This window comes from Crassostrea angulata, chromosome 4 (genome assembly GCF_025612915.1).
Source record: "Crassostrea angulata isolate pt1a10 chromosome 4, ASM2561291v2, whole genome shotgun sequence".
Classification (NCBI taxonomy): domain Eukaryota; kingdom Metazoa; phylum Mollusca; class Bivalvia; order Ostreida; family Ostreidae; genus Magallana; species Magallana angulata.
In genome coordinates, this window is record NC_069114.1 from 42,447,148 (window position 1) to 42,591,326 (window position 144,179).

The 144,179-nt window shown below is 34.2% G+C and overlaps 7 protein-coding genes and 1 long non-coding RNA gene across 17 annotated transcripts; 4 read left to right on the top strand and 4 right to left on the bottom strand.

The window, feature by feature from the left end:
- The first annotated feature begins 1,007 nt into the window (after nucleotides 1–1,007).
- LOC128180495 (E3 ubiquitin-protein ligase TRIP12-like) lies at nucleotides 1,008–20,721 on the top strand. The gene is made up of 37 exons (XM_052848617.1): nucleotides 1,008–1,132; nucleotides 3,719–3,844; nucleotides 4,017–4,634; nucleotides 4,872–5,089; nucleotides 5,197–5,370; nucleotides 6,462–6,745; nucleotides 7,117–7,209; nucleotides 7,312–7,473; nucleotides 7,730–7,964; nucleotides 8,440–8,504; nucleotides 8,648–8,697; nucleotides 8,841–8,997; nucleotides 9,815–9,974; nucleotides 10,276–10,421; nucleotides 10,778–10,884; nucleotides 10,979–11,097; nucleotides 11,331–11,526; nucleotides 11,959–12,205; nucleotides 12,579–12,651; nucleotides 12,757–12,866; nucleotides 13,088–13,273; nucleotides 13,556–13,657; nucleotides 13,760–13,852; nucleotides 14,094–14,288; nucleotides 14,468–14,664; nucleotides 14,874–14,986; nucleotides 15,186–15,337; nucleotides 15,526–15,671; nucleotides 15,961–16,114; nucleotides 16,419–16,517; nucleotides 16,673–16,787; nucleotides 16,943–17,097; nucleotides 17,327–17,491; nucleotides 18,160–18,324; nucleotides 19,153–19,266; nucleotides 19,724–19,922; nucleotides 20,087–20,721. The coding sequence occupies exons 2-37, from the start codon at nucleotides 3,759–3,761 to the stop codon at nucleotides 20,281–20,283; spliced, it is 5,847 nt and encodes a 1,948-aa protein (XP_052704577.1). The 5' UTR covers nucleotides 1,008–1,132; nucleotides 3,719–3,758; the 3' UTR covers nucleotides 20,284–20,721.
- Nucleotides 20,722–21,185: 464 nt separating this feature from the next.
- LOC128180351 (tyrosine-protein kinase SRK2-like) lies at nucleotides 21,186–33,636 on the bottom strand. 2 transcript variants are annotated; one of them, XM_052848384.1, is made up of 9 exons: nucleotides 31,988–33,636; nucleotides 30,393–30,807; nucleotides 28,490–28,519; nucleotides 27,353–27,621; nucleotides 26,853–27,017; nucleotides 26,274–26,533; nucleotides 25,981–26,134; nucleotides 25,611–25,742; nucleotides 21,186–24,312 (listed from the first exon to the last, which is right to left on the bottom strand). In XM_052848384.1, the coding sequence occupies exons 1-9, from the start codon at nucleotides 32,484–32,486 to the stop codon at nucleotides 24,137–24,139; spliced, it is 2,100 nt and encodes a 699-aa protein (XP_052704344.1). In that variant the 5' UTR covers nucleotides 32,487–33,636; the 3' UTR covers nucleotides 21,186–24,136. The 2 variants fall into 2 exon arrangements, with proteins under 2 accessions (XP_052704344.1, XP_052704345.1); XM_052848385.1 differs by lacking the exon at nucleotides 28,490–28,519 and having other exon boundaries at nucleotides 31,988–33,624.
- Nucleotides 33,637–42,056: 8,420 nt separating this feature from the next.
- On the bottom strand, nucleotides 42,057–55,978 carry LOC128180438 (UV radiation resistance-associated protein-like). The gene is made up of 15 exons (XM_052848556.1): nucleotides 55,598–55,978; nucleotides 51,773–51,893; nucleotides 50,514–50,548; nucleotides 48,957–49,020; nucleotides 48,405–48,502; nucleotides 47,868–47,960; nucleotides 47,412–47,548; nucleotides 46,705–46,937; nucleotides 46,332–46,416; nucleotides 45,711–45,801; nucleotides 45,203–45,260; nucleotides 44,190–44,355; nucleotides 43,703–43,781; nucleotides 43,516–43,607; nucleotides 42,057–42,829 (listed from the first exon to the last, which is right to left on the bottom strand). Exons 1-15 carry the CDS (start codon nucleotides 55,643–55,645, stop codon nucleotides 42,340–42,342), a joined length of 1,890 nt encoding a protein of 629 aa, XP_052704516.1. The 5' UTR covers nucleotides 55,646–55,978; the 3' UTR covers nucleotides 42,057–42,339.
- Nucleotides 55,978–64,010, top strand: LOC128180464 (ragulator complex protein LAMTOR4 homolog). Its single transcript, XM_052848588.1, has 4 exons — nucleotides 55,978–56,053; nucleotides 57,531–57,617; nucleotides 62,253–62,370; nucleotides 63,206–64,010. Exons 1-4 carry the CDS (start codon nucleotides 56,051–56,053, stop codon nucleotides 63,301–63,303), a joined length of 306 nt encoding a protein of 101 aa, XP_052704548.1. The 5' UTR covers nucleotides 55,978–56,050; the 3' UTR covers nucleotides 63,304–64,010.
- Nucleotides 64,007–73,432, bottom strand: LOC128180449 (purine nucleoside phosphorylase-like). Of its 3 annotated transcripts, none has more exons than XM_052848576.1 (6): nucleotides 73,333–73,432; nucleotides 71,057–71,226; nucleotides 68,716–68,819; nucleotides 68,051–68,226; nucleotides 67,636–67,826; nucleotides 64,007–66,970 (listed from the first exon to the last, which is right to left on the bottom strand). In XM_052848576.1, the coding sequence occupies exons 1-6, from the start codon at nucleotides 73,341–73,343 to the stop codon at nucleotides 66,765–66,767; spliced, it is 858 nt and encodes a 285-aa protein (XP_052704536.1). In that variant the 5' UTR covers nucleotides 73,344–73,432; the 3' UTR covers nucleotides 64,007–66,764. The 3 variants fall into 3 exon arrangements, with proteins under 3 accessions (XP_052704536.1, XP_052704534.1, XP_052704535.1); XM_052848574.1 differs by lacking the exon at nucleotides 73,333–73,432 and adding an exon at nucleotides 73,066–73,286; XM_052848575.1 differs by lacking the exon at nucleotides 73,333–73,432 and adding an exon at nucleotides 72,533–72,582.
- A 6,356-nt stretch (nucleotides 73,433–79,788) lies between these two features.
- On the top strand, nucleotides 79,789–85,971 carry LOC128180445 (aspartate aminotransferase, cytoplasmic-like). Its single transcript, XM_052848569.1, has 9 exons — nucleotides 79,789–79,955; nucleotides 80,969–81,150; nucleotides 81,491–81,599; nucleotides 81,748–81,860; nucleotides 82,335–82,439; nucleotides 82,743–82,893; nucleotides 83,169–83,334; nucleotides 83,703–83,845; nucleotides 84,254–85,971. The coding sequence occupies exons 1-9, from the start codon at nucleotides 79,844–79,846 to the stop codon at nucleotides 84,394–84,396; spliced, it is 1,224 nt and encodes a 407-aa protein (XP_052704529.1). The 5' UTR covers nucleotides 79,789–79,843; the 3' UTR covers nucleotides 84,397–85,971.
- Nucleotides 85,972–91,953: 5,982 nt separating this feature from the next.
- LOC128180469 (uncharacterized) lies at nucleotides 91,954–126,241 on the top strand. 7 transcript variants are annotated; one of them, XR_008243225.1, is made up of 8 exons: nucleotides 91,966–92,078; nucleotides 96,616–96,704; nucleotides 102,591–102,935; nucleotides 103,326–103,519; nucleotides 104,628–104,762; nucleotides 109,375–109,508; nucleotides 123,438–123,558; nucleotides 125,724–126,241. It is a non-coding gene; the product is annotated as an uncharacterized LOC128180469 (long non-coding RNA). The 7 variants fall into 7 exon arrangements; XR_008243224.1 differs by lacking the exon at nucleotides 96,616–96,704; XR_008243227.1 differs by lacking the exons at nucleotides 102,591–102,935; nucleotides 103,326–103,519.
- A 3,882-nt stretch (nucleotides 126,242–130,123) lies between these two features.
- LOC128180459 (max dimerization protein 1-like) lies at nucleotides 130,124–136,342 on the bottom strand. The gene is made up of 6 exons (XM_052848585.1): nucleotides 136,180–136,342; nucleotides 135,982–136,072; nucleotides 134,922–134,951; nucleotides 134,138–134,252; nucleotides 133,438–133,615; nucleotides 130,124–133,143 (listed from the first exon to the last, which is right to left on the bottom strand). The coding sequence occupies exons 1-6, from the start codon at nucleotides 136,250–136,252 to the stop codon at nucleotides 133,016–133,018; spliced, it is 615 nt and encodes a 204-aa protein (XP_052704545.1). The 5' UTR covers nucleotides 136,253–136,342; the 3' UTR covers nucleotides 130,124–133,015.
- Nucleotides 136,343–144,179: the final 7,837 nt, after the last annotated feature.

The window sequence follows — 144,179 nt, forward strand, 5'->3', positions numbered from 1 at the left end:
TATTTCACATTGTTTCATGGTGCTATTACCGTAGGTTGTATGCGTCATTTCAAAAAAGTATATTGAATACTTGCATTATATTGTTATCTCATGAATACTGTTGAGCACTATCGCAATCAAATTAATCAAATGTAGTTGAAGGATGCCATGGCTTACTCACTACACAAACCTTTTGCGGATCTAGAGGGGTCTCCCATCACCTAGAAAATTCAAAATAATTAAATTCACAAAATATAGTAAATAGGCTCTCTCCTCCCCCCCAATTTTTTAAGGAGCCCCCCCCCCGCTTTTTTATTTAGATGAGAAAACTCGTATATATTGAAATTACAAAAACAAATACATGCAGTTTCAGGTATTGCGTAACCCCCATCCTTTTTCTTTTTTAAATATCAAGATTTCGGTTAAGTCTGGCACCCCATCACCTACTTAAAAAAATCAGTTCATTTACACAACGATTGCTAGGATCATGTGTCTGTTTACAGTGCAAAACTAAATTAATTCTTATTGAGTGGATCGAGAAGTGGGAACTTGTTAATTCACTTACTGAATACCACCACCACCACCCCCCCCCCCCCCCCCCCCCCCCCGAAAAATATTATCTCTCGGGTCTCCCCTGGAAAATTTTTCTGGATTCGCGAATTTCAGATTGTGTTTGTGCCATTTTTCATACAAATAATATGAATGTACTTGTGAAAACAGTATTATTTTGGCGAAATATATGTTCTCAAAATGTTTGTTGGGTTGTATATAACTGTATAAGTAAAATGATATACGGTAACGTTAGGCTACATTCTTTCTTGACCATGTTGGGTCTATGCAAAACACTGTAATAATTATGCATTTAAAGGGGTGTTTCCCGTATCTTGATTGCAAAAACGAAGAGGGTTGAATGTTCATAACGTTTATTCAGATATTTTCATATAAAACTGATTTTGACAAATTGAAAATGGGGCGCGAAAGCACTGTGCAGCGAGTCTCGAGCGATAGGGAGAACCACAAAGCGGAAACGTACAGATATCCTGCGTGCGCATTTTCAATGAAAATACAGCCCGAGAAGACAAAAATATCGCAGGCCATACCCCATTTATCCGCCTAAAATATATATTTTCTTTAGAGGATTCGACGTATTTAGGTAATTTTGTAAACATTTAATGATATTTCTTTGTTTTTTTGTAAACCCTGATGAATTTTGTTCACCACGAGTAAAAAAAAATGCTAAATGTCGAAACATTGTCCTAAGTTGCAGGATGTAAACTATCTTCAAAAACGTATCATATTACAACGTTCTCATCACGAACACTTAGAAATACGGAACAATGTTAAATTTTTAGCAAATATACGAGTCTGGTTTCAAAATGACAGATGTAGGATTAAATTTAATGACGACGCGTTTTTCAATCAGCTGTACACACACCAGACGTGTTGGCAACCTCCATTGCTTGTGTTAAAAAAATATCGTATACAGGACTGGTGAATTAATGAATGTAACCGAAAAACTGTTATAATTCTACTTTTATTGGTATATGTGATATTGGATATTTGCAATTCATTGTTTTTTTTTTTATTTTATGCAGTGTTATGCATAATATGTGATGAAAATGTGCTCTATCATAAGTATCATTGCACATGTGTTCCTGTTATGTCAGACTCATATAGCCTAAATCACATTCTGTCAAAGTAACAGTGGTTGAATGATCCTGCCATACTTTGCACTAAAGTGCAAAAAGACTGATTGCTGAGTGCAGCATTATGTCGTGTGATATTTTTTTGGAAAAAGATTTGCAATTGATTGCGGAATTGCGGATTTTTAAGAATCTAATCCAACCCAGTGAATTTGGCAGAGTAATTTTATTGTGCAATTTTGCAGTCTACTGTCATGTACTATTTTAACTTTCAGTTGCTTCAATTATAATTATGATTTTGATAAAGACACTTTGTTGGGTTTCATTTAATCTCATTTTAGAAATTGATTTCTTATTTTTAAATAGCAAATGAGAGTTCACACCCAGCATTTATAAATAATCAATGTCTTGAAAAAAAAGGAAACAGAAAAAAGGAAGGAAACATAATATAAGATTGATGAAATGGGTAAATATAACTACTTTAGGGAAATATTAGAAACAAAAACTTGCAAAAGTGAGTCAATTGTTGTCTATTTTTGTACATATATTTTTTTATACATTGGTAATTGAAGGCTAGTTGTCTTACAAGACATGGCATGTAATCATATATGTTATTATTCTTGACAAAAACTGTTTAGTTTTTCTCATTATTAGATTTGTTATGAATTACTTCATTTAGAAATACAGTTATGAGTAATATTGGATGCAATGTGATAGATAAATGTATGCATTTATTGAAATAACCATAGCATTAGACAATCGGTGGATTAGCATACAGAGATTATCTCTGTATCAGATTTTAGGATAAATACTTGTATAATCAGATTAGTTGTGATTCTTACTCTATACAAATATCCTGTCAAAGATCATGCCAGTGCATGTAGAGAGATGTCCATTGTCTATAAGATCTTTGAAAAATTCCACAAGCCCTTATTACTTCCTTTGAAATAGAGAAATATAACATTTGTCATTTAACAGGATATGAATAATAGAGTTCATAAGTAAATTGTAAACAAATGATGTGGCTGAGTTATCAATAGATATCTTTCTTCTGTTTGATCTGAAATAGGAAGAGGATAGTCTCTAAGATTGACTGTAAATAAAACAGAATTACATGTAGTACATGTCATGTACCGGTAGTATGTTGTACGTGTGAGTACTACGTACCTGGTACCAATTGTATCAATTTATTGCCAACTCCTGGAGGATTTGATCTCAGTTCCAAAACATAGTATTGCATAAATTTTAAAAGTCATTTTGGGGAGGTTTGGAATACCATCAAGGTGTGTATCCATCTTCTTGTTTTTCCATTGAAGGTGGAACAGGATAATTTAGAATGTTGATACAAATATTGTATCATATTTTGAATATAACCATCATTATAAAATTTTCAGGCAAAAAATATTTTCAAAATTCTTTTTAGAGCAAAAATTGTATAAACTCCAACCTGAATCTAATTTATGACATACTGATCACTAAATACATAAGCCCACTGAGCTATGTTGTAAATCAAAGTGTTTGTAATAGATAAAAGATATAGCCAAAGAGATGAGGTTAATTTTCTTGCTTGTTTTCTTGTTTCACTGGGTCTAAAATGGTTTAAATAACTTTCTTCATGCCTCCACCACGAAAAATCCTCCAAAAAAGCAATAAAATCAAGACATATATATTGTTATTGCTTACTGCAAGGAAATATTTACATATACAATACAGATTTACATTTATTTCGATATCTTGGCCAATTTCTCATCTTTATAGAAAGGAATTATAGAAATATGGAGGAATAAAATTAAAACTGTCAACATTTTTGGACTTTCTGTATAATGTAATTCAGCATTAAAACAGTTTGAAAATGCTGCTGGTCTTATTCTAAATATACACTGATTACTGAATTACAGCTTAGATTTGGAAAAATGTTGATTTTTATCAGCAAATAATTACCCTATCACCGACCTTGAAAAACGGGCCAGCATCAATTTGTTGTTTGACACAAATTATCCTGAGTCCTTGGTCTTGTTAAAAAGCTCAAGTAATCTAGTTGTCAAAATCAAAAAATAATGTATAAACATGTAGTAAATGATATTTCCTCTTTGCAGGTCAAACTTTCTGGCATGAGCCAGACTGAGGATTGTGCCTATGGCAGACCAACCTGAGGAAGTTTGTGGGGGGTCAGATCATCGCCACATCCCAGGGGCGTCGGTGCATCACTCTAAGTACACACAGTAAGAACTAGTTTACAGATCTCAACCATTAAGAAACTGTCTTGTCTAACATTTTGAACATTTTGACTATAACAGAATCATGATTGAAAAATAGTTCTGTGTTGAATGTATTTTATCTTAGTACGTAAATTAAGTTTGTCAATCAAATTTTGATTTTCATTTTGAATTGTAGACAATTTCCAGAAGACAGTAAGAAAGCTCGCTCAAAGCGAGGGAATAAACGTGCATCCACATCTTCTATTGAAGGCCAAACGACAAATAAAAGTAGTAAACTAACAGAATCTAGTGAGTCTACTCGACCTCGCAGGAATTCGCTAGACTCGGTTGGTAGTAGCTCGGCAAGCTCATCGACTCGCCTTTCCTCCAGGCGACAGTCTGTGGAACTGCCTTTAGAACCATACGCAATATCTCAGAACTTACGTTCCAATTCTAACGCATCTGTGATAGAGGGAATACCTTACTACAAAACGAAGGAAAAACCAAAAGAGACCAAGAGAGTGTCTCCAAAAATAGCTGACCAAACAGGATCGGCAAAAAAACAGAAAACCAAGAGTAAAGAGGACAAAAACAAAAGTAATCCAGAGACAAAATCTGTGATTGTTGATTTAAACAAAGTAACAAAGACAGCATCAAAGAGTCTCACCCCTGGGAAGAAGGCCCACACGTCTGTGTTAGGTGAATCAAGCACAGGAGGTAGACGCAGAAAATCTTTCCCATCCAAGTCGCCCGAGCTTGACAGCTTACGGCGAACACGACAAAGCAGAAAAACGGGATCCTGTGCAAGTAGCAGGTTTGTTGAAATTTTTATAATAAGTTGGTATGTAAATTACTTTTTATAAATAAAATTTAGATTTTCATTTTGTTTTGTAGAAAATATCTACTGATACCATTGTAATCATAATAAGCAGATACATGTATATTGTATATTACAGCATGTTTTATGAGCTTTAATACAGAAGTGACATTTTTTGGTTGATTTTACCTTCCTGACCTCTGTGATGAACACAAAATGTTTTATATTATGTAGTGGTAGTAGGCAATCGTCTTCCCTCTCAAAGCGCCAGGGAGCCAGCAGGGGCCGGGCCGATAACAGTGAAGGCACCAGTAGTGGAAAGTCGACCACTCAGTCCAGTCGTGGCAGAACCACAGAGACAGAAGCCTTGAGTAGTAGCAGTGCAATGGCATCAGAAGAGGGTGAGGGAGCAAGAACCGGGGGTAGTGAAGAAACCCCAAACCCCACAGCAGGTAAAACTCATTTTATACCAGTCGCAGTGTCCAACCCCTGCAAAACTTAATTGCTGTGTTTTGTTGAACTATTTCACAAGCCTACTTGGAAGTTTTTTCTGTTTTAGCCACAAGTTCTGGTGGAGCAACAGCAAGCCTGACCTCTGAGAGTGAGACTGAGGAGGCTGATATGGGTCGACTTCAGGCCCTCCTAGAGGCCCGGGGTCTACCCTCACAGCTGTTTGGGGCCCTGGGGCCACGCATGCATCAACTTCTGCATCGTACCATGGGAGGGGGATCAAGTAAGTAAAGAGATCAGTTATATACAGGTAACTCTCGAAAACTTGGAAGTCCATGGGACCGAGGTAAAAGTTCGAGGTTTCAAGAGTTCGAGTTTTCAAGAGTTCCGAATTATCCGGGTTGACTGACGGGTTTTAAAATTAGTCTTACCGGATGTAATGATTAAGCTTATTATTTAGTGCTAACCTTTCGAACGTGCTTAAACAATGTTTTCTTTTCTCTAAAATATACAGAACTGGATGTTTTTAAAACTAAATACAAACCACTTGTTTATTATATTCATAATAATCATTTATTTTATGCATCATATTAAGACCAGATTGCTCAGTACAATTGCACTGCGAGACGATCGACATGTCATAAATGTAATAAATGAGTATCACCCATTGTAACCACTGTACGGGTCTTTCACCAGCTGTAAGAACTTGTTCAGCAATAATCATTTTAATGACAATGATGCTGATAAGCATAATTTTTACAGTTTTATCATTCTAAAATTTGACCATGGCTCAATAGTATCGTTTCATCTCAATTAATTTCTCATTTTCATTGCGTTTCCAAATTATCGTAAAACGGTTGGTGTTGATTATAGATTAGATTAGATTATGGGCAATCATCAAACAATTATCACCTCACAGGACAAGAGTCGCCTGAATAAACAACCCATGACAAGGGTCCCGCGTCTAACGCCTGGAGCCATTTAAATGACCAAGTAGGTGTTAATTAAGTATAGCGCTTGGAGATACACGGCAACTTCAGGGTATCGAGAGTAAGAAACTATAGATTTTGAACAACGGACTGCAGTTTGACTTTGAGGAATCAAGGGTTTCGAGAGATTAAGAGTTCGAGATATCAAGAGTAAATTTGCTTAGTTATATAGGGAAAAAAATCAGGACCCTAGACTCACTTCGAGCAATCAAGAACTTCGAGTGATCAAAGTTCGAGCCATCGAGAGTTACCTGTATATTTGTAACCCATTGAGTTGATTGAAAATTGCAAAGAGCTAAAGGTAACAGAATTGGAGTTTGTTAAAGTTCATCAGTAGCTTTTGAAAACATGTATAATACGTAAAGTGCCTTGTCTATCCTTTAAGTGAACAAAGCCCAGCAGCTTCTTCAGGGCCTGCAGTCAACAGGGAATGAAGACCAACAGCTGACGGCAGCCATTGAGATGTGTCAGTTGCTAGTAATGGGAAACGAGGACACTCTGGCGGGCTTCCCCGTCAAACAGGTGGTTCCTGCCCTCATCACCCTCCTACAGATGGAGCACAACTTTGACATGATGAACCACGCGTGCCGGGCACTGACCTACATGATGGAGGCCCTGCCCAGGTCCTCGGCCATTGTGGTAGATGCCGTACCAGTCTTCTTAGAAAAGGTAAGGGGCCTTTCTAACTAACAATATTACAGTCAAACATCATTATCTCAAACTAGATAGGACTTTTAAAAAACTTCAAGATATCCAAGTATTTGATATATTGAGGGTAAAATACTTTAAGAAACTAGTGGTTGGGACTTACAAATTACTTCAACGTATCCATTGTATTCGAGATATCAGTGTTTGAGATATCGAAGTTCAACTGTACATATAAGAATATTTGGTAGAATATTTGGTAGATATGGTAAAAGTGTAAATTGGACAGATGTGTACTAATGCAGGGAAATGTGTCAGGAGTGGGGTGATTGGGTAGTGTTTTTTCTTCCATATTTTATGATAATGTTATGGTTTTCCTACTCTCGTTTTACTAGCTGAGGGCCATACAGTGTATGGATGTGGCTGAACAGTCACTGACTGCTTTAGAGATGTTATCCAGGAGACATGGCAAGTCCATCCTGCAGGCTGTAAGTCTATAGCTATATCTCAACCGCAATATTTAGAATTATCCACATACTGTTGTTATAAAAACATTTGATATGATAATCACCTTGTGTTATGACTTTCAGGGAGGAATTGCAGCATCCTTGATGTTCCTGGACTTCTTCAGCATCACGGCACAGAGGAGTGCTCTGGCCATCACCGCGAACTGTGTCCAGAACATGACGTACGACGAATTCCACTTGATTAGAGACTCGCTGCAGTTACTGAGCAATAAACTCACCCATCAGGTAAGGAAGGAAACTATAACCTACTCATTTTCTTATAAAACTGGCAAAGGCTAGTTCTGTAACAAAAGTGTCATTTGTCATGTTTGATAAAAAATTAATGCAATGGTTCACAAATTGTAGCCCCCTTTTCTCTAGGAATTAGTACTTTTGAATTTATCTTGTGTATATTTAATGAAAAATATTTGTTTGCAATCAGAAAAAATATACAGTACTGGCTGGGTTTCATGCACCAATTATTTTTGTGCTCTCGTTTCAGGACAAGAAATCAGTAGAGAACTGCTGTATTTGCTTCTGTCGCTTGGTGGATAATTTCCAGACCGACCAGAGGACCCTAAAGGAGATTGCTGTCCATGGTCTGCTGACCAACATCCAACAATTACTGGTGGTCAGCCCCTCTGTCATCAGTACCAGCACATTTGTCATGGTGATTAGGATGTTGTCCATCATGTGTGCCAGCTGTCCTGACCTGGCAGTGGTCTTACTCAAACAAAGTAGGTCTGCTACTGTTCACTTAAGGAAAAAGGCTCAAAATCAGCATCGGACTAACTAAACCTTCATTGTAAACTGTTCTGTAGGCATCAGTTTTTATAAGTTTAATGAAAACCACAGTTTTAGGGATACATAACATCATGGACAATGATCATATCAACACAATTTCATAGATGAACTCGGCAATGGAATCCATGAAAATTGGTATTCAATGATCATTAATGAAATTATATTACTCAACTTATCACAATTGACAGTTTTTGCAATGTAAAAATTACTTGTGTTATATTTTGTATTGATCTAGCACTAAATGCTGTCAAAGTTCTTTAGCTCTTCGCAGAGGTAGAAATTTTGTTTGTAACAAAATATTCTAGACCATCTAACTTCTCTTAATCTTATTTAATTTGTAATGACATTGACATCTACATGTAGTTATAAAGTATAATGCTCAATGTATGAATGATTTCTTCCCCCCAGAAATTGCAGACACTCTTTGTTACCTTCTTGTTGGAACCTCAGAAGAAGAAATGCACGGAGTAGAGGTTTGTCTTTCATTCATATCTGATTAATTATCATGCAATAACAAATTTTCTTTGGAAATAGAGTAATACAGATGATGAGAGAATTATGAAAATATTTTTAAAACTTTACAACATTCAAATAGTATATTAAATTTTGATTTCAGTTAATTTCTAGAACTCCTCAAGAGCTGTATGAAATTGTTTGCTTGATTGGGTATGTATTATTTGCAGTTTTTAGGGAATTTTCCTAATCAGTCCTCAATTCTAGATTGTGTTGATTGCAAGAAATGTTTTTCTGACACATATGTCTCTCTTTGGTTGCAAAAAGTGTTTGACTGATTGGCCTCTGTTTGATAGTGAATTGATGCCAGCCCTGCCCACCGATGGGATGTTTGCTATAGACAACATGCTGTGTAAGACACACAGCAGTGTAATTGATCTAGTCAGCTGGCAGTGGCGGGACGACCGGGGGGTGTGGCATCCCTACACGTCTATTGATGGCAAAATCATTGAGGTAAGACCGAGTCATACAAGTGTGATGCAGTAGAACAATATTTGTGAATGTTAATTTTGATGAGGTTAGAGTTATATTTGATTTTATAAAGTATTACCATTCTATTTACATATTTACAATTAACATACCTAATGGTAAACTAGACATAGGCAAATTCCTGTAACTGCAGCATGTGAAATCTTTATTATACCCTCATTTTTGGGTGGGGGTATAAGAATGACCTTGTCTGTCTGTCTGTCTGTCTTTGCAATCGTATCAGGTCCTTATATTTCTTATGGAGAATAATTGGATGTACCTACTTCACTCAAAGGTCGCTTATGACCTGATGGTGTGTTATGATTTTGACTTATGACCTATTGTCATTTGTGCAAGTTCAAGGTCATTCATCATTGCCCCCCAAAAATGCATAATTCCTGTCTAGGCCATATGTTGTAATGGAAAATGATTAGAATTGATAACTGGACACAAAGATTGCCTGTGACGTAAAAATATGTCCTGACCTTGAGCTTTAATCATTTGTGCAAGTTCAAGGTCAATGGATAATAATTGGTGCATCCATTAATATTCAATAGAGAAATACTGTACTTCAGTTATTATATTTTGTTGTGGGGGTATCATTTGTGAGCTTGCTCACAGTATCAGTGTCATTGATGTTTTAAAATTGTTATTGTACCAATTTTAAAAATCACAAATCCTCTCCAGAAACAAAATTTCATTATAACCTACTTGAAAGTATAAGATTTAAACCCCATTAGTGCATGAATGGGAGTTGTTGAATTTTGTTGTTAAAAATTGTGTTTTGTGTGTTTATTATTAGGCTGCATACCAGTCTGGTGAGGATGAAGTGAGTTTGAACACAATGGGCCGATCTTACACAATAGATTTTAACACACTACAACAAATCAATGAAGACACAGGGACGGCCAGAGCTGTCCAAAGGAAGGTCAATGCTACTGCTGGGGGATCTCAAACTACAGGTGGGGTGTCAGAAGTTGCAATTGCACAAGGGTTTCCCAAATGTTTCATTAAAGCACTCTTGAAATACATAGGAATTTAAATGCATATATTGAGAATTATAATGATTATCTTATATTTAATTGGTTTGTTCTAAGACAAATGTGAATTACTTTCAATATATCCAAGTTATACAGTACCTAGGTTACTATGAATCTTCATAACTGCATGGCAAGCAAACCTTCAAAGAACTTGATCAACATATGGCTACTGAATTACAATGGCTGTTCCAGACAGTATTTTGAGTTTTGTTTTGTTCCTCAGCATCCTCCAGCTCCTCGAGCACGGCCTCGGAGATCAACCTGGAGCAATGTGACTCGAGGGCAGAGGTCCTCAAAGAGGACATGAAGTTGGCCTCGGTCTTCATCAAAACTCTGTTCGCTGTGCTATATGAGGTGTACAGCTCCTCGGTAAGTGGTGGTGGTGGTGGGGGTGTAAAATCTTATGCGCTTGCATGGATTAAAGTATCATTACACAATATGTTTAGGTTTTATTGTATGTTGAAAATTTTTTGAAGATAAAGTATATCTGTTGCTATATGTTATTGAAATTTTATTTTTTTGCAATTTCAAAAGTTCTCATAACAAAATCTTGAAAATTGTGCAAGTATATTAAATAGCAAGACTTAATTACATATGTATATAATAAGCAATTTTTTACACTTATGTAGTGGATGACAGGTTGTAAGAAATTTTAATTTCTAAAACTGAACCTCATAAAGAAAAGTAAAAAGGCTACATAAATCTTTTTGTTTTGTCTTTGATAGGCTGGACCTACTGTGCGACACAAGTGTCTTCAGACTTTGCTCAGAATGATCTATTATGCTGAGCCCAGCTTACTGAAGGAAATTCTCCAGTCTCAACCAGTCTCAAGGTGAATAAACCCACTCTTAACTTTAGTTGTTCCTAGATCTGTAATCATGAACTGCCTTCATGAAGAATTACCTCTATCCTTCTGTTTGTTTCAGTCACATTGCTGCTATGATGGCATCAAATGATGTCAAAGTTGTTGTTGGAGCGATTCAGATGGCAGAGATTCTGATGCAGAAGCTACCAGACATCTTCAGTGTGTACTTCAGGAGGGAAGGTATATTCTATGTTTAAAATTCTGCATTCAAAGAACAAATGCTTGTAACCATCTGGATTAGATTCTTTATTTGCTTGAGATGTACAAATACTTATATGTCAAACCAAAACTAGATATGAATTTAATGTTGAGTCTTAATGTTTTTAAATGATAATATATCAACTTGCATTCCATTTTGTCTTGCCATATAATTATGAGTGTCAAAATTCACATCTGGCATGGTCATTTTACAGGTGTAATGCACCAGATTAAACGATTGGCTGACTCCGAGTTGAAGGTGGAGTCCCCGGTAAAGCCTGCTCCGACTACCGCCTCCTCCTCCAGCCTCAGTAGTACCTCGTCTGGGTCATTGACCTCTGAACCAGTCCCCACAGAGAAGGAGGGGGCATCTCCCCCTGCCCCAGAAGATAGCCCCAGCTCCAGTCAGATGTAAGCTCCAGTGTTGTACTGTTGGTCTATTGATGTATCACATTTTTTGTTGCTTTTTTGCATATTATTACGAAAATAATGTAAATTTGTAAACATTATTAGCATGAATTATTTTTGTGATTTAAGCTGTTCTAGAAGTGGACAGGAAATCCAGGGAAAAATCAGATGTTTGGTCATAAAATATATATAGCTCATTAAAAAGCAATCAGATACTGTATATGGTATCAGAACTTGAACTTCGTATGCTCTGTTCAATTTACTGTACTTTGATGTCAAAGACTTGAAAGTAAAATTTTATTTACGATGAGTTACAAAATTTATTGGATAAAGCAATTGGCAATAAGCTAAAGGTAGATCAAAGTGATCTCAAAGCTCTTGTCCAAAACAAAAAATTGTTGGACCCTTTGGTTAGTTATATTATTTTGTCTTTAGGAAACTTAGTGATGTTTTGAAAAGAAAGAAAGCTCCAAAACGCTCCTTAGGCAGAAAGAGCAAAGAGGAAGCCACAACCTCCGAAACAAAACCAGCGTCCAGAAGCTCGGGGCGGGCCAAGTCTGCGAGCAGCAAGGAGAGCAAGTCCTCCTCCTCCTCAAAGATCTCCTTCCTTCCAAGTCTCAACCCCCGCAGCTGGGCCAAGTTCTCCTCCAGTGACCGAGTGCCAAAAGCTTCTGCATCAAAGGTAGGCTAACAAAAGGAATAGATCCAAAAGGTTATGATTGCTGAAGATTACTGATAAGACATGTCTTGAGTGCGGAAGGCCTCTGCATCATAGGTAGTTGGGAAGTAGCTTATAAAGTAAGGATCCAAAAAGTTTTATGAATGTAGAAATATTTTGATAAGGCATGTCTCCTTTTTCAGGAGTCAGAGAATATTATACACAAGAGAGTTTTATTAAGGAAATATATAACAGACCAAGGCTAATGCTGTAGGATTACTCATGGCTGCTCTAAAAGAAAACTTTTTTTGGATGAAATTTGACTTGTTAATTTTTCAGTGAAAGGACAATTGAGTGTACATATGCATATAGTAATATGAACAATTCACATTTACAGGAAGCAGTTTTATCCAAAAATTCACAAATATCAGCTCATAGGGAAAAAATTAAAACATGGATCAAGGATCAAGGTAAGTTCATACAGATGTTGAAGTTGGGAATGATAAAGATCATCTGAAGATAGAGAAATGTCCATGCCTTGCCTTTATACATACATGTACCTGAATGTATTTCAGCTGAGCGATTCCTCCAGCAGTACTTTGGTCCGGACTTTGAGGGAACCAGTCACCCAGCCTTGACCGTACTCAACCAGTTGTGTTCAGCTGCCGAGCAAATTCAGACTGAGGTACATGTATGTGTATGTGTTACACATGCACAGTTCTTCAATTTGTGTATTGGAATGTTGATCCTCAATGATAAAATAACTGATATTGAACATCAACAAAATTGTGGTTTGAATATCTTTTCAAACATTTTTAAAGATTTGTTGTAATCATTTCAGGATATTTGACATGCACTTTCAGCGTAAATGTTATCTATATGTTTGACATGTACATGTATTTTCAGTGTGACAGTGGTATAGAAGGATTAAAAAGCATAGCTGTGATCATGAGAGACAGTGACGTCTCGCCCTTTGAAATCATCCACAGTGGCCTCATACAAAAGCTGCTGCAGTATCTCACGTCATCCTCTTGTGCTGTGCCACGTGATGTCAGGATACGGCGCTTTCTGCACATCTTCCTTAATTGTCCAGTCAGTAGTTAAAGATTTTCAATGGCTTTGAAATATTTAGAATACATGTTTGCTTAGATAACATTTTATATTGTGTCCCTCTGACTTAAAAGAGATAGAACTTTTCTTGAAGGGGAAAATTATTATTCTCTTACGAATTGTTGAATATTAATGTCTGTTGAATTTTGTCCCACAATGTATACTGAAATTGTGGGCATTTCAATATCGATTAAGCATTAAAATTTTGAAATTGTGAAGTGCTGTACATGTAGCTATGCTGTAATCATTTAATTTCTTTACTAGGCCCCTGATGTATTACATGTGAAAAGGTTAGAAATGGAGGGAAATCCTGCAATGTCCTATCTAGTCAACAAACTTATTGGATGTCTTCATCAGTTAGAACAGGTACAGAGTTAATGCCTTAGACCTGATAGATTTATTGGTATGTTATGATAATGCTTACTTTTGATCTATCTTGCTGAAAATAATCCCCACTCATGTATCCAGTTTCAGGTCAAAGTTCACGACCTCCCAGGAGGCAATACCTCCAGTGGCAGAGGATCAAATGCTCTCAGATTCTTCAATACCCATCAACTCAAGGTAACTACTGCAATTTACTTACTGTTCACGTTAAATCACGAGAAGCAACAACGAAATTGGTTCTTGCTATTTTGTATCCTCAGAACAGCAGAATTAAGTACTCACCTAAGATATGGAATTTACAGTATAATTAATTTGCATATTTTTTGTAAAGAAACTTCACATAAATATTTTAATAAAACAATCTGTTTTGTTGTGATTATATTATATTTAATCAATGATGACATTGTGTGTCTTTCAGTGTAATCTCCAGCGACACCCTGAGTGCACCACCTTGAGGCAGTGGAAGGGAGGGCCAGTCAAAATTGACCCCCTGGCCCTAGTTCAGGCCATCGAGAGATACCTGGTGATAAGAGGCTATGGAAGGTCAAAGCCTGATGGGGATGATGATATCAGCGACGATGAGAATTCTGATGATGATGTTGACGACACCATGGTTAGAGCTAGTTACAGTATCTCTATCTCAAAAATTTATATTCTAAAAAAGCTGAATGGCTTAGAATGTAAGGATGGTTTGGGATCAGATTTTTATAACTGTTCATGTATCTGAATATGAAAAGAAGAACTGATAAGAGACTGCGTGAGTAGACTACATAGTGTGCATTCTTGCTACAGGCTGCTGTGTTCATCAGTCAAGGAACAGCCAGACACAAACTGGAGTTCTTCATGGGTGAGCGATTCCTGCCGTACAACATGACAGTGTACCAGGCGGTCAAGAACTACAGTAACCCCGGGGAGACCAGTGAGACAGACACCGAGGCTGAGAGTCCACTTGGCCACGCCAACATCTGGGTTCAAACCCACACCATTTGGTAAGTTCTTATCATTAAAGAATGGATGTTTGAAGGTTCATAACTTAAATATGTATATGGATTTAGGTGCAAGTGTTTGATTCAAACTTGTTGAAGTTTGAGTATGAAGCTTTTGAATAAATTGGGTATGGCAATAAACATGGCAGTGTTTTATGAAAATTTTGTTGAACTTTACCACAAGTTGTTTCACATGTATGTGGATGTTGTAGGTACCGTCCTGCATCAGAAGGTGATGATGCTTCAGCCACAAGTCCAAAGAAAACCAAGGGAGATAACAAATCTCAAAAAACCGTCAGAAGAAAGATGGATGAACTGTGGAATGGTGAGTTGTTTTTAAAAATGTACTAGTGCATGTACACTCTGCTCATTGAGAAGTTATACAGCATTTTAGTCAAGATATGAAATACAGTGAATGCTCCACTATGTGTCGATTGATTAATGTATATTTATTTATATATAATTTTTGGATAAGGAATGTTACACACATGCCTGTTCTGTACTGAGTTTCTATGTAACAATAGATGGACACTGCCCCGTGATGGTCCCCGCCCTCAACGCTTACCTGACAGACAAACTTCCAGCATTTGTCACGGTCCAGGATGCCTCGCTGGACGTAATTGCATTACTTCGAATCCTCCACGCGTTTAACAGATACTGGTCCACTATGTACGAGGTGAGACCCACTTTCATAAACTTGTATAAACTCTTATAATTACTCACAAGTGTAACCTTGTTATTTTCTTGATGAATTTACATGTACAAATTTTTTGAAAGGAAACATAAATCTACATGTAAATTATTTTGCTGTTGAGAACAATTACGCATCTTTCACCCTTTCATTGTCGTATTTTGTTGTTTTAGGTGCCATGTCCAGTAAATCCAGTACTACCGTACATTGAATTTCTTAGTTCCAAATTAACAGCCAAAGCTAATCGCCAGCTACAAGACCCTCTTGTTATAATGACTGGGAACCTCCCTAACTGGTTGGCGGAAATCTCAAACGCAGCGTGAGTGGAATTAACATGTAGTAATATGCCACTAGAATTAATTTTATATATTGAATTAAGTATGTACTTTTTATATATCCTTGAATCTAGCACATATTCAAGTACATGTATTCATTTTTTGTTTTAAGTTACACTATGTTACAAGCACATAAACCTTATAATAAAATGTTTGACTATGTTTTCGAAATTGCAAATCAAATCTTATTCTGTTACATACATTAGAAAAAGGTTAAAAAAACACTGATTCTAGATTTTTTATAATGACACATTCTAAAATGGCTTTTTGCAGTCCTTTCCTGTTTCCATTTGACACGCGACAGCTGTTATTCTATGCCACCACCTTTGACAGAGACCGTGCGTTGATGAGGCTACAGGACAACACCGGGGATAACGGGACGACGGACAGTACGGACAGAGTGGCCCCCCGGCTGGACCGTAGAAGGGTAGGACATCTAAATGTGGCAGTGATTTATTTCTGACATGAATTCAGAGAATTAATCACTGGGGTGAATAGATAATCAAAACTATGAAGAAATAATACTCAGAATTACAGAGAAATGTTATCAGAAATAAAAATTTTTATAAAAGCATTTCAATTAATAATTAACAATTTAGTTCATAGGTTTTGCCATGTATGAATAATCTAAATTGTAAAGTAAGCACAAAATACAATGATTTGTTTGTTAGCAGTAGATTTTATGATTCACCAAGTGATGAATTTCTGTCACATTGACATATTTATTTCAGAAACAAGTGAGCAGAACGGAATTGTTGAAACAGGCAGAGAAGGTGATGGAGGACATTGGTAACTCCAGGGCCCTGCTGGAGATCCAGTATGAAAACGAGGTCTGTACCTTTACTGCAGTACAGTAAAGCAACCTACACCAGCTATAAGTTGGTGAAGAAAAGGAATTTCTTATGTACATGTATCTTTTTTTATGTGGTCCAGTGTAGATTAAATTGATGATCCATTTTGAAATAAGATTTTGGTTATCTTGCAGGTTGGTACTGGTTTGGGCCCAACATTAGAGTTCTATGCCTTGGTGTCTAAAGAGGTACAGAAGTCTGACCTTGACCTTTGGAGAGGGGATGGCATTAAGGAAAAAAGTGCAATAGGTCAGCATGAAATTCAGTCTTTTTCATTGCATGAATCATGTTGAGGAAATTTAATCAATAACTGGTGTTGTATTATTATGATTATAGGCACCAATGCATGGACTTCTTTAAGAAACAGTATTGTGTACAAGACTAGTATTTTTTCGTTGGTATAGGGGAGGATGAGGAGATCTTGTACTGTTATTCCCCCTGTGGCTTGTTCCCGGCCCCACTTCCAAGAAACGCTAAAGCAGCGGTCATTAATAAAGTCAAAGCCAAGTTCAAGTTTCTGGGGAAGTTCATGGCCAAAGCTTTAATGGACTCCAGAATGGTGAATATCTACATCACTCCTTATTTTGTATCTGTTGCACGAGATTATTGAAATGTTAAATTCATAGTTGCAAAATTACCTTATACTATAATTTCATGCAAGGAGCATCTCAAGAAATGGTTTGAATTTTCATTTCCCACAAATGATTTAAATCTACATTAATTTTCAAGTGTTTTTAAGTAGTCATATTTTTGAGTCACAAAGTTGACTTGTAATGGATTTGTTACAGCTGGACATCCCCCTGAGTTTGGTGTTCTTCAAATGGCTGCTGGGACAGGAACATAGCCTGACCTCCAGTGACCTTCAGCATCTGGACCCAGTGGTGGCAAAATCATTCCAACAACTAGAGGACGTCTTACACCAAAAACAGAGGATCCTCACCGACAAGTCACATGTAAGTCAAAAACGGAGGATCCTCACCGACAAGTCACATGTAAGTCAAAAACAGAGGATCCTCACCGACAAATCACATGTAAGTCAAAAACAGAGGATCATCACTGACAAATCACATGTAAGTCAAAAACAGAGGATCCTCATCGACAAATCACATGTAAGTCAAAAACAGAGGATCCTCACCGACAAATCACATGTAAGTCAAAAACAGAGGATCCTCAAAAACAGGATCCTCACCGACAAGTCACATGTAAGTCAAAAACAGAGGATCCTCACCGACAAGTCACATGTAAGTCAAAAACAGAGGATCCTCACCGATAAATCACATGTAAGTCCACAGAATGCTAGGTTTGACTTACTGATTATCAATCAGATGAAAGTCATGTATTGTGTGTAAACTTTATAATGCAAATTATCTGTGTTAATTATACAATAATGTCAGCATTTCCCAACATTTAAGTGGGTCTTGAATTACCGAGTTTCATGTACATCTTTTATAATACACACATTTATTGCCTTAATTTTATGTAACAATGTCAGATATGTTTTATTGTTAATTTTGATTGTTTATTGATCTTAGAAATTCAGAAAGATACTTTTGAACAATAAATTTTCAAATTATTTTTGAAGTGCAATTTGTATATTCACACACTTTGTCTACCTTTCTAGACGGACGAGAGTCGACAGTTGGCTCTGGAGAGTTTGACCATGGATGGTTGTAGTATAGAAGATCTGGACATTAACTTCACTCTGCCTGGCTACTCCAACATAGAGCTGAAGAAGGGGGGTCAGGATATCACGGTCACACTGGATAACCTGGAGGAGTACTTACAGGCAAGTCTTGCAGGCAAAGAATTCTATTTTGATACAGTAAAACAGGGTTATAGCGAACATGCTTATAATGAATTGGCGCTTACAGTGATTTTTTTAACCCCGTGACTTTATTACAGTCATGTTGTAAACTTGACAGATTTAATGAATTACGCTTATAACGAAGCAAAATCGCCGGTCCCTGGCACTTTGTTATAAGCGTGTTTTGCTGTCTACAGACCTTACACAGGCAGCCTTTTATAGATTTCCATATACTCTATACATGTATGTTGTAATTTCATGGACATGTTAGTCATGAATGTTTAGACACCAAAGAAATGTATAATTATGGCTCATCAATCATACAATAATGCTGAGTTTATATTTTTAAATTCTTTAAAGAAAATTTTATTTAGAAGTGAAATGCACACTATTTCAGCAAAGCTTGACAAGCTGTAGTTGAAAAAAAAATCACAAGTGAACTCAACAATTTTGTCAAGAAATGACTAACTGTGGAATCATTTAAATTTGTGGGGGCCAATTTTCGTGGATTGTGGGTGTTTTGCTCATTAGTGGAGATTGTAATTTTGTGGATGCGTTTTTCAGTTTCGGTAAAATAACTCTTTCAAAATTTGTTTTTGATGAGGATGTAAATTTGTGGGATATGGCTACCCATGAATACCACGATAATTGAGCTACCACGAAATCTAATGGTTCCACAGTATCTATTAAATGGCTCTTAAGTGAGAGTTATTAAACTTATCATAGGGTCAACAGTAACTTTGAGGAATTAGGGAAAAACCAAGGTACTTGTAGTGAATTGTACTTTTTAATGAGTCCCTGCTATTTCAGCTGGTGGTCCACTGGAGCCAGGTCGAGGGCGTGTCTCGGCAGTTTGAGGCCTTCAGGGAGGGGTTCGAAGAAATCTTTACTCTGTCCACACTGCAGAGCTTCTATCCAGAGGAGGTACGCATAATGAACTGAACTCTTCCTATTAGTGATTGTTTGATATACCGTATATCCTGTAATTTTTGCTTTTTTCACAATCTCTTTCAAATCACAAAATATTGAATACGCAGAAATTATATCCTGTATTATTTTCTATGAGACGCTTTTAAAAGCACAAAAAATGACTAACGCAAATGAAAAATGCAACACATTTTTCCCATTTTTGCAAATTTTTTGACAAGTGAAAAAGAAACGGATATACGGTAAACTCTACTCAAATATATACATGTACATCCATAAATGAAATTTTGTATTGAATTGTCTTTGGAAACTATTTTTCCTCTATCAGTTTAATATTTCCTGAAGGTATTATTTTTTTCATGAATTAGTTAAAATATACTCTTTTAATTTATATGAAGGTAAATACATTGCTAAGGTTGTTCATGAAATAAGACATGTTTTCTTTTGTTGATAGTTGGAACAGCTGTTTTGTGGCAACAAGAAGGAAGTGTGGGACGTTAAGATGTTAATGGAATGCTGTCGACCCGACCACGGTTATACACACGACAGCCGGGCTGTCAACTTCCTGTTTGAGGTTCTGAGTTGTTATGATGACGTGGAACAGAGACAGTTCTTGCAGTTTGTAACTGGGTCTCCACGCTTACCTGTTGGAGGTAAAAACATTGTTTTGTTCCACCTTATCTTTAAATGAAGGGTGTTAAGATGATGCTTCTTCAGTGACATTGTGCATGTAGCTTTCTCTTCCAAGATTTATGTAAAAGGATTTTTTTTTTATTTTGTGTGCGTGTAATATAATTGATATAACTTTTAATTTTAGGCTTCAGAAGTTTGAATCCTCCATTGACCATCGTTAGAAAATCATTTGAAGGAACAGAAAATCCTGACAATTTCCTACCATCCGTGATGACATGTGTTAACTATCTGAAACTGCCTGATTATAGCACAATAGACATTATGCGAGAAAAGTTAACAGTTGCTGCAAAAGAGGGACAGCTTTCTTTCCATTTATCATAGAAAATGATTGGATTTGTAATTGTTACGTTATTCAAAATGTTGGAACTTGGAAAGAAAGGAGGGGGTTGTTAGCTAGATATTATGCTTAATGTGTCTGTTGCATATAATGTCTTTGCAAAATTATGACCTTCATGTCTGGAATTGGCGTTCAAAGAAAGTACAAACTTTGTCGAGAGAAAGGGATATGTAATTGAATAAAACTCCCAAGATGAATTACTGCTAAACTGGTTGTGTGAATTTTTTTGTCATTTATAGATGAAGATAGAAAAACAAAGAGAGTGTGTGTATCTGTATCTTGAGTTTGTTTGTACATGGAACTCGTCCCTTGTTCTGTCTAAGGAGGCAGGCAAGGTGAACCTTTCACTGAGCGCGGTTATGTGTACCTGTCATATGTACCTTTTGTTTATTTGAAATAAATCTTGGCGTTTTATTCAGAAAGGTTGGTTAACTGTTTTTCTTGCTTCTTACAAGTTTTTATAATTACAAGTACTTTGTATCTGTTATAATTATACAAGTGAGTTACGTATATTGTATGATAAATCAATTCATTGATATTTAACACTGAAAGATGGAAAAATGGGCGCAGGGATCGAGGAACATTTTTTTTTTCCAGCAAGTTTAACCTTGTCCTTAAAGAAAATTTTTAAAGATACCGTAATTGTAAGTTGAAAAAGTACACGATTTTTATTATATTAATTCTCATTGACAATTAAATAATGGGTCTAATGTTGATGTGGAATCCATGAATTATACACAAATAACCTGTTTATGTTTTAAATAATTGATGAATAATAATTTATTTAATTTTAAACTTATATTTAAAGGTAATGATTTTCAAATGAGTTTCACTTAAATATGACTTCCCTTTAAAGGCAAACTGTACAAAAAAGCCAAGTCCTATATAAAGTATAGTAGATTTATTAACTTGGAGATGTGGTGTATACAAAAACCACATGACAAAATGTCACAAATAACAATGGTTTTACTGTGTGGTCTGAAACCACTTCATTTCATAGCAGAAATAACAAAGACTCAGTTACATATATACAAGGAAAAAACCTATACATGATCACTGAATCATACAAACCTTTGACATAAGATATATTACAGCCTTTGGAAATGAATTAAAGACAAAAAAAAAAGTAGCTATTAATTCACAGTGGACTTGCAATGCCCCAAGAAAGAATAATGCATCTCTCTCCTCTCCATCTTCAATACATCAGTAATGGATCAGTAACAACTTCGAACTTTTGAACTTTTTCCTTACAACACTATTCATTACAATTATGTGAGGTTAAAAACAAACCAGATGACAGGACAACAACATGTTTCATCCAACTTACTGGCGCAAGATCCCTTAAAAAATTATTTAATATTTCTAGACAGCTGTTATTTTTCCCCCAACAATTTTAACCAGACATGAAAGGCCTGGACATCTTTTTCACTTCAAAACAAAACAAAAAAATTCTTCCAAAATATTTACACTTCCACACATGCAGGATCTTTTGTACAAAAAAAAGTTTGATAAAATAAAAAAGATATGGTATGAAAATGAGAATGCTGAAATGAAGACAAAAATAAAATGTGATAAATGGTATAAAGATTGCATTGGGGAGATTTCATATTCACAACCTAACTTTTCATCAGATACATGTCTATTCAACATATGTACATCACATAAAAAAAATGTAATAACAATAGTTATTTTGGATGCTACTGATATTATATATTTTTAACTAAGATAACACTGAATTAATTCATACTGAAGTGCATTGCTACCTGTGTGATACATAAGGGGTGTGTGAGGTGGTGGGGGGGGGGGGACATAATCCACATATTACAAACATACAGGGACAAACAAAAAACTTATATGATATCAAGAAGATATTGTCAAAGGTGAGAACAAAAAAAGCTATATGGTTGAGATTTCTAATTAATGCAGCCATTCTTATAAACAAGAACTATACAACTGAACATAAACACTCTGACATAAAATTAAAATTGTCGTACCAAAATATACATCTGCACTCTTTAGACGTCACGTGGGACAAACATTAGCTATCGAATCCCGTCATTGATTTACAATCTTGAACATAAAATGTTTCCAACCTTTTAGTCAACACAGATTTAATATGCACCAATAGGATAACAAACTACCAAGTTATTAACTTAAAATTTACAAATAAACATGCACACACATATTTGGAACAAGAGACAGCTGATTGCTTGTCAATATCAGCTGCTGAACACAACTCTTCTGTGAACAATACCAATCACCAAAGTACAGGAAAAAATGTTATTGCTAATTTTTTGGCATTGCATATTCCATTACTAAGTACAAATTATTTTGCCCAAGATAAATTTCTTTTTAAGCCATCTCGCATTGACTTTTCTCACACAAGAGTCTGTATCAATCATGAACTATGGTGAAATTTTACTTCTCCACTTTACCAAAATGGCAGGGAAAAAACAAAATCTTAAATGGAAAGATGTTTAATAGCAATGAAAAAAGATGGCAGAGATTATTTGCACAACAGATTGTAAGGCAAGATTATGACTGACAGAGAGAAAATAGTGAGAAGTAAAGCCTATGAAACACTGCTATGCTGATAGAAATTGAGGAATTAATTTCTTTTTACTGCAAGTTGAAAAACTACTGGCCTGAATTGTCGAGACAGAAAAAATACTCATGTTTCTGTAAATAACTTCTACCATACAAAGATTTCACTATGAAAACTTGCAATTTTGAGTGAAATTGTGAAAAATGCAAAATCATGTATGTATACATTACTGAAGATTTTCATCATGAATTTCCAAGTATACATATAATCAAACAGGAAACTTTTTTTTTTTGTTATGTGCAAAAAATACTATAGCATAATATATCCATAAACTCAAAGTTGTTTGCATTAAATAAAAGTTATATGAAATGCTACTAATACACAGTAAATGGTTTTGCTGTTGTCATTTTGAGAAGATTTCGCCCTAGAACTTGTGAGACATAGCACATAAGTATACAAGCCGGACAGCCCGCTGTCATTAATGAGACCAAAGGGAAAAATACAGAGTAACAAAACATGTACACATTTTCCAAAAGAGTAAGAGGCATCCAAATATTCTGTGCAAATTAGTCAAAATAATGAATGAGAAAATATCAAAATTAATAAATTGTCTTTGAAATAAATAACAATAATGGCCCTTTTGGATGAAAAATGGATTCTAATTTTTTTTTGTCACGTTAGGTACATCATATAAATTTCAGAGATGTACTGAAAATAAAATGGTATGACATTTGGGAATTTCAAAAATAATGTGCCAAATAGTGTCATGAATGTGCTTATATGTAATGTATTGCTCTACATGGTAAAATCCATAAACTTTTTATAACTTGCCCGGTTGTTTGCGTCAGTGAAAACGGATGATTTTTTGTAGAATAAAACTTGTGTCATTATAATTGGTTTCACACTTCTAAGAGATTTAAGAAAAGAGGTTTGTAGATATCATACATGAAGTTTGTAATCATAACTGGACAAGCAACAACAAAAATATATATAAAAGTATAATATATCTGCAAGTTGCTGTAATAAAACTTTGATAATTGTATTAAATATTTGAATCATAAGAATATCCTCTATATACAAAATTCAAAATTTACAATATAAGTAAAAAAAATAATAAACGTAAAACAAAAGCAAATCATTCAAGACAAAATAAAAAAAATTTATTAACAAGATAAATGGATTCCTAAACCACCAATAAACGCTTAAGAGAGAACTGGCGGAGTTGCTTGCCCTTGGTACAGATAAGAGTAACATGCCCATAGACTGTTCGTGTTGAACACAATGTGGCTTTGTCACGTACTTTGAAAGTCATGCAAAAATGTGTTTAAGAAGTCAAAGGAGGGGCGTGAGGGTGGGTTAGAGTTCCAGCAGGTCAGGATGACCTCGTAAACCTCTGGGGGACAGATTTCTGGGCGGGGCATTCTGTAGCCTTGCTGGACATGCTCAAAGGCTTCCTTCGATCCCATGCCTGTAAGGTTAAAGATATTATTAAGTTTTAATATTAATGTTGATAAAGTTAAAAACATTATTAAGTTTGAACTAATATTATCAAGGTTGTCTCTAAAAATTGAAGTAGAAGGAAGAAAAAAATTCTAGGGTTCTAGCTTATAATAGCAGGGTAATTACGTCATTAAAGGCAGAGAAATTCCCCGCCCCCAGGTTTTGGAGACAATCCTGATAATATTAAATGTTTTAATACGTGTAACAGTGATTGTTACAATTGGGGATGAGTTTGTTTACTAACACCCTTTCCCATTCTTTTCACACGGAATACACGATTATTACATGTGGGATGAGGACTGTTTACATGATCCCAACACGTTTTTCAAAGAGATACAATACACGTTTGTGACTCAGTTATTAGGATGATTATATTTATTTGTACTTTTAATCTCATTTTACTCCTACTAGACTAAATCTTTTTGATTTCCATTTCCTTTTTTACAATATTTTTACATATTTTCTGCTTAGAGTATTACTGTAAATTCCTAATTAAAAGCATGGAATTAATATCCGCATAAAATCGCGAGACGCCTGTTTCGCGAATTCTAAAAATCTCGCTTTTAATTTTTGGACACATGTAATCTACATGAAACCATGATAAAATTTTAACAATCGCAATTTTATGTTCTCGCGATTTGATGGAAAATCATTGAATTGCGGAATTAAGTACTCGCGTATAATAAGGAATCTACAGTATTACAATAAATTGTGGTCACATGTTATAAATTACTCAAAATCTATTTCAGAAAAAAATAAGCTAGGGATTGTCTCTCAAAAAAATGGCATATAAAAATCAGTTGGTTTTTTAAGAGTAAATATTCATTAATACATGTTATCTCTCACATAATGTATACTACTGTGGTTTCATTAATATTCAAGGGTATTAATTTTCGTGGATAAAGTGAAAATCACAGTTTCAAGGATACGTAAATTCATGGCCAATGACCCTTTCAATACAAAATGTTAACAGAAATTGCATTTCAATGAACATTTAATTTCATGGATCAACTTAACAACGAAATCCCCGAAAATTGGTATTCAACGAATATTGACGAAACCACAGTATACATTTAATGTATAGTGCTCCCACAACATTATTTACCAATTTAATATAATTAATATAGTTCCTAATTCAGTAACATAGCCTAATCCTTGTTCACAGTCATTTCTTTTGGAAAAAGGAAACTGGTATAAAACAACGGAGCCCTATTGTTATTCCCAGTAATTTCCCCGTCCCTGAACAGAAGAGCTGTAGTTTCTCACCTTCATAAGGCTCCTTTCCGTACGTAAGGATCTCCACTAACACGATGCCGAACGTCCACACATCTCCTTTTGTACTGTATTTGTTACACAATAACACCTCTGGGGACATCCATTTTATGGCCATTTTTAACCCTGAGAAAAAAAATCATAAGAAATCAATTGAAAATTTTTTATAGGTGGAAAAAAAATCATAAGAAATCAATTGAAAATTTATTATAGGTGGAAAAAAAATCATAAGAAATCAACTGAAAATTTATTATAGAAGGGTGGGTGTGTTTTGAAAAAAAAAATCATTTGAAATTCTGAATGTACCCAGTATTGACTCATGTATGTTTAAGCTTTATTTTTAGAGTATCTCAATGTAACTCACCTCTTCTGAAATTGAAATCTGGGTCATCTTGCACTTTCGCCATTCCAAAGCCTGCAATCTTCACCACATTGCGTTCTCCAACTAGGATGTTGCGAGCACCAAGATTCCGGTGCACAAAATGTTCCTTCTCTAAGAATGCCATGCCTTCTGCAATCTGTCAGGTAGAGCCAGTACATTAGTGATTACAAATGAGTACAAGTAATCTATTAACCTCTCAATAAGTTCATTGTTACATGCAAATTCATTCATTCATTCATTCTGTCTGTCTGTCTCTCTCTCCACCAGACAGGTACCTGTGCAGCTATCCAGAGTAACTGGGAGAGGCCGAGTTCATGACCTTTGCCTTCCCTCAGGTAGTTTGAGAGTCGGCCATTGACCATATACTCTAATAGGAGGTAGATGGGGGTGGTTTCACTGGACACGCCCAGGAGCTTGATTATGTTCGGATGTTGAAGCTGCTTCAGTAGCTGAGCCTCATCCAAGAAGGCAGCAGAGCTAACTGCGTCTTTTTTCTGGATTTTTATGGCTATGTCTCGAGAACTATGCCAGCGTGCTACAAAAAAAATATCATTCATTGATTCAAGTACTACTTTTTTTTTTTTAGAAAAAGGAATTCCAAAGATAATTCTTAATATTTATCCCATTTTTATCCATAAAAATTCAACCACTTTCCTCCATTTAAAAAAAAAGATACTTAAGAAAAAATCAGTTGGCACTTATCATACAGACATTGATATTAAGATAACTACTACCGATACTTCTTGCAGTGAAACTTATACATAGTGAGGTGCTGTTTTCTCCTACATTTCTAATTTGCATGATACAGTTTGTGTTCCTCACTTTCAATAGACACACAAACTTGACCTCCCTACCTAGCCATACTTCTGCGAACTGCCCACTTCCCAACTTCTTGACCCTTAAAACCGTGTCCCTGGTGGTAGCATACTCATCGGACTTGCCCCGGTCAAAGGCCCAGATGAGTGACCGGGGCTTCATGCACATCTGTTGTAGCTTGCAGCACAGACCGTCAGCATTGTCTGTAAAATTACAAAAAATAATTTGTCATAAAACCTATATATACAATTATAAGGCTTATTGGCTTGAATCATGTTTTGTGACAGAAAACCCCCCTTCTTCTGTTTAAACTTAAATTGAAAGAAACGCATGAGGAAAGATCCATTTGTTAATGAACTCTTGAAAGATATACAAAGCAATTACATACCAGTAACTTGATTACATACCGTAACTTTATTACCAATTAGAAACTTCAAATCTTAACATAATATCTATTATTATATGATTATGCAAAAAATTCATTAATCTTCTAAATGCAGAAACAAATCTAGTCTTAATGAACTGGAATAAAGCAAACCTGAGTAATGGTTGACAAGTTCGTCTAATGTCCTGAATTGTTTCCGTGGTGTAATAAAATAAGCCTGAAAAGCACTCTGTGGTTCTCTCTGAGTATGTATCTTATAATGTTTCACAATGTAACCTCTGAGTTCATCACAGTCTCTCACAGACAGGGTATACGTGTCAGGGGCCGCCTCCCCCTGCCGCACTAAGTACGTCCCCTTGGGGTACCCCGGACTCAACAGCCAATCCTCCGAGGCCTGTCGGGACACTTTACCAAAGTACCAGCTGAAAAATCAAGCAAAATAAAGTATTAAAAATAAGGGGTTTTTTTTCAAAATATTTTTTACTCTTATTTCATATCATTATCTTAATTTTTTATAAAAGGACACAGGTACATGTAATTTATTATTTATTCAAACAAAAACAATGATCTGTATAGAAACTTAAGAAAATACAAGGTTAATGTTCTCTTTCTTTGTACTTAAAGATTACAAGATAATAGGAGTGATCGAAAATTGAATTAGTTTCAACTGCAAAACTGCAGATGAGTGTTAAAAGGTTAATCAATCTTATAAAACTATTTTTAGATGTAAGACGGAAAACCTCACTTCCAGTTATAAAAACAAACCATTCAGTAAAAGTTCACAAAAAAAGGAAACTAATTTCTCCAACACCTGCCTCATAGAAAAGATATCACACAACCAAATGGGAGTCAAAAATTACAAAAAAACAACTTCTCAAGTTTTTATTTTTTGGCAATTTAAAAAAAAAGAAATTTTGAAGGTTTACACCTCTTTCACTATTATACTGGTATATGGCTTTATAAAATATTGGATTTGATCTTTTTAAAGTTGGGATTTACTGCAATTGTATTCATTTTTTTTCTTCAGTTAATTATTATCTCATTCTTTAAAAAAGACCCCCAAAACATTAAGGAAAATTTCTAATCAGGAAATTTTGTTCAAACAAGACAAATTTTAATATCAAATTAAAAAATTGGCTCTTTTTTTTAATTATTATTCATGTATATAAAACATTTTAACACCTAACAACACTAATCCAAATCAATAACCACAGCAACCTCATGTACAAGTTTCATTAATCACTGAAACCTGTCCAAGTTTTATTAAAGTTTCAAAAGTAATGCTTTTACTTTCTCCTACAGCTCTTTTCATCCCGTGACCTAAAAATTAACAAAAAAGAAGAAGAGTGCATGGCGGTGTCAATTAATTAATGGATTGAACTTGCAAGAAAAATCTCGAGAGAGAGAAAAACTTGTCTTATCATTCTGTTAAGGCACATAGAGAGCCTGATAATCAATTTTCAAACCCAATGCCCCTTGCGAGCTTTTTTATCTCTGGCGTTTTCATTGTACATCTTTTTTTCTGGATGCGAGGCCAGGTATATTGGCAGTCTGTAAACATGGTATATTTTACAAGCTCTTTCGAGTTGCAGGTGTTTCCAGCAGAAATTTAAAGTATTCCCTGCCAAAACTCACATCTAGCTTACATAAGCTTTCAAGGAAGCCCTATCTTGTATGAAATACTGTTGAAAACTCTGATTTTTAGAAGAAAAAACCTTTCTATCTACATGTATGTTGAATGCCTACAGTGTCTTTTGGCAGGATGTTATCATAACGATCATTAAGACATAAACCTGACACAGTAACACACTTTGGATGAATATTACTGGTTGATAGTTCATCTACATGATCCAGAAACATTCTAAATATATGTGATGAATTCGTCACCGACTTCTATGAAAAATCTACGATTTATCCTTTAACAAATCAAAACAAGTTTGTTTATCAAAGGCTGACATACATATTATCCTACAAGAAATAACTGCGTTTTCTTTCAATCAAAAACCTATCAGGTTTAAAACATCGGAGCATCTTAAGGTCACAGAAATTCTTCAATGTTTGATGCTATGATCAGATATAGGGACCTGAGACTACCAATGGCAGAGCAACAGAGAGGTGGCATGACACTAAATGTTTAAAAGTCATGATCTGTGGGGGTGAAATCTCTTACCCACCCTTCAAATCCTGTCTATTTCTCATTAATATACTCAAATCTTTATAATATCAGACATGACGTCTTACAGCTAGCGTTATCATTAATTTCATAATCCATCATTTATCGATATATACACAAATGTTCATTCTCCAAATGTTTCACTCAACAAGAAGAGCAATTCTCTCCATGTTCACCATCTTATCAATACCGGTGAAATTTAAATTTTTTTTTTCGGTTTTGCAAGTTTGATGTATCAGTCTCTGTGATTTTCTGATGAATCGAGAGACTTCAAGCTGAGCCCAGATATCTTGTATAAATAAGAACTGAAAAACAAATAGGAATTTTTCCATCCAGAACTTGATAAGATGAGGGATACAAAATATGCAGTAAACTGATCAGATTTCTGTGACTCATCCATGTAATCTTTCAAATTCTCAAAAATGAGATTTGATAAATTCCTTAAAATCATCTGAATTATTAATAATATGCCTCAATCGAATCATAGATAAATGATTTCCCCCACATTCTGTGGAAATATTTCACCAAATTTTATATCCATTTTGCAAATTGAATCAGTTATCTGATGGCTGAATTATGTCAGAATGAGTGAAAAATATTCTCTGACATATCAGATCACTCAAATAGATATGCAAAATCTTCCGAACAAAAATGAATACAAAGTGGTCCTTCCATGCATAAAAGGAAGACCTGCATTATGAAAAATGAACCTGGTCTTTCACATTTTGAAGCATGCAGTCAATTATTATTTCCATAATAATAATTTCCAAATAAGAAAAGCTCTGTTTCTTCACAGAAACTATCTAAAGTCTAACAGGAGTTTTTCTTTAATATTCTTCCTTCTTATTAGTTTTCAAATTCCAGTTATCATAAACAAGACATTTAATACAAAATGATTGATTTCATTTTTTTCCCTGAATTTTTTTTTCAAGAAACTAGAAAATGAAAACAAGACCTTCAATTTTATCAATGGAAAAAAAATGAAATGTCTATGACTAAGATACAAATGTTTGTACTCACTCAAAAGTCCTTAAATGTTGCTCCTGTGGCGTGGGTGGGGCAAACGATTTTGGGGGAGACACCAGGGTGGTTGTGGTCTGTTTTCCCGGGGAGGGTCCGTGGTTCCATGGTTCCTCGTCCTCATCGAGCGTGTCTGAGAGCGAGAGAAGCAGGAAGTTGTCCTGAAAATCACCGATCCCCCTCTCAGGGATTTTTGTGTCCTTTCGGCACATTGGGCAGGGGAAGTGCCCTGGTTTCTCCCCCGGGTGCCTCCTCACATAGTCTCTCAAACAGTGCTCACAGAAACTGTGCAAACATGGTAATGCCTTAGGTTTGATGAAGGATTCAAGACAAATCTTGCAGGACAGAAATTCTTCTTGTAGTTTTTCACGTAGACTTGATCGACTTGAAGGAGTCCTGGCCATGGTTAGCCATTCTGAAAAATATCAAAAATGCAATATCTCAATTCATACATACTCTTTGGTATATGTTCTTTCCCCCCTCCCCCAAACCCACTTTGGAAAAATCCAAAAACAAAAAATCATTCTCATTTTGTTTTTTAAAGTCACCACAACATGAACTTTTAAAAACTATTTCCAAATTTAAAAGTATCAGAGAAAAAGTCAGAAAAAAAAATAGAAATATTACAACAGGGGAACAAGGAGGGGGCAATTCTTTCCTGGCTTTGATGCAAGCATATCCAATATTTCTGCGCTAATCAATTCCCTAGTTGCTCTTTAAAGGGACCCCAAACTTTCATTTTATTGGTGTGTTTAGCACCACATTATGGCTTGTGATCAACAAAATGTGGTTGATGACAGTGTGATCTTGTGAATATCCTGTCCATTATCTTAATTAAAGTTCAACAGTAATGCTGTGAATTTGAGGGGAGGAAATTGCAGCATTTTGATTGTTTCTCAAATTATCCCAGCAGTATCTAACCTCTTGCATTGCATTTTTTTGGAGAGGGGGAGCCCTGTTAACAATAGAGATCATCAAACGAACATGACAATGCCGTTGTGGTGGCAATCCACTGGGGCTTTGTGGTTGAAAACACTTCTCCCGATAGCACTCAGTCAAGAATCCTAAATTTTTGCAATTACTTGAGTGCTGCACAAAAAATATGATTTTTTTTTTACCAACAATTTACTTTATGCATAAAAATCTGTTGGCTGAATTTCCAAAAATCAATCTTGATTATCAAAGTCATACTTTTAAAACAATGATTACATGTACTTTTGCATTCCTCACTCTTTTGCTCCCCTCACTAAATAATTAAAAGTGTAGATCTTATACATAATGCTAATGCATGTCCTAATTTTAAAACATCAAAAGCAGGGAGCCAATGATCAATATTGTTTCAACCTACATAATTACTGATTGCCCAGTGCAAGACACAGCACAGGTTCCAAACGCCTGCCAAGGGAAAAAACAGATGGTGTTCCAACCATCCTAATGCAACATTGATGCATTAATTTAGCACTTTTCTGCATTAGGTTAAAGCAATGTTAATGAAACTTCCCAACTTTATAATGGTACAGCTTAAAAATGCTTTACCTTCAAGAAGAACTCAAAAATAAACTCTCATTTTTTACATGCCACTAGGCTAAAACTACCTGAAACAAATGCCTTTTTCTTCTTGCGTAGTTTTGGCATGGTAGAAAACCGTTCGAATTGATCACAGGGTATGCTTATAAGGGATCTTTCAGTCTCTGATGATATCACATCATTATTTGACCACCTTCTGATTTCAGCCTCCGACCCTTTGACCCCTGTGGCTGACCAATCACTTGTGGTCCTGCGTCCAGACAGACGAATCAGACACTTGTCAGAAAAGTCCTCGTTTTCCTCCGCTAAGTTCCAGTGGGTCCGCCCTTCGGACTCCGGCGGGGGAACGGGGGGAGCGGTCACTTTGGTATCACACGGTATTCTCCAGGAATCACTCTTATTAAATCCATCGTCTAACTCAAACACACTGCTGGACGTCTCCTGAAGCAGGTTCACTTTATCGCTGTCCAAAGACTTTCCTAACCCCATTAAGACTCGGCCCTTCTCACCGGCTTTTCTGACTACATTGCTCAGTTTGGCTCTACATTCTTTTTTTCTTCCCTCCATGTGATTAGAAAAAGCAATTAGAATAGAGAAGTGTTGAAACAGCACACAGCTAAATCCTTGTTAACTTGAGCATATTGAAGAGATTAACACACTGATCCTTGCCGTTCACTGGGTATATCCTACCCATGCTGGGGTTGTTGTTAATCCTCTCTACTAATCACCTGACCAGATGACGTTTGGGTCATGACAATGCAGACACAGGGACATAGGCTCTCTCTCTCTCCCTCACACACCGCAGAGCACTGAATTCAGAAGTCGAAAGAACTTCCGGAGTTTTCACCAACACTGATGTTCAAGAGAGTTTTGTCAGTGAAGAGGATGCTCGCCTATCTGTCTATTCTGCTAACTCTTGTTTCCTGTTCATAATTACAGCGGGGCTCACCACAGGGTAAACACCTGTTAATAATCACCAATGAAACCAAAACAACCTCACACCTCTACCCTTCCTCCAGATGGACACGAGTCTCTTAAAGTGAAATGGACAGGAATCATTTCCTTTCTTTTTCCTGCCTGGAAAACAGGGGGGAGGGGGTATAACTTTACCCAACTCCCTCAAAATACTTTAGGGAGTGGAAACACTTCGCATGCCTCCTCCTTTTACCCTCTCTCCCTTTCATTTCCCCCCTCTTTTCTCATCAATGAAGCATTGGTAGAGTGGGGAGAAAAAGAGAGAGCTTTTATGAATTAAGTACAAATGCCAGCTGGAGTGATTATGCCCTAGTTTTTTCCCCCTCTCTTAATTACAATTACAGGTATAATGCATTTATGACTTCGAGGAACCAAAAGTTCTTTTGGGAGCTCTGATCATGGATTATTGCATCATCTGATCGTGAACCAGCAAAAGGAAATCTCGCTGTCTAATTAAAATGTTCAAGATCCCTGGAATTTCCCTTCAGCAGGGAGGGGATAAACAGTTGCCAATCCTTAAAATGTGTGCATTGCATAACTTTCACAAAAACATCCAATCAATTTGGCTTCTGCTGATGACAGGTGCACAAACACAAACTTATCAAATTTCAACACATTGTAGAACTGAGTTGGAAGAAATATCAATACCGATTTTACCACTTCTCCTAACCTTGGAATTTTTCGTTAAAAAGAAAAGATTTCATTTCCTTTAATTTTCAATTCCATTCTATTTATCTATATTTGACTTTAACAACTAACAAGGGCTAGAATGCCTAGATTTTTTTTTGGATGTTGTTTTAAAACTGACATTAGAATTTCACCAAGCACTAAATATGTACGTGTACTACTTCATAGTATTTAGCTGATTAAGAATTTCTACATAGACTAATCAAAATTAATTTGGTTTCTTTACATTATATATTTTTAATTATGATCTTAATAATTTGGGTTTTTGCATTTCTCTTTTAAAAGACATTAATAATTCACCTAATTTTCACAGCAAAAGCATTAAGCATACCATTCCTACCATGGCACTTAAAATTCTTGAGAGCACATATTCTGCAGTTATTTACCAATTGTTAAACGATACAGTTGTTAAAACATGAAGTGCCATAAGTACTCAGCGGAAAAACTTGTTTACACAATGCACAATTTCTGCAGAAAGGAAAATAGCGGTACTTGAGCAATTGAGAAATATTTTAAGCTACAGTTTCCGTGATTGTCAGACACAAATAAAAGTGAATCTTTGTCAAATTGAAATTTCATAAAAGTTGCAAAGTGGACGACTAACCACTATATAGAGTTATAATCACAAGTTGGTCATCATTTAGCAATGAAATAATCTTAAACAGCACATCTTTGCATTTTTTCTCATATTTCATTATTCCCATTGTTCAGATGATTCATTGTGTCTTTATTATTGAACAGACAATATTTTCTATTTCTTAGTACTTCTTTAGGCTCATGTTTTAGAATTCTTTTCTAACATTTATTTTAAAATGGTTCTTTTAGAGATAGCATAAACTTTTAAATGAAAAACTGTCCATATTTTGAATAGAAGAATTTTAAAACACTGATTCATTCAACCTTTCTAAGGCTCTCCTTGAGCCATTTTACATTGTACAATCACCACAGAAAACCACAGTCAGCAAAAACATTCAGTGTCAAACAGGGTTGTCTCTAAAAATTGAAGGTGGAAGGAAGGAATAAAAAAGTAGAAGGGGTTCTGGAGGTCTAGCTTATAGCTTGATTGTGTTTGAAATGAAAAAATAGCCGGGTAATTACATCACTTTAGGCGGGGGAATTCCTCGCCTTCCGGGTCTTAGAAACAACCCTGGTGTCAAAGTAAACCTTTCTCTAGCTACTGTCATTAAAATCAGTGCAATGGTAAACCTCTATCTAGCTGTTATAAAATTCTCTGCGTCACTGTAAACCTATCTAGAGCTAGAGTAAACATATCTCTGTTTCATGGTAAACCTATATAGCCACTGTAAACCTATCTTTATCCACACTGTAACAGCAAACCTCTCTGTGTGCCAAAGTAAACCTCTCTCTGGTTACAGTAAAATTCTCTGTGCCACAGTAGAAAGACCTAGTCACCTACCTATATCCAGTACACCTCTTTCTGTGCTATGGTAAACCTCTCTCTGTGCCACTGTCAACTTATCTATAGCCACAGTAAACCTCTCTTTTTGCCATGGTAAACCTCTCTAGCCACAGTAAACCTCTCTCTGCCACTGTAAACTTATCTATAGCCACAGTAAACCTTTCTCTGTGCCACTGTAAACTTATCTATTGCCACAGTAAATCCCTCTATGTGCCATGGTAAACCACTCTAGCCACAGTAGACCTCTCTCTGTGCCATATTAAACCTATCTAGCCATAGTAAATCCTCTGTGACACTGTAAACCTCTCTCTGTGCCACTGTAAACTTATCTATTGCCACAGTAAATCCCTCTATGTGCCATGGTAAACCTCTCTAGCCACAGTAGACCTCTCTCTGTGCCATATTAAACCTATCTAGCCATAGTAAATCCTCCTGTGCCACTGTAAACCTCTCTCTGTGCCACTGTAAACTTATCTTCAGCCACAGTACACCTCTCCTTGTGCCGTAGTAAACCTCAGAGTCTCTAGCCACAGTAAAACTCTCTCTGTGCCATGGAAAACCTCTCTTGCCACAGTAAATCCTCTATACCATGGTAAAATTTTTTGTCACAGTAAATACACTGCACCGACTCGGTTATTCAGACTCACTAGTATTACATGTGCAAGGGAATGCTATAGATCGAGTCACAAGTTATTATTAATTAAAAAATTAATAGGAATTAAAATATATATATAAATGTTGTATGAGTTTACCTCTACATTTGGTTTTATCTTCCATTACAACACAATATATGTTATTGATCACAGAAAATGCTGTACATGCTTTTTGCACCACAGTAAAATTTTGAATAATTGAGATCCTGTTCTGTAATCATCATATGAGATGGTATTTGCTTAATCAAGAATCAATTTGGCAGAAAAACAGTATTGTTGCAACTAAGCTAAAAAATCATATCAAAGTAACAAATGAATTTGATTTGTTTTTTATGATTGTATGTATTTATTTTTTTTCTTCTCAGTGTTATATATATATTCAAATCAATATAGACCGTCGTGCATGAAGACAAAAAATTTATGTTCCAAATTATTGGTAATATTTTGTACGGGAAGGGGCTAAAAATAGGACCAAAATAAGTGGCAAATATATTCCAAAGGTGTTTTTGTTTTAACATAGTTAACGTTAATAAACGGTGCTTATAAATAAGGAAAACCTGAAAACACATAAGCTGAACCTCAAACCATAGGAACTTGATAAAGAAATCTGCAAGGTACTCCCACATAAAAAAAATGCAAGTTGAACATACTCTGATTAAAACTAGCTTCAAAACCTTAAAACTGTTTTTTCCTCTCTGAATCACATCTTGTCTCTTTAGGGAAAACCCATTACATGAGATAGGCAAAGCTATCCCAACACTAGCGCTATTCATGCTGCTCCAGACTTGATTTCATTCATAAAAAGGTGCAGCGTGTGGGATTGTCCCCTCTATAATCTAGGAATACCTAATATATCTACTACGTTTATCTTATCTATTATATATACCAGTGTGTATAATATTGATATGATGCCAAAAAAAAAATCCAAGTGATGCAAAATACCAGGAATCAGAAATGTTCATGTTTCATCTTTAATTTATATTTTAGAAATAAATAGCAATGTAAAAAAGTTCATATCTCAAAATATTGCTATTTATTACTTACATATTTATCTTTTGATAAGTGTGTGCAGTAATCAATGTGACATCATTAAAAGGTTTAAATGGAAATAAATGTTCTGACTGTTCTATATCAGTTCATATGAAAGACATTTTTGCAAATATTAATTGACAAATACGTTTATTAGTTCTGAATCTGAGCAATGCTGTTTCATCAAATTCAATATCAATTGTGCCCCCAAAAAGTTCTATATTTTGATAGCTCTTTTTTTTAACCCAAATCCCTTTTTATCAAATTGGAAGGCTTTTTTGATGCTTACTTTTGGGATGATGTTTTTTCTTTCTTTTTTTTTGATTGAATGCAAATTTTGTAACACTCTTCAAATCTATGAGTCAGGGTTCAACAAATATATTTTTTAAACAGTCGCAGCTAGATGATCAATAAAAAAAAAACACAAAAAATTTAATGAGCATTATCAACCATTAATAGCCGGGTTTAGAGACAGTAATTAGGGGTGGGGTAAAGGTTCAATTTTAGGGGTATATTTTTGCTTTCATAGACAGGAATTTCCAAAATGAGTAGGATACCTCATCGATAAATGTTTCTTAAATATGCACACAAAACAGCACACAAAAGGGGGGGGGGGGGGGGGGGGGGGGGGTCCACACAGTATAATTTTAAATTCTAAGGGAACATAGGAACTATTTGTTAGGTTCAAATGACCACTAATTAAACAATATTCAATGTTTATCCATTATATAATCCTGGTCTGCAACGGGTAGGGGATGGGGTGTTAGTACCCACTCTAATATGCATTTACATTTTTATTCATATTTTTTTTGTTCAGAAAGGTTTTTAAGGGTACCGTAAATAGAAAGAGCAATTAAAAGTGCTTCTTAAATAATTTTTTCTGATCCTTCTTAAATGTTATGTTGTTTTTTTTTGCAAATATATTCATTCAATCAGTATAACATACATAGGGTGACTAGCCTAACATTGCATATTTCTTTTGAACAAAAAAAATTCATCTTTACTAATAAACATAAAACGTGCTAAATGATGAGCCCAAATCCTGGCCCAGAACACACAGACGTGAGTTTATTATGTTTGACGTGAAGGTACAAGAGTATTAGCATTTATGAATTGTGAGAACAAGCAACACCAGCCCATTCATTCATTCATTCAAAACTACTATGGGAATATGATATGGAGCTTCAATGTGCAACTTTCGTTCCAATACAAACTCTTACAAAATTTGAAACTTTCTCTTTCCGTTTATTGATATATCATTAAAACTAGGGTAAAACACACGTGTATGAAATTATTGTTCTCAACAGGTGCTTGTTTCTGGTAAAATGCCAGTAGACCAACTAGAAGCACAGGAAGTGAACGGCGCCATTTTTAATAGTTGACATTTTTCAAAGAATTTCTAGCATATTGCACCAAGTTTCCAATTCTGGGGGAAGCAATGACAATTAAAATTACTTACATTTATAAAAGTCAGCGTTTTAAACCTCTCCATCAGGCCTACATCAGTCCAGGTAGATATATCATGTGTTTATTATTACAGGAAGTACACCAATCCCATTTTCATACCATGTGCGCATGTTTTCGACCCATTTTTTCTCATACCGGAAATTCAGGCGTGGATCCAAAATATTTGACACTGGCAGGATCAAAGAATTTTACTTTTGGTATTTACCGGGACAATCCAATTAATTCACAATAACATCATCCATAAGAAAACAATGTACATAATTGCTCTAGTCAATATTTATCTTTATTATGATAAAGACAGGTTTAATATGATTATTTGGAAAAATTTGCTAAATACAGTAAAATTCAGTTAATTTATAGCAAAATCCTATGGACCAAAGGATTTACTTCGTTATATCCTTATTAATATAACGAATTCAAAATAATAACTATTGCGAATTCACTGTATATATGTTTTTTTTTGTTTTTTTTTTTGACTACAAGGCTCAAATTGAAAATACATTCTTTTGATACCTTTAATAATTGGATTTTAAATAGAAGAATTTATGTGAAAATAATTAAATTCAAACTTTTATGTTGAATGGTAGTGCAAACTTTTTAAACTATTAAGAAATTTGTTATAAAAGGGTTAACTTTCTTCATTATTCACTTTTACAGGACTTCAAATCAGTTTGTTATACATCCGAATTCATTATAACCGTAAAATCTTGAAAAGATTTGTAAAGGATTTTACCGGGGACTCATGAAAACTTCACTATTACCGGGATTTTGCTATATCCATGTTTGTACTAAACAAGTTTTACTATAAATTAATTAATTTAACATAGTATGTAGTTTACAATGGTTTTAAAGTTCAGTATGTAAATTTTAATTAAAAAATAACATTCTGTTGAGTGTCCTTACAAGTTGTAAAGCAGAGGAGAAAATTTAACACTTACATGTACACCCCAACCCACCCTACTTCAGTGCTTTGTATAAATAAATAAACTCTTATAAAGATGCCTGGCAATATATGTAATTTTCTTTTGTAAATGAGATAATATGTCATTTGCCCTTCAAAAACAAAATCCCAAGTGTGAACAATGATCCAGGTGACCTAAAAAACCCAAATGTAATGAAATATTTTACACTTTCATCTTTTGATGTCAATTAAAAGATTAAGGTGGCTCACAACACCTTAACAATGTTTTTCAAATCAGCAGAAAATTACTTGATGATAAAAGATCGCATGATGAATAAGATGTATGTCAAATAGGCGAAAAATTATGATTTCCTGGCCAGAAAATATGAAGACAAGAGGCCAATTGGCCTTAACGGTCACCTGAGTAGCATATATCCCATACACAAACTTGTCATGGAGTCTCATATATGCATCTAATTAATTAGGTTTCATACTGGAGTACAAAAATAATAAATTTGTAATGACGACCACATTTCAAAAAGAACTGTGAAACCTATTATTTTGGTGAAAAACTAAAAGATCTGGTCTACAAAATCATGAATTCAGTTTACCTTTCAGGTGTGTGGGAGTAAAGAAAATAATTTTTTAGCGTTATATGCATTAACATCTATACATCCATTTTGGCCCTGCCCTAGAGTCAAAACCCATCCTTGAGGGGGACATGAAAATTAAAATTTCAGTAGAGGACTTCCTGGTAAACATAATTATTAGTCAGTTTTTTTATACAGATGTGTGAGAATAGAGAAGAAAATTTTCAAACATTATATGCATTAACACTATATTGCCATATTGCGCTCCCCCCCCCCCCTTCATGTCCTGAACACCTGACCCAGGGGCCATGAATTTCACAATTTAGGTAAAGGAGATTGTGGATATCATAACCATGTATTCAGTTTATTGCCCCCATGTGTGGGAGGAGAGAAGAAGATTTTTAAAGATTTAAAACATTTTTACTATATGGCCATATTGGCTCCACCCTAGAGCCTGAACACCTAATAAAGGGGGCATGAATTGCACAATTTTAGTAGAGGCCCTCATGAACATCATAACCATGTATTCAGTTTTTTGCTCACATGTGTGGGAGAAGAGAAGAAGATTTTTTAAGATTTTAAAAAGTTTTACTAGATGGCCATATTGGCCCCACCCTAGAGCCTGAACCCCTGACCCAGGGATCATGAATTTCACAATTTTGGTAGAGAGCTTCATGGACATCATAATCATGCATTTACTTTTTAACAAATATATATGGTTGTAGAGAAGAAGATTTTCTAAGATTTAAAAAAGTTTTACTATATGGCCATATTGGCCCCACCCTAGAGCCTGAACCCCTGACCCAGGGGTCATGAATTTCACAATTTTGATAGAGGGCCTCATGGACATCATAATCATGCATTTAGTTTTTAACATATATATATGGGAGTAGAGAAGAAGATTTTCTAAGATTTAATACATTTGTACTATATGGCCATATTGGCCCCACCCTAGAGCATGAACCCCTGACCAAGGGGTCATGAATTTCACAATTTAGGTAGAGGGCTTCATGGACATCATTATCTTGTATTTAGTTTTTGACAAATATATATGATAGTAGAGAAGAAGATTTTCTAAGATTTAATACATTTTTACTATTTGGCCACATTGGCCCCACCCTAGATCCTGAACCCCTGACCCAGGGGTCATAAATTTCACAATTTTGGTAGAGGGCTTCATGGACATCATAATCATGCATTTAGTTTTTTAAAAATATATATGGTAGTAGAGAAGAAGATTTTCTAAGGTTAAATACATTTTTACTATATGGCCATATTGGCCCCACCCTAGAGCCAGAACCCCTGACCCAGGGGCCATAAATTTCACAAATTTGGTAGAGGGCTTCATGGACAACATAACCATGCAACCAGTTTTTTCCTCACATGCGTGGGAGTAGAGAAGAAGATTTTTGAAAATTTGGCTTTTTTTGCATATTTGGCCCCGCCCGTAGCACCCCAGGGGTGGTAGAGCCATGAATTTCACAATTTAGATTCTTCTTACCATAGAGATGCTTCACACCAAAAATGGTAACGATTGGCCTGGTAGTTTTCAAGAAGAAGTTAAAAATGTAAAATTGTTAACGCACGACGCACGACGACGGACGAAGACCAATTGCAATAGGTCACCTGAGTGACTCAGGTGACCTAAAAAGCCGAAGGTGGATTCAAACTCGAGATCTGCAGTTCACAAGCCCAATACTTTTAACACTGAACAATGATGGTATTCAGCCTTATCATTGGTACAAACAATTCAACAAAACTTTTGAATCACCATTTGGGATGTAGTGTCATAAAAATTGTAGTGAGGTATCTTAAAGAGTATGCACAATTAAAATATATTATTTATGTGATGCGGATGAGATATTATGTTGTGGACATTCATGAGTATTATTTTGTGCACACAAGATATATATAATTTTGGGGTAATTATTTTAGCAATGCATCTTTGACAAAAATATCAATGTGTCCTAAATGTACTATCGATGGTACATTTCTTTGCATTGGTATAACATATTTTTTGTTGCCGTGATATATTAAAACTTTGATAGAGACATTACTCTAGAACAGAGTTATATTTAGGCTTAGATTAGAATTCTGTGTTTTGTTTAACAAAGCATATCAGGTAAATACAGAATCATTATTAACTTTTTACAGTCAATTGAAAGATTTCTAGATCATTTATTGACTTTTCTATTCAAGATCAGTCCACATGATATATGCATGTTTTAGTTTGCTCAAAATATTTCAACTTCAAATACACACTTTCCTTCAAGTTTGTCAATGTAAGGACATTTCTTTTAAAAACTGAATCGTCAGGACATTCTGCCTCAAGTTGATGCAACTATTGGTATCTGTATTAAATAACTTTTGATATCATGTCTGTCCTTGTGTCAAAACATCAAACCTGTCCCTTAATACTTTGAAATATTCTTTAATTATTTCAATATTTAATAACTATATTGCACAATTTGATTCTTCAAATAAACAATTACTGTATACAAGGATGAATTCACCCAATTGTTTTTCCACTGAAAAGCAATTTGGACATGTTTTGAAATCATTCCTGTCAGTTTTCAGATTTAAAATCACGTGTCTTTTTTGAGTAAGCAAAGACTTGCGGGTTGAGGCCAAAGGAGTAAGTTCATCATCGAGTATACAGTAGGTATATAATTTTCACACATCTAACATTCAGCACTCATCAGGATGATAGAATATTTGATGGACTCGGTGATTTATCTAAACTTTCACTGGCTGTCTTTCTGACATTAACAGTTTCATATATATGGTCCTCCTCAGGCTGATCACCAGCATTAAAGTCATTGCTTCCTACACCGTTCCAACAAGTCTGCCGGCGATTGTCCGAAGGCTTATGAAAATTCACTGTGTCCTGTGCACATCCATTGATTTCACTCTCAAAATCTGCCAATCTCTCCGACACAGGGTTTGAAATTTTGAAGAAATTGTCATCACTGCTTGGATGGAAAATCTCCTTTTCCTCCACCTCGTGAAGATTTGGCGAGGATTGTCTAGAAGATTCTTCCGTGGGCGGCACAGAAAGTTCCCTCCGGAAGTCCACTGCCATCCTACCATAGGACGCCAGGGAACTTCGCGTGTCTGTTCTGTCAAAGTCACTGTATTGTCTGTCACCCGGTTCACTCGCTGGACGAAGTTGTGCAGTCTGACTCTCTCTGTAATCAAAGGGAAATAACCATCAATAAATCTTAGAAAAATAAAATGATAGTCTCCAACATAATATGAACTGCCGGTGTTAGCTTTATGTATTATAACAAAAGAGAATTATTGATTACATGCAAGATATTTCTATAACTTGTAACGGACCACCTGACCACATCCAAAGATAACCCCACAAAAGCTCTGACCAAAAGTGTGAGAACTTAGCTACACATGTACATATGTACATCATGAAGCATATTAAAAATGTTTTTAGAAAAAATGAGTTGTTTAAAACATGATTCATAGGGTGACTTCTCCTTAAGACCTGGATACCTTGAAACTTCAAAATACTTCAGGTTATTCAACGTAATTTAATAAAAATAAGAAATAAATTGTGTAACAGGCAATTGAAAAATATATTCTTGTTATATCTAAAGTTGCTAGAAGCAAAACTATATCTGGATCATTTGGTTGTGCATGTCTTATTAGGTCTGGTTGCCAACCATCTGAAATGTAACCACTGGGAGTCCCCGAGTCTTGCTTTACTTCTCACAGATGCATGACTGTCCGTCAATATATTCAGTCTCAGCTAAGTGGTTAGAGCACTGGCATGGTGGGCCATGGGGTTCGAGTCCCAACTGAGACTTGATTTTTCACCACCTGTTGCATACTGTAAACTGTGGACTGAGTAGGTACTTACGGTTTCAAGCCTAGTCTATTCTCCAGCAACGTCTTTATATTCATCAGAGTGGTTCTCAGGTCCACCGTTCCCATCCCCAAATAAAACCGCATCTGAAATTTTATGAATATTTTTCACATATCTTTCTGATGCTTGGCACCAAAATTTCAGCTTTTGAATCCATCTATGATTGTGAGTCTACTGATACCTGACTGATATTTTTGTTCAGGGTGAACACTCCATATCGGAATAAATTTTGTTCCTTGCCCTTGGAATATAAAGGGAAGCTGAAAATTTATATAAAAAAGATGCATTTATTAAAATAGGTACTGGTAAATATGCATTGAACATGGCATTTAACTACAGAGAAAAAATTTTCATAACTGACAACATTCAATACTTAAAACATTAAAAAAAATGTTTCTAAATGTCAATAACATTCAAATTTAGAAAATTATCATTATCAAAATTCCATGGCTAGTCCGGCATGGCATGAGCTACTGACCATGAGTTAATTCCGATAAATTTTCTAAGAAATCATCAATACAGTCAAAACTGTCATGTATTGCCTAAAGTAATCAATGTTGCCTCTAAATTTGATCAAAATTATGTTGGGTAATGAAATGTTCAGAAAAAACATCATTATACATTCAGTTTAAAGGAGCTGACCAAAAGAACTGTCACAAATTACTTACTCCCTTTCTTTGTCCTCCAGTCTGCTGTGGATGTCGTCACGGATGACTGATTTGGACACTAGATGAGTCATGCTGTACCGGAGTGGAATGTCCAGAATACCAGAAATCATCAACAACAGATGACAGGTGTAGCCCAGAGAAACTCCTATCATGTTGTCATCCTTGCCTGAAACAAACATATCATATACATGTATAATACATGTAAGACAAGCAAATCTGAGTATTATCAGACCTAGATAGTGAATTTATTTCCTATGTAAACCAAATAAATCTTTTCTCATGCCCAATCAAGGGTGTATTACACTTTCAAGATATACCATTTACGCATTTAATGTATTGTGACATCACTTTTAATGCATTGTGACATCACGTTATTTATCTCCGGCTCAAGTCACTGACTGACAGTAATTGGGTGTAAATTTCTGTACACCTGACTGTCAGGTGTACAGAAATTTACACCCGACTTACTGTAAACCAACTTTTGTTTGCGGCTACTTTATTTCGCAAATTACTGAAGAAAAACTGGTTCACGGCGATTAATTCTCGCGATTTAAATGTAGATTATCTGAAGAAAGATATTGGAGGACTGGTTCGTGGTGAGAAATTATCACGACATTGAGGCTCTCGTGAATCTTGCGAAAATTTCTCGCACGCAAATAAAAGTTGGTTTTCAGAATTAGCCAATCAAATCTCATGTTACAAGCTACATAGGAATATTATTACCAGGATATTTATTTTAACTTTGAGCCATTATACTCATCAGTATAGTATACAAATACAAAATATAAGCAATATGCGAGGCACGCAAAATGCGAAGCCAGTAGGCTTCAGAGTTTTGCAGAGCATGCATTCTCACAATGGAGAACAACATACAACAACAAGCAAATCAAAACAACATCCATACAAGAATACACATGTACAACAAATCAGAAACATTAAACATTGATCACATCATATGATTCAAATACAATCACAAACTAAGATGTAAAATTTGTAAGATGTTTGAGACTTACCTTGGAAATCTTCTGAATTAGGCAAGTACACATTAGCAATGTAATATAGACCTTTTTTCTACAATAAAAAGGGTGAAAGATTTATTTAAGAATAGTAAACTCACTTAATATCATATTTTCAGCAAATTTGTTCTGAATCAAAATTAAACACATTTAACAATACTTAATTAAACTTACATATACAATAAATCTTAGTTATAAGGAACATAGTGAAGAGGACAGATAGAAAATGATTTTATTTAAATGTCTTTTTAAATATGTCATTATGATTAAAAGATACATCCAGAGAGGTTCCTTATAAGCAGGTTTTACTGTAATGAATGAACATGAATCCAGTTTATACATATACCGACTGTAACTCAAAATAAAAGTTTGTTCACTGAAGAATCTATTTCATGCTATAGCATCTTAATTTATTGGAACATTCGAACAGAAAGTAGTATGATTAAAGAAAAAATATTTCATAGTGCAGTCAAATTACTGGTGTGGAATGAATATAGATAAAAACCTCAGTAATTGGATAAATGTAGGTGGCTAATTCACGGATCAGCTGTTTCCTTCTGATGAAAAGTTGAGCACTCTCTTTAATTAGCTTTTCTCTATATTGAAAATAGAAATGTTCATAAATCATACACTCAATAAAGTTACTCATTTACCGGTAATCAGATTTGAGCTACAGATTGTTAAAAAATTCTATTTCATATATACATATGTCATCAATTTGACTCTACACAATTTACCAGTGCTGTACATGAAGTAAAAAGGCAGGGAGTGTATTTAACAATAAGCTACTAATGATAATGGAACTAGATTTACAATATTCCAGGAAGTTCAAAAATAGATTAATTGGAATCACTAGTACATGTTATATACCATTTAGTCACTTGACCCTTTATCTTTTATGTCATTAATCTCCTGCTAATGAACATGCATTTAATTGTGAGTTTAGTTTATTCATCGACAAAATTGAAAAATGCAATTATGGCATATTTAACCTGCTCATTGTGCACCATACTACATGTATATCATTTTCTGTTCCCAATAAATCACCGACTACCAATTTTCAATTAGATTTCTTTTAACTTTCAAGGATACAAATAGAGATACTTCCTGTGGAAGACTTGAATACCTTGTTTGGTCATAATCCTTCTTCTTTTCTGCCTGTTCTCTCTGTTTCTCTTCCAATTTCTCTTTATTCTTTTTCATTGCTGTTTCTGGTAATGAAAATAGGAAATTTTCGTATGAAAAAATACAAAACAAAAAATAAACAAACAATAATTCCAAAACATATCATGTCAATTTTGTAAAGATCAATTGGATAACAAAGATTTAATTTGCAACTGTGTACACTTCAAATGTGTAAAACACAAAAATCATATCTTTACTGAAAAGCATATTGTGAATGTTACTGAAGCCTACAAATGAATGGTACATATAGAAAAATATTATCGAATTTTGTGCAAATTCCAGAGGGATAACTAACGCATGTCACAGAACCCCACCTTGTTCTTGGTTGGATCTGTGGAGTTGATCTGCCTGGTCCTTCATCTTGTTGACGGAGGCTGTCCTCCACGTCACTTCTGCACACAGTTGTTCCCTCTTGAGGAGCAGGTCCTCATGCTCTGCCCTTTTCCTTGTTGTCTCTTGTGAAGACAATAATTTGTCCTCAATTGACCTTCGAACTTTATGTACCGAGGCTTGAGTTTGCTTGATTGCTCTTAAGACGGTGTATATTCTGTAAGATATACAATAGAATTTCTTTATCAGTTTAAAGGAAGGAGTCTTTCAAGGTTTTCATTTAAATATTGAAAAATATGAGACACATCAGTAGGTCTCTACTAAGTCAAATCTATGTACTGCCTTATATTATGGGGCACTTAATACTGCAGTGAAGATTTGATTAATTTTCTCTATCCCTACAATCTCAGTTTTCTTCTAATTAGAATCCATCTGGAAGATAATTCGTCTTCCAAAGGACAAACGTTTGAACTCAGTTATCAAGGTGTACCACAAAATTGGGTATGAATTAGAGAAAATCTTGACGCAGTCAATTTGCTAGGTATTTAAGGGATTTTCAGATTGTTTAGTGTAAGCCCAAACTATGTTTCAAGAAAATGAGTACAAGTTATAATTTCTTCAAGGCTAGGCTTTAGAAAGCTGACCGTGAACTGTTACATGTGCTGCTTGTCTCAAATAGTTCTACATTTACCTGGACAGAGAACTGGCTGTGTAAGACTTCTTGGTGCTGGCTATTTCCACCTTGAGGAAGCACTGTGTGCTTACAGATTGTGACTTACTGGATTTATCATCTTCTGCCTCAACTCCTGGGTCTCCAACACCCAATCCCTGTAAACGTATCCCAATCTCATTTTACACATCAAATTCAGAAAATTGCCTCTATTCCAAACTTACCATTGGCGGGCAAAAAAACAATACTTGATATCCATGTTCATGTATATGCATGTTAGTCTTGAATTATAATTACATTTTTCTTCATAGATAAACCAGTATTTTGCAAATACATTACTGATAAATGGTTAACAGTCAGACAGCATTAGCATATGTTCATCATTTATTCAACAATTAAGGGCCTTCAAGAGAAATGCCTAATTTAAACAATATATTAAACATATATGTATGTAATGTTATGCAAAAAAGATCTTACCACAGGCTTCACTTCAGGGGCTCTGAAGAATTGATCAAACATTCCAAAGATGAGAGTGTTTGGAGCATACTTAATGCCTTTATCCTGCTGGAGCTAATATATAAAATAAGTAATATGTTTTACATATGAGATATACAGAAAGATGTATTTACCAGTTACACTGTTTTAACATGCTTGTTGTCATCTATCATCATTCAGAAATGGTCTGTATTAAACTAAGTATGTTTCAGTCTTTGAATGATACAATGCATAAATTACAAAATCTAGATTTTCTAGGTGGATTAGTTCATATTCCCTGATGAATGGGTAAACATTACCTGGGGTGGATGGATAAGCATTACCTGAGGCAAATGGATATGCATTACCTGATGTAGATAGGTAAGCATTACCTGAGTGGAATAGATAAGCATTACATAGGGAAGTGGGATGGATAAGATAGCATTACCTTGTGGGTGGGTAAGCATTACCTGGGGTGGAACATTAAGCATTACCTTGGGTGTATGGGTTAGCATCGTCTAATTGATGGGTAAACATTACCTTGTCTGCGAGATATTCCAGGGCGTTTAGCTCCACCATCCAGTCCAGGAGGAGGCGGGTACTTGTCTTGTTCTTTACCCAGACTCGTACCAGCAGAGCTGTTGTTGTTAAGTTTATAAATTAGGCATGAAAATTAGAAGATATGTCTATTTCCTTCTGAAACAGAATGTACAGGCAGAGAAATACATGTTATAAATCAGAGATGCCTCTTTAAGTACATGTACTAATTGGAATCATGTTAACGTTACACAATGGACTTTGTGCAAATTGTCTAAATTCATTCCATTGTGAGTGAAAATCAGTTTTGGCTAGGAATTTTAAAATTAATGTTTATCATCTTTGATACATATCAAGTCATGAGGTGTAAAAAGAATTTGTCCATGTTTTAACTAAAATACATGTATCAATCAAGTTTTTAAAAATCTTCCTATGCTTTGTGTAAAAAAATTAAATATCAACAAAATAGAGTGTTTCCAGAGAGGAAAAGAACAATTCTATATTTATTTTGCAGATCTACAAAAAGATTTTGAGCTTTAGAATTGTAAAGGATACATTGACTAGTGGTGTTAATTTTGTCCTCATATCTGCTGATATCGAAGCTCTGCCAGGAAGGATTCTATTGTGAACAAAAACAAAACAAACTGTATTATTCATATTATGTATTATGATGATTTTCAGCATAATAAAACATTGGAATGCACTGACTTTATCCGCATGTAAATACACTACCACCTCATGTATACCACCTCATGTTATACATATGTTATACTGATAAGCTGTAAAGCTTAAAGAAATAAAGAATTGAATTGAATTGATCCGATTATTTTTTAATTATCAACTGGTGTCCTACAGTAATGTATGTACTAGTACTTGTGAAAGAGATGCAATAATTCAAACTTCCTTGTTGCATGAAAATCTCAGATCTTACTTAAAGCAATCAATAAAATATCAACACCAATTAAAATAGCCCAACAAAGACTGAGGAATGGTTTCTGTATTTAATTATTGCAATACTTTCCAGTTCATTATGTAATTGATGTTGGCTTGCAAAAAATTATTGAAAAGAAGGATGCATCCAAAGATTGCAGATCTGAGCAGTATTCAGGGTATTATACAATTCTTGACACATGAGTAAAAGAAAGGGGTTCTCAGGTGGGAGAAGGGTTGTTATGACAACTTTTAGCATCATAAATTTGGTAGAGACTTAACATACACTCATTTTGTCTGCTAGACTTAGAGGAGCTAAGAACTGAAGAATTATACGAAAATAAATTACTGTTTACAAGGTTATTTTCCCCTTTCTTTACTTGCAAATGGTTTCGCCCAATCTTAAATTCATCTAGAAATACATATGTAATTGTGTTTAAAGAGAGATAATTTGAGACATAAGAATTCACCTAGTCTTAAATTTGCCTGCTGACAATGTGGGTAAAAGGGGCAAAAATAAGATAAGGTGAATATTTCCATGTGTACAGTAATGAATTTCAATATCATAATCAAAAGACCCCTACCAGAACATTGACCAAGGGGTCAATAATTTTACAATACAATTTTGTTAGCATCTTTTAAAGTTTTATGTACATCTTAACCATGCACTCATTTGGTCTGCTAGATGTCAAGAAATAGAATTATTTTTGGAAAGAATAATTGAATTTTTACTAGTATATAATATAACCAATTACACCAGCTGCATGATAACACAAGAACATAATTCTCACAGAGAGATCCCATATTTCACAATTTTGGTTGAGACTTCCTTGCTTATTATAACTTATAATTTCCTTAGTTTGTCTGCTAGCAGATGCACAGGAATACCCAGGTAAAAAGAGATTTTTAGTTTAACAATTTTAACCAAAAACTTATTGCCCCTAAGGGTGGGGGATAAACATGTTTTTGTTTTCCCTGCCTTACACATGCTTCACACCAAATACGGTCAAGACTGGCTAAGGATTTTATGAGAAGAGGCTGAAAATACTCCAAAGTTTATGATTAACACATGACAACATATGAAAGTGTATATCATTATGTCATCCGAGTGTTCTAAGTGAACTATATCTGCAGGCCATAACAGAATCATGAAGGCAAATTGAGTTAGCTTCATGTACTCACCAGAGATGCTGTAATTCTTTCACTTTGGTAGAACTCTGAATACAAATCAAAGACCTAGTCAATATTTATTCAGACATGAACAACACAAAATATTGAATTATGATAGTATAGTTGTACGATACATTGTGGACATGATTAATTTTACTGCATTTCTATAAAATAAGATTTTAACCAAATTATATTTGTCAAATACAGTTGATTTAATTGGAATATATACAATACTGTGGAATCTGCAAAAAAATTATATTTGTAGGAACAAAGTTTCATGGACAGTCAATTGTTTTTAAAGGTTTGAGTGGATATATATAGATTTACTGACATCAAATAAAGACCAGGTCTCGGAATTTTTGAGAAAATTAATTTGTTGGCGAGTGCTATCAACAAAATCTCAGAAAATTACCGTAAGTCACCAGATACTTTTACCGTACTTGATTTAATAAAATAAAAACTTTGCGTTCCAAACTGGGTAATGAAAATACCAATAAATAAGGTATAGCTATCAGTTCTTATTGACCCTACCTTTATACATGTACATGTAATAAGAACATGGTTTAGGTTTATAATCAAAACCATTTTCCTAATAAATTTATGTTTACAAGATATAACAATCATATTTGTCTAGAAAGTAAAAAGAAGCTCATTTATTACATGTAGGTTTAATTTAGAAACTCCTTACAAAAATCAATGAATATGTGGATATCTGCTAAATGTTGACTCAGTGTATATTACAGTACATGTATTGTAAATGGAAACTTTGAGAGTACTTGTTTTCATGTGCTGGATAACTGATATCATCTATATTTTATTTATATTTTCAATGATAAATTGTACTGTGGTATTGATCCCATAAAAGAAATTGTTAATCCATGTGATTATAATGCTACAAAATGTCTATGTATCTACTTGGATAAATGTTTTATGCAGAGAAAACAGTTCCAGGGACTATGAAGTATTGTATGAAACTGTCTTGCATGCTGTAGCCTTTATGTTATAATTTTCTTTTGTCTGTCATTTGATTTCATTTTGACTGTATGCCAACATGGTGATGTCAATAAACCATTGAACTGAATTGAATATTAGTATGATGTGACACAAGTCAGCAAGTCCTACACAAGTCAATGCTAAACGTCTCCATGCACGTGATACAATGACATCAACAGTTAGCATATGACATTGTCAAATACTAGTACTTTATCATCACACAGTAGAAAAAAAGGACTGATTTTTATAATAGTCACATGTGTTAGTACGTTGAATACCTTTGCTATCTCTGTCCTTGTGGAGACAGAAAAATGTCTCTAGATCGCTCAGTTCTTTTCCCGATTGAAATTGGCATTTCAAATTTCGTACAGCGACTAGCTTCAAGTGGCGCAATCGCCTCTATGATAAGAAAAGGATGGTTGTTTATGAAAATGGATGATTAGCTAATTTTGGTCCGCTATAGTAATATTTATTGAACCAGTATATATTGTATGAATAGGAAATAAACATATCTCTGTTTAATGCATTTCATATTATATAATCATTTACTCTCAATGTTATTTCTAATACACATGTACCACTTAATATTTATACAATGTAGTGACAGAATGCTAGAACATCTAAAAAGAAAATAAAGAAGAGCTGATGATTTTATATATGATTCTCAATAACCCTGCACTTTCCAGTATATGCAGTTTTGGAGTGCGTATAACCACAAAAATTGACAATGGACACTCAACAGTTTAGATACATGTATAATAGAATGATAATCATTTAACTGGCTCAATCATCAGAACCAACTCAGTTTTCCTGTATGTAAACTTTGTACCGAGTGTCAATTAGAAGGGGAAATATCTTGTTATGCAAGTCTCCTCAACATACAGCTGTTGGATTTTTTTTTCTGATTTTTGGTTAAACCCAAATGCAATATAAATCAAGAAGTTTGTTACAAGTATCAGTAATGAATGTAGGAATTTTTGTTACAAGTATCAGTTATGAATGTAGGAATTTTTGTTAATTATATTAATTATTAATATGTAAGAGTTATGTATCATAATCATTGATAAAGTACCCTCATTCGGTACCATTAGTTGATTCTGTGAGTTTGTGGTTCTGGTAGGGGACTACCTGATATACATATACAGGATCTCTGATGATTTGAGATGGTACATGTATATGATTTTAACTTGTAAATGTTGTGTGTTTTTTAGTTAGAAAACACATAAATTGGATAAAAGTCATTTATCATTGCAAATCATGAGAGATTGTTTTAATCACATGTTATACAACGTTTTCTGTTGGAGTTCAATCTTTTGTATAAACATCATAATCATGAGCCGCAGAACTTATTTACTACAAGAAGTCAACAACTTTATGCATGAAAAAAGGTTCCAAGCACTTTAACAAAAAAACCATTTCATTTTCGAACATATTCTTATCAATTTATGAATAAAAATATAAAACAGCATTAAATGCTCCACATTAATTAAAAAATCTGCCCTTTTTAACTGTATTATTTTGTTACTTTTCCATTTTATTTCAATCATCTGACATTAATCAACAGTGCTCAGAGATAGATAAAGAGCACCGTTACTTCTAACCAACAGCTTTTATACAACATACATTGGAGTAACCATGTTTTGCTGAATGAAACCGACGTAATGTTAAATTAAGACGTCACGTTTAGTAAGAAAATGTATGCCACTTTGATTTGAAACAGTAGCTGAAGTAAAAATCTTGAGTCAATATAAGATAACATCATATCTGAGAAAATCAGATGCAGATATTTATTTCCTTGCAAAAATTTAAGATTCCTCATATGAAAACCCATATCAGAGTGTACATGTAATTTATGGTAACTTATGTAAATATGTTACAATTACTTTGAAAAAAAAAATCCATCTAATTTGACATGGTTTAATAAGATTACAAAAGACTATAGTAGTAGTTTTAATTTCTCCTCATGCTTTTAAAATTTAAACTTGCAAAGTCGTTGCCAGTTAACATCTTCCCTTCAAGCTGATTGTACAGAAGAAATGAATCAACAATACCATGTGCTTTCAATACTTGTTTTGATCATGTTACAGACTACATGTATTTGACAGAGGTGTAAGCAAAGCTGGTGTAGCACGACCTTTTGAAAGTGAGAAAATACTCAGCATGAAAATTTAATGCATTCTCTTTCAAACAATGTAAGTTTTATTTAGAATTATAAATGGAAAACCATCTTTTGAAGACATTAAAATAAGGTGATGCTACATTTGCCAGATTCTTAATGAATTCAGTGATTGACGCAGGTTCCTAATGCTAGAGTATAGCTGTAATTGTTAAATTAAAGTGGCAACAGGTTACATTGTTTTGAAATGTTATGAGGAGTAATGATGTAAACAAACCAAAGAAGCATACTTTTCATTTTTTTCTCATGTATGTGAGGGTAAGGGGTGGTATGAAAATTAAATTTTGTGTATATCACTTTTAAAAAATTTCTGGGGAGTCAACTTGCCCAGGGTCCAAATTGGGATACTGTCCTGTGATCCCACTTAGAGTTCTATATATAGATATCCTGGGTTTAACTTTTTCAATCTACTTATACTCTGTACCGAGTTTTTGCTTCCACCACTTTTTGCTTGATATTTCAATAAAAGTAAATACCTTTGTGCTCAAACTAAGTTCATCCACCAATATGAAAAATGTCCAGATTATCTGTTTTGAAACGCCCCCTCTACCGCATCAGGTTTCAATACACATCCCGAAATTGAAAGTCTACGGAGATTTTGCATTGCAACAGCCATAAATAAGCCCGGATGATAACGTTAAAAAATTGCGCAATGTATTCCGAGTGTATTCTGAATGGAGAGAAGATGTAAACATTCCCCATTATAAATCTCCGTAAGGAATCTGTTTTCGTTTCTGTGAATTTTTCTGAGTGGAAAGGGATAATTGTTCAATGAAGATATCTTGGATATATTCCCTTTTAACGATTTCAACTGTATTTCTTTCACAAGTATTATAATTTTATTAAAAATCATCAAAAAGCGATGGAAGCAATAACTTGGGACAAACTATAAGTATAGTAACCAATTATAGATGTATGTATCCATGAGCGCTGGAAGTTATTGTAAATATATATATTAAATACATTGTATGTGCATGCATAAAAATAGTAGGATAGGAACGCCAAAAATTCACTTTACCCGATTTTACCCCCAAAAGAGGGTCCTACTTTTATTACCGTATATACTCGCCTATAAGTACGGTTCGCCTATAAGTCGGTTGCCTTTTTCCAGCTTTAATTTGAAGATTTTGCTGTTGACTCCCTTATAAGTCGGGTCACATTTTCAGGACAATTGATGTACAGATACTCTCAGTAGAATACCACATTTTATCATACATGTTTTGAGTTCTAAAAAAAAATTGTCCTTATTTCACCCCATAATTGCTTATAGACTATTTCTATCATGGGTCTATGATGTTAATAACTTTTGATTTTAAATGTTATTATTTTTTAAAACACTAATTACAAGTTGGTAATAGCTTCAAAACTACCAAGTATTTAAATAGAGTCCTTTTGAAAATTTGATGATAGTGATTTATTTCCTTACTGACTGATTAGGTTGGTAATTAGCCCCTTAAACTGTGGTGTTGGCTTGTGTTGTTTTAGGTGACATGACCCCTATATCTATTATCACCTTAGGTGTGAAAAACTGACTGCTTGACTTTTCTTTTTATGATCATAAAAAGAAATATAACTTACTTCTCTCTTGTGAAATTTTTTTACTATGTCTCACCTATAAGTCGGACCCCCACTTTTCACCCAAATTTCTACTCCCAAAAATCTTATACTTATAGGCGAGTATATACGGTATTATTTTTTTTTTATAAACTCCCCTTGCGTGTACTTGACGATAAATATATATAATTCTTGTAGGGTTGTTTAACTAAGAAATAAAATAATACGAAAATATATGTTACCTGTAAAATTGCAACATATGACTGGCATAATGTTTACATTATATAAATGCATAAGTACAGAGGTACAGATGTGTTAATATTCTGTACAAGCTGAAATCAATATTCAGCATCTCATAAATAAAAAAACTAACCTGATAACTTGGAAGCTCAAAAACGTTTGATGTATTGACAAAATCCATTGCTTTCAATAAACCATAATTTATTATATGTGTCAAAGTTCCTCATACTTTAAAGACAACTAGATTTATCTATCGATTTGCGAAGGAGGTGTCAAAGGGCCCACCATTTTCAACATCTCGTATCTGTTCACGTGACTTCCTATATGAAAAAATGCTTTTGCGGGTGGCAGGCGTTTTGTGCCTTATTTTTCCTCGGCATCAAAATGAGTGATAAAACACACACCAAAGTTTGGTTCCATGAAAATCATAAACATAACAGAAAGCTTTTATTTAATCTTGTTCTAGTTTTTTTACTAACGAGAATTGAGGTCACATGATGAAAACCAGTACTTCCGGTTGTCTGCTAAGTGGTGGTGAGTAAGATTATTTTTTTGGGGAGATTTTGTCCATTCTGATTTTGAGTTTATGGTATGCATTTTATTTCATTTTGTTTATGATTATGATTCATTATGTGCCCTATTGTTGGTTTAAGCAAATCATTCACTTGGATTGTACTATTCTAGATTCTCTTTTGAGAAGTGGACAGGCATAGCCTACATCCAGAAGTCGGTCCTACTAAACAGAGAACTCTAAGGAACTCTAGAGAACCCTAGAGAACTCTGGGATTTTTTCATTTGAAAGGGCTAATAAATGCTTTATTATGCATGTAACTGTTCAGTAACATGTTATTCTACATACATTATCTCATTAAAGTTGATTTTAAACTAATTAAAGACAAATTGCCGAAGGAAATCTATTCGGCGTGATCGTCAAACTCCGATCCCGATCTAATGTCATTTAGACATTGTTTCTATATACAGGTTACCTCAAGCCATTGGTATAATAATGCACATAAAAACACAACATAATATATATTAAGCTATCACATTTCAATGATCATATTCTATTGTTATAAATATAACAACTTACGTACGTTATTATCATTGTAAAGAAAAAATGTATCTTGCTTTTTACTGTTAACGAATGACTCTTAAATTTCATTTGATCATTAAAAATGTATTCCTAAAGCATATTGTAAATAATTAAAACAGAAATATAGAATTTGACCACAATCGTGAACATGCCCCTTTAATTTCTTCTGTAAGGAAAAGGCAATCTATGCACTATTTTTAAAGCCTTTATATCACTTAATTAATATTTACAATTTCTAGTGTCATAGTGGATCTCGGATATTCTTTCGATTGTCCATTTATAAATGCATATTCATGGAGAAGAGTTGTTTTATTACACTCAGCCGTAAAAGTATCAAGATTTGAAGTTGACGACAAGCAAAAAGTCAGTATCTTAATTAAAATCATAACAAATCACAAACGGAGAATAAAGACACTAACGCTACAAATTATAAAATATAATTAACCTTAAATAAAATCCATAATAAGAATTATATTAAATGTTGAAAGAATTTTAAAAAGAGTAATTTTAATGGACTTGTAAACTGCTCGGGATCGAGTTCCTTTGAATAATTTAGTCTCCCCCAACTTGATGTTTTGCGTGAAATAATTAATATTTACTTAAATCCAAATATTTTTAATATATATTTCGACTAAAAATACAACTTTTTTATCATATAAAATGCAAAAATAGGTTCTAAATACTTTAAATATGAAAAAAATCCCCAGAGTTCTCTAGAGTTCTCTAAAGTTCTCTAGAGTTCTCTAGAGTTCTCTGTTTAGTAGTACCCTCCAGAAGTGGATGTAGGCTATGCCTGTCCACTTCTCAAAAGAGAATAGGATTGTACAACTTTAGTTGTTATTAGAGCCTATCTCAGTATCTGCCTATGTAATGCTCTCAAACTGTCCAATTGTGCAAGTACCAAGTGCATTAGAAAATTTATATACTTTCAAAAATACTTAACAATAAAAACATCATTTTCTTTTTATTTTAGATCATAATGGCAAATGTTCAAGGGGTTGATAAGATTCAAGACTCTCTTGGATATTTGGTTTTGACTGAGGAAGGTGCTGTAATAAGTGTAAGTATAAAAAATTGAAATGTTTAACTTTTAATGTAATCTCGGGGACCTATGAGTCGTTACCCTAAAACGTGTGCCACATTAGGCGCTTGGTTAACTTGTTACACTTAATTTGAATAATAACATATGTAACACAACTGGGGGGTGATGATGTTAACAAATATGTATAACTCCACTTCAACCTCAGACGTCACAAAAATTACTTGGGTCCTATGCTACCCGCAACACATGCGTCGGATTTGTGATCTTTATAGATCAATGAAGAATAACACTGTACTTTTGTATAAGGCCAAAATAAATTAATAGTGTGTTTCCTATTCCAGCTTGAAAAAAATAGGGTAGGTAGGTAGGGAAAACATTTTATTTTATTTAAACATTTTATTATTATTTTTCACTTCAACAACAATAAACAAGTTGGAAAAGATGAGTTTATTTTTTTCTGCCAAAAGGGCGGCTTACAACTGGCAATTTTCCCAGAGTATAGCAGTCATTGCACAGAGGAACAACGATGTGCTTGGCAAGCACGATGCCATTTTCCACAAGAAATCGCTGTCAAAATAAATCTTTAAATTGGTGTAGAATATGTGTTTTCTCAAACACGGAAGTGACTAAGATTGGAATTTCTAAAAGTAAAACCGGAATCGTTGATATCCGGATTAATATATCGACGATAAAATGTTTAGGGTCGGGGCATATTTTTAGGGTCGGTCGGGGAAGCAGAAACACACAATTAATTTATCTATGCCTAACAAATTGTATTGTACACCAATATTACAGCAAGTAAGGCAGGAATAATGGAGAAGTGCTTCTACACATTTTCTTAACCTATATTTATACCCCCGCAAACGAAGTTTAGGGGGGTATATTGGTTTCACCCTGTCCGTCTGTCTGTCTGTCTGTCTTACCGTCTGTCCGTCTCTGTAGAGGCAACTTTGTCCCCCCTATAGAATTTTTTATTACTGCATGGAACAGTTTGAAAATTTGTACATATGTTGAAAACCATCTGAAGATGTGCACCTGCAATTTTTTTTTTATCAGACAAGATTTAATGATTTTATGACAGTTTTCATTTTCCTTATTCTATATATTGTACACTAATGTTGAAAAGTAAGGGAGGTAATCCTTACAGATTTTATTGATTAATCAATAGTATTAAAACACTCTAAAATATATTTATATAAATACATCCAGATGGAGGTTTTTTGTCTTTTTGTCTTAATTAATAAAAAAAATTATTTTTTATAAGTATTCTATTAACTGACAATGCAAGGTTTTTGTTTGTCAATGATAAATTCTTAGGAGCTAATAAGAACATCAAAGACAAGTGTGTCCCAAGGGAGCCATTATCTGAGCCATGGTTCAGATGGAGCATGTGTTTAGGGGAAATTGATAATCTGTAAACTGGGTGATGGTTTTTGGGCTATTTTTAAACTGTTTCATGTAAACCAAAAGTTCTATCATTATAAGGAAATAAATAATATCATTATTAATAAAGAAGTTAAACTATTTTTAGAGGTTGTTTAAATTTATTTGTCAAGTAAATTGATGAAGTGACCCTATTGGGTATTAATTTAAATGAAATTCAAAATTACTGATATGATTGTAGTGTTTTGGCAATTTTAAAATTGTTTGTAATATTAAATTTTCTATTTTACATATTTTTACATAGTATGGTAATTATGGTAATATTTAATTTAACAAGCTCATCAAAGAAAATCATAGTCCTATGGGATCAATTTTCTGATATGGAGTTCCATTGTGCCATAGGAGAAAGTGAGGAAAATTTGAAACAACTAATTGCATCTGTCAAGACTCTTATTAGAAAGATATTGAAAGTTTTATCAACAGAAGAGCATTGCTTGGCTACCAGTATTTCCATTTACTGCAAAGGGAGGGGCTATTGTCATTTTGTTGGTTTTTCTTTAAATCAATTCACTTTAAAAAAATATATCATCAGATACATACATTTGTGAATGTATTACTGTTATAGATATGTACTTACAGTGAAATTCTGACAACTTTGATTTTAATTTTTCTTTGTTAACTAATTTTTTTTTTTTAACAATTCTAGAATTTTTTTTTTTGTATGTGTTCCAAACCTTTATTATTCAATTCAATTATTTGTCCCATTTGAAATTAGCCTTGCGGGGGTATTAGTCCCATTAGGACAGTTCTAGTTATACTAGATAACAGCCTAACATAGTTAATAGGCTCCTATTAGGCATCTATTCGGCTCCAAATAATAGGGCTTCTTGCTACCTAACAAGATTAGGCCACCATTAGGTGTTAGGCACCAAGCAATAGGGCCTGTGCACCTAACATAATTAGGCCTCTGCCTAAGACACCCATTGTCTTTAGGATGCCATTGGGCTACCTAGTGATTATATGATAACAAATAAAACAAAACATCTTTATTATGCATTAAAACCAACATAAACGAATAAAAAAAAACACTACACATACATATAAAGGACTTCTATTAATTTCTTTGTATGACTTAATTTACATTTATATTCATTATTTTTTTTCATTAAACTTGGACTAAAACTCGCAAGATTTGCGAGGAAACCAAATGGAACATGACCATAGGACTTCAACTAATTTAGGGCCTAGCTCCAACGATATTTAACAAGCTTATTTGGTGTATTAAGCACATGTAACTTTCTGAAGTATCTCTCTCTCTCTCGTTCTATATTCTGTCCCAAGATATTTATGCAGCACATTTGGACGATTTTTAATAAAAATACACATACCTGTGAAAGAAGTGCAATTGAAATAGTTGAAAGGGATAATTTCCAAGATAATTTCACTGACACATTATCATCTTTCACTCAGAAAAAATCACAGGAACGAACACAGATTTCTTACGGAGATTTATAATGGGGAATGTTTACATCTTTTCTACACTTGGAATACATCGTGCAATTTTTCAACGTTAACTGGGCTTGCTGCAATACAAAATCACATTTTTTAACCATTGTATTAAAACCTGATAAGCTAACGTGCTTTTCGACTGAGAAATCTTGGGAAATTTTTCATACTTTTAAAAGAACATCGTTTGAACCTTGAGGTATTTACAACATGTATAAATATCAAGCAATTAAGCAAAATGTGAATCCAGGATATCTTGGGACAGAGTATACATATTATCTGACATAAGACATACCCGGTCTACGTACTATCTGACATAAGACTTACCCATTCTACCTAATATCAATGGGCATAAAAAATACACATTTTATGTATTATCCAACATCTCTCTCTCTCTCTCTCTCTTTCTCTCTCTCTCTCTAATCAGAAGTACTTGTCAAATTAGAACGTAACATATACACTGATATTTACATTTTTAAGTGTCTTTGCCTGTGTTAACACTACGTATCAATTTTGTACTATATAACCCATAACTTCAAATGTCGTATGATTGGGGCACCAGGGGGGTTTGTTTATATTTAAATATTTAATCGTTCAATGGTTTAAAATCATATAAGTAAAAGGAATCATTCTTTGAATGCTATGAGGTGATAATTTCAGTAGGGGAGTGATCAATTCTATTATAAAGCCCTTCGGACTTTATTGGATTTGATCATGCCCCGACCGAAATTATCACCTCATAATACTCAAAGAATAATTCCTTATTCTTAAATGAAATGAAAATTTTAAAAGAACTATATATATTAGTTTATATTTTATAAGTATTAATGTTTTAATATATATATAATGAGAATTGCATTTTTAATATCGAGCAAAGAAATGATCAGTGTGATTATTTGTATACACTGCATAGTGATGCAATGAGCAAAAGGAGGTAAATGGTGTTAATTAATGGTCTAAGAAATAATTTTGATCGATAGTGCTATTTGTTGGAAACATCCTTCGGACACTGTGATCAGCTTATATTTTATAGGCGTAAAAATTGTAAACTGATTCCCATATATAAGTCAATAGGCCCAAAATATTGTTTATCTTATTACACCCCCACAATATATAGGAATCACTTTGTCTTTCTGTCCCTCTAAGCAAAATTTGTGTCTGGTCCGTATCTTTTATGGAGAAACATTGGAAGTTCTTACTTCACACAAACATTGCTTATGACCTGATGATGTGTCAGGAATTTGACCCAAGGTAATTTGGCAAAGTCAAGATCACTGGCAGGAAAAGTTCCAAATTTGTGTCCAGTCCATAAGTTTTTTTATGGAGAAACATTGGAATTTTTAACTTTACTCTAACATAGCTTATGACTTGAGGATGTGATCTTCACCTATAGGGTCAGTTGTGCAAGTTCAAGGTCATTGTTTAAAATATGCTCAATTCCTGTCTGGGTCCTATCTTGTAATGGAAAATGATAAGAAGCTAAGATTTAACACAAAGGTTGCTTGTGACCTGTAAATATGTGTCTGACTTGAGCTGTGGTAATTTGTGCTAGTTCAATGTCACTATTAGAAAAAGAAGCATCCCTTATTTTTTAATAGAGAAATACTTCAGTTTTGATATTTTCTTAGCAGGTGTATCATTTATGAGCTTGCTCACAGTAACTCTAGTTCTATTACCTGCCACCCGGAAACTCACATTTTATAACAAATTGTTGTTATATTTTATACACTACAATGAAACAAAAAAGCTCTTTTTTATTTTCAGTCGGGAGGTGATTTACAAAATGCGGAGGCATTGGCTGACAGATTGACCAAACTTGTTTATACAGCAAGTAGGATACCTGTGTCACCAGACAGGAGAGAAACATTTCACAAAATCTCAGGTTAGTGTTAAGATTTTGGCTGGCATGTTGGTAGGTAGACTAAGGGTTGTCCAATCAATGTCTTTTGGACCCTTTCCTTTTTGGTACATGAATAACCAATAACATATGATGACCTTATTGATTTTGAACCAACAAGATCAAAGGTCAAATGACTCTGGACATTGATTTGTAGACTTATGTCCAATCAATATATCAATGAGTTATTTTTATCAAATAAACACATCATTCTATACTTAATTTTGGATATATATAATCACCTATCAAGGAGACAGACATTACACTTGGTACATACTGGTAGATACAACCTGAAGAGCAAACAACTTTTGTTGATTTTGAGGTCATAGGGTCAAAGGTGAAGATTCAGTCTACTTGGAGATTGACTGGTAGACTATGCGTTGTCAAATCAGTTCTTTAGAGCAATTTGCTAGATAGACATCAAACTTATTACAGAGGCACTCCTTAAGAAGTAGATATCACCCATTTATCATCTTTTAACTACCAGTAGAAACATTTAGTTGACAGACATCAAACATGGTCCCCTGGTAACCTTAAGAATTGAGGACAACTATTATTTTTGAGGAGACAGGCAAACTACACCCATCTTGACATGGACATCTGTCTGTGTAATATCTTCAGAATCCTTTGCTTGTTGGATCAGTGCCATGTAAAAATGTTAATACATGTCAATTTTGCCACATTAAAAATTAAAGATTTTTTTTCTTCATTTTATTGAATTGACAAATTATCATCAAATTTATAGGCATTGAATGTTAATTGTTTGCTTAATATTGGTCTCATGCATGATATATCATAAAGTTTTAATTTTGAATTTCAGTGATATGGGAACAGTTTATGTATGTTATCACAGTGTCAAACCATAGGATATATGTCTGCAAGAGACCATATAATCCTCAAGACCCAGCTGTGGCTTAAAGACACAGAAAGACTCGTGTGCATTAAATAAACTAATGATTTACATAATCAGAGGAATGAATAGAGCATTGTCTCTGTCTCGACTGGTTTGTGGTAACCATACAGGGATCTTTTGTATACTTCTGTTGTGTTCAGATGTGAACACATACTTGTGCTGGGACACAAGGTACACAGACAATTCCAGCAAACCAACCGTTAATTATATATATTTCATTTACCGTAATACTTTTTAAAATGTTTTTCGAAGTTTATTGAGTTAAGTCTAACTTTTACCTTTTTAATCTCTACCACAGTTCTTTAATTGATTCGTTTCCAAATTAAAAAAAAACGGGTATGTAAATTATTAGGGATAGTATGTTATCCCAAGGTTTATGAGTTTTGCCAATCTACTCACTGGTAATCTAGCTGCTAAATTGTCAAAATTTCCATCAGTGTACATGTTCCTATTTAGTTGTTACATATGACTATTGTTTTGTTTCATGCAGTTTATTAGGTTTATCTAAAACTAGTATATTTATTCATTGGCCAATTATTACATATAATCAATTGTTCAACATTTTTCAATCAACTATTCTAATCATATTATCCATTGCATGATCATTGAATGAAGAAGACAGAGTTTTTCCTCCTGGAAAATTTCTGGTTCTTGATCAGTTGATAGTTATAATTACTGATGAAAGAATATGAAATAAAACAACTCCAATTTATGTACCATTGTGTCTTTTTTATTGATGGATAACAATAGAATTCTGAACAATCCAAAGTTAACGGTCATTACACTCTTTGCATCTCCATAATGCTAAGGCTTTCATATTAATGTGCAAGTGTGAGGAACATTACAATAAGCCTTAACATTGTGAAGCTGTACTGTTGGATATGAAATGTTGTACATAACTCGTAACGTCTGTGTAAATATTAATTAAATATCTGCAAGTTTATATAGATTAAATGGATAAAATTTAGGAAGAAACATACAAAACCTTAAATATTGTACCAGTATATGCCAATAATATTTTGCTTGTTCAGAGATTAAACCTGAGATATTAACTGAGGAAGTGAAACAAATAATAAGAAAATGCCACGGTGCTCTCTTAATATAGAACGCTTGAGATTCAGAGAATCTATAGATATAGAAACACTTGATATGACAAGATATTGAAGTTTCCTGAGAGAGAGAAAGTTTTGTAAGCATTCCATTGCTACACAAGTCAAAAATGAGATGCATTCTCTGTTATGTAATTAACCAAATAAATCTCATACATAGAGTACTGGCTGTCCCCTTATCTTCAAATATTGCACTGAATACAAAAAGTATGACTACATAATTTTTAAAAAAAAAAAAAGAGGGAAACAAAAAAATTTGCATTTTTCATGATGCAGATGAATTTGACATCATTCAATATTCCTTTGGAAGTTTGTAAGCATATATCAGGAACATGTTTAGTAGGATCATTGAAAATTTGTAGATCTACACAAATTTGGGACCTAATGAATTCATCCCATTATAACAAGAATTGAAAAAAATCTACATTATGCATACCAGCATTACAAGTGCACATACAGTACATTTTTTTTAATAGAAAATTTGCAAGCAAGCACAAAATCCATCATTTTCAAATTGATACAATATTCAACCCTGCTAACAGGAGAAAGGAATTTACTGTTCTATTTTTTTTTTTACTTACAATGCATCACTCTGCTAACACAAAAAGTTTTTGATACATGCATACACAAAAACAAATTAATGACTATGTATGGTAGTCGCATAAATATCTGAAGATGTCCAAAACCACCTGGACTTTATAATACCATAAGTAACAATAAAAAAAACATTGATTCTATATATAAAAAGAAACAGATTCAAATAACTTATTATCATTAACTGGTGGAAAACATGAAATTGATAATTTTATATCAAAATTTCATCAACCTTTCTATCAATAACAATGCAATAATTAATAATTGTTAGATTAATATCACAGTGTAAAATGATCTGTAATTTCGGCACTGCCATACAATAGCAACAGGACTTTGATTAAAGTGATTTTATATTAATTTCTGGGCAAAATAATGCAAATAAAAACACCATTACTAAAAAATAATTATATTGACAGAAATTTTAGCAAATGATGATTGACTAACTAAGCTTGTTGTCAAGTACCTTGTCTGAATTAAGATATGGCACTATATAAGGAAAGAAAAGAAGAAATTTGGTCTGGATTAAATATGATTGATAGATGACCACTAAGCAATTGTTTTTGTAATGACTAATAAATAAAGGTGTATGGTCTGATAAAATGCATTATTGCCTGACCTCCTTAAAAAATAAATTTGATATCTTTAATATTGATAAAAACCTTTTACATAACTATGAACGTTTTTTAAAAATTATAAAAGGTCCATCATAGTAAACAGTATTTAACTCTGCAAAGTCATAATAATATCAAATGAGATGAAAATAATTAAAGAGTTTCTCATTTATTTAATGAATAGGGTATTCAGTTCAACCCAGTATTGTTCTGCCTGAGGAAAATATATTACAATTGTATGAAAGAAAACCGAACTCTTTTCCTTAATTAAATCAATAGAAGATATATTCTCAAATATTGGTAATGAACATTTTGTTTTTGGTTAAATAAACCAAATTTTTGGAAGGGAATTCTTTAGTACCATTTTTTCTTGCTTTTTCTTGCTATGAACTTGCAGATTGACATTTGACATCACAGAACAATCATTCACAGTTTATCTCATAAGACTTTGAATTGGATCATACAGCTTTAAGATTTTAACAAAAATCATACAAAAAAGAGAAAGGTAAATAAACAGAATCCTCTCCTATAAAAATATTGAAATTCTGCATATGCAGGAGATGGTAGGTAAATATTCTTAATTATACTGAAACTTATGCATTTTAAAGTAAAGGGCAAAAGATATGGGCAAAATGGTTTCAACAATTCAGAACCCATATGCAGTAATGTGTCTTAAAAACTTGCATGTGCATACCCCTTTACCAATTATTTTTGCTTGGAATCAATGTGCTGGTAAAAAAGAAATGAAAACTGCAAAAAATTATCATAGGAATGAGTGTATAAATGCCAATACTTGTTCTTATCTTAAATCATGATATGGTCATGTGAGAAGAAAATTGCAAAATGAAAGACATGGGATTAAATATTTTAATGGAAATGGATGTTAAATAAATAAAAGTACTAGGTCAACATGAATAAACTATAAGCACATGCAATATAACAAAAAAAATAACAAAAAATTGTAATTAAAACTAATATTCTACATATAAAATAAAAAAAAAAGCAAGTACATGTATATGTTTTCCCTGGTCTTTTGAAAAATCTCTCTCGGGAAGACAGGAATTAGGTGGTAAAATACAAGCTAAAAAATAAAATTACAAAACCCAAAAATCCAGCAAATGGCTCACTAACTCCTAAAAACCATGTCCTTCATTATTCTATAGTTGTGTCCTTCAGAAGACGCATGATGATAGCCTTCAGATCCTCAGCTCTTTTCTGACCAATGGCAAGAACTTCTTCGTGGGTGGTGTGGTTGGCAGTGTCATAGCTCAGGCAGCACATGTCAGTGATCAGAGAGAGGCCAAACACCCGCATCCCCATGTGTCGGGCCACAATGGCCTCAGCAACGGTGCTCATACCTAAGACAAAAGGATAGGAATTCTGTCCCTTTATTTGTATTATTTGGTATTTGCCAAATCAGATACTTGTCTATATATTATTTGTGTGACTGTGATAATATGTGCCCATGAGTTTTATTTGGATTCTTAAGATTAAATAGTGTAAACCTTAAAATCGGCATTGTGTTTATAGATAAAAACTAACAAGTGCCACAAAAAGATCTCAAAATGACCCTAATAATGTGTTAACTCTGTGTTTAACTCAGTGTTAAAGTTATCCACATGGTTAAGTGAATTCCAAAAGTTATTAGGGTTTTATCTGTTAAGGATGTTTAATCCATCCTCAGGCCCTCAACTTCACAAGGTCTTAATAAATTATGTATAAATATAGATGTTCAAGATTCCATGATGATAAATTGTAATACTTTTGACTGGCATTCAGGGCAACAGTTGATCTTTCTTACTGGTTTAAAACAGTTACCCATGTTTAAAGTTTGCACTTCAGTCCAAGAATTCAACTTTTGTCTGTTACCCTTGTCAACAACAGTTTTATTCTATGGTAGCTTTGCAGTGACAATTTTAGTCAATCCCACTAGACTTCACTTCAATTTTGCAAACACAATTGAATTATTGATATTTTTTCACCAGTTTACATATCATGTGCATCTCAAGTTATAGGTTCTCACCGACTGCATCACCCCCAAAGGCTTTCAATAACCTTGACTCGGCCACCGTTTCAAACGTCGGTCCCCCGATCATGACATAGGTTCCTTCTCTCATTAGCTGACTCAGACCCAGGTCTTGGAAAACCTTTTTGCAGGTAGCTCGAAGCTCAGGATCATAAGTATCAACTGTGGCAAGAAAACGAGGTCCAAATCTGCAGAGATAAGATCAGTTCCTACAGAAATAGGAGAGTCGTAACTGTTGTCATTATATCAGACAGAGATTGGATGGGACCATGATGGAAGAAAATTCATGAAAATTCATGAATTTGTAATATATGATCGATAAGACTGAGTAATATCATGTAAGCTGCAGAAACATTATAATTTGGGCTCTAAATGTAATGGTGCCTACAAAACAAAATCAATGAACGGCTACCTCTCATCATTGGCTCCGCGAAGAACACACTCGCCAGTTAAGCCAGGAAGATCTATGTGATCCCGAATAATCATCATGTCGCCAACATTAAAGTCTGGGTTGATGCCACCGGCTGCGTTTGTCAGGAATATAGTATTTACCCCAAGAGCCTTCATTACTCGGATTGGAATTGTGGTCTGTGTTCAAAATCAATTCTTTGTTTAATGTTAATATACCAGTAGGTTTCCAATATTAATACATGTATTTCAATAATCAATAAAGCAGAAATAGCAAATATTCAGAGATACAAATAAGATTATGTATTATTAATCTCCTTAAATATTTATATGTTAAGCATTATTTAATATAGTATTAATCTACAGTTAAAGCAATGGTTAATTCTAAAGAGCATGGAAAATAAAATATTTGGCACATAAAGAATTGATTCTTTGAAATATCCCATGAAATGTTCATCAAGAGTTAATAGAGACATAAATCTACCAAACAATTAATGACACTCTTATTCCTAATGTGTTGGAAGTGACATGTCAATCCTTTTAGTCTATAATGACAATACATTTAGTTCCCCATGGAATAGATTTGATCAGAGTGGAACAAGGAAATTACTAGTTCTCAGGAACATAATACATTTATCAATCTGAGTCTTCAATCATGCAGTGCTTCACCTTCCACATAGGATAGCCTTCATAGCAGTGTAACCTTCCCCTCATTAGCACCACGGTTTTACCCTCCAGTATACCAAACACCAGCTTTCCCATATGTCCTGGAACTAGAAGAACAGAAGTCATATATTGCTATGTATAACACAAACTTTTTGGAAACTCCAACTTACTTTGTTATACTAACTAATTTATGGTAAAGTTATTTGCAAGCAAAGTGATTTTCTGTACATGTACTTGCTCCTTCACTCATAATCACTATTCAAAGAAAAACAAGAGGCCCATGGGCCACATCGCTCACCTGAACAGCAGTTCCTTGTAACATTACATTTCGTAGCATAATTATGCTTTTTCTATTTTAAACATTGAACCCCTTTCTGGGGACCCAGTTATGGTCCGAGGTTTATGGTTGGCTTGAACAACATAAATAGTAACATAGGAATGAAAATGTGAAGCACTGCGGTGGGACCGCACGTACACAACCTGAAAAACTGAACATAGCAGAGTTCCACTTCAAGAGGAATAACTCTCAGACTGTACAGAACACAAGAAAGATAACTCTTGGTTCCACTACATTAGAGTTTACACAATTTGAGGATCCTTGCATAGTAATCTCACAAACTGTAGCATTATAGTTCTCGAGAAAAACTTTTTAAAAACATTTTCAATATATCTTTCTATGTTAAACTTTGAATCCCTCTTGGGGCCACAGTATTAGTCCAGTGCTAAAGTTTTAATTATTTGGAATCTACATTATTTAAGGATGCTTGCCTAGTTATCTCACAAGCTGAAGCATTATAGTTCCCTAGAAAAAGATTTTTCAACATTTTCCCTCTATATTTCTATGCTAAACTTTGAACACCTCTTGGGGCCCCAGTATTAGATTGAGATCACGGCTTTTATAATTTCGAATCTACACTATTTGAGGGTGCTGACGTAGTTATCTGACAAATTGATGCATTGTAGTTCTCGAAAAGAAGATTTTTAAACATTTTCCATATATACCGGTACTTCTACATTTAACTTTATACCCATCTTGGGTCTCTAGTATTAGTCCAGGGGTCACTATTTTAAAACTGTCGAACCTTCATTATCCGAGGTTGTATGCATGATAGTAATCTCACAAATTGAAGCACTGTAGTTCTCGAGAAGAAGATTTTTTTACGTTACCTTTATATTTCTTTAATAAATTTTGACCCCATCTTGGGGCCCCAGTATTGGTCCGGGGGTCACGATTTTACCAATTAGGAATCTACATAAGCGAAGGATGCATGCATAGAAATTCCACAAACTAAAACATTGTAGTTCTTGAGAAGAAAATTTTTAAACTTTTCCTTTATGTTTTTTAAAATGTTTAAATTTTGAACCCCTCTTGGTGCCCATCAATTGTCCGGGAGTTACAAATTTTTGAATCTACATTATTTAATGATGTACATGTATGCATAGTAATATCCCAAACAGTTGCACTATAGTTCTTGAGAAGAAGATTTTAAAACATTTTCCTACATATGTTAAAATCTAAACCCCTACTGGGGCCCCACTTTTTGCTCGGGGGTCACGATTTTTACAATCTTCACTATGTATACAACCTTTTGTGTATGTATTGGCATTTTTGGTGAAGTGGTTCTTGAGAAGAAAATTTTTAAACATTTTTCATATGTAGTTCTATGTTAAACTTTGAACCCCGCCTGGGGCCCCAGTCTTGGTCCGAGGGTCATGATTTCTACAATTTAGAATCTTCATTATACATACAAGCTTTTGTGTAAATATTGGCATTTCTGGTGCAGTGGTTCTTGAGAAGAAGATTTTTTAAACATTTTCCTAAGGTATTTCTATGTTAAACTTTGAACCCCGCCTGGGGCCCCAGTCTTGGTCCGAGGGGCACAATTTTTACAATTTAAAATCTTCACTATATATACAAGCTTTTGTGTAAATATTGGCATTTCTGGTGCCGTGGTTCTTGAGAAGAAGATTTTTAAAGACATGCACCCTAAACTTACTGTTTCTCAATTATCTCCCTTTTGAAAAGGGCTGTGCCCTTTATTTTAACAATTTATAACCCCCTTTCCATAAGGATGCTTTGTACCAAATTTAGTTAAATTTAGCCCAGTGGTTTTTGAGAAGAAGTTGAAAATGTGAAAAGTTTACAGACGGACTGACAGACGGACGGACGGACGACGGACAACGGGTGATCAGAAAAGCTCACTTGAACCTTCGGTTCAGGTGAGCTAAAAAAATGGAGAAGACAAACAATCCAGATGAATGAACAACCTTGGCCATATACTGACACATGTAATCAGATAATGAACTGTAGTCGGTATTTAACCTTGAATTAACCTTAATCTACCTGTACTGACTGGGAAGGTCGGTATTTCGCTGTATGGAAGAATCTCAGCATCCTGAACATCGTCCGCTAGACCGCCTAAACCTGACCCACACACGATGCCGATCTTGGGACGGTGTTTCACACGACCCAAAATGTTCTGAGCTATGGAGCTGACCTCTTCAAAACTTGGTCTGTAAACCAAACAGGTGAAAAATCATTGGAAAAATATAGTAGATACCCGATACGTGCCTACTTAAGACTTCTTGAAATCTTGTAATTGTCTTTTCTCATTTCCTAAGTAGACGGATAATGCAGTGACCTTGGATGAAACATACTAGGAAATCATCATTGTTTGTGGGAGACCAATGTTCATGGCTTTCACGGGTTACCCTTGCCCATGAATTTACATCTCAACCAACTTGTTTACAAGCATTTGTAGAATATTCATTGAAATTTTTCAGATTACACTAGTTTTTTTTTGTCTTAAATGACCGATACATTTAAAACCGTGTAGTCATGTATAAAGGAGAAAATCAATGTGTTTATTCAAACAGAAAAAATAATAACATTATTTAATGTCCAAAAATGACAATAACTATATAAGATAAGTAATAAAGTAATACTGTAATAAACTTTTGAATAGTCCCAAACTGTTAAGCAGTAATTGCTTTTTACTGTTTACATAGTCTGTCTATCACAATCACATGTTGGACTTGTATATAGCAAGATAAAATGCTCCTTTAACTTGGTCATACGACTATAATTTATCAGCCTTTGCAGCCGTATATGTAAAAGCTGAATGTTGTTTGCTTTTAATTTGTCCAATAATGATTCAATTCTAAGCACTGCAAAGATGTCAGATATGGCTAATGCGTTCTGCTTTATGCAATCCAGAGGACTATTTTCCCAGATTTCATGCTTGTTACCAACGAAATTATGTCCCCACAAACCAAAATCTTCAAACCTTGAATTCAGATTCATTTATTACCATACAGACTTCACAAAACAGTGTGAACACTTCTCCTTTTCTCAATCGCTATAGGTAAAACCAGAATGTATCCCCAAAACATTGATGGTAATCAAAAGTGCATGTTTGTGTTAAAGTAATAAGATATGATGCTGACAGGACAAAAGAAAGGGGATTACTATCAAATGCATCAAAATGTTATAATTTTGTTAATGGGTATACATTTTCCATTAAAATTTCATTGCATGTACATGGTATGATCGAATGGCAATTAAAAAAAGTCATTAAAGAACTTTGGATTTCTCACGTTTTCACTGCTTTATCAGACTTTTATGAACCGACTTATAGTTTATACCAAGGTAAAACTAATGAAACACTGGGATTCACATTCTTGAAAATAAAAAAAATAGGTACGGTAATAATTTGTTTTAGTAATCCATCAGACTGGAGGGGAATGTTCTTTGTTGAATGAACAGTTCACAGGAGGTTCTGCATTCAATGGGTTGAATAATCATGAGGCCTCTACTTACTTATCTATATCATTGAAACTGCAATGAGCAAACATATCAGAACAATTATCATAAAGAATGATGTATCAGGAACAAGGGTGTGTATCATTCCCAGCAAACCTTTAAATATTATTCAGATTTTAACTTTATCTCGCTATGAATTACATGACTGCCAAACTCTGGTTTGAAAATTTACCACCTCTCAACATACACATTTTAGAAAAAAGTTTATTGGATAAAATATAAAGGCTATTTAAGAAGATATGGAACTGATGCATGACCTACCATAAATAGATTGGCTATGATTTTTATCGAAAATGATTACAAAGTAATAACATAAACTTTTAAAATGATTTACAAATCATAATATTTATCGAACCACTTAGATATATAACAAGGGTCTATTTATGACTTAATATGATTTTTAGCCAATACAAAAGACCTTCATTGAAGCCTTCCCAACAATGCACAATACACAGTATTGAAGTCTTTCCAACAATACACAATATACAAGCACCCCCCCCCCCCCCCTGTACAATATAATTTCTACATACCCAACAGAATTTTCCTGCTCTCCTTTAGATGTAAATTTATCGAATAAACTCTGCAGCATTGACTTCTTGCTAGACAAAAATTTAGCCACGCTAAAGGATGTATCCGACATCTTTTCAGCCTCCATACTCACTAATAAGGTCAAATTATGAATGAGTGCAACTGGTCAGCTGATCACTACATCTTTATTCTAATTAATTCACGATCGAAGATCGTTTGCTTTGAATATGGCTGCGCAGAGAATTCTTACTTTTATAGTAAATACATACCCATCACCCATGATTGTAGAATATATTGATTTGTCAGAACTTGTAGAAATTCTACCTGTGTCTGAAAAAGGAAACCAATTCGATGTAAACTAAAACGAATATCGAACCCGATCAAATTAAGATTCGTCACACCTGTAGGCACTTGCCGTTAAAACATGGATGCTGTGTATGAATAATAACTGATAAACATAAAGTATTTGAAATTATCTACAGATGATATGAATTGTTTTTATGTCAAGTGTTTGTGATCGCTGGTTTGGAAATAGAATCAAGATCCTCTATGTATATATATAAACTTGCTAAACTAAACACAAGTTACGTTATAATTTATTCATTTAAAATATAAAATATATAAATACATGTACATTTTTCAAAGCGTTATTCATTTAATGTAAGAAACCTAACAAAACCGGAGTTATCTTTTTGTTTGGAATGATGTCAGGCCCAGTCACTCCCTGTGAACTCTATATTGACCGTCCTTATCCTAAACCTTTTTTGTAAAGACCAACTAGGTATCGGGCATTTATCTAATATTTCAGTACAATGTGTTTGAATCGGGAAAAAAACTAGAGCAGAGCTCGTGGCAAAGCCACGAGTAGGTCTTCCGTTGTTGCTGCGAGATGAACATTTATGTGATTTGGTGTCAAACGATTATAATGACTAATGACTAAAATTTCACTTCTGCTTTTGTTATAAAAACGTGCTGTGATTGAAAGCCTGTATAAAGACAGGAAGAAAATATTTTAGGAAAACTATTTGTCCAACACAGTTTGTGTAATTGTTTTGAAAACTCTTTAAGGCCCTATCACACAAAGTTGCATTCCCAGGGCGTGTTCACGGCGTTGTAAAATTCATGGAATCGCCGTAGGATCGCAAGAGAGGCGTTCTTACAGAGCTCCCAACTACGTTTCCACAGAGTTCTACTTGGCGATTGACTGCCCTCTCGCTGGGTATCCGCCGAGCGCTCATGACGTGCTAGGAGTTTTTACCGCGCATCCAAAGCGTGCTCTGCGCGCTGACTGCGTGCACATGCGCTGTTGGAGACTTTACGGCGCTGTCATGGCAACCTTACTCCACTTCTACGGCGTGTTTATCGGAACGCAGAGCCACGGCGCGTACTTTGTGCATGTTCAAAGTGCGCGCCGTCGCATGGCGTTCTAAAATGTTCTAGGCTAGGATACCCCACCGCGGCGAACGAAGATGCCGTTGAGTTGTTACGGCGCTGTAGAAGACTCTAGTTCATTTACCATGGCGTTTTACATTATTCAATTACGCAGCGGGATCGCTGTGAGGACGCAGCTCCAGTGTGACAGGGGTTTAAACAATGAGAAGTTTAATGGCGAGTTAAATTTTTTAGGGTAGCATGGATTGTTATATATTACATGTACTCATGATTCATGTAAGGAAATGTACGTTAAAACGTGCATAAAAAAACACGTAACTTCTGTAAATAAATTTGTCTTATTTTTTTAAGACTATGTGCAAGTTTGAATTTGTTTCGTGCTGTCAAAATTTGGTAAATAGCCAAAATTGATGGCATCTCTGAAAATTTATTCAGGGCTGATATTATTTGATAATACGAGTAGACTTGAACATTTAAAATGATAATCAGCTATCAAATATCATCGGGAGAATTTATGCATAAGTGAGCGTCTGAATTTTACTCCTGATATACAGACACCGCTATGTAACGTAAAATTTAATAACATTATTTACAGAAATGAATATTACTTCTCTCTACGATGCAATAATATTCAAAATCCCTATTTTTAAGTCAGTTTTTTCTCCTTTATCGGATCAACAGTTATTCTCTCGGAGAAAGTTTACGTATGTATTTTTTTTTTTAAAAAAAGGGAGAAACTTCAATAAAAATAAGCGAAAAATAATGGTGTTACGGTTTTTATTTTCAGTTAATTGAATTAAATGTGACAAAGGCGCATATTCGGTCGGATTTTTGGTAACATGTACATGAAGTAAATTTGATGCAAGTTCTATGTTTTTTGTGGGGTTTATTTTGTTTTATTTTGTCTGCTTTATCATAAAGATATATCAAAAAACTACGTACATGTCACAAGCAATATTTGCCTTCTCTATTTATCTTGTATTTTAATAGATATGGTAATCATTGTTGACCTATAATTAGTATTCCACTGGCTGTAGCTAACCTTGTAAGTAAATTAAGTTCCATGACATCCTCATACCACACAATAAAATTTTTTTTTAAATCAATTTTCATATAATTAGCAATAAAGAAAATCCCCAAGAACACATGTCCATCTCACTGAAGTGTAATTTTGAGAAGTGCATATATTTTTTGGAGGCAGATATGTCGCTATATTATAGTCTGTAAGTCAAGTAAACTAATATGTCCTAACTTGCAATACTTTGATGATTTCTATGGCGACCACCTGCATAGCATAATGTAGTCGTATTTCATAACATCTTATCCCAAGAAAAAAATTACATTTGACTTAAAACTTTATAATTATAATATATATTATTCTGTTCATAACTATATATAATAGAAGTTTAGCGTGTTCGACATGTTAATTTATTATAGCCACGTTCTCAGATTACGATCTCGCACCTTTAATGTGAAAATGAAAGTCTTGTTGTTTGATAATTGACCACTTTGAAGAAAGCACCCTTCGAACTGTTGATTAATTACATAACAGTTGATGATCTGCAGCCATAAATAAGCTGGGGCTATATATGTTCTGAGCTGTTTGCGCCGTTCAAAGTGACACAAGATTTTCGGTAGCACGTGGCGATTGAATTTACGCAATAAAGAAAGTTGAAATTTACAAAGACTGACCGAATAAAAAAACGGGTGGGAAAGAGAAACACGCTCAGGAGAAAATGTTACACATAAATAGAAGTCACTATCAAATGATTTTCGACAGATCTGGAATTTAAAAAAAAAAGAGCACTTGGCAGCGGAGCGGTGGGAGGGCAACACAGAAATAAGTTAGTTTTCACAATGAAACTAACGACCATGTAGAAACACTACAGAAGTTATTAATATGTGACCGATAGAATCTAAACAAAACTTGTTTCAAAACTCATATGAATATTCTTTAAAATAATCACCAAATGCCTTAATTCAGGGCATTCTTTTATCGTGTCAGCACCTACCGCAAACACGGCGCTTTGATCATAATTTGATTTGATTTTTTAAATTACCTTGTACACTGTCGTATAAATCAATGCTAAATCAACTGTACGAGTAAAATAAATGTATTTGTTCATCTGAAACCAATATAATAGTTTAAAACATAATACAATTAGTTGCGTTCGTACAATATACCAAACATGCACGCGTGATAAGGTACATGTAGAGGTCACTTGCTCGGGATCTCCTCGGCCATGTGCGAGGGATGATCGATATCATTATTTAAAGGTTTTAATATTTGTGTTGTTGTTTTTTTGTTGCTGATTGAAAACATTATTTGTACAGTTTTTAAAACATTTAAGACTTACAAACCAACCATTCAAATATGTCTCACGAGTATTTCCGATTTGGAGTAAAATCGCTTTTATTAATTTTCAGACTTTTTAATTTACTCTCCAATGTTTAATTTAACTAAATACAAAATGAACAAACTTTTAAAACATAAAATTAAAACAGTGTACATTGTATTAACGGCAATATAAACTCAAACACGTTCATATTCATGTAAGTGTGCGGGTGCGAATCTTGTGTATTATATAACCGTTTACCGCTAGGTAGTGCAGCCGTGGATGATTTCCTCGGCCGCGGGGGAAGGATAGATTACATAAAGGTTTAACGCATACACACACACAGCTCAGAACCTAGGAAGATTTGAAAAGTTTGCAATTTAATGACTAAATTCTATCAAATAGAAATTCTTTTTTTTTTACTTAAAACCCACAGTTGATGTATATGTCTGATATTGCATTAGATTGAGAATGGCATTGCTTTTATTAATTAACTGATTTCTTAATTGACACCCTATCGTTTAATCCAGTTGAAGAATAAACCTTTATGTGTAATCAAAACTGAAATAATTCTTCAGTTCGCAGCTAAATTAACTCATATATGAGAGACGCAACTCTCGTGTATTAGATAACCGCTGACCGCTAGGTAGTCCAGCCGCGACCATGGCGACCGATTTTCTCGGCCGTGGGCGAGGGATAGCTTACGTAATAATACACATCTCTGATTCAAGGTGGATTTTAAATGCATGCAGTATGATAACTAAAATGTAATGCATAGATTTTTTTTTCAATAAGTATTTTGTGTTTTACTAGAAAAGAAAAAGAATATTTTGTTTTTCGATTCTCGTCTTTAAGGATTGTGCACTATAAGAACTAAACAACAATGACTTTAACTTCTATAAAAAAAAAAGCATGTGTTCTAATTTTTTTCTCATGAATTAAAGCCTCCTGTATAAACCATCATACTTTCTGTGGTAACTTTTTGCAAGTTTTACGCGCAAAGACTTTCGTTAACTTGCCAAATGAAAGCAGGTACATGTTAACATGTAAAGCTTTTTACACTCATACTACACAAATCACTTACAAAATAACATTGTAACGACCTTTATGAGATCCCAACAAACAACTTTTCCAGCGACAGCAATATCGAAATCCTAACCGTTTTTGAGTTATTGAGCAAAATCTTTTGAGGGCTACTGGCCCTTAATTTAAGGGGCCAGCCCTTTTTTATTGGTGTCAAATGAAAGCCCTTAACATTATGCACAACTTTTGTTCTATATGTATTTAGGAAATATTTCAAACTATAAAGTTACGAAGCTAAAACATGAGAAAAATTTTGCTATTTTTAAAACATAGATTTCGATTGATTAATTCGAGTGGAATAATTGGAAGAAACTAAAATCCAAAAATCAGAGGACAATATTCAAAGTGTCAATAATAAAGATTTTTAACTATAAATTATTTGCTACGGACCATTTCGGAGCCTTTGTCTGGAAACTAACGCCCCTAAAATTTTAGAAAAAGGGGAATAACTCAAAACCGGAAGTTGCGTTTTTAATTTTTTTTTGTGCTCTAGAAACCTAATTTAATTTTCAATACACCGTGAAAATATGAATGAAATCAGATGACAAACAAAAAAGTTATTGAGGATTTAAAAACGTCTAGAAGAAGAAAAATAATAATGAAGAAGAACCATCAGAATCAGTACAAGGTCTTCCGTTGGAAACGGAAGACCTTAATAACCTGAATAGTAGCAAACTAAAACTATCATTAAATTTTTCAATGCACCGCGGTAACACCCCCTCTCCTCCTAGAAAATTACAAGACTGGCGAATATGGAACTTTTTTTTTTTTGGGGGGGGGGGGGGGGTGTTGTTGTTTTTTAATTGATTGACAAGATTTTGGATTTGGATAAGTCTGCCCCCCCCCCCATCAACATTGAAATTGCTTCCGACACTTAACGATGTTGACTTATTTGTCAAATCTTTATCAGTGTTTATGCTGTCTTTGTTGATCACTGCTAATTATTTTGCAAAGAAAGAAAAATTATGTTTGCTGCGAGAAAAAGTAAAGTGGGGGGGGGGGGGGAGGGGTGCCCCTCCCTAATGCTATGTGCGTGATGGTAACTTTGCAAAAAGCTAAGCCACCCCAGACCCTCCCCCCCCCCCCCCCTTGCCCCCTACACACACACACCCCAGTTATCAAACATAGTTTTGTTGTTTGGCATCATTTGAAGGTATTAATTACAGATAGTACTAATTATCATGAATTATTAAACATAGAGATTTGATCAAGCCTTGTGATCCATGCGCGGATCAAAAAAATTGTCCATCGGGGGGGGGGGGGTTCAAAGGTTTATGGTTTTTAATTTTAATTAGGGAATTTATCAAGTTTGGAGTTTTCCAGGGAGGTCTGGACCCCTCTCCCTTCCCCCACTCAAGATCCGCGCATGATGTTGGGCATTTACTTTGCCTTTTCAAACACATTTGACAACCAAATGATGTACGGCAGTTCGCTAGCCTACAGAAGGGCTAGTGCATAGGGGCACATACTCGTTGCGATATAACTTTTTTGTCTTTTTGTTGTACATGGCTTATCAACATTATATTTTAATTTTGTATGTCTTTAGATATTTAATCAAATACAATAAGGTGCGTTATGAACAATTTAGATACAATACATTAAAATTAAATTTTGACAAATTCAGGAAACTTAAAAAAACCCATCAAATCAAATAAGACAAATTAACTATTATATTTTAGTTATTTTGTTACCATTTTTTTTATTTGTCTGTCAACTCAATGTACATGTAGTTGTATTCTATTTCAAATGATTCTATCATGTTAGAATGGTCTCAAAATCTGTCGATTTTAATCCTGTTGAATTCATCTTTAATACTTGAAATTGGAAGGCGTGTGCAATAATAGATCTATGGGGTTAACTATCCTGATCTTAATCGTCTGTGGATGAAATTCACTAGGAACCTACAACCACCTTGACAACATTTGACCTTGGCATTGGTAAATCGCACAGTGAAACACTTGGAAGAACCATGGCTTCAGTATTTGGAGGGATCGAGATTGCCCCACCGATCGAGGTATTTAATTTGACAGCTCAGTACAACGAGGACAACCATCCACAAAAAGTTAACCTCGGAGTCGGAGGTAAAGTGAAAGTGAAGGGGATGGTGGGGGTGGGGTGAATTTAAAACACCGGCAATGACAGGCAAGGTTGAGAGGGAGTAGAAGCATGGTCATCATATGATGGCAATGTCAGTTGATTATAACCAGTTATAATTAACCATATTAGAGGTTTCTGAAATATTGAACGGTTTTTGACGGACTTTGCATCATGAGATTGAAAAATCTTCCGAAAATGTAACGAACAGCTGATTAGGCTAATCATTAGAAAAATTAATGGTATGAACGTAAGAATCTGAAGAATAGTCTGTCTCCTGACCTTCTCCTTGATAGGTTGGGGGTTACAACCTGTGTCTATCGCGCTTCATCAAAATGTATAACGACAGTAACACATTCAAAGTTTAACTCCTCTAATAAGAAATACATGCACGTATCATGCACATTATTAAAAACTATACACATTGAATTCTTTACATTTATAATGTAACAGACTGAAAACCCTAGGATTGAAATACTGGTACAGTAAATGAGTTATAAGAAAGAAAACTACTGGTGAATATGAATCACACTCTGTCTGCATGTGTTTGGTAGAGATGGTACGATTATATATGAAGTAGAACAAGAAGTAACCAGTGTTTCAAGTGTTCAGTTTATCATCAGAGGAAGCAGTGCTTACTTGCTTGACAAAAAAATGTTTTCACATATCCTGATCCTATTAGCCTTTTTTAGGGATAAAGTAGAAAGAATAATCTTACCGTGACCAGGCTACGCTCAGGTCACAAAGAGTTAAAGCGGGTCCGTAGGATATCTGTCATTTTAACGATAGAACATTCTATCTAGGGATAAAGATGATATGCCAATGTTATTGGTATATCAACATTAAAAATAGTGAGATGTTGAAGTTAATATGTATTATTTTTTTTATCATGTGACTTCCAATAAAAAATTGATAAACAAAATAGGTGATGGTGAACCTACTATATAAACACTGTGGAGTGTAAATGTATATTAATTTATAATATTTCATTTCATTATAGCCTATAGAACAGATGAGGGGAAACCATGGGTGTTGCCAGTCGTGCGTACAGTGGAAGCACAGATGGCGACTGATGTCACACTGAATCACGAATACCTACCAGTGGCCGGCATGCCAGATTTTAGACTGGCTGCTCTCAGACTCTTGTTGGGAGAAGATTCTCCTGCCATTGTGGAAAACAGGGTTAGTATACTTTAATTTACATTCACAATTATATGATTAAATTTCAGTTGATCATTTATTGATCAGGGTATGATACATTTAAGTTCAATCTCAAAAGTGGTAGATTTTCAAATCAAATTAATCTCTTTTAATTGTCTCACTGTGATGTGGATATATGAGGCAGGCCTTTTCTTATTTTTGTTAACTATTTTTTTAAGCAAATCTATGACAAGAAACAAAATATAAATTGATCTTCTTTGTTTATTAAACACTAATTTAAAAGCCTATCATCACTTGTGTACCAGGATAATATGATAGATATTATTTATAATTATTATAAATAATATTCTTTATTATTCAGGTGGAGGGTGTTCAGGCCATTGGGGGGACAGGGGCAATCAGACTGTGTGCAGACTTCTGTAAGAAGATGTTGGGATACGACAGCATGTACACATCAAGTCCAACATGGGGTAATTAAATGTTCTGATAGAGAATCCTATTTGGCTCATTTTGCTTTTTCTGTTACTTTCATTGTGTTCGGCCTATTGTTCGTTCAGTTAATTATATTTCTTTTAGACAAGCAGAAGTACCGGTAATACATTTCTTTGAATTTTTTAGGCAACCACTTGGGTATCTTCAAGAGTTGTGGATATTCTAATGTCAAACAATACAGATACTGGGATGCACAGAATCGCACCATTGACTTCAATGGAATGATGGAAGACTTAAATGTATGTAGTGTTATACATGTAAAGTTTGGGACAAAATTATTTTATATCATATTTCTTAAATTGGTGAATTGAATGTAATTTCTCCTCTTGATTCTTTTGGTATTATTGGTATATAACTTAATAATTTAATGTAAGTTAAGTAATTTTTATTGAAAGTTGCAAAGGTTTAATCCATAAAATTTGTTATTGCTAAATTAGTTTTGGTAATTAAGAACCAAATGTTTACCAGGATATCAAATTTTCAAGCTAAATGTTACAAGATTTATCAGGGATAGGAGTTAAAGTTGAAATAGAAATGTGACTGTGTATGTGGTCAATCTTTGACCCCTTCTGGCCAACATTCTGCCAGCAAAAGATTTTGATATAAGTATACCAATAGTTGAACTTGTCTATCAGTTGTTAGATATATACTAGTATACTGGTAGTTCATTTTTTTTTCTGGTTAATCAAATATGAAATTTGCTTATTTTCCAGGCAGCACCAGAAAAGACTGTAGTCATTTTACATGGATGTTGTCACAACCCAACTGGAGTGAACCCAACAGAAGAACAGTTAAAAGAAATTGGAGACTTAGTAGAGGTACTAGTTACTGATTGGATCAATCTATTTATCATTTAGAAAGTTAGAGATAGTATCTGAAAGTAGCTTTAAAAAATAACAGCAATTATATTAGAAATCTGATGAAAACATAATGCAAAATACAGAGTAATATAAAGTTTCATGAAGATAAATTCAAGTCCTCTCTGTCTTGATTTCACTTGATTATCTCCTTTACTAAAAAAAATCACTAGCCAGCAAAAGGTTTGATTGAAATTGATTAATTCTTCATTGACTGCATGTAGAAATTATTTAAAAGTTGATGGCATTTGTATTCTTTGACAGAGGAAGAAGTTCATGTTGTTGGTAGATGAGGCCTATCAGGGCTTCGCTTCTGGTAACTTGGAGCAGGATGGAAACACTGTTCGATATTTCGTCAAAAGGGGATTTGAATTTTTTGTCTCACAGTCGTTTTCTAAAAACTTTGGTTTATACAGTAAGTATCATTGCGACATTTTTACTGGAAAATAGATTTTTATAGATAAACATTAATAAAAGCTGCATGTTAATAGAGCAGAAGAAAATATCTTTATGGTCTAGTCAGTCATTTCGATAACCAATATGATTTTTTTAATAACTTGCATACTGGTAGTACCTGGGTATTCAAATTTTGTAATAATTTTATTTGCAATTCATCTGTATTTATTACTTTGATGAATTTCAGAATTTCAAGCAAAATTTTCGGTACTTAATCATCTTAACTATTTACAGATGAAAGAACAGGTAACTTAGCCATAATCTGTGCCAATAAGGACGCCAAGCTGCGAGTAAAATCCCAGATGGAGATGGTTGTCAGGACGACCTGGTCCAATTCTCCGAACCACGGAGCCAGAATTGTAGCCTCAGTACTCAACAACCCAGCATATTATGCAGAATGGTAAATACATTTACTGATAATCATATATAATATACATGTATATTTAAACTACGGTCTGCACATCTGCCATCATAAAAAATATAAACAGGAGGCATCAAGTGCTTTTTGTTTTCATAGTGTCCAAAGAGAATTGATAATCAAGTTTTGTGAAAGAGAGTGTTATAAGGTCTAAACTTTAAAAAAAATTTTAATCTTGTTAACCATACATTTAACTTGCATTGAAAAATATTAGTTTACAATGTTTTATCCACAGTTTTATTTTCCGTGTAGGGTTATTTGCTTGTTCTCATTCATAACTTCTTTTTTGCAAAGTAAAAGTTAAAGAATAATTCAAATATGTGAGTATAATTTGGGGTTATTTTTTGCAGGAAAGAGCATGTGAAGACGATGTCAGATAGAATTAAGATGATGAGGGAGATGTTGTTCCAGAAACTAAAGTCACTTGGTACCCCCGGGAAATGGGATCACATCATTGAACAGAAGGGAATGTTCAGCTTCACAGGACTGAATCGTAAGTCAGACAACATCACTGTATACCTAAAAACATTGACATTTGTGTAGCTATGTATGCTTTATTTTCGAATCTTTTATAATTATATAAAAACTACTACCAGTAATGTAGTTTGTAAAGGAAATCATTGAAAAATGATCATAATAATTGTTCTTACCAACATGTCTGTATTTTGTTACACATTGATGCTATGGAGTCATAATGAAGATTTTGTTAATTGCCACAAATTTTAAGTCTCGTGCTTACAGACCCATACTTGAATGATAATTTTTTTTAATGAGCATGTTCCTGCATGTATAGATAATTGATCAGAACTGGACTTCACAAATTGAATTGATCTACTTTATGAATGATGATCGGTTTCAGATATTTATGTACATGTATTACATTACTTTTGTGTATTTGTAGCTGCTCAAGTAGACATTCTGATGAAGAAATACCACATCTACCTTCTGAAAAATGGCCGTATCAACATGTGTGCTCTGACAACATCCAATATGGAGTATGTGGCCAATGCTATTCACGCAGCTGTCACTGAGTGCAAGCTGTAGAAGAACATCTTAGTAGCATAAAGGACACTGAGGGACTAACTTGTCTGCATGCCTAAATTATTGTTCGGATCAAAGAGTGTCAGAAGTTGTAAAACCATGAAATGAAACACATTTTCAATCCTTGATATTATCTATGTTCTGTGATTAATGATAATCAGGAATTCTCCAAATTTATGCTTGGTAAAGGATATGCCACAAAAGATTAACTTATATAGTGTATCTTTAGGTTTTGTTCTACGTACTGGCAAACAATTCAGCAATCATTTCCTCCCCCATGTATATGCAGTGCCGAAATAAAGCCTTGGATATTAGTAAATTGTTATGTCTCATTGTACATCAACTTAATCGTGGTAGATTTATTGACTGGTGTGTTTATTGATGTTCTGTGTTATAAATATGCAGATTTTATCTTGAATATTTAAAATATCATGAATTCTGCTGATTTTAGATTTTTATAATATCAAATATATTATGGAAAAAATTGTATTAATTGAATTGTGGTTTTTGATTGATACATAGGTACTTCAGTGAATATTCTAATACTTTGATGTTCAATCAAATTACACTCCTTTATGCATGTACTGGTGCATGTATTATGAAATTACAATTCAAGACCAATTAAAGGTCTGTCAGCTAGTGTTGATTTTGAAACCCATATCTATAACCACTTCGAATATAAAGATATGTAATTTTGATTCTATTGAATCTATGATGTGCCATTCAATTAATGGTAAGGTCTTTGATCCAAATAGAGTACAAGCTAGAAAGTTCTTTTCATTCAATATACTGTAAACGTATTACATTTGGCTGTGTATTCTATTGAGCGTTTTTGGCGGAAAACGGCATCTGCTAAATCAAGTACATCACCAAATGTAAAACATATAAGTAGATAAATAGGTACATTCAGAAATGTACTAAATCAAATCCACGCTAACTTGTTGAAAAACCATATTCCGCCAAATATCGAGTACGCTAAATATAGTACATTTACAGTCAAAGGGTGCTTATTTATGGGGAATAAGACAATGAACATTACAATTGTTGTGATGTTTTGAGTTGTGAAAGTAAATTTTCATCAGATTATTTTTTTGTTGATATATGTTTACTTGTATGCATATCTTCCAAATTCAATGTCTGGGCTGTAACTTTTTGTTTACAAACCAAATTATTTACCTAGCTCTATCGACTTATCTATTTAATTTTTCTCTCAGAAGTGCTATGTATTGTTAGATTTTAATTTTTGTTTATATGTATTAATTGGTTGATCAGATATAAAGAAGCTTTTGAAATGGAAAGTTGATTTTGTTGTGTCAGTTTTAAATTTTGATTGAGTGATTATACATTTGCAATGATATTGATGTGAAAGCTTAAACTGATTTTAACCGGTTCAGAATGTCCTTGTGTTATACCAATGTCTGTAGTAATACAAACAGCCATTCTACAAATTTTCGTATTTGGATGTTGCATTTTTTAGCTGCATTTTGTTCATTCATGATTAAGGTATGAACAGCAGTGTAGATGAAGCTGAATCTATCAAATTACTGGAAGAATTATTCAATAAAGGTAAAAGCCATTGCATGGTTTTGAGTTCAATGTGTAGGAAGTCTAAAGCAAAAAAACAAACACCAAAAAAAAAAAAAAAAGATTAACAAATAAATACCCAACCAAAACCAGTATTACTATTACATATGAAAATTAATACAATGCGTACATTTGCTGACTTTGCAAACCGTAGTTGTATATATTATGGAGTCTCGGGTTTAGCAAATTAACGGACAGTTCAACCTTATATGTTTAGATATGAAATGAAAAGCTATAAACTATTATTTAGTAAAGGAAAATTTTATACATTTTAGCTTTCAATTTTGAGTATTTTCCATTATCTTCATACAGAGCTCTTCTACTGAAGGAGATCAATACAGCCTTTAATGGCCACACCATCCAGCCTTCTTAAACTGCATAGTATGACATTCATGATTAAAGCAGCAATTGACTACTGTACGGTAATCAGACTGTTCACTTGCTCCTTTTAAAAGGGGTGCATCATCCAGTAGATTATTGTTTGGCTAATTTTCAGATGATCTTAAGGTAGTCCTATACTCGGCACTAAATGGGCTCAATCATTAAAAGCTTAGCTTTAAATGATAAATATACATTCTAGCAATACATATACAAAAGAAAATATGTATGTTCACATGCTAGTTTGTTTGTTATCACCTCTCAGACGGGTGTACCCCCTTGCGAAAATTATTAACAATTATGAAATTTGCCAGACGTCCGTTTTTCCTTAAAATAATTACCAATTTTGGAAAAATTAGAACTGAACATACAAAATAGAGAATAAATATTTATTTAAGCCATATCTCATCAATAATTTTGCGCAAATTTTTGTAAGTAAGTACGCTTTATGGACCTGATGTATCAAAATAGAATACAAAAAATGCAATGCTAGTATCGGGTTTGGTAATTTTTTTTACTATTTTATGGACTCAAACTTAAATTCATGGTGTTTATTCTATAGATTGACATCTTAGAAAAAAGATTTGGTAAAATAAATTATGTGTTGACGGATTATTTTTCATGCTATAAGCTCTAAAACCAAGTAGACCCTGACGAAAAAATCCGTAAAAATCACACTTTGCTACAGTTTTCTGCCTAGATCTTTCAACAATGTTTGATATCATTTAAACATTAATTAATTGACTATTGATTAAATTCGAAATAGCTTCTGTCTCTAAATTTAAACCGGTTTTAGTAAAAGAAAAAGAAAAATTGGGGGGGGGGGGATCAAAACAAAGAAAATATAAGCATACCTGAGATCCTGGTTAATCAGAAACTTCGTTTTTCATTTTACTTTAACAGAATCGAGTTTCTCAACATTAGTCATTTCTATCTCCCATAGAATACATATATTACCGTTCTAATTGCTTATTATTGCCATTGTTTACAACAGCGATGTAGAGCAAAATCAATACCGGGTATCTAAAATGCTTTGTAAAAGTCGAACCAATATTGTAAAATCTGTATTATGACGTAGTGCGATACTCGGACTACTTTAATGTCAAACAAGACTAGGTATTGTAACGGGATGGGAGAAATAATGACGGACCAGACCGGGACTCGAACCCGGACCCCCTGAATCTCTAGCCAGGTGCTCTACCAATTGAGTTGTCTGGTGAAAGACTGTATTGGGTTTTGAACTCAAGACCCCCTCCCCCCCCCCATTCCAAATCTTTAGTTAGGTGCTCTAACAACTGAGCTTTCTGGCACCAGCAATTGAACCAACCAGATGTACTGCATCCTTCCACCTAAATGATTTTCACTTTAAAAGGTCAGCATCCAAGGTGTACACATTTGGCAAGAGTTTATCTGTTAATTCCAGTGGTTGGTCAAAGCATCAAATGTAATGGGATGGGAGAAATCTGCTGGACCAGACTGGGATTCCAACCCAGGCCATCTGAATTTCTAAGTTCAAGTACTCTTCTAACTGATACATGACCTATTTGTATCTGGTGCATGCAAACAGTCTGGTCTGAGGAGTTGAGCCCTTGCATGACAAATGACATTTCTTGACTTACTCATTTTAGCTCACTGAGACAAAGTCGGGGGAAGCTTATGCTATACCCTCCTCGTCGGCGTCGGCGTCTGGACCTGGTTAAATTTTTTGTTGCAGGTCTTGTATCTAAGATATTGCTTATCCTATTTTCACCAAACTTGCATGGATGATGGATCTGGACCTACTTATGGACTTGAAAGATTTGGATGCTGAATCTAGGCCATGAATTTCAGAAGTTCAGGTTTTGGGAGCAGGTTAAAGTTTTTGGCACAGGTGCCCTTTGATAGCAATTTCTAAGTTACTGATGGTCCTTACTTTACCAAACTTACATGGATGGTCCGTTTTCGGATACTGATGCACCAAACAGGCTTGAATGCTGAATCTGAGGTTTTGGATCCTGGAGGAGGTTAAGGTTTTTAGAGCTGATTAAAGTTTTTGGAGCAGGTACCCTCTGATGATCATATCTTAGTTATTACTGGTCCCAACTTCACCAAACTTGCATGGCTGGTGGGTCTTATGATACTGATGCACCTGACAGGCTTGAATAGGGAATCTGAGCCATTATGATAGGTTTTGGATGCTGAAGGAGATTAAGGTTTTTAGCTCACCTGAGCTGAAAGCTCAAGTGAGCTTTTCTGATCACATTTTGTCTGTCCGTCCGTAAACTTTTCACATTTTCAACATCTTCTCAAGAACTACTGGGCCAATTTCAACCGAACTTGACACAAATCATCTTTAGGCAAAGGGGATTTAAAGTTGTGAAAATTAAGGGTCTCACCCTTTTTCAAGGGGAGATAATTAGAAATTAAAAAAATTGAGAAAATTTCAAAAATCATCTTCTCAAGAACTATTAAGCCAGGAAAGCTGAAACTTGTGTGGAAGCATCTTCAGGTAGTGTAGATTCAAAGTTGTGAAAATCATGACCCTCGGGGGTAGGGTGGGTCCACACTGGGGGGTTGAAGTTTTACATAGGAATATATAGAGTAAATATTTAGAAATCTTCTTCTCAGAAACTAATCAGCCAGGAAAGCTGAAACTTGTGTGAATGCATTCTCAGATAGTGTAGATTCAAAGTTGTGAAAATCATGACCCCCAGAGGTAGGGTGGGGCCAAAAGGGGGGGTCAAGTTTTACATAGGAATATATAGAGTAAATCTTTAAAAATCTTCTTCTCAGAAACTAATCAGCCAGGAAAGCTGAAACTTGTGTGAATGCATTCTCAGATAGTGTAGATTCAAAGTTTTGAAAATCATGACCCCCGGGAATAGGGTGGGGCCACAATGGGGGTCAAAATTTTACAAAGGAATATATAGAGTACCGGTAAATCTTTAAAAATCTTTTTCTCAAAAACTAATCAGCCAGGAAAGCTGAAACTTGTGTGGTAGCATCCTCAGGTAGTGTAGATTCAAAGTTGTGAAACTTATAATCCCTCGGGGTAGAGTAGGGCCACATTGGGGGGGGGGGGGGGGGTTGGATGTTAACATTTTACATAGGAATATATAGAGTAAATCTTAAAAATCTTCTTCTCAGAAACTAATCAGCCAGATGATTCTTTATAATTGTTAAGACTTTGGCCCCAGGACAATTCTTTGGCCTCACAAGAAGGTTCAGAGTTTGATGTAGCTTTGTATCCCATATACATGTATAAACAATCATTAAGGATCTTTTTGAGAACTGCAATACTCAACATGTGATATGACTATAAAATCATCCTGTTAGAAAAGGGACTAATGATTATAAACATAAGAATATCCAGGGGGAAAATGGATTTTATTTATACAGGATCTACATGTATTATTGTACATTGTCCAGATAGTTTGTATTATGACTCCATTAAGCTGGTTTTATCATACCTAATGTTCCTCAGGTGAGCAATGTGGCCCATGGGACTCTTGTTAGAGCTGGTTAAAGTATTTGGAGCAGGTGCCCTCTGATGATTATATCTTAGTTATTACTGGTCCTAACTTCACCAAACTTGCATGGATGATAATGATGGATCTGGACCTACTTATTGACTTGAAAGAAGTGGATGCTGAATCTAGGACATGAATTTCAGAAGTTTAGGTTTTGGGAGCAGCTTAAAGTTTTTGGCACAGGTGCCATTTGATAGCAATTTCTAAGTTACTAATGGTCCTTACTTTACCAAACTTCCATGGATGGTCCGTTTTCGGATACTGATGCACCAAACAGGCTTGAATGCTGAATCTGAGGTTTTGGATCCTAGAGGAGGTTAAGGTTTTTAGAGCTGATTAAAGTTTTTGGAGCAGGTACCCTCTGATGATCATATCTTAGTTATTACTGGTCCCAACTTCACCAAACTTGCATGGATGGTGGGTCTTATGATACTGATGCATCTGACAGGCTTGAATGCTGAATCTGAGCCATAGGTTTCGGATGCTGGATGAGGTTTAGTTTGTGTTTTTTAGAACAGGTTACATGTTTTATGGATAATAGCTTGCATAGTTGACTTAACTATAATATGAATGAATTGCAGAGGTAGCTTCAGAAGCAAAACCTGATCTCCATTATTAAGGATGTTAAAAAAGTCTCCTACCTCACTCAGACCTCTTTGATAGATTTGTTTGTTGTTAAATGATATTGCATGATTTCTATGATGGATAGCATTGTATGATATGAATAGATACTATTGTTTTATATGATACAATAATATATCATATCATATTGTAAAAAGTTAAAATTATATCATATGATATTGTATCAAAGTCTTTGTATATTATCATAATGATATGATTTTGCATCATGATAATATGGTTATGTATAGTATTATTTAATATAATACAATATTGTATAATATGATTTTGTATTACATTTAATTTTATCACATGATATTGTTTCATATGATATTGCAATATATAATATTGTATCATCTAATACAAAATATCGTTCTATTTGATATGATATTGTATAATATGATATTGGTTTATGTATTTTTATATCACATGAAATTGTATTATATAATATTGTAATACATGTATATAATATTGTAACATATGATATGCTATTGTATACTATGATATTGTATTATATGATTATAACTATATCACATGAAATAGTATCATATGATATGATATAATGTTGTATCATATACAATATCATATTATGTATTTTATATGATACAGTATCATACAATGCAATATTATGCAATATAATGTCATATTTTACAATCTTGTGATGTATTATGTGATATTACAGCAAAACTCGTTTATAACGAATTTCAAGGGACCATAGAAAAAACTTCGTTATAGCCGTAATTCGCTATACGTTTATAACGAATTCGTAAAAACTATTATAGCGAATTCGTTATAAAATAATTAAGGGTTTTTCCGGCTAACAGTTTTCTAAACTATCGTAAGTTATAAAATTAATATTACCGTCGTTTACAAAAAATGTCAATATAACCATTTCATTTCAATTTTTAAAAAAATCCGTATACTATTTGAATTTGAGTATTTTATATATGCATCTTAAAATTGCATGTTTCTTCAAAGAAATTTGAAATGGAACAAATTCGTTATAAAAATGATAAAATACGTTAAAATTTTGCCAGCGGGGGTCTTAAAATTACTTCGTTATAACCGTAAATTCGTTATAGCCGTGTTCGTTATATACATCAATTTTCTATTGGTTTATATAAGAAATTTGCCGGGACATGAATAATAATTCGTTATAGCCGTAAATTCGCTATATCCGTGTTCGTTATATTCGAGTTTTGCTGTATATTGTATCATATGATACTAATTGTATCCTATGTATATTATATATTTTGATATTGTATTTATGTATACTTTAAGTAATCTTTGCCTTGAATTTTTATGAAAGAAAAAGTTTATTAATATTCATCAACTAAAAAATCAAATGATTAAAAACTAGAACGATGATGAATTTATTTGTGGAAAGGCATATAAGTGAAACCTATTTCACATTCAAGTCATACGCTATTTGTAGTAATTAGTCATACCCTAAAGTAGAACTCTTTTGTAAAAGAAATCCGAATTAGTGTGTAAAATTCGCGCGCTTTTGTCACAGCCATTGTTATTGTTTACGATTTTTAACTGGAAAACTACACTATGTTGACAGCTTCAGTTGCTTTTGGCCTGCTGTAACTGGTAAGATTACTTTTTATTTAGTTGATTTTTGAAAAAGACGTGTATGGAGTTGCGATTATTGCCCTATCATTATTTGATGCTCTTCAACTTCGTGCACCGTCAAAGTTAGGGAGGGGCTCCTTGATTTGCTGGGTACATTGACCATGGTTGAATTGTCATTTTAAATAATTATTTAGAGATACTAAAACATTGTAGCATTTCAATATTTTTCATAAAAAGAAATATTTCAGTTTGTTTGCGTTTTAGTATCTGCTGTAGCATTAAACACCGTGTGTTGATTTGAGGACAGAAGTGTAAACACTAATGCAATTACTTATAAATTAAGGATAGACCATTTTGACAGTGATTTTGTCAGGGACGTATATACTTACGTTAGTATATACGTCCCTGATTTTGTTGACCTGAGCGAATTTTCATTGTGTCCAGTAGTCAGTTCTTGCTGTCTGTGAACAACATAATTGGTGTACAGAACTGCCAACTTTTGTGATTTTGTCTGCTCATTCTATTGAAAAGCAGCATGCATTATATAAAATTAAAATTTATGTCATGATTTGAAAATGTACTGTGGTAAACATTTAGCCACTTAATTCTTTCTCAGATAATCTGCCAAGAAGTTTGCATAATCATTTGGGACAGCATGTAGTGTAAGAGTTATCTCTCATTGGTTGTTTATATTAATTTCAAACTGAAAAAAAAAAAATTGAATGGAGCTCTGTTCTGGGTATTTAAGTTATAAATAAGTAAAAGATTCATCTGATTCAGATGCATTGTGTTAAATATCAAGCCCACCCCATTTACCGTTTCTTTCACAGGTGTCTGGTGATGGACAATTAAATTTTATTGTAGCCAATTTATGTACACTCAAACCTTGTTATGTCGGAAGAAGGTGGGATTGGTTAAAAAATTTCGAGATATCCTAATATTTGAGAGATCACGGGTAAATTACTAAAAGTTTAAGTAAATGGGACTTACAAATCACTTCAACATATCCATTGTATTCGAAATATAACTGTTCGAGATACTGAATTGAACTGTATTTCATTTCATGTTATTCAATTTCTGCTGGCGTCATTTTTTTAATATGATGAATTTCAGTTGGCATATATATCACAAATTCTAAATCTTAGAGCTATGGCACTTTCTATGTGAAATATGAAATTTCCTGCTAGGGTTGAATTAAGTTGTAATTGTAGATTAATGATATTTTGGGACATCCTTCAAGTTGATATATATTTATTTCCTTTGAAAAGTATAGCATTTGTCTGATATGTCACAGTGTGAATGTGCTTGAAATAAATATGAAATGTAATAGGGATCTGACACAGTGGTATCAGTAACTATTTATCTCAGATCAGCAGTATAGAAAATGGTATGCCTATCTCATAAAGAAAAGAAATGGAAGTTATTTTTGTACCTCAGAAAGAGAAGCAGTTTTATCAATAAATAAGTGACAATTTCCACATTTATTTTCTCTTCCACCTGAATTATTTATGTTTCCTCAACCTTGGCTGGACATCATATAGTGCGAGAGGTCTGTGATGACTATGATCTGTCAAAACAATCTGCTTGATGTTCAGTGTTCTCCAAAAAATATATTACAGGGACGAGCTCTCTAGAGCTGGCTAGACTATATATAAATCAGATGACCTTAACCTGATGGGGGAATTTTCGGGGTCACTTGAAGGTTTAATGGTGTAGGTTCAGTTCCGAGATGTGACAGTCTGCCACACTGACCAGGGCTTGAACCCGGGGGTGTTATGGATCTGGAGTTTAATAGTATTTGATAAGGAAGTACTGGTAACAGTCCCTGTCACTGGGATACTAAACACACAAGTTTACTAGTGTCCCCTGCAGTGTTTTGCTATACACAGCTGGCTGGCCTTATTTTGACTATACTTATGGAGATAAGTGCTGACACAGAATCCCTTTTATCTGGCTTTGATTTCCCTGAATGTTTGTATTTATTTTGTAGCTCGTTGTTTTTTCATTTTTCTTTCAAACTTGATTACCATGTAGATTTATAAGCAACATGTTGGTATTTGCAATAAAAAAAGAAGAGGAAAGCTATGTGCCTGAATGGAATTCAGAATATATTAGAAAATGAGCTTGGTGCAAAATGCACAAATTTTATCTTTTTATCTGAAGCAACAATCTTTCTTTTAAGAAATGAAAAAAACCCTTTCCTGACATTTAAACCCATTTATTTTGTCAAATAATTTTCAATTTTGATGTAATTGGAAATGATATATTCACTTCAACATTCTGATGCATTGAAATTCAATTAACATTTGATCCTATTCAGTTTACTTTTTGCTAATACATGTACAACATAATTTTGAACTAAAGAAAATTAAAGAGTACGTTTTAAAATACTTTGTTAAAAAAACTTTTTTTTCCCATAGTATTTGATGTATGTTTGAGATTAACATTTTTTATTTAATTTAAAAAGCTTTTTGTCAGTCCTGACAGTATTGATTTAAAAAAGACAAAAATTATCTTGTCTTACAATTTTTTTTATGACTTTATTTTTCTGTAACCCATTTTGGGTGTTAGCATGAATGTGCCAGCTTGCGTGATTAGCTTACTTATGTTTCATGGTCAAATGTCATGATGGACCGAGACACATCAATCTGTACCGTCACTCACTAAGTGCTGTCAGGTCTCCGTCTATCACCAATGATGCTTTAGTATTCTAAAAGATTTAGAAACTGGAATCTCATCTCTTACTAAGATTTAAGGATTTTTTTATTCTGCTGTCTTATATCATTTTTTAAATTAAAGTTTAAAAACATAGATACAAGGTATATTAAAATGAGTATTATGAAGTTTATCAGACTTTTTCCATCATGAATCTTATTTGTTAATAATACTTGATACCTTGGAGCTTGCATGAGATATGAATAGTAAAAGTATTAAGTTTTGCACAAAATTCTACACATTCCAAAATAAAGTAACTGAAACTTGTGTATTGTAAAACTTTATTCTGCCTGTCTAGTACAAGGCTTCTCTTTATCAAACACTGAATTGATCTACTGACACAGCATCATACTTTAGAGTTTTCCCTGAACATAGAAAAATATGATGAATGTATTGGCGTCATGCTATGAAATTGATAGCTGGATTTTGACAAGAAGAGAAAAACAGGCCATTAAAACAATAATTAAATGCTGGTAGGTCATGATATCATACAGATGAAGCGCGCTGGAGGGTTTTCAGTCAGAGTAGAAGAGATTCTGTCAACTCGGTGATTGTATAAAGAAATAAGATAATGCAAGGGAAGGTGAATGCCCTTCTGTTGATATTAGTAAGAAGTCTTACGTTGAGTGTAAAAATCCAGATGAATATCACAGTGTGTGGTGGACACAGATCTGCACTTGCTAGCCTGCCATAGGCATATGATTTCAGATAACTGATTTTGTAGGTCTTGACAGAGAAAAGACAAGTCATAGGTTAATCAGAGCACTGTTCTATAATGGTTCAGTTCCCTGTGGGTACATGATGATGTACTTTGACTGGTACATATAATGTATACAGTAGTAGATGGTCAATAGTGGTTGTTGGTATTTGTTGTTGGTTCATCGTTCATTTAAAGTTTGTTTGATCATGCAGTCATCTTGATTTTCCCAATGCTTTACTGAGCTGTTTTTGTGTATCTACTGATCTTACTTCACTTGCTTGTTTGATGTGACTGTGGATATTATTACTTATTAGGTTTGTGACTGACTGTTTACAGAAATTTGTGGGCTCAGCTCTGCCTCGCCTTCTATGGACTTTACCGACCCCATAAATTTCTGTATACAGTCAGTAACAAACCTAATAAGTGTTTTGTTTTGTTGATGACCTAAAGTTTGAAATGTTAACAAACAAAAGATAATGTATAACAATTAAATTCATAGCTTAATTCTCTAATTTTTTACCTTCCTTGTCAGTCCTCTGTGCAAACCTGGATGCCATTGTAGGATCGTAATATTACGTCACGGGCAAAGGGGGGTCACTCTAAATATTTTGGGGCTTTTAAATTAAAGGTGTGGTTGAACGTTTGTGTAAAAAATCAGCTCAAATAACGTTATGTCCATCTTGTTGCCATTTAAATTTTGAAGCTCGCCGTGTAAAGAAATTAATAAGCCAATCACGTGACCTGATTCATCCAGTGACGCCAAGACATTCTAGTCTGAGGCATACCCAAACTATTAAATGTATATATAATATATGATAATTATAATTTGCACAGTAATATATTTGATATGATATCGCATAAAATATAACATTCATATTACTGTATTTATAAAGCAAAATTATAATACATGTATTGTGTTGTCTAAAAAAATTATATTTAAGCACATGATAGACAATACTATAGCATATGATTTAGATTTTAATAGTGCAATATTTTATCTATAAAATGACACATAGTTTAAATTATGTCATTTAATAAAACAATGAATCAGTTGATAAGATAATATAAGATATAATTTTATAGATCGTAATTCTGTTATTGTGTAATATTGCATTTGTCTTTTATCAAATTTTATTACAGAATGTGGATGAAAATCAATAATTCAATGTAAATATTGATGATGCCAGCCTAGCTAAAATAAGCTGTCTATAATCTTTGTTTCAAGCCAGGTAATTTTCATTTTAGATTTTTTGGGTTTTTTTTTTCAAAGGCAATTTTTTTTTAAACAGATGAGAAAAGGTGTGATTTGGTGTTTTATTTCATACGTTTTTAAAGGCCTTGCAAATGATTATGAAGTGGTAACAATATTCAATGCCGGATCAATATAAGGCTCTTCTGTGTATTTATATGTTTGAGCATACATTGCAGCCTGTTTTTTTTAGCTATTTCAGTGATGAAAGTGTTAATTAATAAAAGATCACTGCTGTTCAAAAAGAACTCTAATGATCAAGCTTAAAACTCCTCAAAAGGAAAACATGTTCAGCTTAAAAGCTTCGGTCCATGCCCATAGATTAATGTTGACTGTATAAGCTGCTTTGAATTATGCTTGACGTCAACTTTTAAAGAAGAGATCATTATCCCCCTGTTTGAATTATGGATGACTTCATTATGGAATGAAAAAACTACCTTTTCTGATCGTAATCAACAGATTGATGTATTAAAGCAAGAGTTGTTGATTGGTTCAGATTTCTGCTGACATCGGCAAGGTATAATGCATTAGTTAGAAGGATGACATTTGGTATTATGATGGATAGTTATTTTTTTGTGCAAATCGAATCATATGTCAAAAGATGTGAAATATATATCAAAAATAAGTGTTGTGATTCATAAATCAACAATTATGAAATCCATCAACATATTGCTAGATGGCTTGAATATATATTTGCTAGTTGATTGATATCAGTCATTTGTGAATGTAAGGGGAGAGAGAGAGAGAGATTATTCTCTTTTTAGAAGTGGACAGGCCTAGTCCACATCCATGTGGATGTAGGCTATGCCTGTCCACTTCTCAAAAGAGAATAAGAGATTAAAGGCATACTCTAAAACCTGGCCTGGCCTGGCTTGGCCCCATTGGCCTGGCCTGGCCTCAAAGTTGGCCTGGCCTCACTTTTGGCCTCAAAATTGGCCTGGCCCCAAATTTTGGCCTGGCCTCAAATTTGGCCTCTACAAAAATTTTTGGCCTCAAATTGATTTTTATATTTTCTTTACATATTTGACGTTTTTATTGATGTTTTATTGATTTATTTTCAATGCACATTAATCATCACTTTTGGTGCCTATAGTGTCTTAAAGTGATAATGTATCAAAAATAATAGTTACAATTGAAAATATAGTACTAACAATGTATATCTATGACTAAAAGTATGTTGAGTAATCAATTCTAACAGATTTTTAATCAGTATGATTTAAATTCTTAAGAACTTAAGAATGTGATTTTGCCCTGCAATTGTATAACGATGGCATGTTTTTGCAATGTATTTAGATCAAACTGCTCTCAGGATTAGACACTATCTATGCAACTCTTCTTTTACCAACGACTTGTTTGAGAAAAAAGTAATGGAAGAGGCCAATATTTGTTTATTCTATCAAAAATCACAAAATGTTCTGCTTTGTTCAAATTCCGATGATGACAATTCCCCATAGGAGAACAATTATTTCCTAAGTATACAAGCAACACATACAGGAAACTCTTCTCTATAATCAGGAGGTGATGAATTAATGAACATCACCGGGTCAAGCTATCGAGGGATGCAATGTTGCAGTCGTTCACAAATGCCATTAATTAAATTAGACATGTGAAATGTTAAACGGCAGGATAGGCAATGAATCTGACCCAAATGTAATAGATTAAGGACAGAAAAGGTTGATATTAAATTTCTGCTGGGGAGGGAAATTTGGGCTTGATTGGTGTTGACAGGTAATATAAACAAACAGCAGATTTTAAAGTGCATTACACAGTGATAACAATTTAATGCTATGTACCAGTTTACAAATGTTTTGGATATCAATCAGGTCAGTCTCTTAAAATGATGTTTAAATTTTAAATGGGAGATGGGAGTGACAACTTATTCGCTTTAGTATTGGAAAAATCTATTTCTTATAGTAGGAGCAGTGCTGTGCATGCATGTCATAGGTATTTTTTGTGTGATTAGACATGGATTAAAGTAATTCAACTTGAAAAATCGGTCATCTTGTCATATATATATTTTCATATGATTATTCCTTAAGAATATTCAATTCTGAAAGAAATCAATAAAAATTCAATTTTAATCTAAGAAAATGAGAAAAAAAGAAATTTTAAAATTTGAGGCCAAAAATTTTTGAAGAGGCCAATTTAGAGGCCAGGCCAATTTTTGAGGCCAGGCCAAAATTTGGGGCCAGGCCAATTTTGAGGCCAAAAATGAGGCCAGGCCAACTTTGAGGCCAGGCCAGGCCAATGGGGCCAAGCCAGGCCAGGCCAGGTTTTAGAGTATGCCGAGATTAAAATGGAAGTTGATACTTTTTCGTCCTCTTTGATGTTATTGAAGGTTAAAAGATTGCTGTACTCATACCCCCCTGGTTCATGTTTGATCCCCAAGATAGATGTCCTTCAGAAGTATCAATGTCGGTGTAGGATAACATGGTGCTTCAGAAGGGATTCAAGAGGTGACATGTATTTATTGCATCGGTTTATAATTACTGTGCATAAACAGCTATATACCATCTGTATGTTCTGATGAATTTAAAATATAAGATATGAGAAAATATGAAACATACCGTATTGCATTAAAATTAGCTGACATGCCAGAGGAAATGTGAGGAGTTCATGGTAGTATGAATTACAATGTGCATGTTCATGTATTAAGCCTATGAGATAAAACTCGACAACTCCTGATGGTGAACAAAATCACTCAATGTGAAAGATTCGTATCAATAATCATGTTTCCAATTAACTAACTAGATATTTGAAAAGTTTAATTATAAACTTCAAAGAGTGAGAGGACAGTGCTTAACTTGAATGCACTGCCTGGAATGGATTGACATAATTCAATAAGAAAACCTGGTCTATATCTGTGTTCATTATTGACATGGGGCAAAGATATTTTAGACGGTTGAAAAAAAGAAGAAGAAAGAACCTGAAGACTTTGGTATTGATCTGTTGCCGTTTATTTTTAGCTCTGTAATAGCGGTGTTGCTGAGCTCTTTCATTGATGATAGATACACAGCAGAGTGGAACTATCTGCCTGCTAACATCATTCACTTGAGAAAGAAAAATGCTTGGATTTAAACTTAAAGAAGCTGCCAACAAACTTTTTGTTTTAAGTTTTGTCAAAACAAGGGTTTGTGTCCTCTCAGAATTATGTAATCTTTTTTGTTGCAGTAGGATGTGTGGTTGCCCTTGGTTAAATGAGGGCAAATGTTCATATATGCGGTAATTGTTTGGGATTTCAGTCAAAATACATGTATGATATATATTTAAGGGGCGGCGGAAGCAAATTGAAAGTTTTTTGGGGGGGGGGGGGCTAGACTTATATAAAAATTCTTGATAAGCAAAAGAATAAAAAATAAAAGAATGGTCCTTTGGTTTATGGTTATGTATAATTTTGTAAAGGCGGTTCCGACGTCTATGTTTAAACAAGCATCAACTATAATTCATAAAATACATATAATACATATGCCATTTATTTCCTTTAACCCTTTTCAGACCAGGAAAAAGATATACTCCTTTAATTAATTATTTGAAAATGAATGATAAGCAAAAATAGTACTTGTAATATTTGAACTAGTTGCAGTCCTATAACTAATAAAAGTTGGAAAAACTCTGACAGAAATAAATATCACAGCTAACGAGTAATCAGTGAAAAGAAAAGCCATGCTGTGAAGTCCTCAATAAAACTCAGCCTTGGAGATCATCAAAAGTGCTTTTCTTAGAATGTGCACTATGCTTGATAAACATTTGTATCATGCAGACTTGTTGGCAGCCAAGGTTAACCCATCGTGGTTCTACCTTGCTCACCACTTGCTGTAGATTGTAAACACAACTTGCACAAGGCGGGCAATTGAAACCATGCAGGCAATGTAAGCCGAAGGTCATCTCTATCACTCTTTTTAAAAAGTTTAATCATGCTTTAATATCACTGAGAAAAAAAAGTCATGCAAAAGATTTTTGTGAATAATATATTTATTGTATTGCGATATCAGGGTGGAGTTTGAGTATTCTCGTTTGAGAAGTGGACAGGCATAGCCTACATCCATAGTATGTAGGCTATGCCTATCCACTTCTCAAAAGAGAATAGAGTTTGTGTTGATATTTATCTGTATATTGATTACCTAGATGACTCCTGTTTGGTTAAAAAAAAGTTAAGGGATATTATTGTGGGGGACAATGGTATAAGGGAAAGGGTTGAAGAGTCTTGGTATTTCATTTTGTTCATTACCGGTACTTTGATATTTTTAAGTAGTAACAAGCTCGTTTATTACATTTGTGTGATTATAATGCAGAAATTCCCACTCGTTAGCTCTTTGATCACTTCCTGATCATTTGATAGAAAGTGTTATATAAATAAAGTTTGAATTGTGTTGATAAGATATTGAGGAGCATGTGTACCATTCAGTGACAGCCAATTTGTGTGTGAGAGAGAGAAAGAGAGAGAGAGAGAGAGAGAGAGAGAGAGAGAGAGGAGAAAGAGAGAGAGAGAGAGAGAGAGAGAGCGATTGTTTTGTTTAGTCTATGTTTTATGTGTGTATGGAAAGTTACAGACATGGAGATTGTAAGTTTGTATACACAAGCTATATATAACTCCTCAGTGAGTTCCAGTCATTCTGACATTGCTAGTAAGACAGACAGCCCCAGCTTATATATCTTTATTATGAAGATAATTAATGGTGGCATTTATAGCTGCAATAGCAATGACGGATGTGATGTTAACAAATGAGATTCATGTTCACATAAACATTTAATACAGTATTGTGAGAACATTTCAAAAGTATATTTGAGAAATTCTTTCTCTCTTATCAAAAACTCAGATTTCAAGGTCATGGTTATGAAAATGTCAAGTAGAGTTACTTCCCTTTGAATGTGTCAGACAAGTGGTTCTTTTTTTATATGATGCAACAGAAGTGTGTTTTGTGTTGTGAGCTGATGCAATGTTTACATTTGTAAATGAGGCTAAGATCATACAGTGCAGATGATTCTGTGGATAAAATTATATTGGCAAGTCTGCAACCAAGTGCTCAATTCAGCCAATTGTTATATTCATGACTCATCCATGGTCCATTAGATTAATGTGACTCGTTTTTAGATAAATTTGTTTTTAGTAACTGGAATCAATCTTGTATTTACTGTTAATTTCTCAGCCTATCATGAAGAATTGGATATAGATGAGAAATTAGGATATAGTATACGCAGTAGGAATAACTTTGAAATGGGACCACAATTAATTCCCTAGCTGATGGCTAATTGGTCTCTGAACATAGCATAGAGTAGTAGGTCCCCTGTAAATAGGCACGTAGTCTACACTTTTTTGTGTTTTGAATCATTGTCCCTTTCTATTTGTTGTTTTGAATGATGCATGCCTTGAAGGAAAGGGGAGTGGGAGTAATGCGTATGAAGTTGTTTACAGATGATATGTAACAATGTTATTGTAACATGCCTCTGTTCAACTTGAACAAATCGCCATGATTTTGAGTTTAAATTGTTTGCTCCAGGGATTGACATAGAAAAATTATACACCATTTATGTTTAAGTTAAACATGTTTTTGAATACAAGAATTAAAAAAAAAGTAGTCCAGAGATCCCTTTATAATGGTAAGCATGTACATGCAAGAGTGTTTATAGATGCAAGTGGGGATGCATTATATGCAAGCTAAGTTCTTGCAGGTTGCATTAATGTTTGTATTACAAGTCCAGGCTGGTTGTTGTAGTCTTGATTATATTAAAACTGTTGCAGTTGTTTATATTATGCATGCACATGTCCTTGAAAGACTATATGACATCTATGTGGGCATTGACTTTGGTTTCTGTGACAGCTTTGTGCTAATTGATATCCATGCACTGAAATATTTTCTTCTTGTAGATTTTACACCAAGCCTTTTCAAAGTCATGGAAATGATTAAAAGCCAAGCTAAGAATTTGTTCTATATTCATTGCAAAAAGATTTTAAAATGGAGCTGCTCCATACATGGGGATCCGGATGGACATGTTGCAATTTATGCCTGAATTCAAATTTTTGGAGGATTGTTATGATAATTATAAATTCTCATTTTAGAAGAACAAGTTGATTTAAGATTTGTCTCTTACATAATTCAGTCTGAAAAAGCTGCCTCCCTTATTCTTATCACAACTAAGGTGACATGTCTGTTTCACTTCAGTGCGTGTGTACAGGAATAGACTTTTCCTGGACGTCTCATCTAGAATGCAAGTAAACATAACTGGGAAGAACTTCTTTCTATATATATCTGTAACTTGTGGAAATGTAATTATGTCATCAGCTCATAAATTATAGCAGAAGGATTCAGTTCATATGCTGTCACCCCCTGTCACCTCTTATCCATGCCATGTCATTACAGAATTCATTTGCATATGTAGAATAAATACATTGCGTGTTTATAAGGCTTTTCAAAATATTAAATAAACAGTTGATTTATGAAGACAGGACATGATGTAAGCTTTTTGTCATGATGAAAATGTTATTGTTTTCACACTGCAGGCCTTTGATGCCTTTAAATTGTTTTGGCCAGGAATTAATGATATATTAAATAATATTATCACAACTTTTTAATTTTGTATTTTCCATAATCTCTTGGAGCAGCTGGTGTTAATCCTGCAGAGAAGGACAAATATTGATTGGGTGACATAAAGACCCTTTGGCATCAGCTTATTAACAGTTCAGTGATTGTTTATGTTATTGCAGCAACTGGAGATAAATCTTGATTTAAGGACCCCCCCTCCCTTGCTGACTTCCAAAAGAGGTGGGGGTGGGGTAAAATCCTATTCAGCATGTCTGTGGGTTATTTGTTATTACAGATATACTAAATACATATATCCTTGAGATTATCTGGGATCTAGAGAAAATGTCTTGCTGTAGATAGACCCCCTCCTACCCCAAAACAATTGTTTTTTGTTGAGTATTAAATAACTAATGCATTGACATTTCGTAAAATTTGTTTGCTGCATTCACTTGTGTGCAGATATTTTCATATTGTTTAGGCAATCCTTCTTCATTTTACAGTATACATGTATGTCTCACAAAGACTAGAGGGGGTAGGAGGGATATATCGATCAAAGCCTAACGGCAGTGGCCTCTCTCTCTCCATTGTGTTAAGTTTATATCTTTAAAAAAGGAATATAACTAGAGGCTCCATCTTGGCGCAAGAATTTGTGTGATGACCTTTGGCTAAGTTCAAGGTCATATTAATATCCTTGTCATAGAAATGGCATTTATCCAAAAGAGACCCAGCATAGGTAAAAGACCCTCTTGGACAGCTTTAGATACATGTATTTTGAAAAACAACATATTTACTCTTTCTTTGTATTGGGTAAAAAAAATGATTTTTTTTTTCTAACTTTGCCTTAATGCTGATAAATCACAGGTCATGTAAGAGCTAACTGTGTATCACACCTGTTATGTTATTTGGTTAATGAATTTGCACTGTATAAGTGACTTCTTCTCAAGTTTTGTGTATTTGATTTATCTTCTATCCCTTATTTTTATAGAGCTCTATGGTTTTAAGTCAGTGTGTGGTTTTGTGGTTTTAATGAATTATGGCTTCTATTCTTAAAGGAAACAAAGTTCAATTATTAATGGATTTAAGGGAAATCTTCAATGCAAAATTGAAACAAAGAGTAGAAATAAGATTTTGCTGTAGAATCATTTTTTTTCCTGTGCTAGAAGTAATGGACAAGATAAAACTGAGCCAAGTGGAAGCAGGAGATGTGAGCTGCCATTAATGAGATCTGTCTGTGATAAGACAGGAAAAATTACATAACTATATGGGATTTTTATGCCTTCCTGGGTGACATTAAGAAGAACATTTTAACCTTGTCTGTAATTAATTTGAGTAAATCCTGTGTCAGCTTTAAATTTGTATATCTCTGACATACGCTTTGGTAGGTGGAGAACACAGTTCCAGACTTCAGAATGAGATGTGGAAACCTGGTGAGAAGGTTGGGGAGAGAGGTGATGTAATCTCATCTCCCCAACCCCCCTTACACAATAGAAATCAGCTGGAAGTTTGACCATTAAGGGGTAATGACCCTTGTACTAAAGGGAGATAACTAGTAACTGACAACTCGGCATCATGCATCATTATGGATCCACTTTGCACCTCCATTCTCTGAAGATTTCCATTACTGATAGAGTAGGATTCAATGGGATCTATACCAAAAGTGAGAAAAGTAGCAAGTCATTATTGAAAGCCCACTTTGATGTTCTTTTTAAATTGCAATCTCCTGTTATTAGTTTTAGGAGAGGGTATGAAAAGGCAATTGATTATTAAAAAGCGTGGCCAAGCACGACTAGTTACTTTATGAAGACTGTAAAGTTTGGGGGAACAAGCCAAATTGACAATGGGTAGAAAATTTTCTGAATAATTTCTCAACACAGTGAATCCTGTTTAGTGCTTTTATGACAGCAATATCTGTTGTCCCTTACTGAAAAGTGATTTATCAAAGTTTGGTCTCCAGAGACGCACATCACATGAAATACTAATCACTTTTTTTTAGTATGGTGCGAGAGGAATTTTTCAGAGCAGGGTGAAGATTCGATCAGAGATTCCATTTGTCATTCATGTATTTTATATCTATTATCATTTTTGTCTATTTTAAATTTTAGACCCAAGATTAGATGTGATAAAATCAAACAACAATGCAGGGAATTTACATATACCTGATACTAAAATGAGGCATAGCAAATATAGTTGTTTTTTTTGCATCTCACTGATTAGTATCCTCAAGGTCATACTTATATGGCCTTCTGTGGGCTAATAGTTCAGTTCTGTCAATTTGTCAAATTTGAAAATGAATTTTATGTGACTTGAAAAAAAAAATTTAATGAAATATTTCTTGGGCTGTTAAAATATAGTGTTCATCTTTGAAATGAAATACAAAATTGATTGTCATTTGAGAAAAACCCAGTTATCAGGAATTTGATCAGGAAAGGCATTTCCACAATTTGAAGCAAGAGAGAAAGGAGAAAAAAAAAAGAAAACCTTTAAATTCTCGTAACACTAGTTTCAACTGGATTCCGTTTCTGTTTGTGTAAGGTTTAACTGACTTTCTTCTCAACAAATGACTTAAGTAAGTCTGAAAATAGAAAACCATCGTAAAAAGAGTTCAGCTTTTAGAATTAAGTGACATTTTTGTTATCAAAACTGACCCTCGGTGAGGTTCCTTTTTGACCAACACCCATATCAGCACCTTGGATGTTTGATTCTAGTAACCTTGAAATGCTGCTTTCCTTTGTTCAAAGTCAATACACCTGCCATTGACCCAAACTTTGTCCTGAATATTAAAATAGCATGAAAGCATTTTATGTGAAATATGATAATTCTATGATTTGCTTGTTTTATGAGCAGCAAGTCATTTTAGCCGCTATTTTACTTTCATCATGTTCATGCAGTCGATTGAACTGCAAAGTATTTTATGACTTTTTAACATTTGTGCATATTTTCGTGATTTAATCTCAATCGAAAAAAAGAGGGGTAAAAAAAATTTTCATCTTTAAATATACATCAAAACTTGATATCAAGATGAATGGCAGAAAAACTTCTCCATTGATCCATTGAGTGTGGGGTGACTAATTTGCGCTACACCTCCCCGAGTGTGCTGTGCGTAGTAGTAAATCTAGCAACTGTCTTTCCTCATTTTGATTATTAAACAAGGAATAGATAACAGCTGTCAAAAAGATACAAATCTTGATATTCCCTGAAAAAGGAAAGAAAACTTCGACCTTTGAGTATGCAGTAGATTGCTGTGGTACACTTTATGAACCCTCAAGTTTTTTGCATGGGTCTTGTTTTTTGTATTTGATATGCACACGCTGCAGTTCCGTTGATTTTTATTTTTGGTGGAACGAAATTTTAATGAGGTAGAGATCATTTGTTTTGTTATAACACTGATTATCTCTCTGATGGGTCGGTTTGTGCTTGTATTGAAATTCCCTCTATGCATATGCACTCGACCTGTGCATTTAAGTGCAGTTGACAATTGTTTGACAATAATAAGGTATCAGATTCATTTACACCAAAGTGGAAATTCCGAAGCATGGGAAGAGATTACGGCTTTCATCATGGCATTTAGAGTAACTATTTCTATACTTTGCCCTCTTTTTTCTGTTTCGTGAGTGGATAATTTAAATTAAGCTCAACAAGTATTTGTATTAATGGGTAAATAAAGAAAAACTGATACTTTCAGAAATAGTTCTCATTAATGTGTTGAGAATCAATTTTGTTACTCAATACTTAATTTTATATTGAAAAGAAATACAAATTCACACAATTATATCAAAAAGAGTGAGAAAGAAAAATGATAGATGTATTCAAAACTGAGTTGATATTTCAGAATTTCATTTGTATATATAAGAGCTATTATAAACTTGTTAGATAATGGGAGGTATATCAATAAGCTGTCGTCTCAATATTTTTTGTACTTAAAGCATTGCAGAGATAGTTCACAGTTCACAAGCTTACTTTTATAAAGTCCAGGAGTTCTAAAGGGATTGACTCGAGAGGTTTAGTGCACAATATCAATATTTCACTTCATTGGAATGCGTATCAAAGTAGATTTATCTTTGTAATGTAAAGGGTCTCCTTGCTTTCTTTTGTACTTTTGTTCATTGTTCCATTTGTCTAATTACTCTACAAAGATATTGAAGGTTCATTGTTAACAGAGTCATAATGTAGTCAGAAGGTTGGTTAACAAGTAGATCAATTTCGTGATTTGAATGGTGCATGTTTTCCTTTAGTATTGTTGTCTGTGGACTTTGACAAGAGAGTGAGATGTTTGTATTCAATTCAATTCTTTATTATCTTCTGGATGAACAAATGTGAATAAAAAAATCAAAAAAGGGGGGAAAGTGAAAGAAATCATGAAAGAAATGCATGAGACAAGACCTTGTGGCCAGACAAATAAATTAGAATAGTCAAGATCACAAGAACAGCTTTAATGCTAGAGAAATTAAAAACAAAAACTGTTGTCAGTGATGATTCCGATAAGAAGTGGGGATTTCAAGCTTAATTTGATAGAATTGATGTGATCTGGACAGTCATTTCATAGAAAGAGCGTGTTGAAAAACAATGTTTTTTTTTCCATTCTATTTTTATCGAAACATGTTTTACAAGGTCTTTAGGTTGCCTAAAGCCACTTCTTTTGGAGCCTCTTCTCTATATTTAGTCTATTGTCTTCTTTTGGAACCTTTTTACTATTTCAGTTCGTTATTTCCTTGCTCTTCTCATCTGAAATTGACAGCTATTTTTGTTACCATATATAAAGTTAGACAAGATTCTTGTCTGAACAAAAAAAAAATCTAAGTCTTTGGAAAAAAGTTTCGCATAATGTGCAGTTAGATCTTGTCAAATTATTCCGGTTTTATGATGAATTAATTAATGAGTTATTATTTCAGACATAGATTGGGTCACCTGAGTGTATATTTATTAAAAAAAGCAAGGTAACATATAAGTAGGTGAACATCGACCCCTGATCTGCAAATTCAAAGTGGTCACTTGTTGAATGATGAGCAGGTGGTACGGGCCTGTTCACACTGACGTAGCCATACCTTGCAAACATATTATAGATTCCTTGTTTTACATGGGTACTGCTGGTATCTAATTTCTTGGTTTTATGAATTGAATCAAAGCATGGGAATATAATTTCAGGAGGACCAAGTTTTTGTTATAATTAATTCTTAACTTCACAACTGTTTGAATAATAAAAGCTAGATTTTAACCATCTTTTCTAAATTGTTGAAATGAAAGAGAGTTCTTGTAAGTTATTACTTCAATATTAAAGCCTTAAGGTGGAATGCTACACCAAAATTTTATTTTGCAGATCATATGAAAGTATCATTTCTGAAACATGATTTCATTGTTCAAAGAGTGATATAGGCATATGCCGTATTTTATACAAAATTTTGTATCATGAGAAAGTGAAATATCTGTTTAGGCTTGAAGTGACACACCTACTGAAGAGTTTAATGCTGTAAATTCCTTTTATAACACAAGTACTTAATTCCGCGATCTCACTGGATTGTATCAAATCGCGAGGACATAAAATTGCGAAAGTTGAACTTTTCTCCTTTTTTCTTATAGTTTTCAACTGTCAGAAAATAATGGCGAGATTTTAAAATCCGCGAAGGATGCTTCCTGCGATTTTACGCAGATATTAATTCCTCGTGTTTAATTAGGAATTTACAGTATTTGCTGTCAATAAATGCATGATGTCAATGTCTAACAAACTATTCCAGTATTAAATGTCAAAAAGAAGTTTACCTCTTTTTAATAAAAAAAATTCTTAATAAGATTAAAAAAAACCTCTTTTGTTCATATTTTTTAAACCTATAATGGATGAAATCTTTTGAAAAGACGTGTCTTATAGAGAAGAAATATAAAACAATCAATTTAAAAAAAGAAATTGAATCAAAATGTCATAAATAAACGGCATATATATATATATCTGTGAAATTATGTTTGGGAAATGATACTTTAACGATCCATAAAATTAAATTTTGGTGTAGCATTCCACATAAGTCATTTTCTATAGACTGTAGCTTTGAAGACAAAATAATTTTCTTTGTAACAGTAGATAATAAATCATCTTGATGATTAAGAAACGGTGAAGAATTGTTTTTTCATTTTATTTTGCAGATGTAGGATACTTGTCATGATTTATCATCCTGATCTATCGAAACAAAGGTGCAGTTCGCAGTTCAATGTTCTACAATTGGATTGTCAAGATTTACGACATGAGCCAGAGGTTGTGAAAACACTGGAAAGAAAAAGTAAGACATTTGAGAGTCCGTAAAGAAATTGTGTAATAACAGAATCGTAAAGAAGCTCCGATTGTCACTTGTTATTTGTCAGAGATGGTAACTAATCCCACCGTTGTCCGTATCACATTTCACCTTCCCATTATTTTTCATTATGCTTTGCAAGTTTAAGAGCTCATAATTGCACCTGGGCTATAATGCTATATATGAAGAATAAGCTTCAAAAACATCTTCGATAAACTTTAGGGAAATTCAAGTATGGTGATTGATATAGTAGGTTTTTAAATTGGTCATTTGTAAACAATTGGAGGTAATTTGTAACATGGGGTTATCACGAAATATCTTGACCCTGTCACATTTTGTGTTGACGCAGCACAATTACGACTGATAAAGTTTCAAAGAAAATGTCAACACATTTGAAAATTAAAGTTTTTTCTGGGACTTTAGGGTTCAAAGTCATTGTAATATATGTGTAAATCTTGTGACATGGCTGAAGGCACTGTTGAACTTTATTACAAATGGCCCTGCTCTTTTGTGAGTTAGAACAATTAAAGTACTTTGTTGAACACAAAGCTAAGTCTCAGTCAACATTTTTAATCCTTTCAAGATCACAAAGCCATGACTATTTCCCCCTTGGCTGCAAGTCCAACAGATTGTATACTTTGCTTTCTTGTGGATGGTAGTATCGGGTCTCCAGAGGCTAAAAATATTGGGGTTTTATTGTGCTTGACTTAATGAAGTTTTTATCTAATCAGAAAAAAATGATGTCAGAAAGAAAATTGCCACTTGATTTTGGCTCAAGCTTATAATTTACGAGGTTGCAATCCAGTTCCAAGGGCTTACAAATACAGGGGCCAAGATTTTTATCACAGTTGTAACCGTTCTTGTTTTATATTATTGCACATTCAAAAAAGTTGGCTCCAAGTCTGCTATGTCAAGGTATGATTTGCTCATCACCAATGGCAGAAAATGGGAACTATTAAGAAGAAAAAAGGCCTTCCTTTGTGGCAGACAGTGTTTATCTTTGCATCTCGTCCTATGCTCAAAGCAGCATAACACTACAGAAAAATAAATCACAAAGATTGAAACATGTCCTTTGTACACATGGGTATATGCGGGTCATTTTTTGCAAGCTTGCAATATTCTTTATTTCCTTCAAGTTAGATTAAATAAGAAGGAAAAATGGGGGAAAGTTCCTTCACTCTGTCTTTCTCCATTTTCTCTGCTGCCTCAAAGATAAGTATACCAAAGTATGCAGTTATGTAATATTTACTAGGTAAGGGAAATACACAGTTTATATTTGCTATGTTACATAAACAACAGTTCAGGATTAATTAGCAAATACATGCTACGCTTGATATCAAAGATGTTGCTATGTCTTCAAAAGCTGGAGTGAATTTGAGCTCACTGGAGGTGTAAAAGATACAATTGCCTTCTAAGTATAGTGCAGAAGTTTTTATTTGCACAGGTAATTGTTGATAAGATTTCTTTTACCTGTGGAATTTAAATTCTAAAAGCCCCTCATCTTGACATGCCTTGCAATGTCAGAAGGTGTGAAATTACTAGTGGATGTTTACAATGAGTCAGGATTATTTTACTAGCTGAGTTAATTTTACACGAAGGACAGTGATTTTAGGAAAGCAGAATATTAACATCAATACAATAGTAGTAATTTGAAGCAGAAGACTTTGAAATAGATATAGATGTAAGCCTGTTTTCTCTACCTCCTATGTACTTAAAATAATTGGGACTCTGTCTTTAAGACTGAGCAGTTTTCTTGCCAAGGCATAAAGGTCAATTTAAATCTGAGGAATGTTTTAATACCATCAAGAGAATAATGCTTCATATTAGACTGTCTTTGTGACTCTAAGGAGAAAAACAAGATCAAATTCCATCGACACCCGATCTCCTTCTCTATGCTATGACATAACTTTTCCAGGAAAATGACACATAAATATACCTGGAATAGTGTTTTTAGGTTAAGCTAGCAGACACATCTTTGATATTGAATGCTTTAGTTTACGAAGGCACAATGACACGGACAACTTTTTTCATTACTCCGAGTCCCAGACTGTGCATATACTTGCTATTTTTTTTTTTAGAGAAGAGAACATGCAAGCATAGCCCTCATCCATTGTAAGAAAGCTAGGACTGACCATTTCTTTATAAAGAGAATATATGCATGCATTTATTCTGTTAAAATCTGAATGCTTCTAGCCCAAATTTTACGATTTATTGCAATGTATCAGAAAAGGAAACAAAGTCTAGGAAACACATAGGCCTTATGACAAAACTATTTTTGGTTTCTATGTCTGGTTAAACTGACCTCAAGTTGGGGTCTTTTGAAGTTTAAAAAGGTATGTAAATAAATCATGTAAAAGCTAGTCAGAAAGGGGGGGGGGGGGTTCTTTATATATAACTCAGATTAAAGACAAACCCAGGTAAATCAAGTATTTAAATCAGAGAGAGCTGGTCATAACTGGAATAAGAAATATGTAAATATACACACACACACTAGCTTATCGGTTTAGATTTTTGAACAGTTTGGCTATTTGGTCATTTTATACTGATCAAACATGAACAATGCCAAAAGACGACAGTGAACCAGTTCCCCCCCAAAGATAACACTGTATAAATGGCCCCAAACATTCTTTTTACAGTTCACAATTATATACGTCAAAATGTTTTTTGCACTTCAGAAGTATTGCTGATGATTGTCAATAGTGTGGAGAAAGAAAACACCCAGATAATCATGGTACCTGGAATTATCCCATTTAATATGCAGGGCCTGATTTTTGATAGGATATTCTTAAAGATGGTTATCTTGTGATTAGATTTCCAAAATTGTATTTGTTGCTTTTAAAGTGTAAATTAAAAGGGGTCAAAAGAAACCTAGAGGGCATTGTCAAGTGCTGGGAAAAGATATATGGTAATGTCAGAGTACTTAGCTAGAGATGGCAGCAATTTTGTTGTTTATCCACCATTATTGTCAATGGTCAACAACTAGAGCACCAACATTGACATTCCCTGTGTTAACAGCATAGATCTCATTGATTACCAAAGGATATAAAGGTAATTGTGTTGGTTATGTGTATAAGCCATTTGTGCCCGAATTCATTGACCAAGATTGATGTAAAGATGCCTCCCATTGGCTAAGACAGAACGAGGGAGGGGAAGAGTTGTGTTTGTTTACATTGAGTAGTCATAATTTGCTCCATTTATTGTCTAGGGCATGTTAATATTTTTTTTTTCTAAATTGGGAGGGGAGTATCTTTTATGGAGTCAAACAATTGTTCACTCAATAAACAAATAGATAAAATTGTAACAGGTGCTGCTTAGATATTTTGCATATGGTGATGTTGCCTGTGTGAGCAAGGTATTAATAAGATGAATGAGAGAGAGAGAGAGAGAGAGAGAGAGAGAGAGAAATACTTATTGCCAAGTATATTGATTGTTACAGTAAAGCTGAAGTTTGACCATGGCTTTGTGCTTTGTTGAGAAGGTCTTATTGATAATTCATTCATCTCTGCTGACCAAATTACAGATGTTTTGTTCTGCAGGGCATTTGGACCAGTTCTAGTCCCAGTATCTCTGTGGAGATTTGGCAGAAGGTATTGATTTTAAAGCCTGAATTTCAAGGGTTGACATATGGACAGCAAAGAGCACCATGGTCATACCTAGAAATATGCATACTTTGTTGTTGTTGTATTAGAGGAGAAACATGTCGAAAACTGGTTTTGGCAGGTACAAAGATTGAAAAAAAACCATGGTTTGTTTAAGATTACCCAACTGTAGAATAAAGTTGAAAGGGATTTTCGTGGAGGTATTTAGAGATTCTGTTGAAGAATGACTGGTGTTGTTATCGTCTGAAAATGTAACTGATATAAATAAACACCACATAAACTAATTATATCTTTATCTAGGTTAAAATATTTTGAGGAGAGAGAGAGGGAATTTTGCCTCTATCCTTGCATAGTGTTTACTCTGAAAGCAAAATTGTTTTGAAAACAGTGGTCATATGGCTATCACCAAGTGCAAGTAAACACTGATCTATAGCTCCATGGACGCTCATGGCCGCACGTCAGTCACTGATAAGGAACAGCACTGATTCCTTGAACATCCCTCTGATTAGCTGCAGTGTCAACAGGCCTTTGATAATAATGATGAGTTTGGGGGTAATTTCATGTATGCCTTGATAATGCGGTGAAGAAAGATTCTTTCCTTTTGCGCTGGTTGCGTACTGAAATAATTTAAAAAGTTCTGTCTTGTGGAAGATAGTGAGTGGTATCCATTGCTGTTTTTATTTACTATATCCTGACATGTGCAGATAAAAGGCTTTGGGGCTCTAATCTACACTGCTGAAGAACCCCATCGTGTCAAGTTGACCTTATTTTTGTCACGTCAAAAATGTGTTTTGGTCTAGTACACAATTCATGGTATTCAATTGCTGAGCCCCATTATTTCAAAACAAGAATGCATTAGATGGAGTGATGTTATTAGACAATCTACCCTAACAAAAACAACAAATATTGGAAAATTGCATCAAAATTGTTCCATAGATAACTACCAAAATATTTTATAAGCTTGTGCTATGAACCAAAAAATGTTTTATCATAAAGTATGTTTGTGTATACCGGTAGATGACTTTCGCTGTTTACTATTTATATGATTTTTATGCCTCTGTTCATTCATAGAGGAATCTTTATCGCTGTACCGTCCCTGTTTATCTCTAGGAGCCTTGGAGGCAGAAATCTGTAAACAAGCAAATAAAAGTAGTAAACGATCAATGGAGGGAGGAAAAAATCTATATATTTTATCTGTTACAGTGACCTGGTTTCTGCTAAAGGAACAGATCGATGAAACGAAGGGCAGATTTACTGAGAGTTTCGGAGAGGCTTGGAATTGGCATTATAATCTTTCAAGTTTCCAAACAGCTGGCAACTGTAAACAATATCAGAAGCTGAAAGGTAAAAACTGAAGATTTCCTGTGCATAGTTTCCGACCAATCTACTTGCTATGCAAATGACAGTCACATTTAAATAGTGCAATTATTCCGCTCCATTAAACGTCTTGTGTTATGGGAATTTTTATTTGGCTGTGATACTGGATGGCTATTGTTAGTAGCTATTAGATTCAAAATATGGCCTGTTGTTGTAATATAACCAAAAAACAGCTTTTGTTTCAAAGAATAAAAAGCCCTGAAAAATCACAAAAAATTCCTATTTTCAGTGCAATTAAATAGGACTTATCTGTAAAATACATCAAATATTAAGGAAAATTAGCCCTGGATATTACACAATAATTGGCTATATAAGTCTGCTTTCATTATGGATTTTTCATCATAACAGCTAATATAAGGTGTGGCTACAGGCCTCCAGATGCTTATGGGTTTATAGACTGGTCGTGTCATGTTGACCTAATTGATTTCTGTTGGCTATATGATGATACCAGTGCAGTGGCTAACCTATACTGAGGGAAATCTAGGCCCTTTATGGTCATCAGATGACAGTGTATAATTAGTGTATTACAGCGTGTTTTGGGGGGGAGGGGGGGGGGGGGGGGTGGTTTCCTTTTGTGATTCTGATCATCTCCACCCATATCTGACTCTCTGACTAGCAGTTCTTGTATAGCTCTTGTAACATGACATACATATTTTCTCTAGTGCAGAGGTGAATTTACTTCAGAAAAGGTTTATATAGGCAGGCTGTGATATCGCTTCTTGAAGACCATCTCTTACCATTTGGGGTTTAGTAAATGGTTGACCTAATCTTTGGTTGCCAAAGTTTGAGCTGGTGACACCAAGGGACAAAGTGAAAAAGATAGATCTTTGTGACATTATTTCTGAACTACCTGATACAAGAAATTTTATGTAATTTTTATTGACCAATAAAAAAACAGGGTTGTTTTTTTTCTCAATGCATACTTTTGCTATAAATGATTCTGGTGCTTTAGAAAGGTCAATATATGATAAGGGAAAATCACAAAATCAATCCTGATAACTCCTGTTCCTAGATTGGCAATATTTAATCTAGGATGAATCATTTGCAAAAAACTATTGCTGCTATAATTCTCCCAATTAACCCTTGTTTGAGTTAGCTATTTATGCAGCTGTTTTTGGGGTCTAATTCAGAACAGAAGGATTTTTATTCTATAATTTGTTTGTGAACTTAAAATGACTTTCTAGCACCATGCATACTGTAAAAGCCTATCACATAAACTGAATGAAGAGGATATGAAGAACATGCAGTCTCCTTGAAACTGAGAGAAGGTTAAACAATTATCCACTGACAATGGGTGATGGATAGCAGTAATGAGAGAGCACAGCTGAAGTGATTGGTCCCAATGCAAAGCTATAAACTTCCTGGAGTGTTTACTCAAAAATTGGCCTTGTTTACTCAGAAAGCAATTTCTGTAGCCTCTTAGTGATGAGCTTATCTCCATCTTTGTTTTCAAGCACTTGCCTGCCTTCTGCGGTTTTTGGTCAGACTATTTTGGCCACCTAATTGAAGATGCATCATGTACCAGCATAGATCCCCTGGTTGGTGGTCCTGCCCTCTCCCCCCAATCTTGTGCTTTATCAACCACAATTTCATTGACCTTGGATTATCACACATTGTTGGACAAGATAATCAATTTTCTTTTGATGAGGCCTCAGTTAGAAAGCTCATCTAATGCCCATTTACATTCCTGCATAAGTTTTGATTACAACTTTCTGTTGGAGTGTGTCTCTCTCCAAACAAAAGGGTGGGAATGGAGCCCTGTGTTTACCGTGAATGGCTAACCATCTGCTATCATAACAGTGAGGAAGTACTAAATCTTAACTGTTTATTTGATTTCCTGATACAGAATATTTGCATGTATTATCTGAGAGAGTGTTGAAGTTTTGATATTAGAGAGGCTTCGGGGTCAGCATTTCATAACCTTAATGGTATTTTTTGGGGCCCTTTCTTTGATAGGATATATTTTTGATATGATCATTCAACACTTTTAAAATGCACGAAAGTTCAAGATGAGGGAGCATACATATTTTATTTTTAGCATGTCTTGTTTGCCTCTAATGCCTCTCCATAATGTCAGAAATTTGGTATAAAAGTTGTAATTAACACATCTAAGAGTCTTCAAAGTTAAAATTAAAACTTAATTGTATTGGGATCGATAAACAGCATCATCTGAAACATTTATAGGGTTTCAGCAAGATCCACACCTTAAGAATAGAATGAAGATAAATATTTTGTTTTAATTCTATGGTTTCATTGATATTCACAGGTCTCAATTTTTGTGCATTTCGTTAATGGCAGAGTTTTGTGGGTTCGTATATTCCTTGACAGTGGCATTACCAATTAATAGAAAATCTTGTCCTATTTCTTACAATTGTTGAAAATCAGCTAAACAATGAAAATTATGAAAATTGGTCTCCAACAAATGTTTATCAAAGCAAAGAACTATTGCTCTATTTAACAATTCATTGTCACATTTAATTCCTCATCTGAACTCACTCAGGTGAGGTTTTCACGTAGTGAGCGATAAAATTATCAAAAATTTATGAGAGAAACTGAAAATGGATGTAAAATTCCCTTAGCTAGATGTGAAAAAGCAGAATACTATAATGCAGTTAGGTTCTACATTAATAATGCATCATGTGATGAATTGAAAATAGCAATATCTTTGTTGGAATGTGTCGTAAAAGGGTGATCAACGTGAAAAAGAATATACTCTGGGGGCAAGAAAAAAACCTGAAACTGATGCGATTTGAAATAGAGTTTACATTATAACTTGTAAATTTAATGCAAGGAGATAACATTGACTATGATTAAATGACACAACTTTCACAATTTCATTTACATTATTTAATGGTGTAAAAATTCACCAAGGACAGACACAGCGTAGGAGGGAAATAGAACCATTTTAACAAGAGCTTGGACTTTGGGTAGTTGTGTCAAACAGCATTGTGACGTAGGCCTGTCTATTTAATTGCTCGCCTTTCAGCCTGGCTCTTTGTAATCAACAAACCAGCATCATTTTACTTGTTTTGACACAAAAATAGATTGTTACATCCTACTGAAAGTCCAAGGCCTTGTTAAAATGGTTCTATTACATCTGAGAAGTATTGATTGGAAAGGAGGCAGAAATGGTCTGCTGTGGGGTAGGTTTTAATTCCTGAAATTAATATCATGGACGAAATGCCCAGACTAGCACTGGATGATGAACCATTGAACCTTTGACAACGACTAACGATGAGCAGCTGAGGTACCCAAATGAGACCCGAGGGTGTACACTGTGTGAAGCCTCATTTCCGCTGGTATTATATGTGTGTGTGTGTTTGCTACTAAAGTTTTCATAAGTACCCAATAATGAAGGGCCAATCAATGATCAATATGCAGGTGAATTATAGACATACACTTAGGCTGGTTATATTGGTGTGGAGTTAAGTGTCCCTAAAGAAAAAATGTATCATTATGGTTTAATGATATCAAACAGCTTTGACATAAAAAAAATGATAATAAAACGTTTATATAACTGAAAGACAGATAATGAATAAAACCAGTTTGTAACCAAATTAATTGAAAATGAAAATTGTGGTATAGGTGTGGTACATTATCTTTTGTGATTAAAATAATTATAAAATTTAAGATTTGTTTTGATCTGTAATTAATAAGGTATAAAAGAGAAGATTTTAATCAATTGCAAAAATGTACGATCAAACCTTTGAGAACTGGTAAAGCTAGGTGACTTTTATTGAGAAGTGATCTTGTAGTTGAATTTGTCATATTCTCTATGAGGGTCAGTGTTTGGACAGACCTGAAAATTTTCAGTAAACCAGGATGTACTTACAGAAATGCATTTCCAGTGAAATTTTCTTTTAAAAATTAGGAAATTTAAAATTTCTTGAATATTATTTTTAGACTTGAGAGTGAATGGCATACACCCAGGTGAGCAGTAAGGCCTATGGGTCTCTAATGAATAATACTGTACATTAAACCCTGCCATACTTTGCTGCAACAAAATCAGAACATGAAAGAAAAAACAGAGATCATCATCAGCATCATATAAAGAGATAGAGATTATATTTCAGTTAATTTGAGTTAGTCGGTGTAAAAAATCTTGTCGGAAATGGAATTTTTCAGTAAACAAAGAAAGCATTATTCCAGCTGAACAGTACTGAATTGATACCAAATAACACAAAAAAAAATTAACTACAAAAACCGGGGAAAACGTTTTTTGATTCAGCTTCCCTCCTGTGAATTTTCATTAAATCATTAATTATTCACTGTTTACTGTGACCCCACCATATTTTGATATTACTGATTGTCATACATCAAAGCCTACTGGGTCTCACCCCAGACAAGTTATTTCCTTGGCTTTAATATTCTGGGGGCCTTCAATTAATATTTGTTGTTTTTATGAGAAGAGGGGATTTCTATTCATGGCCAATAAACTGGGTTATAAAATAGATTGGGTGTCGCTGTATTGATGTGGTGGAAATAAAAAATCTCCCAATCACAGTTCAACTGTAACACCAGTATCGCTGATAGTCGCTTGTTGCATGGCAATGGCATTTTGGGACAATTACTTTAATATGCTGTTATTTGGGGGTTATATTTGGCGTTCTAGTGTCAGTTAAAAAATTTAATAATAATATTCACATACATGTATAGTGTTATTTTGCTTAAGCATAAGCATCATTTGTTGTATGTATATACATGTAGCAAATTAAAGTATAGACTGATTGTCTGTGATATTGTCAGTGATAATATTTACATGCCACTTATTAAAGATGTTTTTTAATAGGTTTAGATTCATGTGAAAAAGCCCTCATAAAACACCTGTTAATATTGCCCACTTTAAATTGTTGATGAAGTTGTTGAATACTTGCTGAAATTATCAGTGCAACAAATATGACTGTTGAAAGGGTAAAAATGGCATGGTCATCACTGCTAGCTCTTTTTAACAAGAGCTGGATTTGACCTTGGACATGAAATAGACTGGAGGACAAAGTTATAACAGAATCTAGTCCTCCGCTCTCTCATAGGTGTTCACTGAGGTTCTAATGGTTGGTGTTTGGTATACTAAAATTTGTTTAATCTTCTGACCATGACTGCTGCATTAATGGTTTTAACCATGCTTGAAATGGTTTTAGGTCATTCTGAGTTTGAATTTTAGTTAAAAGTCTATGTACCCAGTATATGTAAAAAATTTAACCACCAGACAGAAAGTGGAGTCTGAAGGTTCTGTTGCACTTAAAAATTATTTTTTTTTCAATTTTGGTGTTTTAAATTTCTTTAAAATCTCAATTTACTCTCATGTATAGACCCCTTAAAAAAAACCCTGATTTTTGAAGTTAGCTTATGTTAGTTATTGAGTTGAAGTAATATGCAATTAAGAGGGAGGCGGAGGTGAATATCCCTTTTAATACTCTAGCAGTAATGGGCACACAAGGTCTTGTGCATCTGTTACTTACTAATCTTCTGTAGGAGGCAATAGAATTTGACAGAATTAAACCCCTTGTCATTTTCTGAATTACTTGAGCATTACCAAATGAACCATGTAGAATGGGGTGTCTTCTGGAACTCAATTACTGTCCAGGCCATTAACAGAAGATGTTCTGGAATTGGTTGGACTCCATTTCATTGAGAGCCCCTTGTCATGGTGTTCTTGCAGAGAATTTGAATCTATCACACACTCCGTCAGCTCATTGCTCAGTCATGGTCAATTTATAAATGAGACATGCTATTTCAATTATTGCATCTTTGAAATGGAGTGAGTTTTGTTTTGTTTTTTTTTTTTTAATTTTAAAGCATGCAGTTGCATGGATCTTTTTTCCATGTTAAAGATCTGACTTTTGTATGGAAATGATTATTTGCATTGCAATTTTGGTGTTCTTGGGAATATGGAAAATTTCTCCCACATGCACTGTCAAGGATTTAGTATCTAAAAGGTCTCAATGAATCATGTCTTCTCCCAGACTACTGAAGCATGTTTTGTGGACTTGATTTGATAACATGGCAGTTCTATACTAATTTTAAGCAGCAAATTTTAAATACCAATTAGATTAAGTAGTTTTATAGCAGGCTGAAATCTTGTTATTAAGGAAATGCATGACGGTGATGTTCCAATTTACAGAATTCTAGATTTAGATTTGCTATCAAAGGCATGTTCTCAACATGCTAATTATGGTTGAGGATGCAAAATTTATGAAAGAGAGCATCTTCCAATCATATTAGGGCACTGTTGGAAAACAATTTCTACTGACCAACGCCATCAGCAATCCAATAAGGCTATCCCAAGTCTGTGGTATCTAATTATGTGTCTTTAGCATGAAGTAGACATGGCATGGCCAAATGTAATTACACAGCAATAACTTGTTAAGAAAGATCTGTTATTTGGTGATAACCATATGAGCTTTGAACAGGGGATCTTTTTTTTTTATTCCCATGGTATTTTTTCCTAAGGCTAGATCAAGCCTCAATTTAACAGAGTCATTCTTTGACTGAGGGGGTTTTAGATTTTGTGTGATGAAGAAACATGTGGTGGATTACTTTACAGAGGTCCATTGCCTTTTTGTGTTTTGTTATTTTTTTTCGTGACAAATAAAGGTTGTTGCTTGGTTAACTGTTGAACTTTGTTGTCTCTGCATGATTCTCTCCTTGCAGAATGAAAGTGAATTTTATAAATATTGTCATTAACAGATAGATAAGAGAAAATAAGAGAAAAATTTCCATTTATTGACCTTGTAGCATAATCGGCTAATGTTTGGAGATTACAGTCATCAATAACGTGAGTAAGAGAGAAGCCAACAGTCTTTCTGGATTTTCTGTGTGTCTGCTTGTCAGTGCCAGTATAATTAAATGAGGTCTGAAGAAGTTATATGGGCTATGTAACTATGTATATTTATCAGATAGTAGAACAAAAAAGAGGGAAATACTTTTTTTATTTGAAGACATTTGTAGCTGTTAAGATTTCCTTGTTGCGAAGAAAAGTAATTAACAAGGATATATTTTATCTACTTTGTTTTCTAACAGCAGTTCAGCCTTAGTTTGGATGTTAATTCCTGGTGTGAACTGTTGCCCTAGCTACAATTGTTTTCCCTCAGTGTCCATGTAATTCACCGAATGCATTACTTGGTCCCCCATGGTATGTAATACAAATGTAATACATACCAGTTTATGATAACAAGTAGAACACTTTTTCTATAGTTTTTATTCATACACTCCAAACTCCAGTGTTATGCATGATGAGATAAGGACTTAATTTAATGTGAGTAATTAGTGGTTCATTGATTTGATTGACAATGAGGCGGTATCATTAAGCAAGTAATTATCTGCAGGAATAGAACTTGAGCACTGAAAGTGATGAAAGCAGTTTGTGTCGGAGTGAAATTCCATGCCTCCTCCATAAACTTGATGCAATTTAGACAACAATTGATGAAATAAAAGTGGTTTTCAATTTTGTTAACTGGTAGCAAACTATTCTCAAAAATTGACATTGTTTAATTTTGTAGAGCTTTTGCTTTTAGCAAGAGCAATTACCAGTATTCTCAGTGGTAACCATGATTATATATTTATTTAAATAAGTCTATGAATTTAGAAACTGCTGGACTTTAAGGTATCTCACTCCTCATGTTTTGATTTCATCGCGCAGATGATCATTATATTTGAAATGAATATGATTTTATTTATTTAATCATCACAGATAGATTATTATTTCATAATTACACAACATTCATAAAGAAAATCCATTTGAATTCAAGAAACAAACAAGTTTTGGGGGGAACTATTTTTTCGTGCGGAAGGTTTTTTAGACGAAAATGACAGAAACAAGCAATTTTATGAGTTTTCAATATACTTTTCTTTTTATTATACTTTATTCATTATTCACATTTTTAACATTTGATAGGTTTGTAACATCTTTTATAGGTTCTGTGTGACATGTACAAAATCAAATCTTGAGAATGTGATAGCCGTTTAGCATAAAATCATGCAAATATATAGAACATGTCTGAATTTTTTTAAGCCAAATTTTGCGAGAATTTTACCTTTGAAGCCCTATATCTAAAATTTGACATCACTGACCCCCATGTTATATTATGTCAAAAATGATACTGAATACATATCTAGGCAAACTGGATTAATCTTATAAAATTCTTGATATTCCAAAAGTTTTTTATTTCAAATCAAATTGTAACTATTATAGAAATTGTCTATTTTAAGTGCAAAAAGGTCACAAAAAAATTTATGCAGCTTCGTACAAATTTTTTGCGTAATCCCTCTATTCATTGTGACCATTGTGCATAATTATAAACAATATTTGAAGAAATAAGTTTGCTTTATCAAAAATACGGACAAGAAATTCTAATCGGGATGAAATTGCATTTTAGGTGCGAAAAGGTCAAATTAAATAGGCAATAACTCAGAGGGATGGATACTGATCCCCCATTATCTTTGTATTTTTTAAGTATGTTTTGTCTACAGATTTCAATGATATACTTCTCAAGAAATTCTTGATACAACAACATTGAGGAGTGGGATACCTTAACCGTTATTCACGGTTGATTGAACATATGTTTAATAATTGTATATAGATATCTTCATGAGCATCTCCATACAGAAAAACATGATTATCATAATGAAGCACCAGGGACAAGAGATTTTGATTAGATTTAATTTGTTGTATTTGATATGTTTAAAATCAGTGGAATAAAACTTTTTTCATTGTAAGCATGAATTCATTATATTAAGCTTGTCTGATAAAACTGTGTTTTACTTTATTGATTTTCAGATCACTTGCATTTCATTATGATTGGTATTATATTTGAATGTACCTGATCATTGATAAAAGAACATTTGATTCCAAATTTCTGTCATATTCTTTTGTGTACTGTTTTATACAATATGTTCCAAAATATTTGTAAAATTATATCGGTATTTTTATATTAATTTTCAGGTAATATCAACATGAAGCAAGTCTACATTTTGGCGAGTTGTGCAGATGGATAGTAACTTGCCCGGGCAGACACATCTTGTGTCCATCAGACAGGAATTAATCAATATATACAAGCGTAGAGGTAATTCTTTTGTACCCTGTATTGTTTGGGTATCTTCCTACAAACCAGCAGAATATGTATAATTTATGGCACACTGCATATAGGTGTTGATTAAAAAAAGTCGAGACTCCAAACTATCAATTTGAAACTGATTGAGAGGGAAATTGAGAGGGCATTGTATTTTTATTCTGGTTTTAATTTTGGCTGTAACATGTATCTGCATTTACTGGTTATGAGCTAGCATATTGCTTTTTCATGGTTTATGTTAATAAAATAGAAGTAAATGTACAGGAAATGTTTTATTATTACAAGATTCTTATTGATAAATCTATTAGCATAGTCTGTATGATAATTGCTCAAATGAAAAAGTTTGTTTATATAATGTGCGGGGACCTTTATGTGTTTTAATTGTCCGTACAGAAAAACTACATCAAGTTAGAGATAATGATCTCATTGTTAGTGGGGCTTGGTTAAAAAAGATTTACTGTGTTTGGCTGTCTATTTCTGGTTCTTTGAGAAACAAGATAACAATGGAGGTATTTAATTGAAATATAAATAGATGTATATATCAGCTGGGCTCCGTCAATGATGACCAGGATTTTTATCTGGTAACACAATGGAAGCTCCCTGGTTTAAAAGTCTGTCCTGACAGCCCCCAGTGATGGAAAAGTTTTGATGTTTAGCAAAATCGAGATGTGAAACAGAGTAAATGCAAAAAAAAATCCCTCTAAATTGGAAAAGCAAGGCAAAAAAACTCAAATCTATCAAGATTTAGTTTCAGCAGAAAGACAGTAATTATGGTCTTGGCTGTCAGAATACAGAGCAGAGACTAAGCATTCCCTGTTTTAGTGCTGTTACACATTAGTTGTTTAAATTCATCCAACTGGAAGAAAAGTCAACAAAACTGGCTTTCTGTTTTATTTTAAGTGTTGTAAAATGAGGAAGAGAAATAGTGGGGTTTTTTTTGTAGGAAAGTGGTAGTTAAAAATCTTATTCCACCAGACCACCACTGAGGGCTTACTTGCTAATTATGTTTTCTACATATCACTATGCATGGTTATTTATACTTCATAAGATCTCAATATACTTTCTTCATGCAGGAGAGAGAAAAAAGCATGTGGTAGGCAAAATAGCAGCAAATGTCAAAGATAGTTGATTCCTAAGATCATTTACTAGGTTAATCAGTGGTCACGGAGCCAGGAGAGACTCATAATTAACTGCTTTGCTTCTTACAAAGAGGATATATAGTACAGTGACCATTGATGGCGGCTCTCAACATTTCTATATTAAGATTAGTACCAGTATAATAGGGACCTTTTGCATTTTTTATAGTTCATAAAGCAGGCAGGTTCTTAAAATGAGGCAGCGATGAGGGGTGTCAAATTTCTCCGAGAAGATGCCGCTGTTCTCGTAAATTTAATAACTTGACTGTTGAGATTGCAAGAAGCTTGTCTGAGTCCTTGATTTATGTCAGGCATTCAGTTAATAGAAGCATTGACTGTTGTTTCTGATGGTTTGAGCGAAATATCTGAAAAAGTTTTTGGTTCCTCCAAGTACCTGTCGGCATGTACCCCAAAACATGCCGCTACATCAGCAGTGAACGACTGTATGTTCCAGAGTGGTTGGTCTTTTATAGTTAGTGTATGCAACATCTATCAAGGGTTAGATTATCAAATATATCTTTATGCTTTGAATTGATCAAAATCTTAGGGGAAAAAACATAAGGAGGTGCCCCTTTGTTCCTCTGATCCTCTAAGTTAAAATTGTTTATTCTTTCTGGAACCCTTCCCCCTTTCTTATTTTTTGCTGAGGTGGCAGTTGGTTGCTGAGGGATGCTGCTTTCCATATGTTCGGGATCAGAGAGACATAATCACTACTTTACTGTCTTATTAAATGCTACAAATCTGCTGACCTTTTCAAGAATCTCCTCGTTTTATTAGCTCAACTAGATTAGAACTTGTTTATACCGTTAGATTTAAAAAAAAAAAACTTGCAGATTTCAACTGCCTCTTGGGTATTTTTCAGCCTGCTGAGATGCACATTCTCTCTCTGCCAATGAAATAAAAATATGGATCAAGAGCTTAAATGGGAAATTATTTCCCACTTTGTTTTATAATTTGAATAATGCAACAGCTTTCTAGAACGCATTTATTTTTATGCTGCTCTTCTTTCTTTCTTTTTTCCAGAATCTCTGGAAAGGACATGATGATTTCTGAATCAGTGCTGCAGCAAAGAAACAAATTAAGCGGGTTATAGACAAACATTAAAATTTAATGATCACCACTGACATGTTATTTCATCCTAGTGGATTTTGTACGATTAATGTGTACACATTCACAGCATACCACACTGGTTGTTTATATCTGCTGTCAAGATCATATATTTAATGTTCCTGTTCTGTTGTCAATTCTGTTATAACACATTTTTCAAATGATATGATTTATTAATAGTTTGCTGATCGCTGTGTTGATAAGTTGCATTTAAATATGCATAAAACTCCACAGTTTGTTATGTTTAGTTAGTATCTGATGTATTATTCATCACCATGAAAACATATTATTTAAAGTAAGGAAGGGGGGGGGGGGGGGTATATACATACATATCCATTTCCTTACTGTTATTTCAAGTTATTTGAAGTTAACCTCAGTTATTTTATGTTCTGTGATCATATGAGCTGTTGGACATTAAACAAATGTAACAGATACTCCTGTTTGTACTATATTGTGTGGCGGCAAGTAACCCACTGAGAAAGTAGAAATGAAAAAGAGTACCTAAAATTTGTACAGTGTAGTAACATATGAGTACTCTGTACTATGTAGTGGAAGTGTGACATATTTGTGTCATCCACGGAAAATGTGTGTAATCAGCATAATTTTATGTCCCAGTTCAACGGCACATGGCGGTGTAAAACATTAGGCCTGGTTATGTAATGATCGATTAGCGAGGTCTGCTTTAGGTGACATTCATGAGACCAGACATGAACGGTTATTTAGTTAAGAATAATAAGGTCTAACCTGTAGCAATGTAGCCCTGATCTTATAAATCTAGGGTCTGGGGGACTAGAATTGGTGTTTGTATGCTATCTATAGATTTTGTGTTGCAAATGTTGCAGAAATTGAAACCTGTTGTCTGTATCAAGTGCAGTGCATTGAGCTGCAATATTTTTCTATGGTTCAATATATTCTTATTTGTTGTGTGCAGTTCCAGGTGATGGTTGTTTTGTTTTAAAAAATCAAACCCTGGTTTCATACAGTAGCATTACTGTTCAACTGTGTGGTTTCTCTTGATGTTCATCATGCCTTCAGCCATTGCACTGCATGGTAATAAAAGGAAGGCTTTTGTAGCTAAGAATTCAAGTGTTTGAACATAATGAATAAACAATGATCAGACTTGAAATCGGTCATCAATGATTAGTATTCTTATTTTTTCCCCACAGTAAGCAATAATTTAAGTACACAATAAGCAGATTATGCCATTAGGTAACCAATATCCTAGTCGATGTATGCCAGGAAGGGATTGCACTCTATAACTTTATAAACACCACAGAGTAATAAGATGCTTAAATTGATCAGTTTTCGAGGCATGGTCATTTCAGCATGATAAAAAACGGGCTTTTATATTTTGGTACTTCACATTCTCTTTAATTTTTATTTCTTTTATTGAAAGGCAGATTCACCTTAGAGACTTGTGGGTTGAGGAGGACAAATACTAAGATTAAATACTTGGGTTAAGTGTTATGCAAGAGTTTTCACGTACACTAGCATTCGTGTTATGCATGCTGTTGACATGTGACAGGTCGTTGTATGCATTGATCCTGTACAGTTACGTTTCCACCAAGACACAGTTGACATTTCCTTGATTTGAACTATATACCTTATCTCTGTTTATGACATCTGTTTATGTCATCTGACTGCAGTATATGGAAAAAGGCTTTAGCAGTTGTACAAACTTTTCACAAAGCATATTTTCGCTTTTAATGAGCATTAATATTAATAAATGAGGGTCAATTTCCTGTTAATGATAAAAGTGTAGTACAGTTAATTGTGTTGTAGTATTAAAAGCATATTCATCAAAATATTTGTGGTTTGTGCCTTGAATTTCAATTTAATGAGCATTGCAAATATTTATCATATCCAGATAAATCATCTCAAAATAAACTTTTCCTGGTTGAACCTCAATGTAAACATGGTGACAGTGCAAATATTATCATGAGGTCGATTCTCTCCCTCTCATTTCATTAATGAGAAGTAAACAGTAATTATTGGATGATTACCAAACAAACTGCACATTAATTTTGTCAATGATGTTTCACCTGTTAAAAAATCAGTAGCTGGACAGTGGATCGTGCCAGCACAATACAAGAGGGACACTTGAGAGAGAAGAGAGACAATGGGTTGCCATTGATTGGACCCAGCAGATCAATAGAAGGATATGCTTGCTGGCTACATTAATCAGCGGCTGGTTCAATTATTTCTCAGTCCTAGATATGATATTTACATTATATGGAGGTAACTGGAGTCTATTGATTGATTCTCTTTATGTCCAATTTCCAAAAAGCTCTTTGTCCCACATTTAAATGGAGAAAAAAGGGAAGATATGCATCATAACCAAGCTAATGAACATTGTGTATCAATTTGCACAGCTGTAATCTTTTAGTGTTGGGTTGATAAAAACTGGTCTAAGTTCAGTGCAACAGGGGCTAAAATATTACATTTATATTTTTCAATCACTGCAACTGAGTGTACAAATGTAGATAAATCATATATATGTTCATGGATGAATAATTCAGGTAGGCAGTAATTGATAAAGGGTGCTATCTGCCTGTATTTGATCAATTTTGATCCCCACAGGATACATATTTACAACATTGTAATATCACCTTTGGTCATGTCTGCAAAATGTGTATCTCCCGAACTATCTTCACACCTATCAGTATTACATACATTGTATATGTGGTAGATGTAGCCTTTGAAGTTCTTGCAGATGTTATTAATATAGTTAATTACTCGTTTAATGCACAATTGCTTAAAGACGAGGGAGCTGTGAATGATTTTTGTTTTTTGTTTCTTTATTTTTTTTGCGGGGGGGGGGATGGAGGATTACTTCATTGCTCTTTCTCTCTCTCTCTTGGACCTAATTCAACATGTTTACAGGTGTTTTCTTGAGTTAAGGACTCGCTGACCTATATTTATATACCTGTGACACACCTGTGTGGTGTACAGTAAGAGCCTTGATGACCTTGTGTAGAGCTCTGTGGTATTTTTGTCACACAGTTGCTGCCATTAGTGACCTGTACATGTTTGTTGTACATACATTACAACATCTTACCATTCCCAGCTGTTCGCAGTTAACAGTCAGGGCACCGGTCAACCATGCATCGTGATGACCCAGATTTATTTGCACTGCCCATCGTTTCATGTTAATTGTTTAAAGAAATATAAGTACATGTTCTGGTAAATGACCAGAAATTAATGCATGATCTACCAGTTTAAATCTACACAGGTAAAAATTCACCTTCAGAACATGGTGATTATTGACTCTCGGGTGCTTACTTTTTTTTTTGGTGGGAATTTTGAATTTCTTTTCATTAGTCCATTAGAATTTTAGATAGTTCGAGCTTGGAGCAATTTACTAGACTTGTAAAGGTCATAATTTTTCAGGCTCTGTACTTAATTGGTTAAAACTGACCCATTAAAAATCTTTTTGCCTTGAATTTCTTCCTGATTTTCAGATAGACTGATGTCAATAAGTGTGTTGGGAACAATTTTCTTTGCCATACCGAAAGATCCAGGTTGAAGAGAATGATTGTTTAGGTTTATAAATCTAACTTTTTGTTATTCATGCCTATATAGCCAAGCTTGAGAAATGCTTTGATGAAGTTTAGTGAAAGGACAGCAGTTCAGAGAGTAGGGAGCACACAAAAACACTCTCATAAACATTGATAGACTAAGTACATATGACCTTGATATACAGAGCTAGTCCAGATAATATTAGAACTATCGACAAGTAATTACATGTACCGGTATATGAATTGACTGCTCTGCAGTTTTGATGTTCTGTTATGTTATCCCCCAACAACTCTTCAACTAATAAAGATGGGGTCAGACATACATTTGCAGGGCTATAAAGATATCATCTATCAGTACATGCAGTCAAACATGAAAAGAAGTTATTAATTATACACATTTTGATTACATTATTATATTAAGCATAATCTGTGTAAGGTTTCAAACTTTCCTGTATCCACTTTAATCATCTTGTCCCAAGATATATGTTACAGAATTTTGTACATTTAGCAGAATATTACAACATGCATTTACAATCCTATACTTCACTGCATATATGCATAACTAAAGTGAGGAATACTTGGACAAGCATTGGACATGGACTATTTCAAAAATCCAGTGCTGGACATCATTTGACACCTCTGGCCATGATGAAAATCTTACAGTAATCTTGTTAATTTCACAATGGCGTCCTAAAGCATTCATCCAAAGGCTTTATAGTCTATAGTCCTCTCCAGGGTCCGTTAGAGTTTGTTGAAAATTTATACACTCAGTTTCATATAATGAAAAAAACTCAGCAGTAAATTTTAATAAAATTTTATTCCCCATTTCTGGGGGTAAACAATAATGGACAACTTGACAAGTATACACAATGATTTCTATGGATTTGAACTAACTTACACATTGATCATTCATGTTTATATCACATACATACAATATTACCTAGTGTCCATCAACTATGTAATAACAATCATTTTTTTTTTTTTACAGTTTTTTTGTGTAAATAAATCCAGATGTCACAATAAAGAAAAAAAAAATGACTCGTTTCCCCATGTTAGATCCACCTTTCCAAGTACAATCTAAAAAAACAAGATTTTATGCAAAAATCTTTGTCCAATTCGGCAGATCTAACAGGCCGCTGCTCACCAAGTCTGCATGCATGTTTTATCAAAAAGATGATGAAAAAAAAAAAATAAAAAGATGTCAACACATTAACAGCCAAATATACTGTGGGATTTTTAAATCCCTTTCTGTTGTCCATATTTGCCATCACATGACTTGGGTGGTAATAATGTGTCGAGCTTAATATTCACATTTCTCTACAAGTACGCACAACATATGCTTGTTCACTTTGCACCAAGTATCTCGCAATCTCTGCATATAAAACTGAAGCAAAACGTCTACCTTGAGATTACACGAATTTTTTTGTATTTTTTACCGGGAATGGCAAGGAATTCTCTACATAGATACACATGTATATATATATATGGCAGAATATATCTATTCTTATACCAACATATTACACAGACAACCCCTTCACATTCTGAAAATCCTCATCAACTCTGGATTTGGTATACTGATAAATGTCCATATATACAAATGTACAAACATTTCTTTTCGTTCATTCAGCCGATTTTTTGTTACCTGTATGATTGTCAAAGTATTTAAAGGGTTACGAATGACAAAGATCATAGATTTGTTACTTTAACCAACTTGATTTCAGGCTTAATATTAACTTAGCTACTAGCACTTCACAATTGCAGATCAATGATCTTTTGGAGAAATACGGGGCATGGTGCACCAATACCATTTTGTCATTAAGCACAGGATATAAAAAGAAATAACATTAAAATCAACCAAGTAACAAGTTTGATTTTTTTCCAGACATCTTTTAAAAAATGTAAAAAAAAAAAAACCAAACAAAACAAAAACTTGCTTATTAAGTAGCAATCCCCCAAAGAAAAAAAACCATTTCTCACTCTGTTCAAAACAAATCAAATTTAAACTCCTGTAGATTCATATGCATTTATATATATACATCAAGACAATACTTGGCAATTATTGTTTATCATAAATGAACAGAGATAGGGATTTTCTAATATCTTTCATCATTATTATCACAGAAAACAGCCTCTGGTATCCTTTGTAAAAATTTTAGGATACATTGAAATATTGGTTCACAAAAAAAAGATTGTCACTACCTCAGCAGAAATGAGTAATTCAAAACAGAATGTCGTTCAAACTCGCAATTAAAAAATATTCAGTTCACAGCAACCCCCATCTTGTGAACCAACATTTCCACTAAATTCTTTAAAAGGTACAGAAGAAATGACCTTCCATAACATTTAAAAAGTAGTTAATAAGTTAAATTTACAAGATAAAAATAAATTATTTATATACAAATAGGACAGGCAATACATTTACATAAATATATTATTCTCTCATCAGTAAAATAGTACAGGACCTCTGTTTTATTTTAATATTTTGCAAACCTTACATATGCTGCCTTGGGGGAAAATGAATTCCACTACTTCCCAGTTTGGAATTTTAACAGATTTTGCAAAAATTATTTATTACAGAAAATCCAGTAAATGTCACTTCAGTTTTTTTTTTCTGGAATAAAAACCCACACTGAATTGCACAGGTAAACCAAACAAGTAAAACTCAACAAGCACAGAAAAGAATAAATTACACGAAAAAATCTTGTTAAGTCCTACTAATTTCCATTTTTAAAAACAAATGGGTACACCGGAAAGTTAAACATTAGAAGAGTCTAAAGTGGACAATTACTTCTTGTGTTTGCCTTCTCCTGGTGCGGAGTTCCATATATCGTAATTCCATTTCAGGAAACAAAATCTTTCATTCAGCAACAAGACAGCGTTTTTCTTATTGAGATCAATATTTGCACAACAGCAAAAAAAAAATAAAAAATACATTGTAACCCTGAAGATTTAACAAAGTCATTTTGGTACAGAATACTTACTGCTTAAATTATTTGTATTTCAGGCAGTGAAATATCCTCAAATCATGCTTCTACCATTTTGCGTAGATAGTATTCCTGATAATCATAGAAGAACGTGCAAAAACAAAAAAGAAGTCCTAAATTCCCAGAGAGAGAGTGGCAAGATCTCTGCTACAATGCTTATTAAAGTGTAACCCATAACTCCCAATTATTAACAAACATAAATGAGTATTATTAATTAGTCCAGTTTACAGTCTTCAATACAGTGAATGTCCACAAATCCAAGGTCACTGCCACTGGTTCAATAAAATTGACTGCTTATCTAAGAAGTTATAGCTTTGAGAAGTATATTGGAAAATCCATAGAAAGTTGTCCTATACTCTTTTCACAGCAAAAATAAAAAGTGTTTGATAAAATATTTGGCTTCGACACAGGAAATATACACAAAATATGCAAGCTTAGTACGACTTTGTTAATACATAAAGTATTTTTCTTTGAATTCTTGACACCAGAAATAAAACTAATCTCCCTCTTCAACAGCATACATATTCCGCTCCTTTTTACACTATACATAACAGATCTTAACAAAAAAAAAATCTTGACTCTTTTTTCTACACATAAAACATTCATACACATATATTTACACAGACATACACAGTTTCTGAATGTAAATTGAAAAGAAAAAATCCTCCATCTCCATCTCTATCATACATGCAGACTTCATTCTTTTTCATAGGGACTCTGAAAATGGAGATGAGTTTAATACTAGTCGTTTGGAATCTACGGAGTATCCGTCGCTGCCACAGCTTTCATCGGTATCACTTGGTGAACTTCCATACCCTAAGATGTCAACTTCATCTACAAAAAGAAAAGGGAAACATACAATGTTTAACATCCGTGTTCAGAAATCCATATCAAAACGATGACAAATTTCCTTTTTATGTTAAGGCTGGTTTTCACGTGGCAATTCTACTTCACAGGAATGTAAACACTTCCTCAATACTGTTTACTGCTATAAACTTGTAATTTATTTGCTCCGATTCATTGATGCATTAAGAAAGGTAATAGTTTACCTCTTTGCATTCCTAAGCAAATAGAGTTTTTTAGAATGATAACAAGTCCCCCCCCCCCTCTCTCTTTCATTGTACTTACCGGATTCGGAGTTGGAGGAGGTAGTGGAGTTGGTGGTAGTGCTACACTCACTGATGCTGCGTTCCTGTCGACGATACTGGCCCTGCATTAATGACTCTAATCTCTTCTGGAGTTGTTGCTGTGTTTTTTTCAATTGCACTTTCGTAGAATGATTCTTTTTCTCTCTATCCTCTAGCATCTACACAAACAAACCAAAAATGCTGGTCAGAAAACCAAGAATGATCAATACTATTTACATAGTTAAGCTTATTCATTTTTTAAATTTTTTTTATCCCAAGTATTTTTTGCATATATTACCCTTTAATTCTTGTCAGTAATAAAAAAAAATTATGAAGAATGCTCACAAGCTATCTAATCTGATTCAATATATAAATCCTCAAATATCTTGCATATATATAAGCATAATTAATAAAATATTTACAAGAACATGAGCTACATTTTATTCATTTATTCAATACCAATACAATAAGCATCCAAGTTCAAACTTGGCCTAAATCAGATCAAAGGTTTTCTGTAGGTTTTATTTCCTGAGGGCATCATTAGCAATTCAGCGTGTGCTTTCCACATGTTTACAAGTTTACAACCTAGTGGTAAATACCCCAAGCAAGGCCCCCCCCCCCCCCAAAAAAAAAAATATTACAAAAAATAAAACCCACATCATAAACATACACCAGACTTTCACATAGAGTCCAATACATACTCGGATAAAACTTTTCGCCTTCGTTAATAGTCCCAAGGTGGTGTGTCTAGAGGATTCACTTCCAACCGGGACAATGTCTTTTAATTTTTCCAAGCAATACCTCAAATGTGCTCGCCTGTTGGGTAGAAAACAAATTCTTAAATCCCAGACAAGAACCCAAAATTGCTTTTTGATTATGCTCTATGTTATGTCTGAAGTTAACATGCAAAAGATTTAACTGCAATGTTTACATTTCATGAAATGTAAACATTGGACTTCAAAGATTACCTAACCCACCATGCATTGATCCATGCAAACAATAAATTCTTTTTCTTTACAAGTAATATTGAAAAGGAAAAATCTTCACCTTATTGAAAAGAAAGAAATCGCTTCTTTATATCAGGTAAGTGTTGGCAAGATTGGGTTAACTTAACTGAGGAGTCTTGAGTATCTCATCAATGTGTATATGTTTAGAATATTGAATGTCACATTGTAGTGAATGCAGATGAAAAGAACAATAGCTTTCTGATCAAAGTATGGCTCCTGTAACTACACTATAGACTACACTGACCCTTTAGTTATCACAATACACACTGCTGTCGATTAGGTATTCCCCATGAAGCAGTTACGCCCACTTGAGATATAAAAAGAATCTAGGTCAACCCCAGCTATGTGCAAACCAGCTTGTGGCTACAAAGATTTTTAAATTGTTTTGATCATGTGATCTGCCACATACTATCAAATTTTCATAGTGTTAGCCGACGGGTTCAAGCATTTGATTCGAAAAAGTTCACGGCACACTTACCTATTTTTCTCTAGTTCGTTGTGTGTGGATCTGTAAATAAATATTCAAAAACGATTAAAAATCTTCTAAAATTATATAAATATATCGACATGCACAGGCATTTTCAACTAAGTATTTTCTCTATCTAACTCCTTAGGTCTGTTTCCAAATAATGAAATACACATTTTCTCCACAGGCTTGTTTTCAAATAATGAAATAAACATTTTCTTAAATATGCATTTCCTGCACATGTTTACATCATAACCTTATACACTATTCTGCATAAAAAAAACCAATGTTCTTTAATGAGTTATTCTTATTCTTAATTTCGCTAGGAAATGCAATTCAGAATCCCGATTTTAAAAAAGATCACAAACTAAGTTCGTGATTTGGGGGGGAAATATCTAGCACCTGGTTAGCAGATGGTTTCTAAAATTTGGCGGTTAGGCTAGGGTGCTAACTCACAAAAAGAGCTTTTAAAATTGTATGCAGAGATACTGCTAAAAAATACTAAGGTATAATAATATTTGACTTTTTAATCACTAAAGAATTTCCTCAATAAACATCAAGGCCCGTTCTACGTGTGTGCCTTTTCCTAAACGACCGTTACTACGTGCCCTCGGTTGGGCCCACACAACAAACTATCTAGCTCTGCAAAACCTTGCAAAAAACGATCAGTCCAAAGCTTTATCGTTTTTGAAAGAATCCAGAAACATTACTATTTATCTTGAAAAGTATAACAAATATGAATATATGCATATTATTCTTCCAAAGTTATTTGTTTTGAATTTTCCTAAAACCAAGATGGCGAAGTAGGTCAACGAACAAGTCTGCAGGAGGCTAATTTAAATCGAAACTATGCATAAAATCTGAAAGATACAGCTTACTTTCTGAAGAAAACTTCTTAACTGATATTTAAATAACCGGCTTAATCATTTATCATTATGATCGGTTGGAATGTTTCATAATAACGGCAATTAAGCGTACTGCCTATGTCAGCTGATTTCAAAATGGCGACTACTTCGTGGTATACACGTGAAAACTTTGTAATCAACAAATCGAAAGAAGAATTTCCACTCACCGATTTCCCTGAGATTTCTTTGGTTTCGACTTCTTTTTATTTGATAAAAATTCAGGCATAGGTGCAGTCGATGCATAGCCATGCTCAGCTTCTGAAAATTGGAACACAAATGGTCACCATTTTTTTCAGATCTGTCAAAATTTAAACACTTCCAAATGACGTGGCGAAACACAAATACTACCAAATATTTTTTATTACCTCTTTCTCTCCTATCCAAAAACTCAGCAGCTTGAATTAATTGATCAATATTAAAAACACTGCTGTTTTCCATCTTTAAATTCCTGTAATGTATGAAACACTTGTTATCCCTTTGACAGATCCAGTTTGTTTTGCCGTGTTCACGTTGGGGCAGTCAACGCAAAGTTTGTTTACTTGCTAGCGCAGTGCGTCAGCAAAATGATTTTCATTGGTTGTGAGGGTTACCTATAAACCAATGAAAATGTGCGTTACATTACAGTTTTTCTGAAATCATAACCACGCCTTTTTTTCCAAATATGGTTAATTTATAGATTTTACGCTATGTCAGGGCTATATAGTGAAAAAGTTTAACCATGAGGAACGCGATTTGCAATATGTAGGGCCTATGTATGCTCTGTATATGATTGTGCTATTTGCAATTTTTTTCTAGCTTAAGAGATAGAAGTTGGTTTGTTCAGCCTTTTGCGAATTAATACGACAAATTCCGTGAGAGACTGAGCACAAATAACACTGTAATATGACAATCCCTCACCATGCTCTTATCACATATGTAACATGTAATATTTTCCAAGGTTAAATGTCAGAATGCAACTTATATATATATATATATATCCCGCGTTAAAAATGTTGTGCATACTTTCGGACATTTTTGTTTAAAAAAAAAGGGGGGGTGTAATAACTAAATGGAGAAAATTCCTAGCAAAGGTCTTCACAATTCCCTTATTGAATCCATATTCTGCCGTTTATCTCCAAATCTGATTAGTAATACATTTTGTTAATTAATTATTTTTTTTAATTACGATTCCATAATGGCTATGACAATATGTCCAATAAATCTCCACATCATCACACCTGCAACGGGCAAAATTCATGTACTACATGAAAAAGTTAATCCTCTTGAAACCCTAATCTATATCAGATATCAAAAGTTATAATTTCAAAATGTTAAACATGACAAAGCATTTCCGTTTTGTGACGATTAGTGATAAATGATGAGTTCCGTAGTGGGCCGGTATTGCATCCATTAGAGCTCTATGCTTAGTATTTGTTTTCGTTTGTAATATAAATGACAAACCAAAAAGAAAAGAAAAAAAGATGCTACTAATAAAATATCTAGGAAATTCAATGAAAAGCATTAGCATGAAAAATAAGATTCCTCTCCTAAGTTATCGGAGAGAGAGAGAGAGAGAGAGAGAGAGAGAGAGAGAGAGAGAGAGAGAGAGAGAGAGAGAGAGAGAGAGAGAGCATGGTTTGTACTGGTCTGGAAACTAAGGACCTCGAACGAATTCCTGTTGACCTGAATGTTTTTGGAAGGGTCACCAAAAGGTGCACGGATTAGACCTTGAAGATCTAACCGTCTGAACTTCTGCGAGCTATTTTTTTTATCGATATCTTTTTTTTTTAAGATAGGTTTTTACATGCGCGGATCTAAAGGGATTGGGAGGTGGGGGGGGGGGGGGTCGGGGTTCCGGAACATTCATTCGAAAAATCCAAACTCATTTTAAAAATTTTTTTATAAATGTAGAATACAAGCAAAATAAAATCATCTCTCGAACCCCCACCGCGAAAAATCTATTGATCCGCGCATGTTTTGATATGGAAGATTAATTAACGATGGAAAGAACACATTACATGTGCACGGATATTCATCCAATTAAAGATATAACAAATCTTTTCTCTTATTTGACCCTTTGCAATTACACACAAAATACACACAAATACCACCGGGCATTGAGATCGGTATATAAACTGTTTCACCTAACTGACCAAGGCCTTTAATTGTACACTATACAAAACCAAATATTTACATTCGTGCACATAAAATATCTTTTCTTGGAGGAATTGATTGCGAAACGAATTTGGGTCAGATCTATAGCAGGTGTGTTTCAGAGCGGCCACTTTTTGTAGAGTCTGGGCACTGACCGCTCATTTTGAAGGCAGCGACCGGTTAACAGGTGACCTCTATAGGTCCGAAAAGGGGGTGGTGGTGGCTGATTATGGTCTTTTCTCGGCCGCGATGAACACGTAATCAAAATTTGTAGTCATCAGGTGCATGGTTCATGCCTGACCCCCTGATGATGTCCATGTCTTTAGACGTTATATCTACCAGTGGGGCTCCATGTTAACCCCATTGTCAGATCTGATCCAATAAGATATTTTTAAAAATAGGAACTATAGCAACTATTAAAAGAGACGGACTTTAACCAACACTTACATTTGTTCTCATTTTGTTTAATTTATTCCTTTAATTTCAGCAATCAGGAACATTATTGCCAGCCAGTACTTAGGAATTTAGAAATGAAGGATTTTTGAAAATACGTGTAGTTTAAATAAATACATGTACTATAATTGAATTTTTATTTCGATGCAATTTAATGGGAAATGTGAGTATATAACGTCCTGCTCTATACCGAGAGCTACACTTTTCTGGAACTGTATAAAATATATGTATCAGTTGCAAACGGGATGCAATTTTAAGGAAATCGGAGTAAATCAACAAGCATTTACGTTATATGATTTCACACACAGATTTGTATATATACTTAGATCCTATTAGCATAAATTTGCATTATTTAATTAACTTCAGTTCGAGTTTGTTTTTCACAATCTGAAAAGGTTCGAGGAAATCCCCAGTTTGAATGCACATTTGAGATAGACATACATTTTGACTTCATCTATTATTTGAATATATGCATTGCGTAAGTTACTATCTTGCCGACCGACTTTGACCTAGTTTCGAAAGTTATTTTTATGTACAGGTAATTCTGCATTTCTATTTTTGGGATTTACCTTGAGTAAGGGAAGTCACAGGTATGATTTATCAAACGTAGGTGCCAATTTGACAGCTCTGAAACACGTCACCTTTTAAAACATTTCATTTCCGTAAACGTTAGTAATGTCAATGTAAACAAAATCATCAGGTTTCAGTCAGGTAGATTATTACGTGAGGATGAGTCACTATATACAAAAAAAATGAAATAAAAATTAAAAACAGATACATTTGTAACCCACCCCCACCCCCCACAAAACACTTAGTCTAAAGAATTCGATAATGCATATCAACAGCCACAGCCGGTTTGACTATGCTTGCATTTCCTAACAAAAGGGTCCACTCGGTAGGTCATCCAGCAGTAGCGCGAAGCACCGACTAGACCCACCCACCACCACTTTTATCTCGCCCCATGTCAATCTTTTCCATGTTACCCATCCCCCATCAATTGCCAATTTTTGGAGAGACCCCTCTGTTTGTGCCTGCCTCGCGATGCTCGACAGGTGCTGGGTCCTATGTAATTTCAAAATGTATGGACGATGGTTCAGAAAAGTATTTAATGATATACATATGTACTAAAACACCACGAAAACATCATGTGTGTTAATTTATCAATTTATCAAACAGGTGCCTTATTAACCATAATCGATAGCTAGCGAAAGAGGGCAGATTCATGTACTTCTTTGGACATTGACTCTCTAATATGCAGTAATACCCGCAAAAATGTTTCTTTGCAATAGAACACTGGGTGGATTAAAAACCTGCACCGAAATCGGGTGCATTTAAATCTCTTCGAAATTTGTTGGCCTTGACCACGAGTCGCTTTATCAAACCGAACAACAGGTTTAATCTGGGTCTATTTATCAGTTTGTGTGTATTGTGCAGCCGACATGCAGGGTAAAGCTGGGTCCTTTGTTTTAAATGCGATAAAACCAGGTTGGCATTTTAATATGGATCTAGAACACTAATAACTGAAACTTTATGCATCACGTTGGTGACGATTATTAATTCAATATTTCATTGCATTATAGTCGTTGGCGTGCAATTATTTCTTTAAAAACCCCACTTTGTAAAATTTTGTCCTTTGTTTCTCTCTTTGCAGTAAGGTTGAAGAATACATGCATACATTTATCACGAAAAGGAAGCGATTACATCATAGTTGTATTATTGATATACAGTACGTAGATGTATGTTTATATGTCACACACGCGTAGGTTTATTTAAACTGGTAATTCCAATTTTGAACAGACTACTATAGTATTTTTTTTCAAACACCATACTATGTAAAAGTCTTTGCAATGTTCCCTGACTTGTCACGCGTGACCACACACCCGTGCCCTTTGACCTCTTGTCAGCAGTATAAGTACATGTGTATACTGTATATATGTGTGTGCGGTGTTATTTCGTTTTCTGCTCATTTTATTTTCATACAAACCCCATTTTGAAATTCAAATTCAAAAAATGACAAAAGCAATGACCTTCTCCTGCACCAGTCCCACTGTCGGTACAAAGAGACATCTGTCCGTTGGAATTCGCGCTGTTTTATAACCACTATTTAGTCTTTTGAACACTATTTTCCCTTTGTTCTGAGCAGCTGTATCATTTTGAACGATTTTATAAAGCGTTAGCAGTTGGTACCTAGTATATATCGTTAGGGAAGAAGACCTCTAGAAGCTTGTATTTTTGTTCCCAATAGGATATCAGTTTTTGCGCTTTTTGTCAAAATTGCTGAATGTATAATCTATCCGGGCATTGACCTTCCTATTTTTCTTCTATAATGTAGCATCAAACTCCATATTTGAAAGAACCAGAGGGGAAAATAGTATAAAAGCAATCAGAACCAGAAAGCCGATTGTTTATTCCATATCACAGCAAAACAACAAATCGTTGAACTCCTGAACACCCTAACGTTGCTTCTTTTTTTGCCGACGTCAAATAAGCAGCTTAATTAAACCCTCCCCTAATTGGCAGTAAGCATGTAGCTGTTTTGCAGTTTTCTCTTCGTCTGATGTCCTGCAATCCCATCTTGCTTTATCTGTTGACAGACCATCGCCAGCGTCCTAATATGTTGGCAAGCAACCTGACACAAATTGTAGCTGCAGCGTTCAATGATCGTTCGTCCATTTGTACCATGATCGCTTTATTAACTAATAAAGGACGCTGAATGTTTTTGAATATACAAACTGTACATCGATATGAAATCAAAGGAATTCAAATCGAAGTAGGGGGCAACAATTATTAAAGCAACGCTTAAACACTTTGTTGTTTCATTAAACATAGCTCGAAAACATCTTTTCGTTCCAAGATATACATGTTCTGAGATCATTGATCAGAAAGCGCCATATTATCCTTTATCACCGTGTTTTTATTTCATTTACAGGATATTTACCCCCTATATCATCAGGAAATTATATCGCTCTGTTTTCTCTGATCCCGTGCAACAAAAATGACCAGTGCTGTTGGGCTAATTGAACCGACTTAATTCTCTGTACTGTGGCGGAGGATGAGGGATCTCTCTTCAAGGTTATTGCAATATATAACATGTAGATGTGTCACCATACATGTAGACCATATACATCACGCATTTACATAATACAATACATGATTTCACACACACCCCTTATAAAATCGATATGGTATATGTTAATGATGTTGTTGAGGCAAATTACTTATATAACATATCTAACTTGGGGGAAAACATGTGTACAATTCTATTTTTTTTAAAATCAAACGTAAATTGTCATCTACCAGTATTGATTATATCAAGAATCTTAATCTATATAAATGACAGTTATGATGTATTGATTTGGAGTGACACACAAATACTGTGTATGTGTATTTTGAATCCTAGAACGATTAGGATAATTATCATTAAGTTTCAGTTTTAGAACATTACCTTGTTGCGAAAGAAAACAACGAAATATTTTATATATAAATCTCCCTATACTATACGTAGGAACTAAAGGTGTCGTACATGTTTGATGTTTTGAAACTAGTGTAAAGCTTTGGTTTTGTAACGGTTACAATGTATTTGGTGTTTGAATATTTATTTTTCCAAGAATCAACAAAATTCATATCATAAGACAGTTGAATTTTTATACAGACGTAACTGAATGTCAAATAACAAAAGGGGTATATAGTAATCCATTCGTCCCTATCCGTAGATATGATTTCATCAGTTTCTATTTAAAGTGCTAACCATGTAATCCACTTTGAAAGAGAAAAAAAAAACGTTGAGTTTGATTTGTGGTCACTAAAGAGACAAAGAGCCCGGACGCAAAATCAGCATATCTAGTATCGCATGATGATCTGTACTTTACAGGTAAATTGCATAATATCCTACAATTTGCCAATGTTAATGCGATAGAGCACTGTTTTGAACCGGCGATCATGTGGTTTTGCACGTAGAGAGAGAGAGAGAGAGAGAGAGAGAGAGAGAGAGAGAGAGAGAGAGAGAGAGAGAGAGAGAGAGAGAGAGAATTTTTTGATTACGGAAATCAATATCAGTAATCGTATATGGAATCAAATGCAAAATGTATCCACCGGGAATTTTTCCCACCGTAGCAAGTTAACAATCCGCGCTTGGTTCAATAACATTGCGGGCGTACGTTGCCTTTCCATACTATTACTATATCGTAGTAAAGTAGAAACGATTTTCCGTGTGTTCCAGGGTCGGAGCCCTGAGTGGCTTATTGGGCGTAACTAACGACCCTACCAGTGATTGAATATCCATATCTTTCCCCCTTTTATTGAGGGATTACTGGGCGCCGGCTAATGCACCATGTACAGCAAGGGTACGATGTGGTGTCGAGAACAAGCCACGATGTCTATTCTCATGGAAATATTTGGGCTTTTTAACGACTTTTCCAAATCCTTTAAAAGTTGTAATTTAGTTGTACGATGTTGCATAAAAAACGAAATTCAGTGACAAGGAGATCACAACAAAGTCACGGTCGCCAAATCAGGGTTCAGTTGTATTGTGAAGATGTAAGACGGAGAGCATACAGATAACGCACTCATCATCATCGTGGAAGTCATTGAAATGAGGGTGTCAAGTACTAGAGTAAAGACCCCACTAATCTGTAAATGTAGTTCACAATACGATGATAGATATATAGAAGTGTCACTTCTCCTCTACAAATACCAAGATACACTTTACCCCCTCACGAGTTGAGGGGTTTGGTTCGCCACTTTTACGTGGCTGATTGCAAAATGGGTTAACGATTTCATTGGCCACACACACACACATTGTAGAATTTTTTGTCACCAGAACATGTTGCCCGCGGCATTATCGTTACGTGAAATACATCTGTTTCATTGTAATACAGGCGTGAGATGTTCAAGGGTTAATTATTTATTGATGAATTTGATAGCAAGCAATTATGCAATGACAGAATATTCCAATATTAGCAATATATATTCTGGTGGTTTTTTCCTTACAATGACTGCATTATTACTGGAATAAATAGTAGTAGCTAATCATATACAGTTCTATCACTATTACATTCCACATTTGTCGCTTCTACACAATCTAAGCGAATGCATGTAAATATTTATAGTGATTTCTTGAGTTCTAACAGTGTTCATACAGAGACGACACCTTAGTGACCAAGACTATGTCTATTAAGAAGCAAAAAACATTTCAAGAAAAAATGAGTTATTTTCATGTTGTGACAGTATTGCATTAGTTAATCCTCAATCTGCCACTCAGAAGACTAGGATGGGATCAACCTAAGTATAGTGGGACCTCATATATAGAGGATATGCTTTGGTTGCTATTTACCCCAGCTCTATTGCTTATCATATTGCTGATGACCGCCTTCTTTTACTCAAATTGTTGACTTAGATCAAAATGATACATTGCATTCTCTGTTTGCTTTAATACCTGTTCCTAATATAAGGGTAATCGGTACATTCTTCGTAGAAAAGGCAAACGTTGTCTACATTGCCATCATGCTTTTTTGTAACACGTGGTTTTATTAATTGGATCTTCTGAGTACCATCTCCTATGCATGTTGCATCCTATGGTTTACGTTGCCCCATGCCCCCTGGACCACAAACTCGCACGGGCTCACTTCTAACCTAAGCCCCACACTCACAGAGAGTGATACATCTCAAAAGTGAGTTCGTTTTAGCATTAGGGCCCCGGGGCCTGTTGCATTTATTGCAGTCTCAACAACTATTGTCCTGTTATCAAAAAATACCGATAAACTCAGTCTTGTATTGAGCA

Excerpts from the sequence above, each read along its gene's own strand:
- LOC128180495 (XM_052848617.1), top strand. The coding sequence starts at position 3,759 with ATGGCAGACCAACCTGAGGAAGTTTGTGGGGGGTCAGATCATCGCCAC. Across the intron at positions 10,422-10,777 it reads ATGAGGTGTACAGCTCCTCG|GCTGGACCTACTGTGCGACA; the intron begins GTAAGTGGTGGT and ends TGTCTTTGATAG. Across the intron at positions 10,885-10,978 it reads CAGTCTCAACCAGTCTCAAG|TCACATTGCTGCTATGATGG; the intron begins GTGAATAAACCC and ends TGTTTGTTTCAG.
- LOC128180459 (XM_052848585.1), bottom strand. The coding sequence starts at position 136,252 with ATGGAAAACAGCAGTGTTTTTAATATTGATCAATTAATTCAAGCTGCT. Across the intron at positions 134,952-135,981 it reads AAGAAATCTCAGGGAAATCG|ATCCACACACAACGAACTAG; the intron begins GTGAGTGGAAAT and ends ATTTATTTACAG. Across the intron at positions 133,616-134,137 it reads AGGCGAAAAGTTTTATCCGA|ATGCTAGAGGATAGAGAGAA; the intron begins GTATGTATTGGA and ends TTGTTTGTGTAG.
- LOC128180351 (XM_052848384.1), bottom strand. The coding sequence starts at position 32,486 with ATGGAGGGAAGAAAAAAAGAATGTAGAGCCAAACTGAGCAATGTAGTC. Across the intron at positions 26,534-26,852 it reads GTTCGCAGAAGTATGGCTAG|CACGCTGGCATAGTTCTCGA; the intron begins GTAGGGAGGTCA and ends TTTTTTTTGTAG. Across the intron at positions 24,313-25,610 it reads CGGAAAGGAGCCTTATGAAG|GCATGGGATCGAAGGAAGCC; the intron begins GTGAGAAACTAC and ends TTAACCTTACAG.
- LOC128180464 (XM_052848588.1), top strand. Across the intron at positions 57,618-62,252 it reads AGGAAGGTGCTGTAATAAGT|TCGGGAGGTGATTTACAAAA; the intron begins GTAAGTATAAAA and ends TTTTATTTTCAG. Across the intron at positions 62,371-63,205 it reads AACATTTCACAAAATCTCAG|TGATATGGGAACAGTTTATG; the intron begins GTTAGTGTTAAG and ends TTTGAATTTCAG.
- LOC128180445 (XM_052848569.1), top strand. The coding sequence starts at position 79,844 with ATGGCTTCAGTATTTGGAGGGATCGAGATTGCCCCACCGATCGAGGTA. Across the intron at positions 82,894-83,168 it reads TAAAAACTTTGGTTTATACA|ATGAAAGAACAGGTAACTTA; the intron begins GTAAGTATCATT and ends AACTATTTACAG. Across the intron at positions 83,846-84,253 it reads CAGCTTCACAGGACTGAATC|CTGCTCAAGTAGACATTCTG; the intron begins GTAAGTCAGACA and ends GTGTATTTGTAG.
- LOC128180449 (XM_052848574.1), bottom strand. The coding sequence starts at position 73,190 with ATGGAGGCTGAAAAGATGTCGGATACATCCTTTAGCGTGGCTAAATTT. Across the intron at positions 68,820-71,056 it reads GACCTTCCCAGTCAGTACAG|TTCCAGGACATATGGGAAAG; the intron begins GTAGATTAAGGT and ends CTGTTCTTCTAG. Across the intron at positions 66,971-67,635 it reads CTTTGGGGGTGATGCAGTCG|GTATGAGCACCGTTGCTGAG; the intron begins GTGAGAACCTAT and ends CTTTTGTCTTAG.
- LOC128180438 (XM_052848556.1), bottom strand. The coding sequence starts at position 55,645 with ATGGATTTTGTCAATACATCAAACGTTTTTGAGCTTCCAAGTTATCAG. Across the intron at positions 51,894-55,597 it reads TTGAGCTTCCAAGTTATCAG|AGGCGATTGCGCCACTTGAA; the intron begins GTTAGTTTTTTT and ends TTCTTATCATAG. Across the intron at positions 50,549-51,772 it reads CAAGGACAGAGATAGCAAAG|AGTTCTACCAAAGTGAAAGA; the intron begins GTATTCAACGTA and ends ATTTGTATTCAG.